This window comes from Perognathus longimembris, chromosome 4, assembly GCF_023159225.1.
Source record: "Perognathus longimembris pacificus isolate PPM17 chromosome 4, ASM2315922v1, whole genome shotgun sequence".
NCBI lineage: Eukaryota > Metazoa > Chordata > Mammalia > Rodentia > Heteromyidae > Perognathus > Perognathus longimembris.
The window spans coordinates 34120916-34265094 of record NC_063164.1 but is presented as its reverse complement, the minus strand read 5'-3'; the positions used below and the strand labels follow the sequence as shown (position 1 = coordinate 34265094).

The following is a 144179-nucleotide window of genomic DNA, read 5'->3' as shown; positions in this document are numbered from 1 at the left end:
ATGATACTCTGGATTAAATTTAATGAACTATTATGAATTTACAGGAAGATACCTAAGGAACCAGAGCATAGTAAGATGTTTCTAATATAAGACCAGAATAAATGATAAAATTGTCCTCTTCTCATCACATTCACAATACCCATAGTAGTGTCCCAGCTTCTGTCTTCAGTGCCTGGTTTCATTATCCTTTCGCCACATATACCCATTATTTTTCTACTGCGATTTCCACATGTTAAAGTTGAGAATGCTGAAGAAATTGTTTCATAATAGTAGTTTCATAGTAGTGATGGCAGGAGAGTTGAACACCAAAGTCACTCTTGGTAGTGACTGTGACAAACTACCTAACTTGCACCACCCAGAGTGCAATGTGCTTTCTAATATACACCATTGAAACCATTCCATCCTGAGAAAAAAGTTGGTGAATATAATTCATGTGTTGCTATGGTATTTACACAGCAGGCAATTGGTAAACACATAATGGTTGCTTATAAAAATGAGAGTCACTCTTAGGAAATGAAACTTTTGCAGTACATTTAGTATGACATTTAGCTTGACAAAATGTATGTCTTTTGGCGAAATTATTTAGCTGTGTTTCATTTTTGATGGCTCCAGCCACCTTTTACAGTTTACTTTGTGTACATAGACGAGGAAATATATTTAAATGTTAAAATCACACAAGCAGACATCTTAACCCGAATTATATATAGCAGCATTAACATTTACCATGATATGTGAACAAAAAATATACTTTCCTACTTAGATAACAACACTTACAGCTCTTTATCCCAAAGTATGTCATGCAATACAGGGTATATTTATTCTTGCACTGACATCTAAACTGTTAAAATTTCACAGGCTTACTGCATCTTCAAAAACAGTGACTGATGTTTCCCTAAAGTCATACAGAATATCTTTTTCATTATCTGTGATCTTTAGCACTTGTGTGCTATCAAATAAATGTTCTTATTAAGAAAGGTCATTAACGAAAAATGTAACATGTCAGTAATCATCCAAATCAGGCTGTTTACCAAACAATACTATGCCATATAATAATGACATACTAACTAATGTAAAAGGAGTAAAGGTCATTTCGTTTCATTTCCTTTCCATATTTATCAGTATCATTATTCTGTCATAGTTAATTTGTCATTATTTCTCTCTATCAATCTTAATTATCATGTCTTTACATGTCATGAATTACAACTTACATTTTATATGAGCAGTCTAAAATGAGAAAGCAAAAAAATAGTAAACTTTCTTTCCATTCATTTTCCATTCAATATGAAAATGTTCATTTTTTAAAAAATGTCTTTATTGTCAAAGTGTACAGAGGGGTTACAGTTTCATACCAAGTCAGTGAGTACATTTGTTATCTGACTTTCTACCTCCTCCCTCATGTTTGAATCTATTTGCTTTACTAACTCTGATGCAATTCCTGTCAAGTCCCACTCCTCACCAACAATCCAATATTTGGCAAATTTTACTGTTTGATTCGTGCATCTGGTGTGATACAGGATCCTATAATTTTCTTCTTTTCCAGTAGCCAGATGCTCTTGCACATCTTTCTGTCAGAGAACACAGCAAGCTGAAAGTCAGAATGCTGTTATCATCAGCTCTTACTGTTTAGAAAATCGGCTAAAATCTTGGAGGGCTGGTATAGAGAGGAGGAATGAAGAAGTTACAGAAGAAAACATAATTCAGAGAGAATGAGGAGTGGGAAGAATACTACAAACCTTCTCAGGAAAGTCCCTGGATCTTTTAAACACCTAGAAGAAGTGAAAAGATTAATGGAGGGACACATACCTCCTACTCCAAAAGAGCAAGTATATAGGTGTTTTATCTGTGGTTTTCAAGATAGAGATGGAAAGCTGTGATTTATTAATAAAGTATTTTAAACTTTAAAAAATGAGATGGAGCATTATTTTGTGACCAATTCAAAGTTTATAAACCAGAAACTTTATTAATTAAGTAACAGTTATCTCAGTCTCTTCCTGTCACTCAAATATACATCTTATTCACTATTGATAAGCAAATTTTGCAAAATTGAATTTCTAAGTCAAATATTGAATACTTGCGTTAAATACTGCCTGAAATAATATTAGAAAGTTTAGAAGCTTCACAGATGGACTTGAAAGCATTTGAGAAAAATCACACTTTGTCTTTCCAAGTATAGCTTTTTCACCATAGAAATATGTTTCAAAGTTTTTGTAGGAGGTAATTTCTTCATCACAAAAATAATGTGCTTCATCTATTTGTGTACAGATTGTGTTGATATATCTAAGTTACAGGCTTATAAAACCAATAATGTTCCTAAAAAGTCATATGTAAATAAAATTTATTCTTACTCAAGAAGCATGTTTGTAATTTCAATGAATCTTTCAATATATGAACTAATTGCTTTATTTTACCAGTAACTACATGCTAATTAGAATATTTTAGAAGTTCAAAACAGTTATTTTTATGTAGAGTTTAAATTAGGCCACTACTCACTCATAATAAATCAACTATTCCAGGACAAGGAAGAAGGAAAATAAACCTTCTATAGTGATGAATATCAATGTATTTATAGAAAATGATAAAATTAGAATCACAAGAAATGATTTTTCAAGACTTTGGAAAAGATGAGATGAAAAGACTTTCCTCCTTGCTCTGCAGGAGAAATTTAATTATAATCCCTAACAACAACATAAGATGAAACTAATAGAGGAATCTAAAAGGTGAAAAAGGGAAGGGGGTATGGTTTGGGAACCCATACAGTAAACACAGCACTGAAAGCCAGACTCAGTGACCCATAACTGTAATCCCTGCTAGGATGATGGGAAGCACCAGAAAGCAAGGGAGCTATAGCTCAGGCTTGTGCCCAGGATGAAAGGAAAATGCTATTTAAGAAATAGAATAAAAAATAGAATAGAGGTATGGTTCAGCCGTATCATGCCTCTCCTAGCAAGTGTGAAGCTGTTACTTCAAACCTTCACTACTGCCAAAGACTAGAAAGAAGTATTTATGTCTATCAAAACTCATAGGCAACAATTTCTAAATCACTTTTGTAATAATAAAAAAACTCTAAAATCCATCAACAGCAGAATAAATGGATTTTTAATCCATGATGCAATACTACAAAAATGTAAAAGAAAATTAAATGTATTGAAGCAATGAACATAATAAGAAACCTCAAAATATAATTGGGTTAAATAATTCAGACACATGAAAGGATAAATTTATTATTTTGAGTATGTGAAGTATGAAACAGGCTGAAAATCTATTTCAGCAGAAGTCAGAACAGCTGTTAACCTTGGGGAATTTCTCCATAGTGGCAGAATAGTGAGGACAAGTACTGGAAGGGTTCCATATCTTTACTGGGTAGTTGGTATAGAGAAAAATACATCAAATTTTGCACTCAACTTCTGTGAATTATATTGCATACTGTTTCCCTCACGATAACAATGGAACAGGAAAAAAGTCCTTATCAGTCAAAACATACCAGAATAAATGAAACATTTAGAAGGAAAATGTTTCAGAATCTGTGTTCACAAAGAACACATATACAACAACAAGAAGAAACGGCACATTACCTAAAAGAAACCATTTTTAAGGCACAGGAAGAAAATGATCATAGAAGAATAACAAGTGGCCAAACAAAATCTATAGCAATTCACCATCATTTGTACTAGAAACATCATTGTTTTACAATTAAGAATTATCTATAGACTAAAAGCAGTAGAGTTTTTGTCTAGCTAGCATAGGCTTTCAATTTAAACTCCAGTACTACCAAATCCAAAATACAGAATTAACCCAGATCACCCTCCATGGATTAAAGGATAAAGAAAGTGTGGCATTCTAATCATCAATAAGAAAGAATATAATATTGTATCATTTGTAAGAAAGTGGATATATTTGGAAAAAATATGTTAAGTGAAGTAAAGCAGAATGAGAGAAACTCAGTTGAATAATTTCCTTCATCTGTGGTAGCTAGAATTATAATGAAACACACTGAGTGGAATGCAAAGGGTTATAAATGAATTAACTGATATATAATACTCTGTGGAGAGCACAAGTAGTATAATTCTTTAGAATCAGTCAAAGCTCAACAAAATAAGTACCAGGAAATGGGTATGTCAAGGAAAGGGCGAAATGGAAGAGAGAAAAAAGATCAGGGGAAGGGAGTAGAATGCCTACAAGAACGCAATGTGCATATCACAGAACTGAGAAAAATAAGGGAAGGGTTGGCTCAAAGTAGGGTGAAGATGACAGAGATCAAGATGCACTGTACACATAAATTCTTTTGTTAAATGGCAAAAAATTGAATACATGACCAAAAAAATTAAGAAAAGTGAGAGAAAGGATGGGAGGGGGTGTGAGAATGTTGGAAGGTTGACATCAATCAAGAGGCAATGTATTGATAAAATTTTTTGTTGAATGGTAAAAGAAAGAAAGAAAGAAAATTCATGACAATATTTTTTCTGAGAGAAAATGACTGAAATCCACCTAAATGCCAATTATTTTGCATTGATGAACTAAATGAACTATGAAAGGATAAATGTTAATTTCACAATGAGATAGATCTGTAGGAGATGATGTGAGGTCTCAGAGTTATATGATGATTCAAGAAAATTTCATAATAATGTGGATTGAATGATCCCCATTATTGGAAGGAAACGTGTGTATAAAACAAGTAAGAAGTTAACTTTCTTGATTAAAAAAATAACAGTGAGGAACATTCTCATTTCATATTTGTCTGAATTTTAGAAAATAAAGTGTTATATATCTTCATTAAATTTCTTTTTATCAGATACATAAAATATAATTGTATATTTATGGTGTACCATATGATTTTTGATTCATGTAGACATTATAAAATATTGAATTCAAATTAAGCATTTCTTTCACTTCTAGTATCTACTCATTTATTAAAGGAGGAAACTTTCCAAATATTTTCTTTTTTAATTTTTTATCTTTAGTTTTACAAAAGGGTTTTAATTCAAAGTATCAATTTATGAGTATAATGTAATGAGTGTAATGGTCAATGTCACCCCCTCCATCATTTGCCCCTTATCTCTCAACCCTACCCATCCCTCAAGTTACCTAATTCCATCTTCATATATGTTAAATATTATTCTTATAAAGATCAACATGTCAGATAGAAACTTTGTGAAAACCGTTCCTAATTCAGCCATGCACCTTTTCTGGAGGTTGTTAAATGAAGAATGCAGGGTTACTTAGGTGGGCAGAACACTGTAGCTGACAGACAGTAGACATGTGAGAGAAGATTAAATTCTTCTCTCTTTTGGTGTCAGAATGCAAAAGAATGTACTTCTACTTTGCCTCCACCTATCTTGGCTCTTTCTCTCATCTTCTTTGCTACTTCCATTGCCAAATTCCAGTAAGAATTTGAAACACTCGAAACCTTCATTATTGCTTCTGTTCTGTATCTCACTAAGTCATTTCATCCAGTTTCAAAGGTTGAAATATAAAAGGGTCTATGAAATAATGTATATATTTCAAAATGTCTATCACTCACCAAGTTCTTTCTCCTTAGCTTAAAGTTAACATTTTCACACACACACACGCACACACAAAAAACACACATACTTACACACAAATATACATAACAACCATGTATATGGTTATATATAACTATATACACAGATAGATATACATATATATATGTGTTTATGTACATAAATGGTTATACATATATGTATGTAAATGTCACATTTTATGCCCAACACTGAAGTAAACTTTCCCCTGTGTATTCCTACATTCTCCACACTTCAGAAACAGCACCTCATGTTTCTCATTACTGAGATGAAAAGTTTAGAATGGTGCCTGTTTCTGTAAAACTCAACACAATCTATGAGTATGCAGTCTCCAAATATATATTGTCAATCATCTCACTTTACCTTTCTGTTCTCAGCTTGTTCCAACTCTTAGTTATTACATCACTTTCCAACTCTTCTTTGTGGTTCAACTTTTCTCCCTAAGAATGAGTGAGGAGAAAACCGTAGTCAAATCAATGCCACCTTTTCCCACAAACTGCTCGCATGTTTTCTTTTCACACAGAGTAGAAACCAAATTGTTGGCAGTGGCAAATAAAAGTTTGCTTTTACCAATTTGCATAACCCCTCAGGGTCAGTGTGTAGTTTACTGTCCTCTCCAGTTTATGCCACAGTCACCATACAAGCCTTGAGAATGTTCTAGAATTGTATGAGTAACATCCTACTATGAGTTTCTGCCTGAGTTCTCTTGTTTAGATGGGTAAAAGGCTCATATCTCATTTCCTTTGGTGCTCTAGCAACTTCTTCAATGCCCATCTTCATCAAAACACTTAAAGTGAACCATCACTCCTGTACTGCTTGCTCTTTCTGCATTGTTTTAGCAATCTTTATGACACCATATGACCTTAGCTCTTATCATTTTTTCTGTTATGCTGCTTTATTTTTTCTATACTCATATTCTAGCTTGTATTATTCTCTTCCATAAGATGTACTAAACAATGAATGAGTTGTTCAGTTCCTCTCAAACAACGCTGTGCACCTAATGGAAACAATCTTCATTCTCAAGGCTATATCTAAAGGCAGACTATCTATCTCAAAGCCAAATTTTTGTCTGCTTTTTAAACTCATATATATAGCAAAAGTTGAGAAAATATTATTTCAATGGCTGAATTTGAAACTACTTATTGACAGAAAAACTTACCTGAAATTTTCTCAGAATATTTTAATTTATGTTTTTATTATCTTTGTAGTTGTACAAAGGAGTTATCACTTAATAGTCAATGGATAAAACACATCTTGACCAAATCACACTTTCTACATTCGCTCCCAGCCTTCCCCCTACCCATTGCTTCTGGGACCATCTCTAATTTCGTAGGACATACAATGAATTCTTGAGTGCATATGCCCCTCTTCTCTTTATCAGTCTACTACCTTTGCCTTAACCCCACTCTACCCCTTTCAAGTACCTGCTTCCTGGTGTTTATTTTGTTGAACTTTGACTTTGCTTTTCTAAGGAATTAGACAAATTGAGTTATCCCTTGAATCTACTATATGTCAGTCAATACATTTCTATGCACTCATAGACAATATTATTTTAAAAATATTAATTTTGTATCCAAAAGATTATGTTGCCAATATTTGTTATTTTTACTGCCAATATTTTATGTACAACAAAAAATGTAAAGTATGGAAGCCAATGAATACCACAGAAGTTCTAGAATGACATATTACAAATCTATTATGACTAATAAACTAGGCCCAGATTTACAGAGTTCTGAGTTGTCTTTCCTTCATTGATGCAATCAGATGAATTCCAAAATGAATATGCAATTTACAGTTTTCCTGTGGATAAGAACAGGTGGAAACCACACTATATGGCTTAAGTTTTATTGTAAAGGGTCAACAAAGAAATACTACACTAATGAAAAAGAGAATGTTAACCATCTTTTCTAGAGGACCCAGAGATGGGTTAAAATGGTTTATATTATATGACCATACACGTAGCATTGTTTTCTAATAGGGCACCACATTTCAGTTAGATTTTGTGATCTTTAAGATTGGAATTAAAGCATAACCTGACCTTCTTGAAGACACTAATTTTTTTTTCTGCTCCTCTGATTTATTATTATTGACTTCCATATTTTTGTTTGAATGTTATAAATTTTTCATACCTACAAACATATAGTGAGCACAAATGTTCACTCAAGGTAAATACCTCTGCTGTACATTTCCTAATTGAATGTCAGGAGAAGCAGATATTCCCATAGGAATCAATACTTTCAATGCCTAACTGCACATGTTGATGTTATCCTGTAGGTAGCCAATAGATCAATACTGGTGACATTCTCCAAGTATTCATTTTCTTAGTAAATCTTTACCACTAACATCTGTGCTTTGGTTTTCCAACTGTATCTAAACAGCAAAAATTATTTCCTGACTTTCCCAGGGGTAATGTAGATGTTAATTTTTTATATTCCTCCTCATCTCATGTGTATTTCAACCGACAAATTTAGGGAATTCCACTTTGAAAGGTCTAAACCCAGCACTAGCCTTCCACTCAAATATTCCCCTTGTTCTATGAAAAAGGTCTTTCTGACTATGTACTTGATGCTAGGCCCTGCGTTGTGTTTTTGGCATATATCATTAAACCAGACTTATCTTTAACCTCAAGAAATTTAATGATAAAATTAAGAATAGTACACTACAATTCTTTGAATAAAATGGTACATAGAAAAATAAGTAATTACTACACACTTTTCCATTGACATCATTTATTTTTAAACTTAAAAATTGACATATATTGCATTCTTATCATCATCTTATGCATACCTAAATTTATTTAAACACAATATAAAAGGTTCACACAAAGTCTCATAGGTTTATCTACAATGAAACTAAATGACAGATCTCCGGTTATAATGAAATTCAAGACAAACACTGTCTAGTAATTGATCTGCAAAGGCTAACCATAGTCTTCCCAGACTTTTTTTCCCCCCCCAAAGAATATTAATATTTGTGGTCAAAGAGTACTTCAAACCAGGTCCTCATGGTTCAAACCTGTGACCATACCTACATACAGGTGTATATCCTTTCAGATCAAGTCTGAAATCATCCAAATGTAGAAAAGTCTATGGAATTCCATCTCCAAAATAATCAGCAAAAAGTATGCTGAGGTTGTAGCTTAAGTGTTAAAACACCAGCCAAGCAAGCAAGCCCAGCAAAAAAAAATGGCTGAATTCAAACCCTTCTACCAGCAAATTAAAAATAAAATAATAAGGTGTGCTTGTACACGAGGATTTTTAAAATTTATAATATACTCTGTAAAGGGACAGGTAAACAAATAAAACAAGACATTCTTCCCACAAATACAACTTGTAATGAACACTCAACACCCGCCAATAATGGACCTTCAGCAAATCAGTTGAAACTTGAAGTAATTTTATTAGCAATTTTGCTTGGCTATATAAAAACAACTGTCAGACCACTAGTTTCATATATAGTTATATTTTGAGTTAAGAAAGAGTAAAATGTTGGAGTGTTGGATGGCAGCAAAAAAATGAGATAATTGCATTAAAACAAAGTGAGTAAAATCAGTTCATTTAGACATGGCTTTCCACATTAGAGGAAGGAAACAGGTTGCAGTTGTTTTATGGTATTGAAAATTCAAGGGCACAGGATTTCTTAACGTGTGTATTTTTCATTCTTTTCAACACATGTGGATGCACATATGTGCACATGCATGTATGTCCATGTCTGCATGTGAATCTTCCTTCTTTTCTTGTGTAGAAACATTTCAAAGAACCTGCTGAAATACTATTCAAAATCGTTTCATGTTTTTTAAAAAAAATTTAAGACCAGACAAATAGATCAAGTATTATCAATTATTTGAGAAAAAAAAAACCTGCTATACATAGTCAACGAAAACATTGTTTGACATTACATAAGCTCTGAAAAAGCATAGCTCAAAGTAATTCAAAGAGAGCCACCTTCAAAAGGGTTTGCTTTGATTAAGTCTTTTCTTCCTGACAAAATAATCTTCCTCTTGCAGAACAACCAATCTCTTAAGAAAGCTCCCACAAATTCTGCCTTTTTCATCTGTGTAATCTGCACTGTTATCTAATATTGAAATAGATTTAACACTGACTTTGATATCAGACATTAGTTTTTAAAAGTCATTTTGTCAATTATTCTAGGATGGCATCTATGAGGTTTCCTCATTAGGAATGGGGGGATATAAAAGATATAATATAAAATTGCCCCCTAGTGGCAGCAAAACAGCTCTATATGATAACCATCTAACAATTTGGGTCAAATTGGATTTGTTGGATTTTTTTCCCTTTCAACTTCCTTACACTTTCTGTATGTTGCAATTGTATGGGGAAGTTAAATGCTAATAAATAGTAATTAAATTTTGTCTTGTCTAAAAAATGTAGCAAATTCTGTTTCTCAGCCAAGAGAAATTGCCAGAACATAAAGCAACTTTGTAATTTTATGTTCTTTGAGTCTTGTGTTTCCCACAGCTATTTTCTTTAATTTATGCTCAAACTGACACTGAGAACTTATTGCTAAAGGAATCACAGCTACTAATAGACAATGTGAAAGATAATAGGCACAGATTCTACCAATCTTTGTTAACACTTTTAATAAAATGAAGTCACTGTAACAAGATGGGTCTTGAATTAAATGACAGCAATGTAATCTCCCAAAACATTTTAAGATTTCTGTTTTCCACAGAAGATTCCACATAATATAAATAGAAAGATTGCAAAAATCAGATTTTCATGAAATAAGTAGTAAAATCCTAAAAATTGTTCTCCAGCTACTTTGAGAGCTTAAAGTGTTTTAAAAGAGAAAATAAATTAATGATTTCTTCTCTATTCAGTTGACATAAAAATATCATTTGTAGATAATAAAGGCCAGCAAGATAATAGGACATTTCAACTGTGCTAACTACTGGGCATTATTATAAGGGCATTTGTAATGCAAACTTATTTATAGCTTATGAGCATTCTTACCATGAATTATTTTGTTTGTTTCCACTTTCTCTCTTTTATTCTTGTTTTCTACTCTTTTTTTTTCTTGTCCTTCCATGGTACTGAGGTTTAAACTTAGAGCTTTCCCCTTGCTAGACAAGTACACTTAACAATAGAGATGTATGCATAGTCCCTGCTTTTTCTTCTTTTTACAATGTTTATCAGTTCCTTTTTTTCTTTGCCACAAAATAGCTAACAGACACTGTTGGTACTATTTTGTAATTCATATGTTAGACACTATTAAATGTTTCATATAAAACTAAAATGCCAAATTGCAATATTGGATTAAAATCTTGTATGATAATGACTGTACTTTCAACATTCCATCTGTGTTCTTAGACTATACATATACATATATGTATATATTATATATTATATACATAGATATACATTATACATTATATATGCATATATTATATATACACATATTATATATTATACATTATATATTATATACATATATGTATATGTATATGCATATATATATATATATATACATGAGAAAATAAGGAGACCACAGCTTCAGAGCAGAATGTGTTTTGGTGTGTTGGGGTGCCTTAAGTAGAAGAATTCTTGAGGAACAAGTCTGAAGTTATCCAAAGTCGAAACAGGATGTTAGAAAAACTATGTATGAGGATGGGTGTTGCCTATATTTCCATTTAGTTCTATAACTCAACATACAGTGATGTTGTTGTTGTTTTAAAGAGTCCTATCAGAAGAGAAAGAACAGAGCCAATAGCTGAACTTTTATTTTACCCTGTTTGTAGTGACAAGCATGGGAAAACTAGAAGTGATTAAAATACATTTTATTTAGCAAGAGTGATTAAATGAGCATCTTTTTTTAAAGTTTTTATTATAAAACTGATGTACAGAGAGGTTACAGTTTCACACATTAGGCATTGGATACATTTCTTGTACTGTTTGTTACCTTGTCCCTCATACCCCCCTCCCCCCTTCCTTGTCCCCCCCCCCCAGGTGTTCAGTTCACTTACACCAAACAGTTTTGCTTTTTTGTTGTTGTTTCTCGTATTTTACCCTTTGTCTCTCAATTTTGGTATTCCCTTTCAATTTCCTAATTCTAATACCAGTACACACTGTTTCCCATACACTCAGATAAGATTACAGAGATAGTGTAGATACAATCACAAGAAGGTGATACAAGAACATCATCAACAGTATAAACTACAGATACACATGGGATGTTGAAAGTAGTTACAACTCTGATATAACAATCATTTTCATAAAATGGAGTTCATTTCACTTAGCATCATCTTATGATATCATAAAGGTATAGCTATTGGGCTCTTGTGATCCTCTGTTGTGACTTGCCTAAACCTGTGCTAATTAGTCCCAATAAGGGAGACCATAGAGTCCATGTTTCTTTGGGTCTGGCTCACTTCACTTAGTATAATTTTTTCCAAGTCCTTCCATTTCCTTACAAATGGGGCAATGTCATTCTTTCTGATAGAGGCATAAAATTCCATTGTGTATATGTACCACATTTTCCTGATCCATTCGTCTACGGAGGGGCATCTGGGTTGGTTCCAGATTCTCGCTATGACAAACTGTGCTGCAATGAACATTGTTGTGCTAGTGGCTTTACTTTGATTTTGTTTGTAGTTTTTTGGATAAATACCCAAAAGTGGGGTTGCTGGGTTATAGGGGAGTTCTACATTTAGCCTTCTGAGGAATCTCCGTACTGCTTGCCAGAGTGGCTGAACCAGTTTACATTCCCACCAACAATGAAGTAGGGTTCCATTTTGGCCACATCCCCTCCAACAACTGTTATTGTTAGTTTTCTTGATATATGACATTCTTACTGGGGTGAGATGGAATCTCAATGTTGTTTTGATTTGCATTTCCTTTATGGCCGTGATGTAGAGCACTTTTTCATATGTCTAAATGAACATCTTTGAGTTTGAAAACATAAAAGACAATACTTCAATGTATACTCTCCTGCTACTGAACCTGCAAGTACCAGCAATTTCTATTTCTTCTTTCTGGAACCAAAACTATTTAAAAATCCATTTCAAAGGTCAAAAATCTAAAGATGAAGTTTGTACTTAGCTGCTTAATTGGGTACTGAAAATAGCACTGCTTCTTGTGAGAAAATCTCTGAAAGAGGCATTTTAACTATAGAGATAGAGTCTAGTATTCAGTAACTATGTAGTACATTGAGTGAAGTTTTAGTGGTGAAGCATTCTGTACTACACTACTAAAGATTTAATCGATTTCAGTGGCATAAAACATATTAACTAATATTTATTAACTCTTATAATCAATAGTTAATGGAACTATGGTAACTGGATCCTTGAGTTGGTTATGAAATTTAGTCATACAGGTGCACAAATCCAGCAGTCTGGACACATATTTAGCAAATAGAAGACATTCTATCCCAAATCTATGGTGCTACAATTTGTGGAGCCATAAAAATAAGGTTAATGTTTGAAATATATAGAATACAGATGGAAAACATTTGCATCGTGTGAGTAACCATAGGTGATAGTGAAACCTTGATCAGAAATGGAAAAATAAGAAATTCAGTAAAAATCATTCAATTGAACTATAATGTTACAACTAATTAAGTTGCACCATTGATTTAGAAATAACTTCTTCTTACTAAATCAATGTCCACATTAGCCCTAGTAGAACTTTAAACTTAAGATTTTTCACAAAGGCACCACATAAACTGAAAAGCAGTCTAATGATTGACATGGATAATGCTTTCATCACCAAATTCCTTCTTATGTTATTATAAATATTCAAAGAAAAAGAAAACTATAGCCTTCAATAATTATTTGGAAGATAGAATTTAGATATCTGCATTTTTCCTTTTTGATTTTTCTTTTCTTTTTTTTGTCAGTCATGGAGCTTCAACTCTGGGCCTTGCACTGTCCCTGAGCTTTCAACTCAAGGCTAACACTCTACCACTTGAACTCCAGGACCACTTCCAGTTTTCTGGAGGCTAATTTGAGATAAGAGTTTCACCGCCTTTCTTGCCCTGGCTGGCTTTGAACCACAATCCTCAGATCTCAGCCTCTTGAGTACCTAGGATTATAGGCATGAGCTACCGGTGATTGAATGTGCTCTTCTTTTACTATGATTTTCATAAGTTATCAATTAAATCACAATAAGCAAAGAATTTTTAAAGAAAAATTATGGAACTATTTCTGGAAATTTTGAATTATTCAATGACCCAACGGTATATTTGAATTCCAAATTTGCATACTTGACATTTTTTATAACTTGAACTGTTGAGAAATTTGAAATTTTCACTTTTTAAGGTATCAGTTCTTAAGAAACCCCTTGAATTTTTTTCTTGTTATTACATAACAAACTTAGATGTTTTCATCTGAGTCTATATGTATTTTCCAATCAATGTTATTAAACTATATTAGAGCTCTCAACTTACATATAAATACTGTTTTATACATATAAAAAGTAATGATGAATGAACAATCAGAATTAGAACTAATACTTCACAAAATTCCAGACATTCAAAAAAATCACAAGATACTACAAGAAAAGAAAGCATCACTATGATGAATAAATACACTGGAAGTTGAAGTATTTCCAAATGTCCAAAGGCAAGGAACAGAAGTAGACATTCAATGATTTTTTTTAATCTCCCTTCTTCCCCATAAGATTTCCATAGCCTTCTCCTGATGACATCACTACACAGCCTGTAACTGTTTTAGGGAAGCACACTGTCAAGTCCAGTAAGTTGCTATGTATTGTGTGAATCTTCTCACCTTTTTGCCTGCAGGAAGGACTCTAATACCACAGGGCTACTTAAAAAACATTCCAATGAAATGAGTAAATAGTATCCAATATGAAGATAGAGGACCATGTTTTAACACCAATACAAAAGCATTTGTCATTATCTGAAAATGCAATGCGAAAGATTTGTAACATGAAAAATCAAGAAAATAAGATAAACAAAAACACTTCAGAGATGTTATATGTTCCTGTTTTTTAGGATGTAAAAATTGAGAAAGCAGGGCTGGGAATATGGCCTAGTGGCAAGAGTGCTTGCCTAATATACATGTAGCCCTGGGTTTGATTCCCCAGCACCACATATACAGAAAATGGCTAGAAGTGGCATTGTGGCTCAAGTGGCAGAGTGCTAGCCCTGAGCAAAAAGAAGCCAGGAAGAGTTCTCAGGCCCTGAGTCTAACGCCCAGGACTGGCAAAAAAAAAAAAAAAAAGAGAGAGAGAGAGAAAGCACAAATATGCCTGTATATCGATTTTACTAAATACAGATAATGTGTCTGCAGTCATATAGATAAAAATACATGTATAGCCTCAATCTCTGTGTGAGAAGGTGTGTATGTGAATGCTTGTACTAAATATGAATATGTAACAAACGCAGAATGCCAAAATTGTTTTACATTCTTTTGTTATTTGTTACCAGAATAAAAACATGACAAAAATAGTGGCACATAGTTCAGGCTTTAAAACATATGTCTTATAGGCATCCTATTTACATTTTGTGTGTGACCAAGAAACAGTTACTAGAGGGTAGACACAATTGGTAGACTACCTGCCATATGCAGAAAAAAGAAAGGGAAGGAAGGAAGGAAGGAAGGAAGGAGAGAGAGAGAGAGAGAAAGAAAGAAAGAAAGAAAGAAAGAAAGAAAGAAAGAAAGAAAGAAAGAAAGAAAGAAAGAAAGAGAGAGAAGGAAGGAAGGAAGGAAGGAAGGAAGGAAGGAAGGAAGGAAGGAAGAAAGGAAGGAAGGAAGGAAGGAAGGAAGGATCAATTGCAAGGCCTTAAGTTAGACTCCAGTTCCATAAAGAAAAAGAAAAGAAAAGAAAAAGGTTAAAAATAAAGAATCAGTAACTAAAGTCTGAGAAACTACTACAAGTTGTTGTTGTTTTTTTATATATGTTTTAATTTTCTTTTGCTGAACCTTGCCTTGCTTTGTTTTGCTTTTGTAGTGGTACTGAAGATTTAATGTAGAGCTTTGCTGTTGCTGGGCAAATGCTCTACCACTCACACCACACCTGCACCCCTGTAAACCTGCACTACAACAACTTTAAAATAAGAAATTCTAGCCTAACTATGTTTAGCACTGTCCACTGTGACAGGTTCCTAAATTTTTCCATAGTCTTATTAAAAATTATGAGTACATAATATAATTTAGAAGGGCTTTCTTTTCATATGCTTCACTGCTTCAGATGAGTTAGTATTTGTTCTGGGATCAGTGAGCACTAGAGATAAAATTAAAGCTAATGTGTAGATTTCTTTCTCATCTAGGAAATCCCTTCTAAGTCTCATTGACTGAAGTCTCATGTATATGTAAGGACATAAAAAGCAGAGGAAGAAAACAATAATAAAGGGTCTGGAAAAACAGTCCTCCAGTTTAACCTCCTATTTTTCCTAGTGTTATTTTATAGGTTAATTTGTTGTATTCATTTTTTAATTTTTTATAGAACAAAAAATACAAATTTTCCTGTTTTTGAAAACCATATTGTATTGTGGAAAAAGAAATTTGAATTATCAATGAGGGAAGTGGAAAACACTGTAACTTAGAATAACATCAGGAAGTTCCTATTCTCATTTTATTTGTAGAACAGTAATGTTTGCAAAGTACCATCTTGGGGTTCTATTTCCTTTAAAAGACAGAGTAATGGTTAAAATGGTACAACGACACAAATTCAGTATGATGTATTTTTATTTTTCCCTACTGTGTTTCCTATTTATCCTTAGAGAAAGGCAAGATAATATATTTTAATCTAAATATTTTACTATCCATGAAAAGATTATCTTCTTATTTTTTATTATTTTGTGAGTAAAATCACATTCTTTTTTCCCTTGTCATTTTAAAAATTCAACTTTGATTATATTTGGTGGGTTTTTTTGTTTTGTTTTGTTTTGCCAGTCCTAGGGTTTGGGATGCAGGGCTTGAGCACTGTCCCTGACTTCTTTTTGCTCAATGCTAGCACTCTAGCTCTTAAGTCACAGTGCCACTTCGGGCTTTTCTATATATGTGGTGGTGGGGAATTGAACCAAGGACTTCATGTATGTGAGGCAAGTATTCTACCACTAGGCCATATTCCCAGCCTGGATTATATTTGTTTTTAAAATGTGTTTTCATTGTTATTGTAAATGTGATATACAGGGGGGTTACAGTTATATAAGCCTGATTAAGAGTACATTTCTTTTTGAACAATGTCACCACATTCCCTCACTCTCTCTCTCAGTTTTTCCCTCCCATCCACAAGTTTTATAGTTCATTTTGGACACAGTGTCCAGTATCATTGCTACATGTGTTCACCCTTTGTTCCACCATCTATGTGCCCCTATTTACCCTCCCAAAGACAGATAAATGAACTAACAGGAAAAAGGAAACCAAAACAGAAACAGTGACAACCAAAATGTACTCATTTACATTTCCTGTAGATCATTTTGATAAATATTATTCTATATCATCAGATGCACATGACTACTGACCCTTTGTGATCCTCTCCTAAGAAGAATCTCCCTTGATTTCAGTGTGTGAATGACTAGAAACCTGTACAATTTATCAGGTCTCAGTATATTTTTCAAATCATCCATTGTGTTTACATGTAGATTTATAAGTGCATTTTAGTTACCACAGATGAGGGAAAACGTGCAATTTATGCTTCTTTGGGTCTAGCATACTTCATCACTTAATGTTTTTCCATTTCCTTACAAATGGTATAATATTCATTGTGATGGATGAGTTGAATTCTATTGTGGATATATACCACATTCTCTTGATCCATACGTCCAGAGTTTATTCCATACCTTGGCTATGGTAAACAATGTTGCAATGAATATGGTTGTACTAGTAGCTTCAACATGGCCTTGTTTGTTTTCTATTGGATAAATGAGCAGGAATGGAATTGCTGGGTCACAGGGAAGCTCTATGTTTGGTATTCTGAGGAACCTTCATACTGCTTTCCAGAGTGGTTGAACAAGTTTATATTCCCACCAACAGTACCATAGAGTTCCCTTTTGGCCACATCCCTGCCAGTATTTGTTTTGTTTTCTTGATAGTGCTCACTCTAACTGAGGTGAGGTGGAATCTCATTTTTTAATGTACATTTCTTTTATGGCCAGAGATGAAAAACAAATTCTTTCAAGAATAACAATGCATCTTCTACAGGAAATAGGCATGATATATATTAGTTTACATCCATGACTATGTTATTTTATCTCTAGTGTCCATTTACAAGTAATTGATTTGGCAAATCTACTTCTTTGTCACTAGATAGAAGTCCTTCCAGTTCTGAGATATTTTTCTGCAAACTCTTAAATACGACATAATCCATAGACACTCTAAAAATGTCATTATAAATAAAATGGCAATTTAAATGTCCCTATTCCAAAGTCCAAAGAACTAATCTTTATTCCGCAGAAAGACACTCCCTCTGCTCTGGCAATGGCAGTTGTTGGCTCATGCTATTCACCAAGAAATACAACAGCAGTCTTTATTCAGCATTCAGTAAGAGTTCAGTTAATGTCCACTCACTGTGTCTCCTTAGTGCTCCTCATCACCCTTAGTGTGAGATGATCACAAGAATATGATGTGTACTCAGACATTCTGAAGGATTCTGCTGAAGCTCATTTTATCTAGAATTGAGATGCATGAAGCAGCACACTTGACACTTCTTCCTTTGGTGAAAATAGGGACTTATACAGGAAATAGCTCACCTCCCAGAAATCTGTTCACCGATATTCCATCTAATATTTATGAATATTTTGTTCATGCAAGTAAAGGTTAATTTGGGATGCCTTGCTTGCTTTTTAACAGTATGAACTTCTTGGGCATTTGATAACAATTTAAGGTATATCTTCTCTTCAAATTACTTTGAATTTGATATGTTAAAACTGTATTCTTAGCAAAGAGTTGGTGACTTACACCTGTAATCCTACTTACTCAGGAGGCAGAGATCTAAGGATCTTAGAATTGGGGTTCTAAGCAAGCCCTGGCAGGAAAGCCTGTGAGACTTTTATCTCTAATTAACTACCAGAAAAGCTAAAATTGGTAATGTGTTAGCCTTAAGCACAAAAGTTCAGACAGTGCCCTAAGTTCAAGTCAAAGGACTAGCAAAAACCAAAACTAACTAGGATTTTCATCCTAGCATCAAATTTAATTTTAAAAATAGCCATTATCTTCATGAGCATAATAAAGACAACATATCTGGATCCCTACTGGATTAACCAGTACCAGCTGGAGCACAAACATCCAGAAACAGAGTAGGGAAATTGTTTGCAAGTACACATAAATTTTAATAGAGGGATGATGAGTTCAAATAAGGATGTCTTAAGAGTAAGGGGCAAACAAGTGGGATTGTATTCTAAGATGGCTGCACTAAGGTAGGTAAGAGAGAAAACCAATAAAGCCCAGAAATTATCACGAAATACCGATGCCAAAGAAAGATTTTAATCAACTGAAGTCTAAGTGTAATTCAACCAAAATGGGTCAAATTTCCTATAATATTTTTAGTTGAGTACTCAAATCATGAGACGGCAATCACCATAATGAAAGACATGCATTTGCCATATGTATACTGTTAGGCTTTTTTGTTCATACTGGTTGTTTGGGGGGTTGATTTTAAGAGTAAAGTAAGAGAGTTACTAGTACATAGGAAAAAATCATATGAAAAGTCACAAAATATAGAACATTAATCATGATAAAATAGGTTAAATCATCAGTTATCAAATATTTTTAATGTAAAATTGAAAAATAGGTGCGAATCCAAACTGAGTTCAAGTCTCAACTTCAAATAGGAGGCATGCTATTAGCCAGCTAAGGTCAGTCTTTTGGCTCATTTTCTTTGTTTATCAAATTAATGAAGTCCATGATCTGTAGCTATTCAAGATACTAGAAATGAGAAAGCTCTTCACTCAAAATAAATGTCTTTTTATTTTATTTATGCTTGTGCCTGAATCTGTGCCATATATCCAATTCTCAAAATGAACATTTAGTAAGGAGAAACTCAAGACTATCCCATTTCAGTAGTCCACACGAATCATGTATTTTTTAGTCATGTAATATTTCTCATATGCCATGTGTCGTTTCCTTTTTAGGTTTCTTTTCTAAAACACTCTCTTCTCGAAAATGCTCTTTTCCTGTATCAACAAGTATAATACCCTACACATCCTTCAAACATAGTCCAAGAGTTTTAATTTAGAAAAGTTTGTTAGTATTATTGTGGATTGCTAAAAGACATTCATTGTTTTGATTCTTAAATTATTTTTTACTCCCATTCTAATTAGTCTGCATTAGGGAAGAATCACTGTATTCACAGGTAGTTGTATATTGCAGTTGGAGGGTTACAGAATGAATCCTAATAAAATCATTGAAGTATTCTGGTATTATGAAAGCTTTCATTGCACCTTTGATATACAGTCCTTTTAGATTTAATCCAATGCAATCATAATAATTACAAGTTATTTTCTAGATTTAAAATAGATATTAATGTTATGATAAATTTTTCTATATACTTTAGCATACTTACTTCAGTGTAACACTTTTAGAACATGAAAGCAAATTACAAGTATAATTTACTTAAAGACTTTATATATGTGTTTCATATTAAAATGATGGTCTCCATTAAACAGTTGGGTGAAGAGTTAAATAAGCTATTTAGGGGTAGATGTAGTCATAATTTCATTGTCCACTTACTGAAAAAGAATATTAAATTGTCAATATATACTGCATGTATGCTATTGTAACAAAGCACAATGGGTCCATACAATAACATAGCAAAGCAGACAGAAGAAAAAGAAAAAAAGGAAGGAAGTGGGGGAGATGGAAGGATGAGAAATAAAGGAGAGATTAGAAAATTAGGAAGAGAGAGAGAGAGGAAGGCAGGCTTGCATGTGCAGAAATGTAGAAAGAACAAAAGTTTAAAAAGTAAAAGAATGAATGAGCACAAAAGAGAAAAGAAAGAACAAATACTGTATTTTCCTTACTTTTGTGCATTTTATTCTACTGAATTATGTCAAATGAACTTAATTGTCTATTTTACATTAGGAAAACAGGCCTTTCAATGACACAACAATGATTGCAAATCTAATCAGTGTGAAAATGGAGACTATTTCATCTCTCCAACAGAAAGTTCAGTAAATACATTCAGTCCTCACCTTCTGCATTGATGAGAAAAAAATTACAACATGTCAAGATAAAAAATTTAAAAATCTGAAACCTAATTCTTTTCCATAATTTACAGGGCAAGATTGGCCAAACATACTAATTAAATTCAATCATAACATCACTAACAACATATGAAAGTATCATAGAATCAAAGTGTTTTTGGTGCCAATGTCTTAAGTAATTTTTCCATGCATTCATAAACTTTTTGGTTCTCTTGCAGAAAAAGGAAAAAAATAAACTCAGCCTGCATTAACTATAGGCAAAAACAACACAAAAGCTTTGCTTAGAATATATTGATCTTCACACTTAATGTTATTTAAAATGTAATAATCATTTAAATGATCCCTTAGCATCTAGAATATAAACACGTCCATTGAAACACTTTCTAATCAGTCATTTGTATGAAAATAACTATATATTTTAGGTTTAACCAGGGCAGAAAACTTAAAGGAAAGTGAGATAAAATAATTTTCTACAACTAGCCTGCAAATGTGTTCAATATCAAGTCAATGGAAAATAGAAATCTTAATCTAAAGTGAAGCTATGTAAAGAAAAATGCAATCGCTGTGTGGTACCGTTGTCCATGTCATTAAGATTTACAATGAATTCAAAACTACAGTCATTTCAGGGTTCAGTGCTATAAGTCCAATGCAGGAGAAATAGAGACATTTTTAACCTAAATTGTAAGTATCAAGAAAATCACTATACATAAAAGAGAACCTATAACTGGAGAGAATATGAATGATGAGTGATATAAATAGAAACCTGAGATCTTTGACTACAGTGGTCTCCTTGTGTTGATAGAAATAGGTAGCAGGGGAAAAAAGGATCCTTTGCTTTTTCTTGGCCATCACCTGTAAGCTAAGAAGCTAACAGAGATAAATAGAGAATGTGAACTAAATGGCAGGTAATTTTCACAGGCGAATGAAATAATAGTCGTTTTCACCCAACCATTTGATGGGAGGAGAAGTAAACCTCCACAGGTAGTTTCAAACCAAGGCATAATGTGTACTATAGATCAAAACAGAAGAAAATTGCCAAGAAAAAGGGATTTTTTTCAAAAAGCAATAATAGAGCACTGATCTGAATGAACTCCAGCAGTATAGATTTATTCAGCTCACTAAAACAATGACTTAACCCAGGAAAACATAAAAGTGCACTGGGATTTCAATACACAGTTCTACATTAATAAAACACAATCCATCTCAAAGGTAAAACAATTAAGTCACTGGCTTTCTTATTTATAACCTTTTGTCCAAGAAAGATGGATCACAGGGAATGTCTACCTGGAATAGGAGACTTAATACTTATTATAATCAATATGTCTATAATAAATTGGAAGATCTTGTAGTTAAAATGACATGGGTACATATCATGGAACGAAGTGATACTTGTTTGATTTATCCTGATAACACAGAATGAAATCGTGATTGTAATCCTTAGTGACAAAGTAAAAGAAGCCTGAGATATGTGATACATACAGAGCATACACAGAAAAAATAAGTTTTGTATACTTGTTTTATTCATCTGTCTTTATCATGAAAAATGAAAGAATAATTTAGACTACTGTTCCACTTATATTCAAGGCATGACAATATTCTTTAGTGTCAACAACTCTAGAACCCAAAAGCATTTCTCCTATCACAAGTGGAACAAGCACAGTTTTGAAACTGAGCCCCCTGCTCATCACAACTTTAATCAAGACAAAAATTTAATTTAAAAAGGTAAGAACAGAAAATGGTATACATCTACACAAATGTTAACAAAGAAACATTAAAACTTTCTGAAGTACTAATGTGTCTGCTTAATTGAGTTTCCAACTCTTTTTCAAAACACATGGATGTCGTGACTTTCACCCACCCAGGTGGCCTATTCCAAAAGCAGTGAATCTGAGTGCAGAAATATTGCACTTGATCTCACATGAAATAAAGGAACACACACACACCACCAAGCTCTGTACATAAAACTACAACCAAACACTCATTTATATTTCATTTGCAACCAAGAAACCTTGGACAGAACAGACAACAGTGTGTCCCAAATGAATAGAAAATAACCTTGAAGAGCTGTCATGTTAACAAATCCAAATAGACTTGTATGATTTGTAAGATAGCATTTTCCTTGCATTTGTATAAAACAGTGTGTTTACTAGTTTGAAAGACAGAGATACAATTCCTTTCAAAAGCTATTTCATTAGATTCATTCTACAGCATTTCATGTTTTCCACTATATTCTATTTGTTTAATGCTAATTGTGTAACAGTCTTTAATTCCTTATTAATCATTCATTTTACTACACAAATAGCAACACATTAAGCTACATCACAGCATTTAAGACAGATATCAACAGAACTCACTTGCTATTTCCAATGAGCTATTTCATGATTTGGGGAGACAAAGCACAACTCAAAACATAGACACTAGTTTTGAAATTTTATCAGAATAATCTCCTCATTGTCCTCTTCTACTTGTCCTCATTTATTAAAAGAAATATGTGCATTTTATTTTTAATGTGGCATATAAACTTCATCTTTATCTGCAAATATAAAAGGCTTTCTCTGTAATATCCAATTGGATAGTCATAAAAATGATTATCTCTTGCCTTTTATAAAGAACTATATTCACCGGTTATTCTTCCTCTTGCATATTGATGAAGGATATTTAAAAGTAGATTTTATTTCTTTATTTTCTGGGTTCAAATAAGCACACTCCTCTACTCTGCGAAATTCAAAGCAATATACTTTGCAAGAGAAGGATATAGAAAATGAAATCACTATAGTTGACTTACATCTTTCTAAAAGTTTTGACTGAAAGTCAAAGCAAACATCTTCTGACAAAGACATTAAAGCTTGGTACGGCACATCAATATGCTACTTGAACTTGAAGGACAAAACAGTTTGTAATTAGAGAGAGCATCTTGCACAATGTGGAAATGAAGGTAGAATAATTGGAGTTGTTATGAAGCCTTTCTCTTGCACTCGTTTTCAGTGGAAATAAAATAATTCCATTACCTAGTTTCTACTGTCTCGCTAAATTGCCCAGATGATATTAAGAACAGATTGCTACCTCAAGATATTTTTGAAATACATGATATAATCCTAAAATTGGAATTTCACAACATAGAAGGGAAGGATTTAAAACATGAGTGGCTTCAACACTCTGAGGTATCTACTGTACTTTATTTTTTACTAAAGAAGGATGGCTCATCATCACTAAGTATAAAACACAAAGAATAAAAGCAAATATTGACTCCTCTAGAAAATGAATTAAGTAAAACCAGTGACCAATTTCCTATGTGCTTATAGGGAGAAACATTCATGTAATACAATTTTTATATTAAAACTTAATGTACATTATAAAACTATGGATCAAGACAAGACAATTTTTTATGGTTTCCTAATGCTGTGCACAAACATGATATTGTGTATGAATCATGCCTTTCAGCAAATGGTGCAGAGATGCTGTGTGAGTCTGATGACCCTTGGTTTTGGCAGTGGAACTCTGGTGAGCAGCTGAGTGTTAAGTGCCAAAGACACACCCCCAATCTGTTAAACTGAAGATACAGCTGGAACACTGGCAAATGGGGTGGTGCTAAATGTTGTTTTGCTCAAAACCTTGAGCATTTTTAAAGAGACAATTAATCTGTGAGTACAGTGAAATTGAAAATTCATGTGCCTCTTGGTCACTGATAGCATATATCCTTTTTCATCATGAAAGTGAGGTGAATATCTCAGTGTTACTCAGACATTGAACTATTTGTATGATTTTCCTCAGTTCCAACAAACCAAGATTAGGCTATTTGAAAATATTTTTCTGATAAAAATGTAACCAGTAAGTGACCATATCTGTCATTCAGACTTTAAGATAAGAAAGGCAGCATTTTATACCATACCTAAAAATTTTTTTTTCAGGTATGAGTTAGGGGATTACTTGTCAAAGATATCAGTTTGGTGTATTTGACATTAAACTTAATTAAATTTGACCTTGAGTTTTTATCAATAAAATATTACTTAAGAATAATCATTATTCCTGTGCATTCCTTTAAAAACCGCTATTTCAGTAGGATCTCCATTTATAATATTGAACTAAAATTCTTTGAATATTTTCCTTTTTGAAATATTACTGTTTTTGAGAACTATTTTAATTATTAATTAAAATTAATAAAAATTTAACTGTTTCTTGGAATTGTTTTTCTTTGTGAAATTGATAGGCTATGACTCTTGCTCTCACACCTCATCTTTATAATACTAATAAGACAGTAATTGGTGAAAATTCTCATTTCCTTTTAACTTTTAAATCATTCCAAATACACATAAATATATGTGGAATATACATCTATACCATATATATGGAATATATGTATATGTATACCATATTAATTTAAAGAATAATTAAAATCTTTAGCTATTGACCTCTGAATTATTTACGACAGTAAAGAACACTGGCAAGTTGATACTTTGCTTTTTCCACAAGAAAGTTTCATTTATGTAGTTAAAAAAAAGATCTTTTCATTCTTGAGGAAAACAAGAGGCATCAAGGCAAAATTCACATGTTTGGTAAATGTAGAACACCTGGGTTTCTGCATTCATTTGGCAAATATTCATTTTATATTTTCTACTCTATTCATAATTAAGTCATCAAAGTGATAAATGATTTTCATTGGAAAAAATTTCCAATGATCCTATGTATCTCCACCCTACAACCTGTACAACTTTTTTTTTTTAAGTAATGGAAATCTAATGTCCCCATCTTCACTTTGGGAGGGACTACCTTACATGCTTAACTCGGTTTTACTTTTTTTTTTATCTCTTGATGTCATGAATGTAATACTGGTGTATAGTTTAAATACTTTTAATTTGCAAGGAGCTAATGAAACTCAATAAGCACAATTCCAAGCTGTTTGCTGGAGGCTCACACCCGTCACTGTAACTGCTTAGGAGTCTAGAGAGTCATATGCCCAATTAATCAACAAGAAGTTGGAAATAGAAGGGTCACTCAAATAATAGACTGTAATCCCTAAACATCAAAGCTAAATGAGTAGCTAATAAATTCACTGTTGATAATATGTTGATAGCAACCAATAATCAAAACAATATAGGGGCATCATATCTGAAACTTCGAGGGAAGAGCGCCCTAATTTATACCTTGTTATTCATCCATTTTTGTGATATTAGAAATCAACTTTAAAAAAATTATTGATAATGTTTTTTCTGTTTTTTCCTACTAGGAGATAATAATATTCAGATTCTTTTGTTGATTAAAACCCACAATCCCTAACACTAATGTTTTCATCTTGAAGATTGGTTTTAAGGCTTATTCTGGTTGAGATTAATTAAATGATTAACAAAGGTAAAGATAAGCAAATCAGAAATCAGAAATTAAAAATCAGAAATCTCTAAAAATGCTTATAGATGCTTAAGCAAATGCATACATTATCAGTATCCATCGCCTTAATATGAAAAAGTCTGAGACGTTGAATGTACATTCCTGGAACAAAGAAAATTAGTGACCATGAAGAGCTAAAATGCTAATGCTTGATTTCCAAACCTAGTGTTGATAATTTTGTGGCACTTCAGTTCATTTTCACTTGCACATAGAGTTCTTTCTTAGCCAATAGTAAACTTATTAAGTTATGCCATTGTCACTGAATAATGCATTCTTCTTTCTAGAAAAGTGAGTAAAATAACCCAAAAGATTGTTTATTTTAGTAAAAAAAAAAAAAAAAAGAATACATTGTCACTTACTACAAAGGCCATGTGTCAGTAATTTACCTTTTCAAAGGAATAATTATGAACAAATTTTAAAGAGCACATGCATGAATAGAGAACAAAGACAGAATAATTTGATTTGTTCCATGATCTTAGTTCTCGTTAATGAACTGATAGCCAGAGTTTGGTGCTTGAAGTTCAAATGAATCTTTTCCAAGTGGAATAAAAAAATAATTGGAAAAACTTGGAGCTTATTTCCAAAAATCAAAATGATTATGAAAAATCATAGAAGAAAATAAATTATTCAAAAGTCTAACAGAAATAAAACATGGAATGCTATTTTATTTATAATAGTATAAACAAACTACTTATTGATCAATAATAATCACATTACTTGCAAATTTCTTCCCTTCATTAAGATTTTCCCCAAGTCAGGAATAATATTTAGCAGCTTATGATCATTTAAAGACATGTTTTAAAAATTCACAGTACATCAATATCTCAAGAAGATAGTTATAGTCACAAAGGTATGAGAATTAAAAATTAAATTTCCAATTAACATCAAAGGTGCATTGGAAGGAAGATATGGTAAAACTTTGATTAACAGATACCCATATCCATGGCTTTAATTAATGAGGATTTTTTGTTAACTTCAAAAAGAAAGTCTTATTATAAGAACAGAATCTAACATCAGTGGCTTGGTATAAAATAATCTTAAGGCAAATTTTGGATAAACAATACTGCTATTCAGTTCTCTCTAGCACATATTAAGAGTCAACTCTGCAATGTCTAGGCTCCTTAGTCATAAGCAAGGATATAAATTTCATTTAACTGCCAGAATGTGTAAAGTCCAGGTAATTATAATGCCCAATTCATTTTAGATACCTTTGTTAATATTGATTATTTGAAGTATGAGTTGAATGCTATCTAGAAATAAGTAACACCAGAGTAGTAACAGATATAACACTGCTTCTGGTTATTGTAATGCTAAATCAATGTGAAATTATCTACATACACTTTCATCAATAACTCATTCAGATGTTATAATAATATTTAGTGTTTTAATGAAAAGATGGAGCATTTATTTCACCTATTTTTTTGTTCTTTTTTATACAGAACAGAGATACCTACTTGGAAAATGTAAAGGACATAAGATAGTGGGTTTACTTCTTTGTTCAAAAAGCTGGTAAAGTAGTAACACACAGAGTGACATATGTATGATTGTATACAAAAGACTGTTGAGAAATAGACAGCTCAGGCCTTCTACAAAGCCAGTTAATTCCAAGAAACAATCAAAGACCCTTAGGATGTCTTTGTTAAGTAGATGACTAGTGAATCCGAATTTGCGGGATCTCTCTTATAAACCCTTTTCGTGAACTTTTCATCCTCTCCTACTTTTCTCCCAAGAGCCCGGTCATGATAACTTTTCCAGACAAGAGAGACCCTTGTTTCTCACAAACATGTGTGATGAGTCTTCAGATCATTTTCTTGTTTTATACAGGCCCCCTTTAAAATAGCTTTGTCTTGTCCTTTTCTATTCTCATCCATTTCTGTATTTCAAAACAGAGTAAGGACAAAAGGTCTAAGTTTTTATTTCTATTTGATATAATCATGTGAAAATGCTGCAAATAGATCATTTGTATACACGCCTAACATACTGATGATAGCAGATCAGTCAAAATAGGAAGACTGAAACAATTTGTGCTATTTATCTTGCTCTATGAATTCACTGAATTTTTAGTTATACTTATTTGTTCAACATCAAATGATTAAATAGTAATAATTAGATGATAGTTTTGTGAATGGAGTTTTGAGCCTTATAAATGAAAGTAAGTTCAGAGATAATATAATCCAGGTCATTTTTCTTTCACCATAGCTTGGAGAACAAAGCTAGTAGCTGTAGATCTCAATTCAGCACAATTTCCTAAGTATTCACTATCAATGTAGCAAAATTCTTGCTACTTATGATTTCTTCATCATTATTGCTTACCGTTAATTATAAGCATTATAAAAGCAGAAATCTCATATTGGTTTACAGGATATTTTATAGAACAAAGCAGTATTTAACCAATAAGACACTTTGTTTATTTTTACTTCTTCAATTAAATAAAAGCTGTTTAATTATCATGGCTTTTACTTTTAAGTCATATAAAAAAAATACAAGACCCCTAAGAAATTGCACAAAAGCTTACTCATTTTCCCAAGTAAACTCAAAAAATATGAAGAGGAAATTGCTACTAAAGTGCATACGAATTGCAAATGCATTAGCTAATTCTTCCTTTGAACACCTGCTCTGACTCTAGTACTATTTCAGGCTTTGGGGAATTGCCAATAAGCAATCAAACAAGAAAACTAGTATCTTGGCCCTTGTGAGGTTTAAATTATGATAAGATAAATAGATAGTGAACAGCATCTCAGCAAATGAAACAACTATAGAGAATAAGTGACAGCCAAAGCATAACAGGGAATATTTAGAGTGGAAAATAAGAAGGCAGTTTTCAGGATCCAGTACACTGGTGGGTTATCACATGGCAAAATAAATAAAGACTTGAAAGCAATGAGGAAACTCTCCAAGTACTTTTTTGGAGAAAGAATATCTTCCATGAAAAGTCAATATTTATTGAGTGGTGCTTAGGGGCAGTGGAGCCAGAGGGTAAAGTAAGGCACAGGATTATATCCAAAATTATGTATGTCTTTTTAATAGCTACAGAAAGGTGATAGCTACAAAACTGACGAAAGTGAAGAAAAGTTGATAAAGTACATTGAAGATTGGAATTTTTTATTTTAATAACAGAGAGTGATCAGAAACAAAATACATCATGAAGCCACATCTCTGAATGTTCAGATAAGGCAAGTGTGAATTTGATCTTTTTCTTTTCCTCTGTCCTAATATGCGTATATTATAAGGTTTAACAAGTCATTAGACTAGCAACCAAAAAGCCAAAATTTTATTCTTGATCAACACAAGAGTCCACTGATTAAGAAACTGATTAAGAAAATTGTCCAGTTTATTTAGCCATTCATTTCATCATGCATGTGTAGGTGCTCAATTGTTGAAGCACCTATATTAAAAGTCGTGCTTTATAATAAGGAGAATCTGTACTTGGTAGTTTAATCAAAATGAGCCAACAGGGGGTTTCATTTAATACAAATATGTGCATACATGTAGTTAGAAAAGTACATAAATCATACACTTGTATATATACATTACCTATTAAGAAGTGGATATTTCAGTGAGCTTTGAAATGATCATTCAAGAAATCATCAGAAAAAAAAAGAAAAAGAAATCATCAGAGAGTGAGCTAGATGTTCTAAAGGAAAGCTTGAAAGATCCTAGAACATCTCACCTTTCACTACCACCCACAATTATGTTTACCAAAGTAATCCTCTTTCAATACTTTTTTTATATATCAGCATCTAGTTACCTATAGCCTGTCTGGTCCCATTTTCTCCTCTAACCTGAACTGTTTTGCCTCTTTCTCTTGGTTCTTTGCAATCAGCATGCAAAAGTCCTCTTTTGTTCTCCTCCATAAAATGTAAAATACTTCCCTGAACTCCTCCCCTTCCATTTGGAAATTAGACCTGCTCTTTCACTGAAACTGCTCTCCTGCATGTCCAGGCCAGTACTGCAAATATAGCCACTGTTTCTGGTTCCTCAATCCAATTTGATCTACTAGCAACTTTTGGAACACATGTTCTAACCTCACTTTTTAAATCCTCATCATCTTTCCTTACAGCAACTATACTTTCCAGGATTTTCCTATTAATGATGTTATCTTTACTGATATGACTCCAAGCCCCTAATCTTTAAATAATAAATGGACTTCAAGGTTCAATTCTTGAAAGTTATTGTCAGTTCACTTGTCTGAAAAGACACTTGAGATGGGGTTTTGTGTATACAATATTCATTAGTGATCAACATTAATGGAATATAGGAGGATGAACTAATATTGAATAATGTGAGACATGAAATTGCAATGTGAAATTCTAACAATCTCAGTAGGTTCCATGAGAAAGATTCAGAGGTCTGTGCATTGTGACAAACTATCAAGTTTTACATGGCCATCTTTTATCACTAGATAAAAAATGCAAAATGTGTGAAATAAGCAAGACCCAAAGAAGCATAGGCTCTATGGTTTTTCTCATTGGTAATAATTAGTACATGTCTAGGATACTACTAGCAGAAGATCAAAATAGCTCAATATCTATGTACATATGAACACACAAGATAATGCTAAGTGAAATGAACTCCAAGTTATGGAAATATGTGGTTCACTTTTGTCATTGTTATTTTCAATGTACCATCTGAAATTATGCCACTTTCTTTTTTCCCCAGCGTTTTACCCTTGATATCACTGTTACTGATGTCAGTACCTGGGTATTGTATATATGTTTATTGGAAGTAGAGAAGGGAAGGAAGGATAACATGAAAATGGAGAGACAAAGGGTGAAAAATGAACCAATGCAACAGCAACACTTACAAAACTATATGCCATGATACAACTGTACCAATCACGGTGGCAGGGGAGGGAATTGGGAAGTGGGGAAGGAGGGAGAAAAATGAGGGAGAAGGTAACAAGTTTGATAAGAAATGTACTCATTTGTACTCACTGCCTTTATGTATGAAACTGTGACCCCTCATCACTTGGAGAATAATTAATAAATAAATATGCAAAATGATGGGGAAAAGCAAAATGTTAGAGTCTCAGTCTACATGCAAAGATTTTTGTAATGCAATGCTGAAGTAAATAAGATTTAAGAGAAAAAATGTGATTGTTATAGACTATGCATTAAGAGGAGAAACATACTTTTATAGCATTTCAACCTGGAAAAAAATCTTAGACTAGAAAAATGTGAAGATAAAAGGGAAAAGCAAACAAAGCAAAAACAAAAAAGAAGTTTATATGTTTTGGGGAAGGTAAGAGGAAGCATAGCAAGGGTGGGACAAAAGGGTGAACTAATGTAGCGGTGGTACTCACACACTATGTGGAAAAAGAACCATACTTTCCCCTTTGGGTAGGGAAGATGGAAAGGAAAAATAGGAGGGAAGAGGTGACATTGGCCAAAAGAAACATACTCATTACCTGGTTTATGTAACTGTAACCCCTCTTTACATCACCTTTACAATAAAAATAAATTGAAAAAAGCCAATAGCATATGTTACAGTAGTTTTGCAAAATGAAAAAAAAAGTGAAGATAGTATACAAAAACGAAAGAAAGAGATCAGATTGGTTTCAAGGGGACTTACTAAGGATAAGCAGCTGAACAATGAATGATAACAAAATAGATATCAAGAGTGTGTGTACACAACATATTTGTATCGATGTGACATTATTCAATCTTTTGAATTACTTTCTAAATTGCAATTTTTCAGGAAATGGGTATTTAATAAATGGATAACATTGATAGAGGAAAGAGTAAAACATGGATCACTTTTAATAATATAGACCTACCAAGAAGAATAAAATAAAGGATTTCTAAGCCATCAGCAGTGAATATTAATCCAAAAATGTGAGTGCAGTTGTCAATAATGGATGTAGGCCACAGAAAATATTGCCAAAGGATGTGGGAGACACCATCTGTCTTCCAGTGTTGCCCAGCAACAATGTTGACATAAATAAATGTAGTAAAAAGAAGAAAAATTCAGGAGTGATAATAGATTGCAGGTATTAAAAAAGGCATATAAATAGTAGGTAGAATTCCCAGTTTGTTCAGTGTAACTCATATACTTTTAGTATCTTGTCATAGATTAACAACTTGGCAAAAGCCTATACTGGATAGTAAAATCTATGGAGCCAGGAACTATGATTGTTATTTTTATTACTGTGTATCAGAAGTTGGAAGAGAATTTGCCACATAGGATTGAACTACTATCTAGTGTATCATTAGATTGATTACTTTGAAGCATATTAAACTATCTCAGGTATCATCAGTAATTTTAGGGTCTCCATAATTTATTATGACTCCATAACCAAAAGAAACAGCTGCTAAAAGTTTTATTTATTGAATAGTAGGAAAGCAGAAGACTTTTTTTTTTAAGAATCATTTTGGAGATACATGAATTTAGAGGCAACACATTCCCTGCATAGAATTCTTGAACTAGAAGTTCTCTTTTCACTCCACAAACATTGCTGCTATTATCAGAATTTATCATATTGCTCATTTTATTGTTATTATAAAGGTGATATACATGAGGGTTACAGTTATGTAATCAGATAAAGAGTACATCTTTTTTTAACAATGTCACTCCTTCTCTCGTTCTCTCTCAGTTCTTCCTTCCCATCCCCACCCAGAAGTTGCAGAATTCATTTCCAGTGTAGTGACTAGTGAGTACCACTGCTGCCTAAATTCACCCTTACAATTTCTGTGTCCTTCCCTTAGCCTCCTAAATACAGGTAAATGAATAAACAAGATAAAATGAAAAACAAAAAAAAAACAAAAACAGCAACAAACAAAAGATAATCTAGATTTGTTTCAAAGTTTTGTGCAAATACCAACTTGTTATTTCAACAGGTCACCTTTGCTGCCATTATAACAATCTAAATAACATGGACTCCATTCTGGTAAAACAAAAGATATTGTGACATTTTGTTCAACCTAGAAATTAAAATGCAGTTTTAAAACAGAATGAAGAACAGTAGGATTCCTTCTATTGAAACCCTTTTTAGTAGAGGTTGAATAGTAAGTATCAAAATTCAGCTATAAAAGAAATGTTATAATTTGTAAAAAAGTTATAATTTATAAATGTAGTTATAAAAATACATTCAAATGTTCTACAGCAGATTAGGAGTAATTGTAATTCTCAAGAATTTATTATATATTTTATAAACAATTGGAAGAGAAGGTTTTCAAGTCTCCAAGCACAAACTATGACAAAGGCTTAATGAAGATGTACATACTGATTATACTGACCCAATCTTTACATGTTACACAAATTTATTGAGTTACTATATTATACCTTTATAACATATTCAGTAATATATGTCAATAAAATATTTAATTTTTGTTACAGTAGTAGCTAACTACTATATCAATAGCTTCTCCTACATAGTTTAGCACAATGTAAAGCCTCTAGATGAAGCACGCCTTCTCATACATTATTTAGAGCTTTCAGCACAGCTGCATGGTGAGAGTGTTTATTAATTGCCTGTAAAATCAGCAGAATATGTTCAGTAAGTGCCAGGTTGGCGTATATTGTACATAATCATGCATTTGAGCCACACAGTTGTTTATATCAGTCTAATCATTACTAATAAGTACCAGACAACTAAATTATTCAGCACACTATAAATGTTCTTTTTAATTACTTTATCAATTTTTTTCATGTTACCATGGAGCTTAAATTGCTAACTCAATCCATAAATTAAGTTCTTTTATAATAATTTCCATCTTTTTCCACAATAAACAAGGAATAAATTAATAAAATAGAGAAGCATGTGCCAACAGGTTCATTTTTCCTTGATTTGTTTTTTACTCACATCACTTCTATACTATGCTGTGGAAATTTATCAGGTTCTCTCTAGCATCTTCAAAGCATTGCTGGGCTCTGAAAATTAAAGCAAGAGGAATAAAATAAATATTTCATAAGGGACAATTCCACTTTCTGTCAGGAACTAACTGATTAGAAATTTCTTTATAGGTTAAACCAACCATTACATTTTTATGATTCTATGTATTTCCAAACAAAAAGAATATGACTTTCTCACTATAAACTATTCTCGTACAGTAAATACAAGCATGGCCACAGCAGCAGTCAGTGAAACAATGTGTCATATACCTATTTTGTTTATCTCCAATATCTTTTTATAGGGATGCAAATTTCCCTACAAATATTTTACACCTAAAATTATTATTTATAGTTTAAAACTATGTTGTGATAAAACATTGAATATCAACCTTTTCTATAAAGCATCTACCACCCATCCTTACATCTTTCCTGTAGAAACTTCAATCATTAAGACAAACTACATTTCTTGTAGGTAGCAGGTAATAATGAAGTCTAAAGTAACACTTAGACCTGCACTATAACTTGAACATTCTAATTGCAATGAGAAATGTAAAAATATATTATGATTTACCAATATCCTGAAACTTTGCAACTATAATGTGATGGCTTTCTTTACCTATTATTACCTTTAATTGGTAATAAAATATAGCTTCTTGAGATTATTGGCTCAAAATTTATTTGGGGAGACATTGAAACCAAAATGTCCTGGTCAATTCTAGAATTGCTTATGAATAGAGTGAGCCTAAGAAACTAGAGTTGCTGAAAGTTGGGTGGGGTTAGCTATATACTACAACTAGTAACTGTCTTATTTATTTATAAATATATATTAGTTGAAGGCTGATAATGTGAATGTTATTGAAATATATTATGTGCTATATATATGAAAGTATTATGAAACCCATTAAAAACCCTTGAACAGGGGAAGAGGGAGTATGACTAGGAAAAATGGACAGAGACTAAATGGATCAAAGTACGTAGCATATTAAATATCACAATGGAACCCTTTCATATAACTTATATAATTTACACTAACAAAATATTTATTTATTCAATTATAAAGTAAAAATAAATATAGAGAAAACATATCAAAAATAATATATTTGTCAAAGATTATAATCATTTGTGGATAAATCTCGAATATACAAATGAATATTAGAAATTAATAATAGTTTCTCCTTGAGCCAAATAAATATTAGGAAAAGATCACAAGTAAAACAAAGTATCAAAAGTAGAAGATAGAATTTTAACATTTTTATACTCTCACTTTGTTTTTGTATATTTTTATTATCTGTGAGTAGCTGCACAGAGGAGTTGCCATTCCATTCAACAAATGCATCTTGATCAATGTCACCCCCTCAACATTCTTACCCATCCTTCCCAAAACACCCCTTTCCTTACATTTATTAATTCTGTAGGACATGCATTATATTCTTTACTGCATTCTTCGCCCTCCTTCTCTTTATATGTCTACCCTTTTCTACTTGACTCCACCCATCCCACCCTTTTCAAATACCTACTTTATGGTGTTTATTATGTTGAACTATGATTTTGCCTTTTTAAGGAATTACACTGTTTCCATTCCCCTCTGAATCTACTAAATTTCAATTGACTTGCATACCACCAAAGTATTTACTTATATATTTACAAACTAATTCCAGCTTCCACATGAGAAACATGCAACATGGTCTCTTTGGGCCTGACTTACTTTACTTAACAGGATTTTTCGCAAGTCATTTAATTTTTTGACAATGATGCAATACCTTCTTTCTAATGGACGAATAAAATTCTATTGAGTATATATAAAACACTGCTTCTCAATTCATTTGTCCACTGAGGAGCCGCTGGGATGATTCCATGACTTGGCTATAGAAAATAGTGCTGCAACAAACATGGTTGTGCTGGTGGCTTCACAGTATCCTGGTTTATAGCATTCAGGATAAATGCCCCCAATAGTAGAGTTGCTGGGTTATAGGGCAGTTCTATGTACAGTTTTTGAAGGAACCATCACACTGATTTTCAAAGTGGATTATTTTTTTTTGTTTTTTTCTAAAACAATATGCTTATTCAATACCTAATCAAATATGGATTTTCCTCTCAAGGCATTGTAAAGAGTAACTTATGTGGTGACTAATGCAAAGCTAGGATATGTTCTCAGTACCTGCACCTGAATTTAATTAGTGTAATTAGTGACAGAATATACACAAAGTTCTCAAACAGTCAAAAAAGTTGAAATTTTATAGTGCTGGGAAGACAAAAAATTTTCCTCATAAAATGAATGGCTTTCTATGGTAGATATAGTTATGCATAAAAACACGTGGGCTAATCAGTTAACAAAATCTACCTATTCTTTTCCCTGACAAGCCAAAATCATATGGAAATTTAAGTTCTCTTTCAAATGTACAAATTATTTAAGTAGCCCTTAGCTTCTAGTCCATGTTTTCATTAATGTTAACTCCAATGTCATCAACATGAGTCTATTAAAGATAACACCCTTCTTTGCTTAATAAGGAAATGTTTTTTGTTTTGTTTTGTTTTGTTTTTATAATTTCAGAGCTTTTCATTTACCTGGTATACCTGCCAACTTGTACCAGAATGTCTTTTAGCAACAGTAAAACAGTAGTAAATTGCAATTTTTCATGAATGCCATCTTTGTGGTCACATGTCAATATCAAAGGGCATAGTAGCAGGTAAACTTCTAATTCCAAACATCAAATTGAGATGTAAATAATATAATAACATTCATAGGTCTTGCCTAACAACAGAAAGAAAAGAAACATCATGAAGAAAATAGTAAGCAAGTGATCAGTAGGAAAATTAAGAAACTCAATGAAATGCATGGAGATTTGGCCAAAGCAAATTAAATTTAAGTTCATGTAAATCAGAGAGTACTTTTGAAGTTCATTTGACAGTTCAGGTTCTTTGATTGGAATACAAATTCTCAGCATGAACCCCACCTGTGCAAATCTATATCTATATCTATATCTATATCTATGTATATATACATATATATATGTTTCATATTTTCTTTTCATTAGTTTTCACTAACACTGACTTCAGAGTCTTATCCATTCCACCATGGATTTTTGTAGCTAAGGGAGTTGATAAATTTCCCTTAGAACAAGATAAATAGGAAAGTTTCAATGCAAAATAGTGTTTATCTGATCATTGGAATTCAACATCTAATGACCATGTTTATGATTTAGCAAGGGGAGCTGCAAATAGAAGTAGGAAGACTTTGACATCTGAGGCTGAAGAAAAATTTCTTGTGTAGCTCTTGTGCAGTATGTCAAGAGTACCCTCACAGAGAACACAGATTTAGGAAGCATTGGACTAGTTCAGGATTTCCACTGAGAAAGATACCTCATGGCAGAAATTGAGAATGCTGTTACAGATAACTAGTATTATGAACATTGATCAATTAAGGTTTCAAGCATATGAAAGTATCTGATATGTAGTGAAAAGATAACAAATTAATATACTGTGTATTTTCTTCTTCTCCATATATATATTCCCTTCATAGTCACTATCATTTCAATATTTTATCTTTACTTCTATCCACATAAACTCCCCTGATGATCACATTAGTTTCCATAGCTTTAAACCACCCTATAAACATTGAATTCAGGAATTGTTTTTGATAGTTCTGGGGTTCAAAATAAAGGATTCTTGTTTGATAGGCAAAAAAAAAAAAATCTGTCCAGTAATCAAAATTTGAGCAAAATCCTTGAGTGCAAAATTAATGGGATTAGCCCAAATTGGCCGATGAAGGTTAATGAAAAAGAAAGAAGTCAAATACAACTTTAAAGACTTTAGCTTGATCAATAGGAAGAATACAGTAAGCAAAAGATATTGATGAGATTCATGAGTAAGAGCAAGATTCTAAAGAGAATATATTGTTTGGTATCCTAGACAAAATCAAATATTATAGTGCAATCTGAGTCATGTTTTCAAAGTAACAGTACTAGAGACTGGCTAGGAATCAAACATAATAGTTAATGAGATCACCAAAGGAAAACTTATGTTGAAAGGGAAGAAAAGTGCAGAAACTCTTAATTGCTAAGGCAATAAAAGTTTGGTGTTGTGGAAGATAAGAGAAAATCAGTAAATAGTGGCAGCATTGATGGTAATAAAAGTGAAGAGAATGGACTGTACAGGAAGTCAAGTAGGAAGAAGCAATGAACCAAAGACAAATGCTGCCCAAGTTCTTGGGCACTGAACATTCATTCTTCTCTGTCATAGCCATGAAAACTTATAAGTAATCCAAATCTTTATTTTTATATTAAACAACTACATTTGAAATCACCTATTGTCTTCTTATATTAAAAATTTTAATAAAGATATGCTTATTTGTTCATAACTAAGATGTTATATACTATTATTTCTTATTCCTAAAATGTCCTATCCAATAACCCCACCATTCCCATAATTAATGACACTATTGAATTTGGGAGGCTGTTTCTATAGTATTGCCTTGTTTTCAGATGCTGTTTAGGAATAACACAGAACTCAGATTTTTTTTTTAACTGACCTCTTTTACCTAATGGGCTGTTATATCCTGTTATACTTGTATTCTCTCCTTATATTCTCTCTCTCTCTCTCTCTCTCTCTCTCTCTCTCTCTCTCACACACACACACACACACACACACACAGACCTGTATGTACGCAAACATATGCACACATAATGCCTGCAATTGAAGAACCTGTATTAATATAATTTCATATTTTAGTGGCTTTTACATTTACTAATCCTAAATGTTAAATGGTATGAGGTGTTTTATTATTGAAAGTTCTTATGGAATAAATTCATTCTTCTGTGATTTATTTTTTATAAAATTAAATGTCACCTTTTAGGAAATGTTTCATTTGTGATTGAAAGTTATTGCATTATTTTTATATTTCTTTCTCAGCTGGTTCCTTGGGTTTATTTTATTCTTTTTTTTTTTTTTTTGGCCAGTCCTGGGCCTTGGACTCAGGGCCTGAGCACTGTCCCTGGCTTCTTCCGCTCAAGGCTAGCACTCCGCCACTTGAGCCACAGCGCCGCTTCTGGCCGTTTTCTGTATATGTGGTGCTGGGGAATCGAACCTCGGGCCTCGTGTATCCGAGGCAGGCACTCTTGCCACTAGGCTATATCCCCAGCCCTTATTTTATTCTTAAACTAAGACTTACACAGGAACTCTTATCTACAAATGTATTGAGGATATAGTAGTGACAGCCACTATGTCAGTAGGTATATAGATCGCAGAATCTTGTCAATAAGCTTCTCTAAAGTGTTTAGTTTTATATGGTACATAATCTCAAACAATTGTACAATTTTCTTTGTCATTTGGTTGTTTGGTTGCTTGCTTGGTTTCTTGGTAGGTTAGTTTCACCACACCAACACTATCCTCACAGTTGCAGTTTTCTAACATTTTTGCCCCACTTTATGAGATAACCTTTTAGGAGTAGTTGCTGTATGTGACTCAAAGATTCATATTCTGTTGTTTCTCCAAATTTCTTCCATATATAATAAGCCTTTCTCTCAATTCTGTGCATTCCTGTCTGCAGTCCACACAAATAATTTATTGTATCTAAGCTATCATGGGATACACTTTACAGTTCTTAACATAGAAACAGTTACCACCTTAAAGAAAAATTTGCCTATGAAATAAGCACCACTGTTATACCCAAAGTGGATAAAAATGTCAAATGAATAATGAATGAGTAAATGCAAATATGCTTATATTTATGCCTTGAAGTTAAGAGAGTGGATGGTGAAACACAGTAGGTAAGAAGAAATCATTATAATTTGACAGGTAAAGAGGATATGTTTTCTCATCTTAGGACTTTAGAGAAGAATTAGTGGAGAATGTGCAATTTTAAGAGTTGCATAAAAGAGGAAAGGAAAGCTGAATATACCAACAAAGCAAAGGATTTCTCCTACCTTATTATTTTTTATATTAGTATTTACTTCTCAGTTAGTTTTGTAGCAGCTTGCCTTATGATGTGCTCTTTTTTGCTTAGGTAAGTATTTCTGAAGTTAGGAAGTCTTTAAGATGTTCTGTCACAAAGAAAAAAGTCTTTTTAAACTAGAGGTGTTTTTTTTTTTTTTTTTTTCTAAAACAAAGTTCATTTTAACTGTTCTTTTTTCCTTTGGCTGCAGAAGAAAGTCTGGAGATTGTTACCTACTAGGAGAATTTTTTATTAGGTGAAACTTACATACACTTAAGGAAAATTAAGTTGATGCCATGCATTGCTTGAAGACTTTTAAGGCAAATAAATACTAAAGAACGATTATTCATGTGGTAAAATTAGGCTGAGCTAGTTAGTTATGGGGAAATGAGATAGTTATAGGGTACAGGGAGATGAAACAAGTTTTACCTAAACTGTTTTCTTAGTCTCACATTGCCTGTGGAATTTTTCCAGAGATATCCTAAACTCACAAATCATCAACTGATGTAATAAATGAGCAAAAGCAGTAAAAAAAAATTACAGAATAAGTAGAAATGGTGAGTAAATACATGAAAAACAGTTATTAGCTCTGGCCATAAACTATGTACAAATCAAAGCAACATGAGATTCCATTTCACTCCAATCAGAATTGCCATTTAAAAAAAATACAAACAACAACAAATGCTACCAAGTATGAGAAGCAACAGATCTCTCATATACTGTTAGGAAGAATGTAAATTTGTGTGTCTAATATAAAATGTCAGTATGGAGATTCCTCTTAAAACTAGATCCAATGATACCACTCCAGGGCATTTATCCAAACACTGTAGAGCAAGACAATATAGCAACATTTGCACACTTACAGTAACTGCAGAATAATTCACAATATATCTTATCAAAAAATTTCTATAACCAAAAAATAAATTGAAGAAAATATGATACACACACATATATGTACATATGTACATGTTATGTATTTTATATATGATATTTATGGTATATATGATGTAGATATGTGCATGTATGTATATGTAATATTATGTTATTTTCAAGGAAATGTGTGGACCTGAAAAAAATCATACTGAGTGAATTATCCAGACTTAAAAGGGTTCATGTTAAATCTCATTTGTGGTTTAATGTCCTAAAAATCTATCTTCTATCTCTCTATATATATCTTTCTCTCTATCATTTATCTATTTCCAAATATTTTTCTCTCTCTATATAAATACAGTCTATGGCCATACCACCCTGAATGCACCCGATCTTGTCTATATATAAATACATACAAGAATACATATGATTAAATTTATTAAATATTATAAACATAAAAGTGACATTCCAAGGTTTAACTCCTTTGAACAAGTAACAAAGAGTTAAATGAATAAATATCAGGAACCTGAAACATTTCTTGAATATCAAGGGGAGAGGGTTAAGTATAGTAGGGTGGATGGATACAGAAAGGAATTATCAGTGAATATTATCATAATACTGAATGTACACTTGTGTAAATGGATATTTGATGATAGGTAGGGTTGGGATGGGTATCAAGTAGTAAGAAATATGGAATGACTTATTCTGATCAAGATGCATTGTACACATGAATGAACATGGCAGATTGAAACTCTTTTATACAACCATTTGAAGAAATATAGGTGTAGATTAATTTTCTTTACCAATAAACAATATTTTGCAGCCAAATATATAGATGAGTTCTTGCTTTATTCAGCTTTTTATATTTGCTATCCATTAACATGTTTGTTTATCAGCCTGGCATTTATCCTGATTAATTGCATTTGGTATTCATTAACATGCAATTTCTTACTTTAGTAATTGACTGATATGCCTTAAAAATCAACTGCTTTACTAAATGACAAAAGGTTTAACACATAACCTAACTATTAAGGAAAGTGAGGAAAGAGATAGGTTGGCAGGAGTAGATGAGAATGTTGAAAGGGGCAATATTGATTAACAGGCACTAGATTCATAACTACTTTGTTGAATGGTAATCCCATTGTATAACTATTTAAATATAATAAAAATATTTTTGAAACGCAACTGTTTCTACTAAAACACAAAAAAATCCCTAAACTTATTATAAAAAATAGCAACATTCTCATATTTTAGAATTCTATTTTTAATCTGGCTAATTTGTACTTTTTATGTGAATGTTTGCAATCAGTACAAGAAATATATATATCACTACTTGAAAAATGAAAAATACTCAGAAATTGTTGAACATACAAAAAGCAATTTATGAAATGGCTGTAGGAAAGCAAAACTTAAAGGACAACAAGTTATAACTATCATGATAATAACATTTTGTAAGTCTTGAAACAGGCACCATTTTTCTGTTTTCACTGATGAAGAAAGAGAAACAGGGAATAGAGCTGCATGTCACTTCCTGGTGGAGCTCAAAAGACACAGACCCAGTGAATTGGGCTTTTAATTTCTATGCAGTCTCTCCACAGACCTTAGGCCACAAAGCATACGTGAAGATATTTCACAAGCTTCTTGTCATGTAGTAATGTTTAGTGAATCTGAATTTATATGTACCTTTAAAATTAATACAAAGCAAAGCTTATGTGAATGAGTCTTTTCCTGGGTTATTTTTATGAATAGAACCTTCCTTCCTTTAGATTTGTAACAAAGTAATTTGAAGGCATTCATTTAGGGGAAGAGAAGACCAGGTCCTGAACTAATAGGGAAAGAAATTGGAAATCATTCTTCCTGTCCTCACCACAGGAAGAAGCTGAACACAGAATTAATATATCTTCTTAGACTATTCAAAAAATAGGATCCAAGGGCAAATCCCTATCCTACCCCTCAAACTGGAGAGGCAGACAAGCACTTAAAAGGTATTTTAGCTTAGCAGGAGTAGAGGGGTAGCGCAGTACTGTCTGAGTCAGTATTACAGCTGGCATAGTAACAATAGGAACGTGAAACACAATTGACAAACTGCTATTGATAGGGGTAGAAAGGACTGAGAGCTTAGAACTCTGAAAAACCCCAGTATTGAAGAGCTTTCCTGTCTATAACTTTTACTTCCAGGAATCTCACCAGCTTATAACAAGGAAAACTGGAGAAAATCCCCTCAAACTTCAAGCAGGAAGACAGGGCAAGTAATCTTTTTTTTTTTCCTTTTTTTCTTTCTCCTCTCTTATCTTCCAATAGTGTTACAAGACTATTTCAATTTAATATGTCTGTTTATGCTTACAATGTAATTGAATATAATCACCTCTTCTATCATTATTCTCCCATAGCCCACCCATCTTCCCCTACCTGTCTCAAAAAAAAAAAAAATCAAAAACTAACAAACTTTGGGAAAGGGAAATGCCCAGCTCTTAACAACAGGACTATAGAACATTTCCTTATCCCACATCCTTCCCATCTCTCTAGAAATCTACAAGATAAAAATAGAGGAAGGCAGTTAAAAGGACTGACAATTTCAGTTTAAGTACTCAGGGGAAAACCATAAGAGAGCAGGATAGTCCAAAGCATGAAGGAACTTTAGAAACCCTACCACATCATAGCTACAGCACAGGAGATACAGTCTCACTCTAGCCAGTTACTTCATTTCCTTTTACCTTATCTACATATTTATATGTGACATATAAATTCACTTATAATAATAATCATTCATAGTCTAAATATGTTTATACTGTTCTAAACTATGCTAATAGTTAAATGACATAGTTGATGGTATCACCTGTAGTCCCAGCTACACAGGAAACATAGGTAGGATAATATTTGCCTAAGGTTTACTAAGCAACCGCATGAGTCTCTTTGAAAAATAGTTAAAGCAAAAAGACATGAGGTGTAACTCAAGAAGAAAGTGATCATTTAGCAAGTACAGAGTTCAGAAAGAACTGCAGTGGAGAGGAGAATGAGGTACTAAGATTCAGCAACATATTGTCTGCAAGAAAGATAAGTGGCTGGGCACAAAATTCTTGTTTTATAGTAGACGTTTTTATGTATTCATTCTTCTTAAAATTTGTTCTCCCCTAATATTATATAAATTAGGTATGTGTATGTTTCCTTTAAAATATTCTTTATTTCAAATAAGAGAAACCTAAATCAAATTACTTGAAGTAGAAAGATGGACAAACCATATTCTAGAATACTTTTGCTCAAAACTTCAGCTTTAACCCTGAGTTTACACAGTATCACCTGAAGGCAGGTCTCCTCTCTGTCTGTCTCTCTGATTGTCTTTCTTTCTGTCTCTCTCTGTATGTCTGTCTCTGTCTCTGTCTCTCTGTCTCTATCTCTCTGACACTCCACTTTACTTCCTCTAGGTTATCTCATACTCAAATAAGGTTTTTAAGGACTGTCAGAAGGGACTAGATTCAACATGAAACAAAAGCTGTGAGATTCATTCCCCAGCACTTGATTAAAAAAAAAAAAAAGAAGCTGACTTTAGAATTGTTCTAGATGGCTTGGTGTCTATCCCTAAACCGATTACATCAGCTGAACAGTGTATGGAATGCACTGTATGGATTGAGTCCATGTGGAACAAATGTCAATAGTGGAGGAATATGTGATCTTCTGAGGAAAAACAAGACAGAATGCGAGTTTCATATTCTGGAATACAAGGATAAATATCTAGCACATGTTATTATATAAAATCATCAGAAAACTTTCAACACACTGTGCTCAATTTGTCTGTTGTTCCTTCTCACATGGTTTCTTATATGCTACTGGAAAAATTGAACTAATTTTAATCAAACTATATAAAACTAAAAAAAATGGAAATTGCGATGAACAGGTAAATATTAGAGATTTCTCCCAACTTCATGTTTCTCTAAGCAGAAGCATTAAGAAAGATTAGGGGAATAAGCTAGCCTTTCATTCTATTTTCTACTGAAAAATGAGTAATAAAGAGTGAGCAATACAGAAACAAATAATAGGGGCTAGAAATATGGCCTAGTGGTAAAGTGCTTGCCTCACATGCATGAAGCCTTGGGTTCCATTTCTCAGCACCACATATATAGAAAAAGGTGGAAGTGGCGCTGTGGCTCAAGTGGTAGATTGCTAGCCTTGAGCTAAAAGAAGCCAGGGCTAGTGCTCAGGCCCTGAGTTCAACTCCCAGGACTGACAACAAGCAAACAAACAAACAAACAAACAGAAACAAATAATCATCTAATACATTTCAATGTATATCCTATGTTAAAAATGACAGATACTCTTCATGAGCTTTTTGCCGTAAAGGTGCTATATTTTTGCTTTTGAAGTCTGTATAATAGTAATAAATCTTTCACAAAGAAAATATGTAGAAGAATTATAAGCACTTCAGAAACATCTCTTGACATTTTTAGAATGAGATTCATGTCAGGTTCACCCACTTCTCCATTTAGGCATGACCTTTTCATACTGAGAGATGATATTAGATAGGTTACAGCTACACTTCAGATATGGCTAATTAAAATATCTCACCAAAATTAGGAGACACACGGAGAGAAACAGAAGTGAAAGATAAGTATATATTTTCTGTTTTCTGTTTTCTAATTTAATTAATTAACCCCTTGCAAGGAATCCTTTGTTCCAAAAAAGAAAGTATAATCATATTTTACATAATTGACATCAAATTGCATGGTGTGGGAAAATATTTGTTACACTAAAAACACCAAAGGAACTGTGAAGAAGAATAAGGGTCCAAAGTATGAAGAAATATAGATCTTTCCCAAGAACATAATTTTCTAAACATTTATAAATCTCAGAAACATCATTATATTATTTTCAAACAGCTAAGCCATGAAAACTTAAACTCTAATCTAACCTAAAAGATAAAAATATTATGGGAAAGAGTTACTAAGGGCATCATAAATCAATATTAACTATATCATTTATAGTTGTTTGCCTTATATGATATTTTTTTACTTCTAGGGATTGAATCAGAGCCTTCTACTTGCTAGACCAGTGTTCTGTCACTTGGTTCATGTTCACAGATTATTTTTCAGTTAGAATCTTGTACTAACTTTACGCAAGCTGGCAGGAAACTCTGATCCTCTTGCTTATAACTCCCAAATATCTAGGATTATAGGCATGTTTCACCATGGTTCACCCTATATGATATACTCCTATTTTATTAATGACATATTCACTGAACAGGAGTTGCTTACATCTTTCTGGCACTTAGTTGTACTGGTATTCTATAGCCATTCCCAGGTAAGAAGGCTTCAGGTAGATTAAAGAGACTGTGTGTAAATCATTAGGCTCACTGTTATCTAAAAACGAATTGGACAATGAGCAAGTATAAACTGCTTTGGAATTTTGGAGATCCATAATCATGAAGCAGTAGCCAGTGAGTAGAATCATGTGGATGCTGTTTTTGCTTTCTCATTTTAGTGTATCATTTCTGACTCATCATGGGTCTCTTCTTCACAACAGAGACACACAGTAGGGCATATATGAGTGTCTGAGTAAGTATGTGGGCATATATGTTTTAAAGAGACAATATTTCTAGCTTTTCCTTAAAACAGTGAAATTTTTTATCCTAATTAATGAAAAATAGTAAATGAGTTTGGTTATAGTTTATTCTGGTGATAGACATAAAAAAAATCAGTTACTCCCTGCCATAGGAGAAAGTCTTAGTCTATTGAAGCTGATTTTACAAAATCCTATGAGATGAATGGTTTATGAACAACAAAAATTTATTTCTTACATTCTGGGAAGTCTGAAGTCAAATTATTGGTAGGTTTATTGTATGGTAAGAGCCATCTCCTGGCTTCTAGATGATGCTTCTTTTTGTTATTGTTGGCTTAATTTTTAATTGAACAAAGAGACTTCACCTGTCAATTTATGAATACAATGCATCTTGATCATGTCAAGATTCCATTATTCTATCTAATCCCTTTGAACCCCACACTCCCCTTCAAGTTACCTGGTTCCATTTTCACATTCACACATTGAAGATAAACTGCATTTGCCTGTCTTTTCCCCTCTCAGTTCTCAGTTCATCTGCCTCCTCCTTTCTGTGTCATCACAAGATTGAAAGGCACCTTTTTTTTTTTAAAGGAAGTTGGTTATATTTATGAACGAGACACCATGGCTAGCTAAACACCACCCAAAAGCCCTTTTTACTAAGCCCGTCAATGGAGAATTAGACTTGAACATGCAAATTTGGGGAGACAAGTAGTCAGATTATAGGATACAAAGGATTTCTGGAAAGCAGCTGCTCAGTCTAGAGTCAGTTTTCAAACCCTATAGAGTGATGTGAGAAAAAGTGGCTGTTAGTATTTCTGGAACCAAATAAGATAGGAAGTAGGCATTACTTCCCACTACAACCACCTCCACCCTGTTCTTCACAGATTTTAGGGATGCTGGAACCCTCGAATATGGTTACAACATAGGACAGACATTTGCTCTGAGCAAATGCACCCACATTGTACAGTTATGTGTGAAAAAAAAGGATTTCTATTGGGCTAAATACTGAAGAGTTGATTTGTAGTTATTTCTTTTCTTACAATTTTTTATGGTTGCTATTCAGTTCAGCTGTTTTTCATAACTAAGATTTAACGAATGTGTGTAAAGAAATAGTACCAGATAACCTTTAATTAGACAGCATGCAGTTTTTAAAAACAAATACAACCAGGTTCTCCCTAGAGTTATTTCTTAAATGATTTTATATTAAATAATGCAGGACCCAACATTTAAATATAAATTTTTGAAATGTGGTAAAATATTGTGGACTACTAATCACTAAATAATCTTTTCATGCCTTCTCGATAGCTCCATTTACCAAAATTATGTGATTATGATGATTTTTCAGTCATGCATTTTAGTCACCAGGATGGAACAATCTGTTCAATATTTTACCAAAGAAGAATGCAAATGTGTAAGTTATAAGTAGCTCCCAAAATACCGTTTTAACATAATGAAAGTGTTCTATTTCCTTCATTTTATTCATATCTGCCCTGCCCTTTCCCAAAAGCATTCACTAATGAGATTCTGTTAAAAGTAGTGAGAATAGCAATTAATTCCTTTTGTACATGCCTATTCATTTCTGACATATGAAATCTAGTCTTATACTAGATTACTAAATCTTGGATAATAATTTGAACAGAGCACTAGTGTTTTGGTTTGCTGGGAAGTCATTTTGCATCGATAACCCAGTACATGCCACATTGGTTTTCATCTCCAGAACCACTGTGATTTCTGTAGTTGCAGAATATCTGTCAGTACACATAGCTTATGTTTGGTGGATATTTTGACACATTTAATGTAATTCCCATTTGTGAAAAAAACTCATAAATTGGAATGAAATAGGACTACATAATAAATCATAAATTTCCATTGAAGAAAAAGTAAACAAGTTATGATTAAGCAGATGGGAGACAGGCTATTGTAAAGCTGTGTGTGTGAGCTAAATCTTTCAGTAAAGGACTTCACAGAGGAATGCTCTGAAGTGATTGTTCTGATTTTTTCAATTAGGAAAGTGGCTTACCTTTACTTTTACGGTTGATAAGGTGAATTCAGTGTGATTATCCCCAAGGAAAAGAGCAAAAGTGTATGATTTATTGCATTACCATCTGTGAACTGCTCAGAAGTAGATCAAAGCACAATCACTCTCACCAACATGACTGTGGTATTAATTAGTTATGTGGTGTAGATTTTCTTAATAACTGATGTGCTAATGTGAATTTGAGATGCAATGCACAATAAGATTTGAAAGAAAATTCTCCTTTCTTTTGGCATAAATAAACTGTAAAAAAGGGATTTTTGTTGTGCTATTAACATGCATATACTAAGAAAACTCTGTATTGATCATCTCCATTGTTGTATCATTGATTAAATCAGTGCACTCTTTATGTAGACTCAATAGATCATTTTTCCCTCATCTTGGTTCTTAATATCGTTGGTCATAAACAGAGAATATGATTTCTTAGTCCAGAAAAATAGTGCCAACAGGAATATAGAAACACTGAAAGAGATGAAATTAGGATGAGCAGGTCAGGACTTTGAAATAGATACTAATCAACATTTTTAACAAAACCAGTGGAATGAAAAATTTTAAAATGGAAAAGTCACTAAACGTTCCCATTTCACAGTTTTCACATTTTCTGTGTTTTATTACAAATGGTTTAATTTATTAAGAAGTAGCAATAATCACTGTTTAAAAACAAGCCATTAATTCTAAATTGTAAGAGAGGAAAAATACTTCTCAATTTTAGGGATTTAATAAATGTAATCAATTGTTTCTTTTTTGAGGTAGGTGTGTATGTGTGTATGTACTTCCATGTATGCTTGTAATATTTGACCCCAATTAATATAATATAATCAGATAGGTAAAGTTTTGTCAGAATGCATATTAATTCTTAATTAAAAGCATAAATTAATAAAAATTATAGCATACATTCATAATATATGCTGGTATATGGGAGTAAATTGATATTATCACTAATTTACATAATTTTGTAATTATAATACATCAGGACAATAGCAGTCTTTTTTTACTTTATGTTATAATTACTAAGTCTACTACTTTAAAAATTTTGCTAGGGATTTTAAATTTAAGTAAAAATTATAATTGTAATTAAAACCCATTTTGATCAGCTCTTACTTAAATGTGAAGGTATATGGGAAAGAAATAATACCTTAGAAAGAAGAAAGTGAATATAAAATATGGGTACTCTGCTACAGATAAAGCTTCGCTGTAGTAGTTTTAATAAGTCATTTCAACAGTCATGTCATAATATGACATTAGTAATAAGTTTTCTCTTATAAATTATGCTAATTAAAAATTGAACTTACTGTGTGTTTGTTGAGTAAAATACAGATGAACAGAAGAAAAATTATACTTATCTACAGCTTGCTGTTGACTAAACTAAAATAAATATATTCAAGTGCATTCATTAATCTATTATTTATAATAGTAAAATACTGGGGGGAAACAATTTAATTGATTCACTTCAAAAAGTAGTTCTGAAATTTTATTTTTAGTTAATTATTAAATGCCTGTGCCCATCCCTAACTATTTATTATGAATTCAGTAAAGGATCAAGATTCTGACAAAGCCACTGGATTAGATTCATGACAAATTTCAATTTGCTTAGTAACCAGCCATAAAATTCTGCTACATTTACCTGAACTCTAGAAGTTTCTACAAGTTCATTTGACAAATGTCTCTTAAATAATTGCTTTGGCAGATAATGGAAGAAAGGCTTGGACTAGATGGTTTTATGGACTTCTCTACAACTAATACTCCAGCAGAACTAAGTCAAGTTTAATTAGGTACATGATTGGTCACATTAGGGAATGGTGCTATTAGTCTGACATTGTTCTGCTCCAACTCTACTCAATACCACCCAGAAGAATCTCTGGATCATCTGTCATATTCATTACTTTATTCATAGTACTGACAAAATTTACTTGACTTCTCCAAAATCACCTTACTTACAAGTGAAAGAATGCCTGCCTTGTCCCTCCCTAATCAGATTCTCCTCAGTTTTCTACATTGCTCTAAGTAGTTCTCTGTGGTTCTTATGACAAGGTTGTTACTAAGGAGTAGGCCTGGTCCTGATCTCTCTCTCTCTCTCTCCTCCCTCTCCTCCCTCTCTCTCTCTCTCTCTCTCTCTCTCTCTCTCTCTCTCTCTCTCTCTCTCTCTCTCTCTCTCTCTCTCTCTCTCTCTCTCTCTCTCTCTCTCTCTCCCTCTGTTCCTGTGTGAGAGCAGACCATTCACTATGACAAATGTTCCTCACCACTGTTGTTTGTCTTGATGTAAGAATACAGTCACAGATTTATCTGAGGAAAGAGCCATGACCTTAACCCTCCAAAATGGTGAGGTAATTAACCCTTTCTCTCTGTGACCAGAGCCAATTACGGTATTTTCATGCAGTAATAAACCTGCTAATTAATAAATTAGCAAATGTAAGTCATCATTTGCTAAGCAGGTTGCCTAACATTTCTTTGTCTATGACCACCGTATTATAATAATACAATATAGAATTCAATGCAGCCTAACTATAATCATGCTAAAAAGCCTTTCATAAACAAACTATCTGGTTTTTTGTTTTATATAAGGGAATCACACTGAGCTTCATGTGGTGGTATACACCTTTAATACCAGCACTTGCAGGTCAGTTTGTAGCTAGGTTGGGATACATAAAGAACCTACCTCAAGCAAGACAAAAAGAACAGAAAAAAATAAGTGAATCAAACTAAAAATCCAATGTGCTGTACAGTATGAAACTGAGATTGCATGAATCACATCATCCATGTATTTCTTTTGTGAACAGTAATTAATTAGAACCCTCCTGCTTCTCAATAGGCTGTAAAGTTTTTGATATCTATGAATAATAACATTGTGGATCATTTCCTGAGGTTAGAAAGCATGAACAGATTCTTAAGACGACAGAAATGTACCTAAAAATATTACATAGAAATATTGCAGGTAAATATTCATCATTGTTTTCCATGTGTAAAACTCATAAGAATTTTAAAATTGAAAGTCAAGTTTTAAAATGTTCATTATTTTTCCATCTTTTCTTACTTCTTTAGTTCTTCTTTACAAATTTATATTAATTTTCTATCTACCTTCCAGCTATATACCCTCCAACACATTCATTTTCTCCTTTTTCCACATAGGTTTCCAAAATATAGAAGAAAAAAAAACTTGTTTCTCAGAATGTTGGACCAGAGCCTGACATATACAGCTGTAACCTTCATAGGATACAAAATTACTATTTTATTTAAATGATGATCTTTTGGTTGGGAAGAGTCTTTTAGGTTTATCCAGAAAGTTTTGAATAGGCCTCATGAGAAGTGTGTTTATTCAAGGTACGGTTGGCTTATTTATAATTATTTTTTTACTTTTTTCTGTCACACTGCTGTTTGAATTTCCTTAAACCAGGTATTATTCTATCTTCCACTGAAATTATTTTATAAATACTTAGGTCTCTGGAGTTAGGTGTGCTGTTTTGCACATGTCTGAGTACTTTAGCAACTATACTTTTCTTATAATATCTTCCTAGTTTACTACATTTTTATTAGTTAATATTTGAGTTTCATTTATCATAATGATTACTGAAAATAATTTACTGATGTTTTGCTTTATTCTAAACTTTTCATTTTTAGGGCTGGGGATATAGCCTAGTGGCAAGAGTGCCTGCCTCGGATACATGAGGCCCTAGGTTCAATTCCCCAGCACCACATATACAGAAAACGGCCAGAAGCGGCGCTGTGGCTCAAGTGGCAGAGTGCTAGCCTTGAGCGGGAAGAAGCCAGGGACAGTGCTCAGGCCCTGAGTCCAAGGCCCAGGACTGGCCAAAAAAAAAAAAAAAAAAAATTAAAAAAAAATTAAACTTTTCATTTTTAGACTTTTACATTGTCCTTTTGTTGTATTTATGTATAATGTAACATATATATTGCCATGGATTTCAACATTTATCTAAAGTCTTGCTTTCAAAAATGTATGCTTATTATCATCAGAAAAATTCTTCTAATTTAAATTCTCTAAATTATGTATTTATTTTTGTTCTCCTAAAGTTGAAAATGGCAGGTAACATACAAATTCAATTTTTTTTTCAGTACCACATCCCTATTTTCCTCTTGTCCTTGCTATAAATCTTTGTTATTTTCTAAGTGATGGGAGTGCATGTGTGATCGTGGTAAGTCCTCTAACCACAATCCTCCAGCACCCACCTGCCATCAACTAATATAAGTGTTGGCTTATTCTTGTTTTGGTAATAGCATGAATCATATAATTAGTCTATCTTGTCAGAACTTGTGTTATATGAAAATACAGCATACCAGAGCATACCACCTGATCCACATGTATTTTCATAATACAAATCCTTCTCAGGGAAAAAGTATTGCAATTATGCTCTAGAGTAAAATAATTTCTTAGATTATCTCAAATATTATCCTCTTCATATTATAGATGGTACATGGCTTTTAAGGAATGCTATTTCTCCATAGTCACCCATCTATTCAAAAATTTTGCACTGTTCTACCTATGCAAGAGAAGCATCTAAAAAATAAATAATTGTAATGAAGTTTGTTAGTAGTCAGGCACACATAAAAAGCAGTAGTCCACAGAATTCAAGTAGCCTATAAATATTTATTCTACTGCCACAAATATTCAGGCCTAAAAAGTAAAGTTTCCTTAATAAATTTTAGTTTAACCTGAATTTATCACCCCCTCATATTCTAGGTTAGTAAATCAACAAAAATAGATTCGATTTTTTTTCTTGTCTAGAATTTGGAGCAGTATTAGTAAAGTAAAGTAAGATAATAAGGTAAGATAAACTAGCATCTCAATGTCAATGTACAGACACCCTACAGCTGTTCAAGTACAGTTTTCTGTAAGTAAACTAGTTGACATGAAGACATATTTCAAATCAATATTTACTATGTGTGCATTAGTACCAGTGATACAATAGTAACAATATTCAACAAGAAATGTTCTAATTACCTTACTGTAACCCCTTTGTACATCACATTTACAATCAAATGAAATTAAAAAGAAAACAATCAACCAGGTTAAAAACAACAACAACAAATCCAAAGTCTGACAGCCTGTATTTATGTAAGAGAGGTTGCTTAGGACAGAAGAAACCAATATATTTGTCATTGCTTGTTTGCGGGGGCTGGGGAGGGAAATGCAGAGCAGATTCTCAAGGTCCAACTTTCTCTTTTCAGCAGGTCCTTCAGTCTGTGTGAACACTTAGAAAGGCTTCAGCTTCCAAGTAATTGTTCTCCATTTTCCAAGACAAGTGATGTTGGACATAGAAGGCCATCTCCCAAAGAAAATATTGGTAATTAGTAATGTTGCTGTGGATCTATCTTTAAAAGCAACTATAAAGAAATTATAGTAAATCCATTGCTAAGAAATAGTAAAACCCGTGAACAATAAAAATAAAGAAAATAAAGATGAAAATACAAATATAAATATTGGCTTTAGATTTCCTACACTTTTACTCACAACAACTAATTATAATGCTGAATATCATATAACACATACATGACTAGGATCCTGACATGCTTAAAATAATTACCAACAAAGAAAGATAATTTGAAGTAGAAAAATACAAACTGAAATGTTCCAACTGTATTTTTTATGGACGTTCTAATATACTAGCTCCAACATGCAAGCAAAATGAATGCACTACAAAATGTTGAGTGAAAAATTCACAAATATTAATGTTTCATATGGAATTAAATGCTTGGTTTTATAATCACCCCGCTATTACTTTGAAAGCTGTCAGCCCAGAATTGTGTTGCAGAATCCAATCCTTTTGTTGTACTTTATCATTCCATTTTATTGGTGGAAAATTAGGCACCAACTGGAAAGCATAGACATTTTTAATGAGTATGTCAGTGTATTTAAAATATGCATATTATAGTATGGCTGCAATGAAAGGATAATGAACATGACGTCTTTGAGCTTCTTTTGATCTGAACATAAATTGTACTTTTCTCCTGCTAAATAATTCCAGAATCAATTTGTGTCTGATTACATTCATTTGGCAGACATGGGTCAATCCTGAGTGTTTCTGGAAACAGGAGCAGCTACATCAGAGAAGTATGAATGATAGAAATGAATGCTTACTGATTCTCTATTCTTTTCTATGAAACGAGTCATACATGTGACACTTAAGTAGCAGGAATATGTTGTGAAAATGTCTATTATACGATTTAACATACTATGATGTACTAGAATGTAGGATTGAGTTTTGCTTCAAGGCTACAAACATAGAAACAGCTGGGCATTGTACTGACATTGTACTGATTACCATATAGTATACTGTTACTATACTGAGGAAGACAAACAAATATATCATAAAGACAATATTTACATGGAATCATTCTTTTTACTGACTAGCATTTTAACTGTGTTTATACACATAATTTTTATGATGCTAGGGACTGAATTCACAGTCACATTCATGCTGATTACTGTTCTACCACTGAGCTACATTCTCAGCCCAGATCTGTATAATCTTGTGGTGCTACATCCTATCTATAGTCTACATGTGCTCTGTCACTGACCAAAAGATTATATGTCATGAAGTGGAATTGGTACTTCCGGTTCATCAGAGTCCCATACAGTCTTGTAAGATAGGACTTCCCTTTGTAATTAGGCAAATGAGCCACACTTTTTGTTGTTTATTTTTAAATTTACTTTATATCCCTAAAAGACCCTCACACTTCTCCTTGCTTGTCATTTAATGCCTTTAAAAATTTCAAATGCTGATCACTATTAACTAATTATTACACACTCAACTAATTTTTCTATCTGTGCATAGGTATGCAACCTGACTTTCCAGTTCTTTGATCATGATTAAACAAGTTCGATCCTTATTTTTCAAATAGCATTTAGGGAAAATAGACAAAATAGAAAGAGCTACAAAGACCAACAGCTCTAGAAGTGCACAAATTAAGCTCATCTATCATGAAGGGATGAGGAAAAAAATGTCCTCAGCTTATGTATAATATATACATATATAATTCATTGAAATCCCAAAACATAATACTTCTGTTTTGCAGGAAGATTAATGGGAAGGGAATAAGAGATACTTATTTTTAGATCTAATGACAGAGAATAACATTTAATCCATCTGTGAATTCATTCCAAGGTGTTCATAGTAAACCAGTCTTGTTATTAATTTTACTGAATAATAAAGAGTTGTACTTTTTAATCTCTTCAAGAACTTCTCATTCTATTACTTATTTTGGTATTCAGAAGTATTTGCTTCTATCAATTCACAAGCCCCTGAGTTGGTTGATTTTTCTTTTGTTCTATAAAGTTCCTGATGTTTTACAGTTGTTTACAAAGCAGTATTGTTTTCTTACCCTCCTTTACTTTTACTTTTCTTAACACAAATTGCAAAACAGCAAATATTACAGATTCTGTTTCTCATTCCCTGAGCTACACATTCTTTTGGTATAAAATCCATATTCCATTCTACCATAGCTAACAAAGTTCAAACATTTTACCATGTACTGTCATGTTCTAGTCTACCAGTAAGATTTGCTTTCCATTTTCCACTTGACTCTTAAACCAATGTCATGTGAAATATTTTTCACTTCCTTATTATTTTTAATACCAGTATCATCCTAAATCTAGTACCAAATACTTTCTACTTTTATATCATCCAGGATAAGGCACATTATGCAGCAAAAATCAACTCACAAATTTCAGCAGGTTAGAACACTTTTTTGGTTTCTTCATGATGCATATAATCTCGTGTCAGAAAAAAAAATTTGTTGCACTAAGGTTCCTCACAGACCAGACTAATGTGAGCAAAAAGTGGTCCTTGATTCTTCTGCTCACATTTACTTGATCCAGTCAAATCACAAGGTCACAATCACCAAACAGAGGCAGGGAAATGAGTTTTATTATAGTTCCAGAAAGAGAAGACCTGGAAATATCACTGAACATAGATAATGACTTCCACAGCCTTACTGATTCATACTAAATGTGACCATGTGGATTAAAGTAATTCTCAAGGACAAATAAAAATTTGGTAAAGGAAATAAATCACCTTTGTTACACATCTTATGATGTGATATATGGTATATTTGTGAAATTAACAAATCGTAAGGATCATTCTCAGTATCCCTGTAAAATTTCTCAACTTTTACTGGATCCTAGTTATAGGCAACAATAAAGAAAAAAAATCTAAGCAATAGTAAAATAAATATTGTAATACTTATTTCAGTTGACTTATTATTTTATATCAAATGCAAAAATATATTCTGTAAATATAGTATTTTTATTATGTGGTAGTCAATTTTTATGATCCATATAGTCCAATATTCTTACTCAATATAATTCCAATATAATCCTTTCCAACAAATAGAGGAATAAATATCATTATATCTCTCATTAAATATTTTTATTCAAGAAACATCACATTATTAAATATTTTATTAAGGAACATTACCTTGTTCAAAGGATGATTTCCGGGATTATTAGCATACTCTCTAGTGTAATTATTTTTGCTATCCATTACATTTAATTTTTTCAAATAATACAAAACTAGAAATAAACTTCAAATTATAATTTTATTATTCTTAATATAACTGATTCTAATATAAAGAAAACTAGAACTTGTACTGTCTAGACTTTTATTCTTTTCTAGAAAAAGTAAGTTTTTAACAAGAAAAGAACATATTGTTCTAAGCCTATGACTTTTTTCATCAATTTCTTAAAATAACCAAGGGATGATGTTTCTATATAGCTCCTGCACTTAAGTCCTTTGTATCTGAATATGAGTTATCTAGTCATTCAGTAAGTCTTTCTTGAGCTTTACTATTTACAAAAATCTTATCACATACTAGAGATACAGACTTCATGGAGCCAATTTTCAACTACTGCAGACATGTATAAGGCTCAGGATTATCTCAGTAAATTCAAATTATAAAGCACATTTCTCATGTACTCTAAAGAAGAAACAAAATTACAATAATGAAGCATAATTATGTAAGAGATAAGGCAAAGCCTTCTTTGAAAAGGTAACACTTATTTTTACATACTCAAAATGCAGGGCAAAGAAAGAATATTCCAGGTAAAGGGCATATCATTCTCAAAAGCTCCTATGCTCAGATAAATAGCTAAATAGATGATAGATGATAGATAGAGAGATGATAGATAGATAGATAGATAGATAGATAGATAGATAGATAGATAGATAATCAAGAGCAGAAGTGTGAGAAAAGGTGCCATAGATTATTTTTATATTTTACCATGGAAAATTCTTATATTTTACCTTAGGGAATTGAGTTTAATTATATACATACATACATACATACATACATACATACATACATACATATATATTACCCTATGGAACCTTTTAAGTGGATACTGGAAATAATCAGATTTGCTTTGTAAATAACAGCCTCATATATAATTAGAATAATCGACTGAAAGAAATTGTGTGCTATTTTAGAGGGTATAAGAAATGATAGGGAGAAAAGATAACATTAGGAGTTAAAATGATAGTAGGAAAAACTGGATATACACAGATTTGAAAGCTCTTTAGTAAATCCAGTTAAAAAACAGAGGTGCTAGATAGGTTATAAAGAGGTCACAGAGACATTTCTATTTGAAATCCCAAGTCTGGAACTTAGGTACAATCCATAAGCCTTACAATGTATTGAATTTCTTTATCATTTTATCTTTGGGTGGTGTCTAATTTTTATTCCCTAGCATAAAAGAACATTAATAATGATGTAGAAATATGAAATCATGCATATGATACATGAATGTATTTGTATCTTTAACTCCAAATATTACCTGTTATTTCATATCTTATAGAAATTATTAAATAAGAGCTATAAAGAATAGAGGAAAGAGTGTGAAAACAATTATTCTTTATTATGATGATGAATAAACAGAATCAATGGGAACCATTGTGTATGAGCTTCTAACTCCATGATCATCAAAAAGTACACTTGAATTAGCTAGACAAAGACTCACTGTTAGTTACAATGTTCTATAAAGTCAAATATCTATCTTTATGCCACTGTATGAGGTCTCTCTTCAAGTCAAGCCACTTGAAGCTGACCTGAAACAACTCTGTAATATTCTCTTTCAGCTAAATGATTTCTTTCCTAAGAAATCAGGATGGGTTCTTGATTAATTCTGCTGATTTTCATTCATACATATGAAAGACAAAAATCATACATACCTACATACATACATACATACATACACACATTTAAATACGTGTGTGTGTGTGTGTGTGTGTGTGTGTGTGTGTGTGCTTGCTTTTGTTTTCTTTCAGAGATGGGACTGAGATGCAAGCTAGGAAAGTACTCCACTAGTGAACCATACCCTCAGTTGTCAATGTCAAGTTGACTAAAAAATGACATAGATATCCATTCTAATTTGGGACATGCTCTATATTTTTGAGGAATGATAAGCAAAAAGGAATTCACCTTTTTGGCTTCATACAGGCAAGCCAAGAAGTGAACTACTGAATATGCTTCTGATGGTGCCACAAAAGATAAAAGATATAAAGAATCTACTTGCTTTTATCTGAAAGGCTGATGATGTAGAGACATGTGTAATATTCCTCCTGTCAGGTAAGAAGAAAAAGATATAAGAACATACATTTCCATATTTATTACAAAGTAATAACTTAGTGGTAGTTACATCTCTTAGGAATACCACTAGAGAGCTATTGAACTTTAAAAATTAGCTACCCACTATAATAAATATTCAATTTCAGTATAAATGATTCCTTCATAGCCTGTCATTTTAGAAATTTAGGAAGTCCAAGAGTCCAGGCACAAGAACTGTGTTAGCAAGTGATATAAAGGAATCGGCAACTGAAATAAATACTAGAACATTCTTGTGAACTGGACTCTGTACCTTCAGCATAACTGAAAAGAAAAAGGTCTCTCACTGTGAAAGTGATTCATCACCAAATATGGCAATCGAAATTTTGTGAAATTTAATTTTGAAGTTAAGGTTGACTACTGTATAACATTAAAAATAGTTAATTAACTCATGAATTAATCATTCATATTTGCATTTGAATGAGAAAACCAGCATGTAAATTTAAATCATGGTTTCAAATACCATCAAATAAAGCACAAGTTTTGTGTCTCAGCTTTTGGTTATGTATATGTACATTTTAATAATTTATCCTTAATGATTTACATCCAACTGTACATTATTCTTATAAAACTAAAGTATTCTATAACATACAATCTTAAATAAACACAGCTTTCATTCACTTTTTTTCAAATGAGCTAATTCAAATTAGGTATAAATAAGTAGACCTTTTTAAAGAAAGTGATATTTATATTCAATCATGTGTTCACATTTTTAAAAAATATCTAATCTCAGGAAAAAACTATTGTACACAAACACAGAAAATGTTGAGAAAACTTTGAAGATACATGCCTGTGCTGATCAGGAACAAATGCTCTCAAATGCAAAGTTTACATGCAGTATTTTTTAATCTAAAGGCATGAAGTAATAAAGTTATAATTCAAAACAATGGTTTGATGATCATGACAAGTGGTTTATGAGCGGGTTGGAATAAATTATCAATGTTAGGAGTGAATATTACATGGTATCTTATTAAAAGTTGCTTCAGTCTCTAATCTCAAGTACTTCAGGCTGAGAGCAGGAGGATCTTGGTTCAAGTCCGGAGAAATTTACTAGACCCTATCTCATTTAAAAGAGAGGGAGGATAGATGAAGAGACAGAGATGGTGAGAGAAGGAAGAAGCACAGCTGAAAGGTATGGTTCAAGATGCAGAGTGATAGCCAACCAAGCATGAAGTCCTGAGTTAAAAAAAAAAAAAACTAGTGCAGAAGGAGGAGGAGGAGGAAGAGGAGGAGGAGGAGAAAGAGGAAGAGACAGAGGGGGAGGAAACAGGAGGAGGAGGAGGAGGAGAAGAAGAGGAAGAAGAGGAGGGATAGGAGAAGAAGAAATAATCACATGAGCTTGGGTGAGGAAAATAAGTAATGAAAATAACATCAACCTGGTCCAGTGGATGGAAATGTCACTCATAAAAAATAATCAGGGCTGAGAATATGGCCTAGTGGTAGAGAGCTTGCCTCATATACATGAAGCCCTGGGTTCGATTCCTCAACACCACATATATGGAACAAGCCAGAAGTGGCACTGTGGCTCAAGTGATAGAGTGCTAGCCTTGAGCAAAGAAGAAGAAGGAGAAGAAGAAGAGAGAAGAAGAAGAAGAAGAAGAAGAAGAAGAAGAAGAAGAAGAAGAAGAAGAAGAAGAACAACAACAACAACAACAACAACAACAACAACAACGAGGAGGAGGAGGAGGAGGAGGAGGAGGAGGAGGAGGAGGAGGAGGAGGAGGAGGAGGAGGAGGAGGAGAAGGAGGAGGAGGAGGAGGAGAAAAAGAAGCAGCCAGGGACAGTGCTCAGGCCCTGAGTTCAAGCTCCACGGCTGGCAAAAATAAACCAGTTCTCTTACCATTTCTGTGTTCCCCCTTATACTCTCACAAACAGATAAACTTACATAGAAGACAAAAAGTACCAAAAACAAAAATAGCAACAGAGGAGGAATAAAAAGAAGAACCACAAAAATCTTCTGTATTCATTTCTTGAAGTAGATTTCCATACACTTCTTTTCATATGCTCATACTCACATAGCTATTAAGCCTTTGTGATCCTTTAGTAAGAATCCCCTTTGGCCTCATTGTGTGAATGTCTAGAGTCCTCTATAATTTATCATGTCCAAGTGTATATTTTTGTCTTTTACCATCCAGCATGTTTACTTGTATATTTAGAGGCACATTTCAGTGATGCTCGCTAGAAACTGTATTGAAAATGAACTATACTGGGGGAGGGGCATGAGGGGGCAATATCTGAGAGAAAATGAGAGAAAAGATGACACGATTCAAATAGAAATATACTCCATATTCTAGCTATGATAAATTGTGCTGCGATGAACATTGCTGTGCTGGTGGCATTACTGTGATTTTGTTTGTGTTCTTTTGGATAGATACCCAAAAGTGGGGCTGCTGGGACATAGGGGAGTTCTATATTTAGCCTTCTGAGGACTCTCCATACTGCTTGCCAGAGTGGCTGAACCAGTTTACGTTCCCACCAACAATGAAGTAGGGTTCCCTTTTGGCCACATCCCCTCCAACATTTGTTATTGTTAGTTTTCTTGATATAGGGCATTCTTACTGGGGTGAGATGGAATCCCAGTGTTGTTTTGATTTGCATTTCTTTTATGGCCAGTGATGTAGAGCACTTTTTCATATGTCTCCTGTCCATTCTCATTTCCTCATCAGAGAAGTCTCTAAGTCTTTAGCCCACTTGATGAGGGGGCTATTGCAGTTTTGTTTTGGAGGAATGTATTTTTTTAGTTCAGCACAGATTTTAGATATGAGGCGTTTGTCCGTTGTATTTGTCATAGCTAGAATATGGAACCAACCCAGATGCCCCTCAGTAGACGAGTGGATCAAGAAAATGTGGTACATATACACAATGGAATTTTATGTCTCTCTCAGAAAGAAAGACATTGCCTGATTCGTAGGGAAATGGAAGGACTTGGAAAAAATTATACTAAGTGAAGTGAGCCAGACCCAAAGAAACATGGACTCTATGGTCTCTCTCATAGGGAATAATAATCACAGGTTTAGGCAAGTCATAGCAGAGGATCACAAGAGCCCAATAGCTATACCCTTATGAACACATAAAATGATGCTAAGTGAAATGAACTCCATGTTATGGAAACGATTGTTATATCGCAGTTGTAACTACTTTCAACGTGCTATGTGTAACCATAGCTTCTATTATTGATGATCTTCTTGTATCCCCTTCCTGTGGTTGTACCTGCACTATCTCTGTATCTTATCTGAGTACATTGGAAACCGTGAATACTGTTGTTAGAACTAGGAAACTGAAAGGGAATACTAAAATCGAGAGACACAGGGTAAAAAGACAAACGACTACAGAAGCAATACTTGCAAAACCGTTTGGTGTAAATGAACTGAACAACTCTTGTGGGGGAAAGGGAAAGGGGGAGAGGGGAGGGTGGAATGAGGGAGGAGGTAACAAACAGTACAAGAAATGTATCCAATGCCTAACGTATGAAACTGTAACCTCTCTGTACATCAGTTTAAATTTTTTTTTAAAAAAAGGAAAAATAAAAAAAGAAATATACTCATTTCCTGACTTATGTAATTGTTGAATTCTTTTTTTTTTTTTCTCTGCCAGTTCTGGGCCTTGGACTCAGGGCCTGAGCACTGTCCCTGGCTTCTTTTTGCTCAAGACTACCACTCTGCCACTTGATCGACAGCGCCACTTCTGGCCATTTTCTATATTCGTGGTGCTGGGGAATTGGACCCAGGGCTTCATGTATGTGAGGCAAGCACTCTTGCCACTAGGCCATATTCCCAGCCTCTGATTTATGTAACCCCTCTGCACATCACCTTTAAATTAACAAAAGAAAATCCAAACCTCAACCATAAAAGAACAGAAATGACCACTATCCTATTTTTTCTTGCACAATTGGAGTCTCATTTTATAGTATTCATACAGGGCACATAGGCAATATTACACATATATTACTTATATAACCTAAGTTATTAAATAAGAAATCACTCCCAGCAAACAACAAAAATAATTACTGTATTTATGTTGGAAATTACAGTATTTTCATAAAATAAAAGTATACTATAAAACATAATATTAAATTGAATACAGCTTTCATTCACATTTTTTCAAATGAGCAACTTCAAATTATTTATAACTAGGCTTTTTAAAGAAAAGGATATTTACATATCAAACATATATTATGTATTTAATTGCATATTTGCTGATATTATGAAATTATCAGGGAGGGCCTCATGATAATTAAAACCTAATGATAATTAAGACATCATGTAGATTTTTTTTTTAAAGAATTCACTTTTTCCAGGCTCTGGTGGCTCACACATACCTACCTACTCAGAAGGCTGAGATTTGGTATTGCAATTTGAAGCCAGCTGTGGCAGGAAAGTCTGTGAGACTCTATCTCCAGTTAACCACTTCAAAAGCCAGAAGTGGAGCTGTATCTGAAGTGTTAGAATGCTAGACACACACACTCAGGAACAGTGCCTAAGCCCTGAGTTCAAGTGTCAGAACACTCTCTCTCACTCTCACTCTCGCTCTTGCTCTCGCTCTCGCTCTCCTCTCTCTCTTTCTCCTCTCTCACACACACAACTCACTTTGTAAATAAACAAATATTAATGAATTGTCATGAGGAATGGATTGCTTTAAAATAAGATAAAGGGGGAAGTGGAATCTAAATAAGAAAACAATGACCATGAGATGAAATACTGGCCATGAGTCCATCTGGTCAACAGTAGAAATTAAATAGGTCTCACATTTCTTGGCATGGAGCAGTTGTACCATAATTCACTTTCACTACTTTGTTTTGTTTTGTCACACCAAAATAAGAAAATGACTTAAATAATACAACTGAGGGACATAATCTGTGACAAGAACAAGATTTCTTTTCCACTTCATGATTTGGAAATACAAACTGACATCACTGAATGTATATGTAGTCAGGAAGAAAGTAATGTTTATGTAGTAATAAGTTTCAAGCATTTTCCAGTCAATCTTTAAGAAAACTCAGCTAATATAATTTTCATATTTGATATAATGTACATTGCTCTGCAAACAAGTTAATTAAGAAAATTGCAGTGAACAGAAGACTCTTGGTGATAATTTTATTTAGAAATTCTTAGGTTACAAAAAGCCAAGTTTCAATCTCATGTGGCATCATTCATAAACCACTAACCAAAACAACTACAAATGAGTGAACTATAATGGAAACATGAATAATGAGCCTGATTCAATTGTGAATATGTAAGTCATGTGAAGGAAACTTAATTACTTTTTCAGTTGATTTAGATAATTCATGGATGCAGTGCATGTAGTAGAATTGATAGATTTGTATTTTATATAGTTGGTACAATGACTTAGAAATTTTACGTGGAAAACAGATTTAATTGTTTTCCGAAGATAGGATTTCAGATTGAAAATGGAGATATTAAGTAAATCCATTGTTAGAATGGCTAAGGTCTACAAATTAGTCATCAAACCTACTGATAAATTTATACCCTTATAAGCGTTTAGTAAAGTATGACAGCCAATTTAAAGAATGGAATACGAAAACAAAAATGAAACCAGTAAAGGAGAATTCAGTCAAGAATCCAGTGTATAACCTACAAAATTAAGAAGATGAGAGAAGGGGTGGATAAGAATGGGTGACAATGATGAAAAGGAAGACAATATTGGCATATTGTGTTCATAAACTGCTTGGTTTAATGATAATGCCTTTGTACAACTACTTAAAGACAATTTTTTAATAAGAAGAAAGGGAGGGTGATTGCAATAGTATACCCTAAGTAATGATATTTACTAGCCTAATTTGCATTGGAAATACATGGTTTTGCTTTATTAAAACCCAACCTAGGGGCTGGGAATGTGGCTTACTGGTAGAGTGCTTGTCTAGTATGCACAAAGCTCTGGGACCAATTCCTCAGCACCACAAAAACAGAAGAAGCTGTAAGTGGTTCTGTGGCTCAAGAGGTAGAGTGCTAGCCTTGCACAAAAAGAAGCCAGGGACAGTGCTCAGGCCCTGAGTCCAAACGCCAGGACTGGCTAAATAAATAAATGAATAAATCCCAACCTAAAGCTACACAGAGTAGCTCATATCTCTAATCCCAGCACTCAGGAAGAAGACCTAGGAGAATCACCAATTCAAGTCCAGCCTGAGCTATGCAGCAAGATGGTGGATAGATAAATGATAAATAGATAGATAAATAGATAAACCGATAGATAGATAGATAGATAGGCTGAATTCAGGTAGATAATTTTATATTCTCTTCTTGAATAAAAGTCCAACTTTGCAGTAGTGATACACAATATGTTGAAAAGAACATACAACTTGTGGTGAGGGGGCCTGGGAGAGGAAAAACTGACAGAAAACAAGATGTGGCACTGTTCAAAACTAAATGTACTCATTACTTGATTTATGTAACTGTAACCCATCTGTACATCACCTTTTCAAAAACAATAAAATAAATTCCACCTTTTCCCCTCCAAACAAATGATTAGGATCACTCATAACTTTTCCAAAGTATGAAATATTCCACAGTATTAAATCTCACACACCATAGATACATCAAAACATGTTTCAAACGTGTCATTAAAATGATTTTTCTGATACTAGAATTTAAAATGTTCTTAAGGTTCAAACTTAAGTGGAAAATATTTATTTTAAATGGCTACTTTAGAACTGGAATTCAAATATACTAAGAAATGTGAGAAACTTCAGACTTCTTTTTTTTATTGTAAGGGTGATGTACAGAGGGATTGCAGTTACATAATTAATGAGTACATTGCTTGTCGAGCACCAGTGCCTCTTTTCTCTTTTTCTCCCACTTTCCCCCAGACTGCCCTCTCCCCAGCTGTAAAGTTCAGTTCCAACATCTATCTACAATCTTGCAAGTATTTCCAAGGCCCTTTCATAACTATTTGTTTGGGAGTTCTCATTTTTATTGCTATTGATCCATAAAATTAGACTGAAGGGATCCCGATATGGGTCACTTATACCTCCACCTAACTCCATGATTAATGTGAATCCATTCTACTTTCAAAGCCAGATTGCAAAGGAAGTCCCTATAAATCAATAACACAAATAGCTCCAGCGTAGTGAGAGCTCTGAATGGAAGTCTTGATTTAGCCAATTAACTCATTATTGATTCCTTCTGTGGCTCCAACCACTTTTTCTGTATTTATCAGTAGTGTCTTAAAGACTCAAAATTTTTATCTGCTGTGAGAATGTAAGAAATGAATCCTCATGAGCATTCTTACTAATCAGACCATGAGATGCCAAGAAAACTACATTGTTGGAGAACACAAACTGACAGTAAGTGAGAGCTCCTAATTCCAAACAATACCTTAAAATGGAAATCTGTTGAAGTCAAGGTAAATATGGATGTGTATATATATATATATATATACATATATATACATAAATACATTACACAGTATAAGTAAATGCAAATACTGATGAAGATTTTTTTTTCTGCACCTTAGCTTTCTATGATCTTTCCCTGTGGCTTTCCTTCTATTGCACACATCATTCATTAGATTATGAAAACCATTAATGTCAAGAAGCAGAGCAAAATGAATTCACTAAGGGGCTGCTATTAGCATATCAAGCAGCTATTGCTCACTAAATATTCTTGACAGCTCTCATTATGCTTGATGGATGAGCTTTATAAGTAGTAGTAGTTTCCAAGGAAAATAAAATCTCTAAGCATAATATCATGTGTGGCTGAAGATCTAGAAATCATCTTCCAGCAGTTTATATTTTCCCTTTCTAATGGGAAAGTGCTACAAAATTCACAGGTAGGTTAAATGCCCGAGTCAAAATTCATTTAGAAACTACAAGTCTAATTTATGATCTGAATATTAGAAGTGCTTTTAGTTAAGATGCGTTGGACCCAGTTACCCAAATAATCTGCATCCATAAGAAATGAGAGGAAAGTCACAGATTTAGTTAAAAGTAAGACTTTCAGAGTATATTTGAGGAACTTTAAAGAGGCATACAGATTAAAACAAAAGCTAAAATTTGAAAAGTATAATTCTATTCCTCTAGCGTCAGAATTTTTAAAGAATCACACAGCATACTAAGAGGAAATGATAATAATAATAATAATTACAACAGTGTTATTTAACTTCCTATTCAAGTGAAGAGAGCATATATGTCACAAGGTTTATAACCATGTCTTATGAGGTGCTATATCCTATAAAACACATTTCATAAACTACAGCACAAATTATGCACAGCCTGTAGAAGTCATTTTTAATCTTTACAGTACATTTATTTATTTATTACCAAGCATATAATATGCTTGGTAATTCACATACCCCTTGAACCCTCTTAATTCCTTCCTTTCCCTATCCTCTTTCCTCATAGTCCCCCTGGTATATCTCTGAAAATTCAGATAACTGCCAGCATTTTAAAAACAAAGATTTCCAATAAATGTTTACTTTCTTCAAAATTATATTTTATTATCTTTAAGTAGATGTACAAAGGCGTCTCCACTCAACAAATCAATTTATAAGTAGAATGAATCTTAATCTATGCTATTCCTTTCATCATTTTCCATTATCCTTCCCAAACCAACCTCTCCTCTCAATTTTCTTAATTTCATAGGTTATACATTGAATATTATGACTACACTTCTCCCCATTTCTCTCTTCCAGTATGCCATCTTCTTAACCCTTTCAGATGCCATGATCCTGGTATTCATTTTATTGAACTATGAGTTTGTTTTTTCCTAGGAAATTGCATGGAAATAAAACTCAGAAACCCTCAATGGATAAATGGGTCAAGAAAATGTGAGATATATGTGTGTATGTACATACACATATATGATAAATATATAAATTTTAATCATCTATTAGAAATAATGATACTGCATCATTTGCAGAGAAATTGATGGATCTGAGGAAACGATGTTAAATGAAGTAATTCAGGACCACATAATAGAATATCATGTATCTAATAATGCTTTCTCACCCTCAGTTCTAGTAGGAAACAACAGGATAACTTCATTTTTGTGCATCAATGCAAACTGAGATATATACATATGTACCTATATGCAATATATATGTGTTATATATATAGATATATGTGTGTATGTGATCTATTGATAGAAAGATAATGTATTCATTTCCATTAGGTTTAAGTGTCTTCATCTGGTTTGCTTTGCTTATGGATAACACTTTCTTTAGGCTTAAATCCACACACCTTAGGTAGTCTTGGCCAATCTGAATTGTACTTGCTGCACTGAGTCCACCAGCAGTCTTCCGGATCTCCAGTAAAGACTCATGATTTGGATTCTTAACTGGTGGCTTCACTATTTCTCATGACTGAGTTTCCTTACAACATACATACACTTGTATATGTGATACACATGTATGTATATATGCCCTGTATACACACATACATACATATGTAATATATAAGTATGCATATATCACACATGTGTATCACATATATGTATGTGTATATCACATACACATGTGATCACATATGATATCACATCTGTGATATCACATGTGATATGATTTCAATATATAACACATACATGTATATATAATCTGTGTATGTATGCATATGTATATGTGTGTATATAATTTGAGTCAATGTACTATGTTTCTTGAGTCTATAAATTTAGTTATGTAAGAAATTAATTACATATAAATATAAATTCTGTTCTAGACAGCCTACTACAAATCTCTGTCAGGAAGATCAACATTGAATAAAAAAATTGAGAAGGGCCTTTGATCTATATTAGATTTTTATGATATTGGTCTTCCATATCATGCTTGAAATTTGGCAGAGCCTGATTTGGTGCTGTGAAAGAAGTCTATGTTTATTTTCAGATTGTAAAAACCAAAAGCACATAGTGAAGTCTCTTCTAAAGATAGTGATAGTTAATTCCAAAATAACAATGCTATTCTTTACCTCTTTCTTTTCAAATACAATTACACTACAAAAATCGAAGCAACAACTTTGAAAGGCTTGACTCAGAAACTGTGAACATAATATATATTTGATGTATTTGCTAAGCCAAATATTTACTAGAAGTTCCCAAGCCATAGTGAAGATATTCATTCCAAGAGTCTCCAAAAAGAATATTAATTTTGAGACATTGATGCAGGATCGATGCAGCATAAGAGCTGTGGTTTGAACATCTGTTCAGCAAAACTACCATCATAAGATTAAACATTAACGGGTGACAGATCATAATGTTCGGTTTCAGAACAAAAAGGAAAAGATACATTGAAAAAGCAGGAAGGAAACAGTTGCCATTGTCATCTCCACTTTGACTACAAGGAAAGTATTGCTTGCTTCAGGAAGAGGGAAGTTAATGTAGGCTTTAGACCTGACCCCCAATACTAGGCCCACTACAGTGAAACCTAGTACTAGGTACAGCCCCATCCCCCTTATATCAATACAGGCCAATAGTTCTAGGCTTAACCATTTAGCCAGAGAAAATTAGCTCCTCTCCTCCTCCTCACTTCAGGTGGCAAAATAGGGAACAGATATTAGCTTGCTGGGAAGGGAGGCACTAACTGAACACAGAACTTTGCATTGGGCCAGGTTTTTCAAAGTAATGCCACATTTTAATAATGCTCAGGATTTTAGCAATTTTCTCCATTTTGACTGCTTTTATATTTCCATTCATGTCACCAAGATCATGATTTCCATAATGCAAACCATTTCATTGAAAAATGCCATTTTATGATCAAAAGTAATTTCCATCAGTAAACCCATAAACAGTGAATATAAATATTATTGGTTGTGCTCTCTAATGTGAAATTTTTCAACTACTTTGATATTTTGGCCAAATCTTTTCTCCCAGGAAACTGAGTCTTACAAGAACAACAGCCTGAACCAGAGTCATTTTTGCTGTTTGACATTTTGAAGAATTGCCTTTTACTTTGGATGTGATCTTTTTCTTCCAGTTTATCTTTTTTTCTAAAGTTTCCCACAAAATGAAATCCTTCATTATTCATTCATCAAATGTTGAATGAATGACACATGAATGACAGTGGTGGAGTTAAAAACTTGATTGAGGCGTTATTCCTGCTTTCAGAGAGATAAAATGTGCACATAGATTACAATAATGCAAGGCACAAGGTGTTACAGGCATAAGAGAGATTTAGATTGATTTTGGAGGAGAGATGAGTTATGTGAAGCCCCTGAGAAAGGCATGCCCCACAGTAGTGTGGAAGAACACAAGCTCTTAGGCTGAACTGGAAGATCTTGTCATCTTTGGCCTTACTCAATCTGTATTGTTGCTTCGCTTTGCTTATCTGTGAAACAGGAATCCTGTTAATATCAATCACTTGAAGTGGTTAAGTAAAAGAATATCTTCGATAGAAAACACTTAAAATAGTACTTAGGACACACATTTTACCTAATTGAACAGTAATATGGAGGTCATTTCTGGCCAGTGAAAGACGGCAGAAGCTGACCCCATCTCCACTGTCTGTCCAGCCCCATCTGCTCAGAGGCCTGGGAAGATTCCCTCTCCTTGTAAACAATAGTGCCCCACCCCCCTGAATCTGCACACCAATTGTTGGTGGGGGTGCCTGGATTCCTACAGGAAGGGAAGCCCCATCCCCAAGTAATGGGAGTTCCTGAACCCCAAGAGACAGGGGCGGCACATAGCCTAGGTTACCGAACCTGTCTGTCAAGTGCTTGGAACTGGGAGCTTCCTGGAACTCTGACCCTATTTAGGGGCAGGCCAGCTCAGGCGCCATTATGCCATGGCACATGTTCAAGTCTTGTCTGTCGTCCCCATGGTGTCCTAATTCAGCTCTCCATTGGAGCTGAATTGGTTTGTTGGTACTTGGAAATCCTCCAGAAGTAAGTCTTTGTGCCACTTGCCTCTTCTGTGTTATATGTTTTTCTGAAACCTGGGACCGGTCCATCCAGAACTTCCCCAGTGAATTCATCTTTTTACTTGAGATTGTCTCTGAATGGTGGACACTTGGAGGGGTGGGGGATCGCCCCCTCCCTCGGACGCCATTACAGAACAAGGTAGTGAACAGGCAAATTTACCGACCAGCACTGCTTTTATTCCCCTGACAAGTATGATCAGAAGCAAGTCACTCTTTGCAGCACACAAATGATATGAATATGAAATTACATTACCATTTGTACAGTTCGGATGGCCAGATCTATTTTACTTGTGTTTTTTACTTAAGTTTCCACAAAAAAAAAAAAAAAAACACATTTCAAATGTTCAGAAATTCTCATCTCCTGAGTGTCTCTAGTCACTTCATACCAGGAAGACAGGGGCAAGAAAAAAAAACAAACAGATAAATATGCTACAAGGTCTATTGGTTTGTCTTGATTCTGATTGTTCTTAAAAATGCCATGTTTGTCAACTGTTCACCTTCCCCCACAGTATTACACAAAAGTGCATGCTCCCACCCTTGGTAGAATTTTATCTTACCCTTTTTCAAATATGGATGTGTACTCCGCTGCTTGGTCATTTGCAACTGCTAGAGCAACAAGAATCCACCAAAGATTAAGATCCAAAGTTGCCTAAACTGAGTAAAAGGAGGATTCTCACAAACAAAAGTCAATGTGACTTCAAGCTTTCTTTTCCTTGGATGACTTAATAGTATTTGTTGAATGAATAGGAAAAAAATTGATCATCTCCTAGTGACCTTTGTGTTGGTCTTAATCAAACAACTTGAATTTATATTGAAATGTTTCCTTTTGTCTTCCAGAATCACTTAAGACATCATCAAGCATTCTGTCTCTCTATGAAATTCTCTAGTAAAGTTGCCTCAAGCATAGGTTTGGGGTGAGGCAAGTGTGTTTATGAGTGCTGCTTGAAATAAAAGACATTTTTAATGGTCATTTGCTATAAAAGACTGGATTTTCCTTACTATTAATGAATTTAAAAGGCAACTTAATGGTCTCTTTCTACCTGAATGATGCCAAATTTCCTCAAAACACTTTAACAATTTTAAAAGCACATGCTTCTGAGCCCATTGCAAGTTTATTGAGCAATTTAATAATAAAAAGGAAACAAGGGAAATAAATCAACAGGATGATTTCAAGCTAAAAACATTATCTCAACAGCATTATATCTGCAATATAACCATTCATACGTGGTAGCTTGTTCAGCTTTGGCCATAAATTAGTAGCCAGAGACTCTGAGAAGATGAGCAACTGCTGGTAGCTATCTGTATACAGATAGGTGATCTTTTAATCTGCTAATCACTGCTTGGAACTGATGACTGGAAAGTGAGGTCCACAGGCAACTCACTTATTTGTAACTTTCAGTGTGCCTGACTTTGGTATAGCCCTCATCATCCTCATCAGCAGTTTAGATCACCCACCATCTCCTGTTCTCCTGCTTTACACAACTGCACACCCAATGCTGGCAGCAATCGCTGCTGCCTACCAAGTCCAAGTATCCCATGCTGGTTTGCTGACTGTAAGCAACATTCCCCAGATACTCTCACTGTGATCCTGTCTTGTCCTCAGGCACTAGTTTCATTTCCTTCCCTTTAGGAATGTTCCAACATTTAACAATAGATTTCTTGCCCCTAATCTTATTTCTTATCCCTAGTACCATAATGCTGATCTGTGTCTGCCATCTGTAGAAGTAAGAACGACGGTATGTGTGGCCTCTGGGATGAGGCATGCCTCTTTCAGAATCTACCTAGCACTGGCTGGATTTAAACAGTTTTCTACCACTTCTCCCCAATTCCTCAGAAAGCTGCTCTTCTGATGACATTCTTGACATCATCAATTCACGTGTATTACCTAGTACTAAAATGCAACATATTATGCTCCCTCTCTCTCCCTCCTTCTAGCAAAAGCAATGGCTCTGAGAGAACTAGGTGGCTAGGACCCTCCTCCCCCGCATGAATAGTTGCCCCCAATATTAAATGCACCAGATTGCACAACCCTTTTCTTTCTCTTTTGCATTTCATATGATACAATACATTTCTTCAGTATGGTCCTAACTTTTCTTGCCTTTTTTAAATTAGAAAAAACATAGAATAGTATGTGACCATAGTGTTTCTGCATGAGATTCAGTATCACCGTTTGGCAATTGGGTACCTTAACATCTTTCCTACACTATCATATATATATATATATATATATATATATATATATATATATACACATATACATATATACATCTTTCCTACACTATCATATATATATACACACATATACATATATACATGTATATATGTATACATGTATATATGTATATGTGTGTATATATATATATCCCTGAAAAGATTAGCACCTAAATCCTGTGTCACTACAAATGTCCAGAGAGACTGCACTGAATTATGAGATAGGAAAGAGACTATTTCATTGCTTGTTCTGCATGTGACAGCCATGTTTTACCTTCTCTAAGTTGGGCAATATATATATGCAATATATGTACATATACATAATAAATTATATTTCCAGGTTAATTTCAGACTTAAAGATAGAAAAAGTGTTTGCTTGCTACACACAGCCTAATTTTATCAAGTATTTCCAGCAGCAAAATTCAGCTTTCTAAATAGATACGTGATCTCTTTGTAATCTTTTTAAAAATATATATGTAGTAGCTGCAGCTTGTGGACTTTTCCTTTATTTTTTAAGTGTACACAAAAATCATATGGTACATGCAGCAGTTATCATCTGGAAGCATGTGTGTACACTGGAATTTCATCTAAGCAGTGTGTGTGCATGCATGCATGCATGCATGTGCCTGCGTGTGCACCACTGTGTGTGTGTGTACTAAATGTGTAGAGATATGTAAATAGTAGTCCATGATGTGTGTATAAGCATGAATAAATATAATGCATGCTTGAAGGCAAACAATCTGCCACTTTACCAAAATGCCTCAAACTTTTCAAGTTTAGTTGAATCTTTTCAGATCTGATTGCATCTGGACATTTATTTAAAAACTTCTCTCTCAAGCCCCTTCCTGTAGGACATGCTCCTATCCTGCTCCTTAGGTATCAGTATATAAGCCCCAACCCCCTGTAGGGTGCCATTATAATCCTTTTTAGCTCCATAGCAACTCTCTCCTGTGAGCCTAAGATACCAGATAACTATCATTTACTGAGCTATTAAAATAAAGGCTTTTCAGCTTCCTCAGGTGCAGAATTGGAAAGAAGCCTAGAAACCTGGAAGGCTTACCTTCCTGTCTGGCTAAGTCACACAATCTATCAATTAAACAGAGTGTTTTATGTCACCAGTATTCAATGGACTCTAATTCCTTATTCTAGCTTCTTATTGCTAGAGTCTGTATCTTCTGGTTTCTTATTATTAAGTTTATTTGTGCTGCTTTTTTGTTTCCTCCTTTTGAGAAGTACAATAATTAATAGGTGCTATTCTTTCCCAAAGTCCTTTTGTAGCCACTTAATCATTTTTACTGTGTTTACTAAAGATATGAAAGTTTTTAAAATGTCATTAAATTGTTTCATTTCTACCCTATTGGAGAGGGCCATAGCAGGTTATAAAACACAATAGCAGCAGGTGGTAAGAATTTTTATGGAAACAGAAAGGGAAAAGCCAATATCTCTCCAATTAATTAATTTCAGAAACTTCATCTATCTACAAACATAAAGAACTTGTAACATGCTTGCATAGTGCTATGTAGACCAAAGACAGTGAAAAGATATACAAAAAAGGCATGCAAATGTTGCATGAATAATAAGCAGCTCAATAAAAACATTGGTTAATGATGGTTAAGATATGGCCTCAAAAGTTTAGAAAACAAAAGTAAATAAATAACAAACAGAATTATGTCAAACTCATGAGCTTCTTCACAGGAAAGAATACCACTACATGGAATGAAAATCTGTAGGTGAGAGAAATTGTGTAAAAATTCTCATAAAATTTTAATATCTAAACTATTTAAGAAACTCAGAGAAGTCAAGAAGAAATTTTTGTAAATCATGATTTAAAAATTGGCAAAGGAATGCTTGTAATTGTCCCACAAATACATGAAACAGTGCTCAACATCACTAATGAGAGAAAAATCAAACCAAAACTACAATGAGATGCCTTTTAGAGTTGTTGTTATGAAAAAGACAAAAAGGAAATTTTGTGAAGATGTGTGGAAAACAGAATACACAGTGTTGGCAAGAGGGTAAATTGTTATGAAAGAATGAAAAATACTATGGAGGTTCTGTAAATAAATAAATAAATAAATACAGATCTTGTCATACACAGCCTTCATCATATTCCTAGTTTTTTCAGGGGGTTTTTCATAAGAGAAGTATTTTATTTTCTTATTTGTTTGGTTGTTTTTTATTTATTTTTTTGTGTCAGCAATAGGGCATGACCTTAGGATCTGGATGCTGTATCAGAGCTTTACTTGTTCATAGCTGGCACTCTACCTCTTGAACCACAGCTCTAATTTCAGATTTTTTTTTTTTTAGGGGAGAGTATTTAATTGGAGATAAGGGTCTCCTGGACTTTTCTGCTCAGTCTGGCTTTGAACCACAATCCTTAGATCTTTTCCTCCTGAGAAGCTAGGATAACAAGTGTGAGACACTGGCACACAACACTAAGTTAAATCATATTAAAGGCTTTTTCCTAAATTTAATTTAAATTTTATTGTAAAGGTGATTACATGGGGTTACAGTTACATAATACATTTCTTTTTTAACAGTGTTACCCCCTCCTTTATTTTCTCCCACTTTTCCCTTCCCACCCCCACCCCCAAGTTATAAAGGTTATTTGCAACATAAAGTGCAGTTTTCTTGATAATGGCCATTCTAACTGGGGTGAGGTGGAATCTCAGTGTAGTTTTGAATTGCATTTCTTTCATGGACAGAGATGTTGAACTTTTTTCATGTGTTTGTTGGCCATTCTTATTTCCTCTCCAGAGAAGTCTCCTTTTAACTCTTTAGTCCACTTTTTAATAGGGTGGTTGTTTCTTTGAGGACTTGTTTGGGAGGGGGGTAATTTTTTGAGCTCTGAGTATATTTAAGATATGAAGAGCTGGGAATGTTGCTTAGCAGTAGAGTGCTTGCCTAGCATGCATGAAGCCCTAGGTTTGATTCCTCAGCACCACATAAACAGAAAAAGCCGGAAATAGTGCTGTGGCTCAAGTGGTAGAGTGCTAGCCTTGAGCAAAAACAAGCCAAGAACAGGCCCTGAACTCAGGCCTTGAGTTCAAGTCCGAAGGAAGGAAGGAAGGAAGGAAGGAAGGAAGGAAGGAAGGAAGGAAGGAAGGAAGGAAGGAAGGAAGGAAGGAAGGAAGGAAGGAAGGAAGGAAGGAAGGAAGGAAGGAAGGAAGGAAGGAAGGAAACAGAGAGAGAAAAGAAAGGAAGGAAGGAAAGAAGGAAGGAAGGAAGGAAGGAAAAAGGAAGGAAGGAAGGAAGGAAGGAAAAAAGGAAGGAAGGAAAAAAGGAAGGAAGAAAAAAAGAAACAGAGAGAGAAAAGAAAGGAAGGAAGGAAGGAAGGAAGGAAGGAAGGAAGGAAGGAAGGAAGGAAGGAAGGAAGGAAGGAAGGAAGGAAGGAAGGAAAGAAGGGAAGAAAAGATATGAAGCCCTTGTCTGAGGCATAATAGAGAGCAAACATTTCCAATTCTGTGGCCTATTTATCTTTCTAGCTATATCCTTTGCCATCCAGAAACTATTCAATTTGATGCAACCCCATTTATCTAGTCTTCCTTTGATTTGTCTTGATCTAGGATCTTTACTTAGGAAGCTTCGACCTGTGCCAAGGAGCCTCAGTGATTCCCGTTTCCCAGTCATGTGATATTTTCAAGCTGTCTGGTCTTTCATTGAGGTTCTTTGAACCATTCGGAATTGATTCGGGTGCAGGGTGATACATAAGGATGTAACTTTAGTTCATTGCATGTGTACAGCCAATTCTGCCAGCATCATTTTTTGATGAGGCTGACTTTCTTCCATCCCGTGTTTTTGGCTCCCTTATCAAAGATTAGGTAGCTATAGGTCTGTGGGTTTATTCCTAGGTCTTTGATTCTATTCCATTGGTCCTCAGGCCTGTTCTTGTGCCAATACTAAGCTGTTTTTATTACTAAATCTTTGTAATAGAGTTTGAAGTTGGTTACTGAAATTCCTCTAGCACTGTTCATCCTAATAAGGACTGTTTATTTGGTTATCTTCTATTATTCCATATGAATTTTTGGATTGCTAGTTCTGTATCATTTTAAATTGTTATTGGGATTTTTATGTGTATCACACTGAATTTGTAGATAGCTTTTGGTAGTATTGACATTTTCATGATGTTATTCCTCCCAATCCAGGAGCATGGGAGGTTTTTTTGTTGTTGTTTTGTTTTGTTTTTCCACTTATTTAAATGTTTTAATTTCCCCTTTTCAGGTTTTTAAAATTTTCATCAGAGAGGTCCTTCACAGCTGTGGTTAAGTTCATTCCTACTTATTTTAATTTTTTGATGCTATTCCAATAGGAGTTGCTTTCCTGATTTCAGCCTCATTGTTGACTTCTAGAAAAGCCATTGATTTTTGGTGAGTTAATTTTTATTTATTTATGCATTTATTTTTGCCAGTCCTGGGGCTTGAACCTGTTCTCTGGCTTCCTTTTTTTGCTCAAGGCTAACATTCTACCACTTGAGCCACAGCCCCACTTTTGGCTTTTCCTGTTTATATGGTGCTGAGAAATTGAACCCAGGGCTTCATACTTGCTAGGCCAGCACTGTACCACTAAGCCACATTCCCAAGCCCTTTGTGGTTCAATTTTATACCCTGCTACTTTGTTGATTCTGTTCATCTGTTATATATATCTGAATGAATGTAAGTCAGGATACAATATAACACATCTGCACACATATGTTGCTGACAGCACCATTCATGATCAGCAAACTATGGAAACAGCCAAGATGCCTTACACCTGATGAATTAATAAAAAAAAATACTATTCAAATACAACAGAATATTATGTAGCCATAAGAATGAAATGATGTTTTCAATGAAATAGATAAAACTAGAGTTTATAATGTTATATGAAGTAAACCACGTTACAGAGGACAAAGGTCACATGTTTTCTCTCATAGGTGAAGGCTAGAGCTAAAGGTGAAGATGTGCACCAACACCTATAGGAACATAAATGTACACACAGAGAGAGACAGAGCACATCTGTAATTATGGGAGTGTTAGAGGGGGTTAGACAGGAGAAGAGGAAAAGTAAATGTTATACCGTGAACAATATATAAAACTCAAATGTATTACATCTTGTAAATGAAGATAGAAAAACAAAAGTGCTGCTGAATAATGGCAGGAAGAGTGGATGGAAAAAGTGAGAGTAAGCAATGAAATCATTCTGATTATAAAGTATTGTATATTCATTTGAGAAATCCCACTGTTGGACCCTTTCAACAACACAATTTTTAAAAATTATTGGATAAGAGGAATGTAAAATATATCCTATACGGGTAAAGAATTAGAAGGAAAATGAAGGGTTAACACAGCGGGTGATGGAGGATGAGTATGCTCAGTATTTTTAATGTATATTGTGAAAATGGAACAGTGAAGCTCATTGACATCAGTCTGGGAATGGGAAGGAAAGATGAGGGAGAAGGGAGGCCCTGGGTCTGATTAATATATTATATGAATAATGAAACAATGCTAATAAAATGGGAATCAAATAAAATTTTAATTGTCAAAAAGCATAACATGAATAAATGATATTTTATGCAGCATTTCAAATAAACTGTTATATAACTAAAACTAACAATTAACAAGAATTTAAATACCCTTTAGAGAATCTAATATAATATTCTAATTTCTCTGCTTTTTTGAGACAAAAATATTATGATAAAATTAACTTATATACAGATGCTCTAAGACTGGCCTAACATGTTTTGCATGGACAACAAGTTGCACAACAGAAAAGTGCAAACATCGCAGAAAAGACAAAATTAGCAGGCATCTTTGTTACTAGATTAGTAAAATAAACACATTTTAATGAAAACTATTCAGGAGCCATTGATACCTCTTGTTCTAGATAAATAAAAAATTAAAATTCGTTGGAAACTTCCAAGTAATAAATAAAAAAATCCTTGCTTACTCTATTTCAATCAAATGATTGTATGCTATCCATCAAAGAAAATAAGTTTTATTCATTCACTCTATTTTAACTATCTTATCATGATTATCTAAAACAATTAAGAAAAATTTCATATTCTTTTCAAAGAATAATTTCTGACTGAATAGAACATCAAAATAAGTTATGTTGGTGTATGTGAATTAAAGAATTATAAGGAGTTTAGGTAGAATAAAAGATGTTAAAAGTGCTAATTGAAAATTAACCTCTCCTCCCTATCTTAATAACTTTGAATTCTTAGTTTATGTTTAATTCTGGAAAAAGTGGTTAACAAAATGTAATAAATTAAGAAATGCACTAATGGTGCAAATTATCTCAGTACCAATAAAAAAGAAAACAATGTCTTTCTCTTGTTAGAAAGGACTATTTAAGTAAGACCTATATAAAGTGCGGGGTAAATGAAATCTGAACATGTTGTCACTCTCTACTTCCTACCACTAACAGCAGCATAAGTATTTGTGATGGACTGAATGACTTCATAGGTGGTCCCACAGAAATCTGGGAAGTATGAGAATATTGCTTCACAAAACATGGCCTAAATGGTCATTGCTTCCTTGGAGTAACCAAAGCCACAGCCAATATCCTGTGCATGGTGAAAAGAAAAGCCATAGAAGCTGAAGGAAGAGCAAAAGGCAGCTTTATTGCACAACACATACTGACTTCTTAGATTATTTTTCTCTTATTGTTTATTCCTCTTATTAACCACCATTTCAAATGTTTACTGCACAATTGAATATTCTTATCTGAATTTCCTATTTGAAACCTACTGTGATGTTTTTAATTGGCTTGTTGATCTTCCTTTGTCTATTTGTAACAATTCTTTTATGTAGTATTTATGGAAATTTTGTACATATTTAAAAGGCTTTGCCCCAATTTTTTTATGCTCACAGCTATAATTAAGCTTTATTCTAAGAAGTACTTTTTATTGTTATATGGTCAGTTTTATTTCCCATATGAATTTTTTGTGTTTGTGTCTTATTTCAGAAATTTATCTCTATCAGGAATTCATTAAAATATTTGTTCTTATTTTCTAAACTTTTTGTTTTTTAACATGATGCTTCTTAAACCATCTGGAGTTTATTTTTTATGTGTAGCGTGAGATTGGGTACATTTACCATGTGGAAAGCTGATTATCCTGTTGCTGTTTATCAGATAATTGTTCCTTTATCCACAGATACATGATGTCTGAGCTGTCATATGTCTGCTTCTTTCCATTGAGTCATCATATTACTCGTCCTGTTTTTATCTGTTAGAACTGAATAACATTTACATAACTTTACTAATATTGAAATGTTACTTAGTCACAATTTGGCATTTTGAGAATTTATTTTCCTGGGTTAATTCCATGTTTTTATGTAGAATTTTAAATTATATTTATTTTTTGTGGCAGTTCTGGGGCATGAACTCAGGTCTGGGGAGCTGTCTCTGAACTTTTTTTGGGGGGGGCAGCACAGTCCTGGGGCTTGCACTTAGAGCCTGAGCACTGCCCCTGGCTCCTTTTTTGCTCAAGGCTAGCACTCTACCACTTGAGCCACAGCGCCACTTCTGGCTTTGTCTGTATATGTGATGCTGAGGAATCGAACCCAGAGCTTCATGCATGCTAGGCAAGCACTCTATCACTAGGCCACATTCCCAGCCCTTTGTGTAGAATTTTATATCTGTATTCCTGATGACAATTAGTCTATCATTTTTTAAAAATTGTCTTCATTATAGTTTGGATATAATAAAGCTTTTTCAACATAGTAAAATGTTAATGAGGGGGCTGGGGATATAGCCTAGAGGGAAGAGTGCCTGCCTCGGATACACGAGGCCCTAGGTTCGATTCCCCAGCACCACATATACAGAAAACAGCCAGAAGCGGCGCTGTGGCTCAAGTGGCAGAGTGCTAGCCTTGAGCGGGAAGAAGCCAGGGATGGTGCTCGGGCACTGAGTCCAAGGCCCACGACTGGCCAAAAAAAAAAAAAAAAAATGTTAATGAGAAGTTTTTTTAAGCACTTAGTTGGTTTAATATATTTCTGAATTAGACTGGGCATGAAGCTCAGTGATGAAGCATTTTCTTTGCTTGTGAAAGACCAAGTGTTCAATCCTCAGTACTGCTTTAAAAGTACTCTTTAAGCCTATGCTTACTTAATTATGTATATTTTGATATCCTCATTTAAGCTATAGTGATAAATGACACAAAAAGAGTTTGAGTGCCATCAATATGACAGAATATAAAATGCTGTTTTTATTCTGTATTGTTGAGTATAATTAAGTAGAATCATTTAAAATATTTTAAATGAGAGTTTTTGTAATCAGAATAACCACTTTACAGTATCTTCTTTTCTCTATATTTAAACACAAGTATGCATTAAACAAATGTATATTTAATATGAAGCTCATTGGCAATGTCTCCACACTCTTTATCTACATGATAAAACATTTTCGTATATGCTTTGGAAAACATGTGCAGAAATATTGAGTAGATATTGAGCAAACATATTTCCCAGATGAGTAAAATAAGCCAGAAAGAGAAAGAATTTAAGTAATTTCTAAGAAATTCAAAATGTTCTATATCACTATCATTTCTCCACTATAGAAACACAAACAGAAATATTGTTCTTGTTAGTAGAGAAAGTGTTGATATGTATGTCTTATTTAAACCGTGATTGTATAGTTATTTTTTTAATGGAAGAAACCATTTTCAGCATATACAGACAAATGTTTTTCTGTCTAGTGTCAAGTCACTCTTTTAACAACAACAAAACCCTAACCAGTGGAGTGAAGGAATGGGGTATGCAAACAGAGGGAACATACCTATAATATACCAGCATGGAAACATGGCATATGGAGGTATTAATCAATGACTAAAACCCAGTCCTGCCTTATTGTAGCTATATAGCTCAATGAGTCACTAAAATTAAATACCATCAAGGTCTCTTTGGAGTCACCTTACAAGTGTTTTCCTAGACCATTCATTTTGTGACTGCTGTCATTATCAGAACTTACCATGTGTTTGTGAAGTTATCTCCTTTTTCTTTATTTTTTTCCAGTGGTTTACCCCTTGTTGTTACTATATTTGATTTGGGTACCCTGTGCATTGTTTATAGTTTATCTGAATTAGGGAAGGGAAGGGGAACAACAAAATGGTAACATAAAAGACAAAAGGTGATGCTGGGAATATGGCCTAGTGGCAAGAGTGCTTGCCTGGTATACATGAAACCCTGGGTTTGATTCCTCAGCACCACCTATATAGAAAACAGCCAGAAGTGGCGCTGTGGCTCAAGTGGCAGATTGCTAGCCTTGAGCAAAAAAGAAGCCAGGGATAGTTCTCAAGCCCTGAGTCCAAGCCCCAGGAAGGCAAAAAAAAAAAAAAAAAAGAGAAAGAAAGAAAGAAAGAAAGAAGGAAAGAAAGAAAGAAAGAAAGGAAGGAAGGAAGGAAGGAAGGAAGGAAGGAAGGAAGGAAGGAAGGAAGGAAAGAAGGAAAAGAAAAGAAAAGAAAAGGTGAACCAATGCAGCAGTGATACTCACAAGACAATATGTTGTAAGTTAACTTGACAATTTGGTGGAGGGTGGGGGGAAAGATAATGGGAGAAAAACAGGGAGGAGGTAACAATGTGTGACAAGAAATGTACTCATTACCTTATGTATGTAACTGTAACCCCTCTGTTCATCAATCACCTTGACAATAAAATTAAATTTAAAAAATTATCATGTCATAGATTTAGGAAAAGTAGAATTTGGAAAGGAATTGTAAACTCCATTCAATCTAAAATGTGACACAAAAGAGAAGGATCCAAGTGATATCAGAAAGCTTTGCCAACATACTAATCTAGAAACTTTTTCTTAGAAGTATAGAATGTCCTAAAGATCTCCATTTGTCTAACTATCAAAGGCCAATAGAGAAAAGAGTACTTTGGGACCAAAGTTGTCTGAAGTATGGCATTTCATCTCAGGATACATGAGTCAATTAATTAATGACTCTGTTTTCTGACATTTGCAGAAAACATCACAGGTTTGAAAAATAAAGTTAAGTCATTATCAACTTTAGACATTCCATTACAACATCTGCTTTTACTGTCATGATATCAAACAGGACATTCTTTCTTTAAATTTAATTTTATGTCAAGGTCATGTACAGAGGGGTTATAGTTACATAAGTAAGGGAGTGAGCTTGACAAAGACATTATTTTAAGTGCACACTTTTGCACTGATTACCAGACTACCCTCTTAATCTTGAATTATTCACATTTTCAAGCACTTTTAGGCCATCAATGTTAGAAAAAAATGTAGATGCAGGTAAACCACAAGAGAGTAGGAAGATGAAGACTACATCTTGTTTTCTAATCTTTTAGGTTTCTCAACTGACACTGAAGGAATGAAAATAACCTAAAAGAGTAGGTCTTACCTGTGCTCACATGGTCCACATCCATAAATCTAGCTACCCACAAGGCTGAGATCTGAGAAAAGAGGTTCAAAGCCAGCCAAGTAGGAAAATCTGTGAGACACTTATCTCCAACTAACCATCAAAAATCCAAAAGTGGAGGTGTGGCTCAAGTGGTAGAACTCTATCTAGCCTGTTGCAAAAAAAGTTCAGAGACAGCATCCAGACCTTGAATTCAAGCCCCAGGGCTGGCACCAAAAAGAAAAAAAAAAAAGACTAGGTCCTTTGATGTGTAAATCTTAATAAAATGATCAATTATAGGAGAATATCAGAAAATCACATTGATGCCATGGTCAATAGTCTGATTTCAGTTAACTGTTAAGGATTTTTTTTCTGCACCAGTGAACCACTTACTTCTTATAGTCTATCTAAGACAATTTTGGATCTTCCTTTTACGAACAACACATCTGATCCAATTCAACTTTTCAATACTTACTAAGTTTCCATAGTGTTTATGCCACATACATTGCATGAAATAAGACAGGATAATAGCTTTTGACAACTTTCATATCTAGTAATAGATTAAAACATAAAACTAATAATTATTTGCATTCAATAATATACATAATAATTATGGGTGGGATTATAATGTATGTACTTTAGTTGTTATATATTGTCATGGACTTAATGGTTGTGTCCACCCACAACCCTTCCCACCCCCTTACCTAATTCATACATTGGTTACCAAACTACAAAAGTCATCATGTCTCTTGGAAGTAAATAGAAATAAATTTGTCAAAGAGGGCAGGCCTTACTCTCTCCCTCTCTCCTTCACAGATGTATCAACATATATCAAAGTAGCTGCCTAAAATATAGAAAGACAACCCTTATAAGAAACCATTCATGCTATCATACTTAACTGAGATTCCCTATCTCCAGAAATGTGAGAAATGTCTATTGTTTGAGTTGTGATCGCCTAGATATGTTTCTTTCTCTTTCTCTCCACACTCCTTCTCTCTCTCTCTCTCTCTCATTCTGTCTCTCTGTCTGTCTCTCCTACATCACATATCTGTATTTGTATACTCCTAAACATAATATGGCATGTTTCCGACATGTTTAGCTCATTACTATAATTGTAGCAACTCAGAAGGCTGAGATTTGAATATTTCTGTTCAGAGATACACAGGCAGATAAATCTTAAAGACTCTCATGATCAGTTAATCAACACAAAGGCAGAAGTGGAGGAATGGCTCAAGTGGTATAGATTAAGCCACAAGAATAAAATCTGAGCAAGAGCATTAGGTCCTGACTTCAAGTCCCAGTGTTGGCATTACATAAATAAATAAGTAAATGGAAAAAGTTGATTAAAGTAAACTATAAGATTATCTAAAAGGATAATTAATCCCAATATTTTACAGGCTTAAAGTGTTAAAGCAAAAACTTGGGGAAGATATATTAAAGATAAACTGTTACAGAATACTGAAATTCCTCAAATACTAAACAGAATTTTCATATGATCCAGCCATACATTCTTGGACATTACATTACATTACAATTCAAAACATGTTAATGATACTGAACATCTATGTTCATTGCTGCACTTTTCACTATAACCAAGTTATGAAAACAGCTCAAAGGTCCTACAATAGCTGAATGGATCAAAGAATGTATGTATGTATGTATTTATCATGGATTTTTTACTCATTCATGAAAAAGAATTACATTGTCATTTGCAGGGAAATGAATAGATCTAGAACTAATCCAACTTAGGACTCTATTAATATACACAAAAACAAAAGAAGGATACATTTAGGGGAGGAAAGCAAAGTTGTAATTCCTCTGAAAATCTAAAATACTACCTACCAAAATGAATTACAGAACATAGAAACATGATATTTTTCCATTGTTGTTGATGATGTTGGTTTTTGTTTTGTTTTTTGTCTTTTTAGGGGGTGAAAAAGAGGTCATAGGAATGAGAGAAGAAGGGTGAACAGTCATAGTATCCTATATATACATGTAAAAATGAACTATGTAACTTATGAGCAGGGACAAGAGAGGGAAAAGGGAGTAGGCAATGATAGGTTGATATTGTCCAAGAAGCACTGTACTCCTTTCCTGACTTGAATTGTAACTGTTTTGTACAACTCTTTAATATTAAAGAGAATATAGTAGCAGTGAAAATGAGTATAAATGAGAAGACAAATAATAATAAATAAATTACCTGTAATTACCTGTAAGTTCAAGGCTATCCCAGGACAAGATGATGAGACCATAATGCAAATAAACACAAAAAAATGCTTTGGGTGCCAGTGGCCCAAGCCTGTAAACCTAGCTACTCAGGAAGCTGAGATCTGAGGATCACGGTTCAAAGCCAGCCAGGGCAGGCAAGTTCATAATTTGTCTCCAATTAACCACCAGAAAACCAGAAATGACCGTGTGGTTCAAGTGGTAGAGAGCTAGCCTTGCACTGAACTGCTCAGGGACAATGCCCAGGCCCAGAATTCAAGCCCCAGGACCGAAAAAAAAAAAAAAAAAAAGAAAAGAAAAGAAAGAAGAAACAGAAAGACTTTAACATTGGCCCTGTGTTCAATCCTCAGTACTGTAAAATATTTTTAGTAATAATGAAATCATTTGCTGTATTATAAGTATTTCTGTATTATAAGTATAATCACCACCTGGAACAATTTTACACTTTATTAAAAAGGTCTGGTTTTTTTATTTATTGTCAAAGTAATGTACAGAGGGGTTACAGTTACATATGTAAGGCAGTGAGTACATTACTTATCAAACTTTTTACCTCTTCATTTTTCTCTTACCTCCCCCCTCCCATTCTCCTCCCCACCCTCACCTGAGTTGTACAGTGGTTTACAAGATATTGTCTTGTAATTATTGCTGTTGCACTGCTTTGACTTTTACCCTTCATTTCTCCATTTTGGTGTTCCCCTTCCCTAGTTCCATTAAACTTACATACAATACCCAGTGTACCAAAGTTAGTTACAACAACATCAGGGGTAAAAGCATGAGGAAGAAAGACAAAAGAAAAAGACATACTTTCATATGGTATGTTGGAAATAACAACAACAAATATAAACCACTTCTTTCCAAATCTTGTAGTTAATTTTTCTTAGTATTACCTTGTGTGGTCATATGTACATTGCTACTGAGCTATTGTGATCTTTTTTTAAAGGGATTTTAATTTGCAGTATCAATGGCTGATAATGTTTTCTTTTTCTTCAGTTATGTTGCACTAAATTTTAATATAAATATAATACAAAGAATAGTTGGACATTGCTTCAATGAATATCTTTTTCTGATCATTGCATACCTAGCAAAGTGACACTTAAGTGCTTTGTGAGATATACATTAGATCCGTCTTTGTATCTTACTGCCCACAACTCCAAGATTTTGTTAGAGCAACAAACTTTGATATAAATAATTTTATGATATGATATTCCTTTCTCAGCCCAGAAGAATTGGAATGCATTTTGTCTTGATGTAATTAGTCAAACTACCCATCTATTAATTAACCAACATCCACTATGTTGTATGAGCTGAGATCATGAGCAGAGAAAATCAGATTTTCTCTTTCATAAAAACATTTAAGATTTCAACTCGTTGCTTTCTCCATCTTCTTATCCATTCTCACCTTTCCCAATATTCACCTCAAGTATCTAATTTTCTTGAATATATTTCACACTGAACAATGATTATGAAAAATACAGGGAGTCTAATAGAGTCATTATCATCCAGAAAAGAGTTTTCCCTTTTCTTCCCCACACATATGGTCAAACTAATCACGTTCTTCCAGTAAAGATCTAAGCTGACCTGCAAAAGGGCTTAGTTTTTGGCAAAGTTAGTCAACCTCTGCTTTGATGCAGTTCCCAGGCTGAATGCCTTCACAAGCTATAACTGATTGGGAAGACAAATGGATGATATCCTCAGTGTTTTTCCCATGAATGCTAATTATTATTCGTTCTTCACCACTACCATGATTTTAAAAAAACTCTCTGCTTTGTGGTTTGTGTTTATTTTTCCCCCTCACACAAATGTTGACTCCAATCCTTAGCTCTCTTTCTTTAGAGGGAATTCTGACTCAATGACTTTCAATTTGTTTTTGCTTTTCTATCCCCTATGATGCTATCAAAAGTCCTACCAATTTTTCTATTTCTGGGTAATATCAACTTTTTAACTTCTGAGACTCAAGCATGCCTTATGGGAAAAGTAATGGCAGAATATCTTCTCACCTGTGCTCAAAGTCTGTTTTATTAGAATTTTGTTACCTAAGACCTGGTTGCTTGTGACAGTTACCCATGCTTTCAAACATTTATTTTTTCTTTTTTTCTCATTTATTGTCAAAATGATGTAAAGATAGGTTACAGTTTCATATGTTAGGCATTGGATACATTTCTTGTACTATTTGTTACCTCCTCATTCATTCCCCCCTCCCCCCTCCCCTTTTCCCTCTCCCCCCATGAGTTGTTCAGTTGGTTTACACCAAACAGTTTTGCAAGTATTGCTATTGTAGTCCTTTGTGTTTTTATCCTGTGTCTCTCAATTTTGGTATTGCCTTTCATTTCCTAGTTCTAATACCAGTATATACAGTTTCCAATGTACTCAGAAAAGATACAGTGATAGTGCAGCTACAACCACAGGAAGGGGATACAAGAGGATCATCAACAATAGAAGCTACGGTTTCACATGGCATGTTGAAAGTAATTACAACATTGATATATCACTCATTTCCATAACATGCAGTTCATTTCACTTAGCATTATCTTATGCATTCATAGGGGCATAGCTATTAGGCAATTGTGATCCTCTGCTATGATTAGCCTAAACCTGTGCTAATTATTCCCTATGAAGTAGACCATAGAGTCCATGTTTCTTTGGGTCTGCACCAAAATCAATTCCGAATGGATCAAAGACCTCGAAATTAAAACAGACACCCTGAAAACACTACAAGAATGAGTAGGAGAAATACTTGGGCTCCTTGGCACAGGACGGAACTTCCTTAACACAGACCCAGAAAGGCTACAAATCAAAGAAAAGATGGACAAATGGGACTACATCAAACTGCAGAGCTTCTGCAGGGCAAAGGACATAGCTCACAAGATAAACAGAAAGCCCACAGATTGGGAGAAGATCTTTACCAGCCATACAATGGACGAAAGCCTCGTATCTAAAATATATGCAGAACTAAAAAAATAGCTTCCTCCAAAACAAAACCGCAAAGAACCAACAGCCACCTCAAAAAGTGGGCTAAAGACTTAAAAAGAGGCTTCTCTGATGAGGAAATGAGAATGGCCAAGAGACATATGGAAAAGTGCTCCACATCACTGGCCATAAAAGAAATGCAAATGAAAACAACATTGAGATTCCATCTCACCCTAGTAAGAATGTCTTATACCAAGAAAACTGGGGCTGTGGCAAAAATGGAACCCTACTTCATTGCTGGTGGGAATGTAAACTGGTTCAGCCACTCTGGTAAGCAGTATGGAGATTCCTCAGAAGGCTAAACATAGAGCTCCCCTATGACCCAGCAGCCCCACTTTTGGGCATCTACCCAAAAGACCACAAACAAGAACACACTAAAACCACCAGCACAACAATGTTCATCGCAGCACAATTTGTTATAGCTAGAATCTGGAACCAACCTAGATGCCCCTCAGTAGACAAATGGATCAGGAAAACGTGGTACATCTACACAATGGAATTTTATGCCTCTATCAGAAAGAATGACATTGCCCCATTCGTAAGGAAATGGAAGGACTTCAAACATTTATTTTTCATCTGGTGCATTGGTCTACCACAAGTAGACATGGTAAGTAGGTGGTAAGTAAAATCCCTATGTCAGGAATTGAGAAAGCAAACTGAAAGCAAGCAAGCAAAGAGAGAATGAAATCAGCTAACCAAGAGTACTGAGACTTTAAGGATACATAGAAAGGAGAAATTTAAGTCTAAACTAAGCCCAAGCTATAGGAAAACTAATACAATACCAAAATAATAAAATGATATAAAACCTGCAACTGCATCTATTGATCTGCTTCTCTTTTAAGATGATACTCAGCAATAACAAGTCTTCAATTTTTAAAGTATGAGATATTGCACTTAAAAAAATATTTATAGCCACAGAAATCACCAGAATCTTTGATGTATTTGTGGGTTTGTGAACCTGTTAGATCTCTTTTATTTCTTTATTGTCAAAGTGAAGTACAGTGGGGTTACAGTTTCATATGTAAGGTAGTGAGTACATTTCTTCAACTTGTTACCTCCTCCCTCACTTTCCACCACCTCTTCTTCCCCTTTTCCTCCCCTCCATGAGTTGTGCAGTTGTTCACACCAAATGGTTTTGTAAGTCTTGCTTTTGAAATGGTTTGTCTTTTTGACCTTTGTCTCTCGATTTTGATATTCCCTTTTCTTTCCCTAGTTCTAATTACATGTATATACAGTATACATGTATATACAGTATATACAGTATATTACATGTATATACAGTGATAGCAGGGATAGACCCACAGGAAGGGAATACGATGGAAAAGAAAAAAAAGGAGGGGAAGGTACTGTTTTACATGGCATGTTGAAAATAGTTACAACAATGATATACCACTTGTTTCTATAACGTGGAGTTCATTTCACTTAACATCATATTATGTGCTCATATGGGCCTAGCTATTTGGCTATTGTGATCTTCTGCTATGACTAACCTAAACATGTACTAATTATTACCCATGAGGGAAACCAAAGCGTCTGTGTTTCTTTGGGTCTGGCTCACTTCACTTAGTATGATTTTTTTCTAAGTCCTTCCATTCCCTTATGAATGGGGCAATGTCCTTCTTTCTGATAGAGGCATAGAATTCCATTGTATATATGTACCACATTTTCCTGATCCACTCATCTACTGAGGGGCATCTGGGTTGGTTCCATATTTTAGCAATGACAAATTGTGCTGCAATGAACATTGTTGTACTGGTGGCTTCAGTGTGGTTTTGCTTGTAATCTTTTGGGTAGATGCCCAAAAGTGGAGCTGCTGGGTAGTAGGGGAGCTCTATGTTTAGCCTTCTGAGGAACCTCCATGCAACTGACTTGTCATCTTTGTTGTGTTTCTTCTGCCCATTTGGATTGGGAATGCCAACCTACAAGGACCTGTGAGCACAGTTTATGTCCGGAAGCAAACCTTGCCAAGTCCTGTTGTAGAAATCATAGAGGCTCACAATCAAAGACAAGGTAATTCCCTCTCTTTTTTGTATATAAACGTAGATTTAGTGTAGCCACAGAATACAAGTTTAAGATAAAAACCAACCCTGAGCCTTGTATTTAGTAGCTAAATTATATACAGTTTTAACCATAAACAAATTTGTTCTTACATATGAAAAATATGCAATTTGTGTGTCATCCTTGCGCAGGGGACATGCTAATCTTCTCTGTATCGTTCCAATTTTAGTACATGTGCTGCCGAAGTGAGCACTGTTAGATCTCTTATACAGCATTATCCCAAGTAAATTAAACTAGAAAATCCTTTCATCACAGAAATCTGAAAATCTGAATACAGAGGCAGTCCTAACAACCTTTTTTAAAAAACTTGAAACAAAAGTCTTAATATATAAAATGGCAAAAACTATATGAATCAATAATATAATAGAGCTATGACCAGCTCTAAGTTGCACATCCTACAGCAGATCACCTAACCAGAGGTGCAATTGATTCAGTAGCACTAACTTTTGAGGTCCTGGTAATAAGATGTAAACAGGAGTGCAGACTTAAACTATTTTTTTTTCTTTTCGTAGGTCCCCCTAACAGCTATCTCTACTAACAGATAAAAATATTACTACCAAAATAATGAATAAAAAGCATGAAGCAGATTATTTCAATGAATGCTTTTTATGTGATGAGTTTCTTTTCAACATCTTTACCTACTATATGTGTGCCTTTACTGTGTTCTAGCAGTTCTTTGTTTCCTGAACAGATCATGGCATTGTGTCACATTTAGAACATCAATTCTTCTGTCAAGTAGTGTTCTTAATTACCACAGATGCTGTTAGTGAAGTTAGCATGAACAATGGACCACTAAATATCACCTTCCATGAAAGAAAAAAAATATATCATGTCACTTTTGATTTCTTGTTGTTCCCATCATTTTCCATTCAATATGAAGATTATGAGCTAGTCTATTAAGCATTTTTGCTCCTCTATAAAAGTAAAATTTAAAATACTTTTTTGGACCCATTTCCTGAGATCCCGGGAGTAGGCCTAATGTGTCAGCACCTTCTAACTCAATAAAATCTTTTTTTAGTGTTTTTTTTAAAAAAAATACCTTTTGTGAATGCCTAAAAATGAAAAATCCAAGAATAAAATATTTCATAAAGCAGAGAAAAGGGAGGAAATGAAAATCTATATTTTTTACTCCCATTTGTATTACACTAAAGAAAACTCTAGATAAAGGTAATTAATTGAATTCTCTTCAGAGCTACTTCTGAGATGGCATACTGACCCAGTGTTCTATTTCTTATTGCCAATGAATGAAGTGTTACTCTCACAGTTCCTTCAAATGCATAAGCTCTTTCTATTCTTTGTATATTAATAGTTCTTACAGAGAAGTCACAAGTTTAAAAAATGAGAATAATAGAAATGAGTAAATAAAGATAAGCCCCATAAATGAAGTTTTTAAAAATAGTTTTAAACATCAAGCTGGTGACCTAAATATGGCCACAGAACCAGATAGAGCACAAAAGACAGTGTGGTCATTGTGGAAAGCTGAATGTATAAACTATAGATACGTGCATTCTATTTGTTTGTTCAGAATTAGGAAAATAGAACATAGGAAAAGCTAGATATTGCCTGTGTACTACATTCCATTTTCTTTTCTAGAACCAGGTAACTCTGAAAGTACTGTAAGAAGCAAGTTGGAGAAGACAGCTTCTTGCTCTTGTATGAATTCTTAACTAATAAAAAAAGAAGAAAAGAACAAATATATTAGCACATCCAGTGAACTCCTGACTTACCTGAACTTCAAGAGCACATAGTAAGTGACAACTCTGCTGCTTTGGATTAGACACTGTAGCTATAAAAGGAATTTACAAATAACAACAAAGTAACACATAAGACTGAAATGCCTTAGAAATCCCAGGAAATGAAAGAGAAGAAGCAAACAAAAAAAGCTGTAGGGTCAGTTATTTTATCTTAAGCATATGATCTAGTCTCTTTGAAGAATGAATTTTCCTTGAAAATGAAAAAGAAAAATGAAGAATTATCAAAATCAATAATAGCAACTGCCCAAAATAATTATACAGTTGCAAAACAGTCTCCATTTGAAGATTCTAGGACTCATGTTACATTATTTGTGAAATCAATGAAGAAGAAAGTTCTGACCCTGTCTCTTTTTGTATATATTCTATTATCTTTAAGTAGTTGTACAAAGGAGTTTATAATGTGTCTTGATCAGCATAATCCCCTTCAACATTCTCAACCCTTTAGGCCCACCCGTTCCCTTACTTACCCTAATTTTTAAATTCTTGACTACATTTTCTCCCCCATTTCCCCTTTGTCTACCTATCTCAGCTTGGCTTTGTCCCCCCGCCCCCACTACGTTAGATGTACCCATTTGCTGATACTGCTTTTGTTGGATTTTTGACCTAGTCTTTCCTAAAGGTTATACTATTTGAGCTCTCCATACTATTTGATCTCTTCCATTAATTCATTTGTAACCACTTGCATACTACCAAATATGTTTATTTATAGATTTATAAGAGAAAAATAATACATGATCTCACTAACCTGTAGACTCTACAAAAGTTAATGTCATAAAACTTGAAAGTAGAATGGTGGTTCCCAAAGCAATGAAGAGTAGGAGAGGACAAGAGAGTGGTCAAAGGGAACTTAGCTACAGCTAGATAAAAGCAAGTGTTCTGGTGTACTATTAGGTTACTTCAGATAACAATAATGAACTGTGAATTTCACAGAGCAGTAAGTAAAGGTTTTGAAACTTTTCATCAGAAACAAAAGGTTAGAAGCAGGTCTCAGTTGGTAGAGCCCTGGCCAATAATCGAAAGTGTCAGGTACTGAGTTTGAGTCCTCATCTCAGACAAAAAGAAAATAATGATAATGAAGCATAATAAAATTAATGAATATGATAAGTATAAAAATATTAAAATCTTGTATAGATATATTGTAATGAAACTCAAAGTTTGTGCAATTAATGTCAAAAAAGTCATTAAATGATCAATATTTAAGAAGACAAGATTAACTGACATAAATATTACTTAATATATACATATACTGAAACATCACATGCAATCCTACTATTATGTACTTTTTGTATCTATGGTCCACTGAAAATAAATGTAATTTACATTTTTATAAAGAAGTAATTCAAGAAAGTAATATCCCCAAAGGACTGCTTTCTAAGTTAGGACTATTCCAACTGTTTAGCAAATACTAAGTCAACATGATACCTTAACTTCCAGAGAGACAGGTACTATTAATAGTGACACATAGATGAGGACTACAGCAAATTTTACCTTTGATAACTTTCATGGGTAGAGCTCAATCTGATGAAAAGGACTCCTTTACTGAAGTCTTACCCCTATGTTCCAGAAAGTCTACTAAGCCTTATTCAATTTGCTCCTCAGAGCAACCTTTCAAAGTAGTGTTTAAGCTAGGGCTCCTTGGAGCAGGACGGAACTTCCTTAACAAAGACCCAGAAAGGCTACAAATCAAAGAAAGGTTGGACAAATGGGACTACATCAAACTGCAGAGCTTCTGCAGGGCAAAGGAGATAGCTCACAAGATAAACAGAAAGCCCACAGACTGGGAGAAGATCTTTACTGGGCATTCAATGGACAAAGGCCTCATATCTACAATATATGCAGAACTAAAAAAATTAGCTTCCTCCAAAACAAAACCGCAAAGAACCAATAGCCCCCTCATCAAGTGGGCTAAAGACTTACAAAGAGACTTCTCTGATGAGGAAATGAGAATGGCCAAGAGACACAGGAAAAAGTGCTCCACATCACTGGCCATAAAAGAAATGCAAATCAAAACAATATGTCAAGAAAACTAACAATAACAATTGTTGGAGGGGATGTGGCCAAAAGGGAACCCTACTTCATTGTTGGTGGGAATGTAAACTGGTTCAGCCACTCTGGCAAGCAGTATGGAGATTCCTCAGAAGGCTAAATATAGAACTCCCCTATGACCCAGCAGCCCCACTTTTGGGTATCTATCCAAAAGAACACAAACAAAATCACAGTAAAGCCACCAGCACAGCAATGTTCATTGCAGCACAATTTGTCATAGCTAGAATCTGGAACCAACCTAAATGCCCCTCAATAGACGAATGGATCAGGAAAATGTGGTACATATACACAATGGAATTTTATGCCTCTATCAGAAAGAATGACATTGCCCCATTTGTAAGGAAATGGAAGGACTTGGAAAAAATTTTACTAAGTGAAGTGAGCCAGACCCAAAGAAACATGGACTCTATGGTCTCCCTTATTGGGAATAATTAGTACAGGTTTAGGCAAGTCACAGCAGAGGATCACAAGAGCCCAATAGCTATACCCTTATGAACACATAAGATGATGCTAAGTGAAATGAACTCCATGTTATGGAAACAATTGTTATATCACAGCTGTAACTACTTTCAACGTCCCATGTGTAGCTGTAGCTTCTATTACTGATGATGTTCTTGTATCACCTTCCTGTGGTTGTACCTACACTATCTCTGTAATCTTATCTGAGTATATTGGAAACCATGTATACTGGTATTAGAACTAGGAAATTGAAAGGGAATACCAAGATTGAGAGACACAGGGTAAAAAAAGACAAACAACTACAAAAGCAATACTTGCAAAACTGTTTGGTGTAAGTGAACTGAACACCTCATGGGGGGAAAGGGAAAGGGGGAGGAGGAAGGGGGGTATGAGGGACAAGGTAACAAAAAGTACAAGTAATGTATCCAATGCCTAACATATGAAACTGTAACCTCTCTGTACATCAGTTTGATAATAAAAATTTGAAGAAAAAAAAGTAGGGTGTAAGAAAGTAAAGTTCTAAGAGCCTAAATAAGTAGCCAAGTACTCTGTGAGTGGGCTATAGGAATGATTATCTTTAGATACATTGGAATTGTTAATTCCATTTGGCTTTCCGTTAGTACTGATGGAAAAGTACTAGGTCACAGTGTTCACAGATGAGAAACCAGGGTCTTTCAGCCTCCATTGCTCCTTATCTGGAGCAGCCACACTCTTCTACCACTACATATTTCTTGACACTACCTATTCTAATAATTACAGTAATTCTTAACCTGTTTAAGTCTTAAGAAAAATCCATCATTGTGTGCTCTTTCTAGAACAAGCATTTCTTTGAAATCCATGTTATCTTAATAGGAGGTCTTTTATCATAAAGAAAAACTACTTCTGGAAATGTACTGCTTTCAAAGGAAAACGACAGACATCTCCCAGAGTGATTTAATGTAAGAAACAAATTCTCATGCATTTAAGTAATGGCCTATTTTTTTTAGTTCAGTGAAATGTCTATGAATAAATTTCTATTATCACGACAATGTGGAAATAATAGCTGAGTCATTAGACATTTTAGAACTGAGGTTCCCTTTCGTTAATTAAAGTCTAACAATTGAAGAAAGCCTTGTCTTTCTTTCTAAAAATAGTTCTGTCTGACTATCCAGGAAAATTCTCTATAGGCATGCCCCTTCAAAGTTTACCTAATTCTTGTCTCTGACAGAAACCTTGTGGCTTTCTATTATTTATGTCTTCTCTATGCTAATTTCTAGCTGTATTGCTCCAGGAGTCTTTATTTCTCTCCCACCCACAGGTCAGCACTCAAGTTTGCAATGCCTTATGCAATATCCAGGCCATGAGGATTCATGAATGTCAGTGTAACCCCACAAAGCTAACTGCAATAGAACAGTTCATTTGTGAGTAGAAATGTTTGACAATTTCCCTGAGGAGAGCTAGGGGATTTCTACCACAGATTTCTAAATTGACATACCAAGAATAAAAAAAGAATCCCAAGTCTCCAACCACAATAAAAGAAGACCTTTTTTTGTGTGTCTGGAGAGACCCATGATCAAAGTGGTACCTTGAGCACACATCATATACCTTTGAATCTCTATACTAGAGATGTTGAAGTCTATCAAAAAATTGAATCAAATGGCCTAAAGAGATTTTAGAGAAAATGATAAAAATCAAACACCACAAGTTTCCATACCAGTCATTTATATTTTTTCTCAGTTTCTGTCAAAAATACTAAGATCTTCAGTGTAAGATCTTCATGTGACCTAGCATATGTTTATAGGGCTTTAATGTACTACTAGCTTTCAACATAGACTATACTGACTCAAAAAAGTTTTATAAAGATGGCCCTTCCCACTTTCTCCATCAAGACCATCTCCTCTTTCACACTGAGTTCTCTGGTTTGAAGCCACTAGTTGCTTAAATTATCCTGAAGTTGGGTTCTTGACACTTCTATGAAACCCAAACTTCACATAATAATTGCAATTGTTATGAATTTATGCTGATGACAAGTGTGTACATGCCTCCTTCTCTCTCCAATTTTCATTTTCCTTCTGTCTTCATTCATGATTATGTCTCTACATTTGTCTAGAATTCAAGTCCCTAACTCATTTGTTTCCTTTCCTGCCTGATACATAATTATGCCTGAAAAGAATGTTTACAAACATCTTTATTGCTCCTCCCTAGAGAAACTACAGGACTAGAAGGACCCTGATGGAATTTGAGTGAAGAGCTGGACCACATTAATATAGTGAGTTGTGCTACTACCTCACCTAAAGAAAATGCATTGCTCAAAGGAAAATGGAAAAGGCTTTATAAACAGGCCTCTAGACGAATGGATCAGGAAAATGTGGTACATATACACAATGGAATTTTATGCCTCTATCAGAAAGAATGACATTGCCCCATTTGTAAGGAAATGGAAGGACTTGGAAAAAATTTTACTAAGTGAAGTGAGCCAGACCCAAAGAAACATGGACTCTATGGTCTCCCTTATTGGGAATAATTAGTACAGGTTTAGGCAAGTCACAGCAGAGGATCACAAGAGCCCAATAGCTATACCCTTATGAACACATAAGATGATGCTAAGTGAAATGAACTCCATGTTATGGAAACAAGTGATATATCACAGTTGTAACTACTTTCAACGTCCTATGTGTATGTGTAGTTTCTATTATTGATGATGTTTTGTATCACCTTCCTATGTTTGTACCTACACTATCTCTGTAATCTTATCTGAGTATATTGGAAACCGTGTTTACTGGTATTGGAAGTAGGAAATTCAAAGGGAATACCATATTCGAGAGACACAGGGTAAAAAAAGAGAAATAACTACAAAAGCAATACTTGCAAAACTCTTTGGCGTAAGTGAACTGAACACCTGGGGGGGGAGGGAAAGGGGGGGAGGGAGGGAGGCATGAGGGACAAGGCAACAAACAGTACAAGAAATGTATCCAATGCCCAACGTATGATACTGTAACCACTCTGTACGTCAGTTTGATAATAAAAATTTGAGAAAGGAAAAAAAAAAAAATAAATAAATAAATAAATAAACTATGAAATAAAAAAAAAAAAAGAATTTTAACAAGTATATGTATCCACGCATAATTCCTGATGCAGGTGGTCCATGTCCTGATGACATTTAGAAAAACTATGTATGGGTACATATACTATATTTACTATCTACTATCTATTGTCTACTGTTCTATTGTAAAGAAATGACCATATAACACTTAAAGTGAGAACTGATGATCACTTAAAGCAAAATTTGGTCTTCAGGGTCATTCAACAAATGCACTTTATCACCGAGATGCCAAAGCAGTTATTATCAAATTAATCAAAACTTACTTTTCAGAAGTTAATTAACATGTTTTATGTCCTAGTTATCATAGCCAAAACTATATATATACATGCTGTCTTTTTGGCTCCAGCTTGCTTTATGAAGAGAAAATAGAGATGGAATAAAAAGCCCACTGGGCATTAGACTGAAAAAAAAAAATGCATTGCTCAAAGGAAAATGGAAAAGGCTTTATAAACAGGCCTCATATTCTATGCATTTTTATGGATTCAAACACCTAAATTTCCTTGAAAGAGATGAATGAAGGACAGTGAATAAATCACTGAACTGGGTATCATTGGATCTGGCTCTTGTCCTTACTGCCTGTAACATCGTGTGTTCATCCTTTAGCTTCTCAGAGGTAAAGGGAGAGTTTTTATTTATCCCATTTTCAAATATCACATCCATGTTCTATCTTTCTCTAGTGGACATTCCCGTATGAATCATAGCAGTACATGTGGTTGATGGAGTAATAAATGAGTTTTGGGGTGAAGTAGTAAGTGGGAAGGGGTCCAAAAAATCTAACAAACACACAAAAAATAGCTAACAAATGATATGAGATAATAAAATGAAGTGAAAGAATGTCCAGAAGGGGCTGGGAATATGGCCTAGCGGCAAGAGTGCTTGCCTCACATACATGAAGCCCTGAGTTCGATTCCTCAGCACCACATATATAGAAAAGGGCTAGAAGTGGCTCTGTGGATCAAGTGGCAGAGTGCTAGCCTTGAGCAAAAAGAAGCCAGGGACAGTGTTCAGGCCCTGAGTCCATGGCCCAGAACTGTCTATATATATATATAATGTCCAGGAACTTCCCAAGGTAGAAATTAACGTGAGTGGTTCATTTACTGTCTGATATCATGATGCTTAAGCTGAGACCTGAGTGGTAAGAAAATGTTAGCATCATCCTGATGGAGACTTGTATTGAAAATGTTGTATGCAGGAAAAGCAGTGAGTACTCAGACTGTCATAGTTTTAGAGTTTCTCTCATCTTTTGGATTCTGTGCTTCTACTGCTTTACCATGACCATGGCAAATGTAGAGTTTCTCCAAGGAGCTTACCCATGAAAATTAATATTGCCCCATAGATGTTTTATTCATTTTTATTCATAGAAAACTTAACTTTAAAAGGTAATCTACTCACCCAACTCTAGTAATTATTAAATGCTGTGAATTCTGACTGCTTCTTTCTCCTTCCTCATAAAATCACTATTATTATCACTATACAATATGTAACACTCTAAATTGTTTTCTTACCTAAATATAATTTGACATTTCTTCTTTAGCTAAAGTAGAGATGATTTAAGCAAAAAAAAAAAATCTCTCAATTCATCAGTGTTATACAAATCAAAACATGACTCAAATGCCAGGAAAACAAATTTTTATCTAATTTGCTTAGCTAAAGAGCCTTAACGAATATTAATCTCTATGTTAAATTAACAGAATTAATATTCTTGATGACTTTTATATATTCATTAACTTTCCATCTTCAAAGCATTCAGCCTCATTCTTAGGTGATTGTTACACTCATTATCAGATTTTCAGTAATAACTTCTCAGTTTTTTTGTAGCTCATTACCTTCTTCACATAGATTACATCAATACAACTGCACCACATATCCACTTAAATATGAGGAAGTTGATGCTGAGAGAGATGAGAGATCCTCTCTGACATCTAGTCACATACTGGTAGATCCAGGCTTAGGAGCCAGTTCATCTTCTTTTACTATCATCAATGTACCCACCATTCTTAACTATCTTAGTACCCTAGAAGTTTTCAGAAAAAGCCAAGATGAACAGTGAAATGAGTGTAATTCTTTATTTTATCCATAAGAACTCATTCTAGCCAATCCTTCTCTGGTTATCTGGTTGGGGAAGAGGGGTAAATAGAAGCCAGACTGAGAGTTTCAGATGAAGAGATGGTATAGGTTTTGATATCCATAAGCTAATTTAACCCTAGCCATGAACTACATTGTAAATATTTATAAATTCGATTAAAACTGTAACAGGCTTCCTATAGAATGTATAATTCAAAGAAGTGAAGATTGAAAGGAAATGGATGAAGCCACTGAATTATCTTATTTTGAAGTTAACAAGTGACCTGAAAATCCATCAAAATAGCTTATACTTCTCTTCCTACCCCATTCTACTCACAAATGGTCACATGAAAAGGAAAAGGAAGAGGAGTACAAGTCAAAACCTATCTGAGTTATCATTTACTATTGTTACCTTCTGCCTATGGTATGTTAATATTTACATGTAAGTCAGCTGAAATTAAGCAAATCAAACAGAAAATTAACTGAACTTACAACAGTGCAGGACTCGCCCCAGGAATTGCTAAAGCTTCCTAAAATAGCTTGAGCCAGAATGAACACAGTGAGTATTTCTGAGGAGATAAATCACGAGTAATAGCTAACAATTGCTATTTTCCCCCTTGATAGCCAGATAAAAGCACAAGGTATAAGTTTTGCTTATTTTTGAAAGTGTTGATTCTTCACCTTCTTTGGAATCAGAAGTAGTCTCTTCTAGAGGTTCCAGAAAAATGAGATCAATGTTATTCCTGAGACCCCTGCGGGGATATGTATTTGCTTCCATCCAGTTCTTCCAAATGCTTCCTCTGTGCTTTGGCCACCCACCTGCCAAAGTCTTGTCAAGAATAGTCCCAGCGCACTTGCTGTTCATCTGTGCTATGTGCTCTGCAGACTCCTTTAATGGAAGTTCGTTTACAGGCTTTGGAAGAACTCCACTAGGACCAAGCCTGTGTTAGAGAAATTGGAAGCTAGCCTTTCCAGAAAGTCCTGGGCCGTATTTCACCATATGCTCTACAGAAAGTGCTCTCAGAGACAATGGACTCACCATTTATGAATCTAACACCACAAGGTAAGGTCAGTTTTCAATGAATTTTAGGCAACATATACCTGTCTAAGCAGAAGAGGATAAAATCTACCCATCTTTATGTTTTTGTAAGTCTATCTTACCCATATCTATGAGCAATAATTATGTATCACATAGTCACATACAAACGAAATAAGCAGAAAAATAATCCAAAATTACTAGTAATTTTTAAATTCCTAATCAACTTAGCTCCACATTTTCTTCCAAGCAAAATACTGCAAAACATCATCTAAAAAATTCCCCTCATCTTTTTTTGCTCATTAATTGTATTTGGCTAGTTGTTTTTTTTCCTTATATCTAGTTTGCTAAGAACAATTGAGAAAGATAAAAACATCTGAACTGCTCTTTTTCATTTGTTTACCTATTAAGTCTCCTCTGTGCAATGTATGATTATTTAAGGCATCTCCAACTACACGTTTATGTTGTGTTTGTTAAATTAGTTAACAGACTTTAATTGGGCATTGGGGATTAGTTGCACTATTCCCAAATCTACTAAAAATACATGATAACAGTAGCAGTTTATTTATAATGTTACTTCTTATCATTAATGATGACATCATTCCCCCCACGCTTTCTATATTCAACATGACATACTCAAAATTCAATCTATAATCTATTTGGCTTGTGTTTAATAAAGTATATAACAGTAATTTTAAGTTAAAATACAGTACATTCACCTGCTAAATCTGGAGCAGAAAAACAAGATGGGAGAGTTCCTGGGGAAATTGCATTAAAACTGCAAACAGAATTTGTAATTTTTCATTCATTACCCATGGAAAGAATGTATAATCATACTGTGCATCCATGTAAAAATATTCAATTTTGTATATAGTATTCTGCTTAATTAAAATTAAAACCCAAAGTATTCCAAAGGAAAAATGTAAGAACATTCCTTTGCCCACACCCAGCCTCTTATGTATATTAAGTGACCAGAAGAAGACTGTAACATCTTGCCATTTACAACATTGAAAGACATTCTTGATGGCTGTCAGGATCTACTTGGCATGTGGTTATCATTAACACACATGAAAGAAATCTGACAAATAGAATCCCGCTTCCCTCACGTGTGAAAGTGCAAGCTCAGACCATAGAACAAATATGTTTGTGCTGTCACTGCACTTAAACAACACAGACTAGACATCTGCCTTCTAAAGGACTAGTCCTCTACAATCTATGCATTCTGATCAGCCATTAAAATGCCTTGGCCTTCAATGCTCTAGCTTAGAGGTTTGGTGAAGTAATTCTCCCTAAAGTTTACCCTCATTTAGGAAATCTGAACCAGCCTTGCCTCAGGGTGTAAGTTAAGGCTCATCAAGGCACTGGCCTGAGCAATAGCCTGGCTACCCAACTCCCATGTGCTGTGCTCTCAAAATGAATACTAACCAAGGCTAACTTCCTCAAGCTTGCTTTAACTTCAAGCAGCTTTCTCCCTGATTGCAAATCCCTTTCTAAGAGCATTTGTTTTAGGAAAACATCTATCATAAATTTTTCCTCTACTCTTTTGAAATGGAAATCCTCTCCCAACTACCTACTAGTTTTACAATCCCAGAAAGACATTCTCTGACCTGAGAGCCATTGTTCCTCAGTGTACTTACTGAAAGAAACAGAGTGGCTCTGTCCAGTTCCTGTGAGCGCTTAAGAGCCTTACTTGAACACAGATAGTCTAATCTCTAACACCCTCACTACTTTCCCATTAGCTCCGTCTAGTACCATGAAAGGTTTCACTGTGGATAAAGTCCAATGGTTAGCATATCTATTTCGCATATTGAGGCCTATGGAGCATATTGAGTTCCTGTTCTCCCACACCAGCTGTCCATCCATACTCTTTCAGTAAAGCTGAGTTCAATCTATCCCACTGTAATTACTCTTGAATAAACACTTCCTTGACTATTTAACCAATCTGCTGCAATTTTTAACATTACTCAGCTTTTACTTAACAAGAGTGGGACAGATGCTAGAATCTAATTGCTAACGACTAGTCATTCACTGCATGAACAGGCTTTTAAAAAAGAAACATCTACAAAACAACAACCACAAAATGTCCAAGGCAACTATTACAACTTCTGGGAGATGAATTTTTAAAAGATTGTAAGCCACCTGTAATTTTGTGGGTTTAAGGTAAAGTAAATCTGTTCTTCACAGATCCAACTTCTTCATGCCAAATACATCCAAATGCAAGGCAATGCCAACAACTTCCTTTTGACATAGCTGGCCCAAATCCTACTTGCTTTCTAAGTCTGTATTCTCCCACCCCCACTCCCTCAGGACACTCTTCTATCCCTCAGTGCTTAATGAATAATTCTGATTGATGCTTATTGAAGACAAGGGCACCAGTTGGAAAGAAATCTGAATGAAGATATGAGAAAATAATTTGTCCATTATTTCTTTAATGATTCCCTAGTGGGACCAATTCCCTCCAGTTCTGTAAAAACCAGGCGGCAAAGATGAAAGCATATTCCTGCTGATGAGGTCTGCTGTGATATGAAGAATGAATCTCATTGTGGTTGATGGCAAAAGGTTAACTAGGAAATGATTAACTCACATACAAAAGCTGCTTCCTCTTCTTGCCATGTGCAGTCAAAGTCTTCGGGACAAAAGGAAATGGACTACACCAGGGAAGAAGCCATTTATGATTTGTGTGTGTGTGTGTGTGTGTGTGTGCATGCGTGTGTGTGTTTGAGTTCTGATAGTTTGCTTTAATTTACTAATGTCATGTTCTTCTTTATTTGGATGAACATGTAAATTCAACTAAACTAGGAAGAAAAATCTGTAACTAAGGTAACGGTTACCACAAAGCACGCAATGAAAAGAAGCAACAATAATTAAACAAAAGAGTCAAAAATACTCTAAAACTATTTTCCTAGAAAATATAACACACAACAATTTTTTGAGTATTGGTTTCATTCTCTTTAAGTCTTAGAAGACTTGCCCTTGATTAGCAATATATCAACACACACCTCTCTGCTAATTTGTTTAATTTTGTACAGGTGTGCTGTATATGCACAACCAAAGCTTAAATTAAATATAAGGAATTATAATAACACAAAAATGCCACCTAAATCAACTGTTCAACATTAAATTAAATAGCTATACATAAAACTAAGTGTCATATTCCTTTTTAGAAAAACTGTGCATTTGTAGTTGATCTATTTTCAAGAGTGTTTATCCAAATTGAAAGAATTGTCTTGATCAGAGAATGAGAAGCAATGTGAGCCTCTGAAGGGAAAGTAGCTGCAAATGTCTTCAGAAGTAGACATGAAGTAGACATGAAACTGTGGGTACTGCTACTTAATTCAATAAAAAATATGATTAAATAAAGAGTTTTCTTCAGTTGGAAACTAGAAAAATGTGCTTCTCACAAGATATTCCAATTCCCATCTAAAACCCTATAGTGAATGTCACAAGCCCAGATATGTTCCCCTGAGTTTAAGTACACAGTCCCTGAAATATTGTCCTAGTTTTCAGGGTATGAAATACAGTATTTGTATAGTTACACCTATTTAAGATAGAAAAAATCCATTCTAATTGTAATATTCTTATGTCAGTAAGTTCCATTTAGAGAGGCAAATAGCTTGCAAAAATAAGTATAAACAGAATATTAACTATTTTAATAATTCTCTTGGACATTTTTCTTACTCTCTCCTGTTCTTCACTCACATAGTTGTTCCTTTATATGGAGTGGCAATGTGTTTATCTTCCTCTATCACTTCCATTTGGATTCATTATCTGGGGGATAATTACCACATAATCTCTTAACAAATTCATGATGGGTATTTTAGAAATAGATTTCACTTCCAGGTCCTGCCATTGGAAATGTTTGATAGTAGATGATTGGTTTGATCTTTAGTGTGTTTCAGAAACTTTCACCCAAGTTCAAATCATTATTTGCAAAAGTGCTCTAAGCACTGGGACTTCGAAATGGAAAGGATGCGAGCCTAATGAGTCCTTTTGGGGCTTATAGAAGCAATCAAAAACTTGGAAGGAACAAGAGGCAGTGAACTGATTGATAGTCCCTGTATACTGCAGCACACAACAAACCCATGAGTAACTCACAAGTGTGCAGTTTTTCCAATGTGAAGGAGATTTTCAATGACTATTTAAATTACATCTCATGTACCCTTACAAGTAGTCCTGGGACAGTAATTAATAAATACTAATGCTTATATGTAAATAGCATTCATATAAAAGTAAATATGTCTCACAGTGCTTCTGCAAATACTGATTTAATTACTACAACTTAAATCTAATCCTAGAACAGATTTTTCTCCTCACTACTAAGACGGGGTCTCTTCCTCTTACTAGATGAAGTTTTATGTATTTTGCCATGTGCCAGCAACTGTCTCCCAAAGCAACTATCTCAGACACTTCCCCTCCAAAGCTCCCCTAAACAAGAATTAAATGAGAAGCCTAAAAGTCTCTGGGTAGTAGATATCAGGCAATAGCAGCAGTGTTCCTAGTGAATAGACAGCTCAATGACAAGCAGCTACTATTTTCACAATGTGTCTTGATCAATTTGGACGTCCGAACCTGGGAGCCCAGATTCATGCCCAACTGGCAATGCTGAGAGACACTTAAATATCAGATGTGCAGCCGAGCTAACATTACCACATGGGAACTGGGCCATCACTCAAGGATGTTTCTTCCCACTCACCGAGTGCCGCACAGTTCCCCATTCTGCTGCCCAAGACAGGGAGAACAGCAAGGGGGAAACAGACAAGATGATAATGTAAGAAAGAAAGAGATAATAAAAGAACCAAATGACTCACTTACAGGAAATTTGGAAACTAGAAACCAGGTCTATTATGCCTCTGCAACACTATCCTGAAGACAAAAAAAGGCTTTACTTTTCCCAAAATGAAATGCTTTAGCCAGATATTTTTAACCCAGAAATCCTGCTAAAGACAGAGCCACAAAATGCCTGTCTTTACAAGGTAAAAGAAGGAAGTTACTAGAGTACATTTATATGTATATTTCACATATATTCTTACAAATGATTTTACTCTTATATATCTATGCTCAGTATATTCTTTCCTCTTTAGTAAAGCAAACTCATTGTGTCAGTGGTTTCAAGATAGAAAAATTTATTTACAAATAGAATAATATCTTGAATCCACCACTGAGAATATGAAATCATCTTTTGTATTTTATGGTTAGGATTTAAGGTTAAAAAAATAACTTGCTTTCATTTCTTATGGCATACAACATATGTCAGCAACTCTTTAGCATCTAGGAGTAAACAGAATGGGAAGACTACCCTTGAAATTGCAGTAAAAGATTTGAAATGGTTTTAAAATGTGCGACCGTGTAACTATCAGCACGCACAAGATGATCTGAAAGAAGTATACTTTCTTTACCAATTACCCTTCCTACTTTCCTTCCTACTTGCTTTCCTACTTTTTTTATTTCCAGAAAGTGTGTATTCAGATTCCAAATTTGCCAAACACTGCTTCAGGAACTGGAAAGACTTTAGTGAACAAAACAATGGCATTCTGTACTGTAGAGCTTGCAACCTTGTCAGTAACAGACATTCACAGGTGGCTGAGTGACCTGTACCAAGTACTTAACCTTGTTTTACTCCAGTTCTCTCATCTGAGAAAAGGGACAACTGACGGTGTCTGTTCTAAAATAACCTAGACCTAAAAATTGAACAGCAGGATTATAACCCAAGTCTTGTTTCATGTCAGTATTAGTAGATGTAGAGAGGGTGGAGAGTGAATGAGAAGTAGCTGTTAACCATGAGTGATGGGGAAGTGCAAAGGGAGAAATAGAGAATGAGTTCAAAAGGTCTCTGAGGCAGAGCAGTGTTGTCAAACTTTTCAACTAACTTTTGTGATCCACCACAATCATAAAATATTACAAGATGATGTTTTGAGTATTCTATCCACCCACTGAAGTGTCAATAAAAGGCTTCACTTCAACTTATGCTTGGTCAATACATAGGTCCTGAAACAACAAGTTTCAGAAACTCTACTGTAGAGTTCAGCTCTACCCCTTGTGCCACACCCCCAGTCATCCAGCAACTTTGTTTTCATTATTTTTCAAATAGAGTAGCATACATATACATAGGCTGACCTGGACTGTGGCCCTCCTACTTCTACCATATAGCTAGGATGACAGTCCACCCTACTAGCCTTCCCACCCCCCCCCCACACCCAATCACATGAGAGTCTTTATTGCAAGCATGAGCCTGGTCTCAGGATAGTCACCAACTTAGCAGATCTGAATCAGGAGCTCCAACACTCCATTCAGCAGGGTATTTATAGGGTTTTGGAGAACACTCCATGCATCACATCATCACACAGCAAGTCATGTCACACCACAGGAAAGTTATAAAATAATTCTTAAGAATGATTGGCCTAATCAATGGCAGGACGGGCCTGGTGAAGGTGATTGGCTAGCTTATGGAGTTCGAAATGATTGGTTTAGCAAATGATCTGGGTGGGTCTCAAGGGTGTTGCCCAAGTCATCCTTAGCTTGAGGGGGACACATTAACCACATTTCAGCAACACAAACCACACTGGCCATACCTTAATACATTTCCTTTGTGCCACAATGGCTAAAGCATTCTAACTTTAACTGACCTCTGGTCACATGAAGTCTCTCTAACTACCTTCATTATTTGAGACTGCATTTTGTTCAGGCTGTTCACATTGACATGTTCTACAGTTATTCCAGGAAGCTTCAGGGCCTGGTTAGGCCCAAGCTACAATAGAGGTGCACCGGCTGCTCAGGTTCTCCATTCGCCCCTTCTACTTGTGAGTAAGGGGGCCAATCATGGTCCCCTTCTGTCCATTTCAATGGCTTGCATGTTAGGACCAAAAGTAGTAGAACCAAAGGACCTGTCAACACAGCTATCAGGGGAGTTGCCCACAGTGACCAAGAGAACAGTGACTGATACCAGTTCTCTCCTTTTTGCTCTATGTTATATTTCCACCAAGCTTTCCCTAATGATTCCTGGTTGATTGGTATAAAAAGAGCACCCTTTTCCTAACACTACACATGAGGAGCAAATCCAGGCTTCACCAACTTTGCAAGACAATCTCAGTGGGGAAATCAAGCAGTTACAGATATTTACATGAGATCTTCCTGGTTTACATTTCGATGACATCACACAAGTTCCTGAGGCCTGCAGATACAGGTACAGATAAACATAGTTTCATACTGAAGCCCCAATTCTGATCCTACTTATATTATAGCCAATTTGATTACATACCTGATTCCACAAGCCAGAGGAAAAAAATGTAGACAGTTTTAAACTCTAGCAGCAAAGAAGCCCCAGGAAATGTAAAGAGAAAAGTTAGTAAAGAAAGCCTTGGGGAAAGGGATAGAGGAAACAAAATGGTTTCCTCTGAATAAGAAAGGGATTTGAAAAGTAAGGATTGTCAATTGTCACAGAATGTTCAAGTAAGTGGCTGGTGGTCTGAGTAAAAGAGGGCATGAGTGGGGATAAGGAAAGACTTTACAAAGAGAATTGGGGAAAACAAGTGATTCCTTTTAGATTAGAAAAAGGAAGACAATCCCTAGAAAGTTTGAGTATGTAGCAAATGGTATCAATATGTCTTAAAATTAGAGCTTATGAGTAAGTTAATATGTAATTAAATTGCCTACTAGCCTTTTATTGCTTGCTATGGGAACTCCACATGCTTTTTGCCTGGTTGGGCCTTGAAATTCAGTTCTTTAAATCTCAGCTCTGATAGTAGGTAAGATTATAGTCATGAGGCATCATACTTGGTGATTACCTAGAAATTTCTTAAGATATTTGGAACTGTTGTGCCAAGCCATGAAACCACCACCAAGAAGACCACCAAGACTCAGACATTCCGAAATGCAAAAGCAAGGCAGGCTTTATTTAAACGAGCTGCAACTCGGGCCTCATCCTACCCACTGACACAGCGGAGGTTAGGAGGGAGCCCCGAGCTGTGATTACACAGGGCTTATAAAGGCAAAGAACAAAGTTACAACAATCAGGTGTTCAAGCAGGCAAGATTAGGACACAGGTACAAATCTGATTGGCTCAGGGTTCGAGGCATCCCAGGGGTGGTCAGAGTTAAGCATTCCCAGTAGTTAGAATTCTAAACCGACAGGGCCCTAATGGGCTTATCCTGGGTCTGCTCACAGGGCCTGCTTATCTCAGGTTCACGTGGTAAAGTGGGGTTCATGTGGTAAAGTGGGGCCTGACTTCAAAGTCTGGCACTTCATTTCCCCCTTTTTCTTTTTGGTATCTTGGGAGCCAATCATGGCTCCATTCTGTCCATTTCATTGGCTTGCATGTCTAGGGGATGATATAGAGGTAAGGCATGGGCCAGTAGGGCCCAAAGTAGTAACCAAAAATAACTCTGTCCCTCGGTTTTAAAGGGTGGCTGATGGGTGAAGATCATCCATCTTCTGTAACTTCTTTAGGCTGACTCAGGGGCGTTGACCTTACCTAGCCAGAAACCTATAACCTTAGTCTACTTTACCAAGGGACTGCACACATCAAACTGGACAGGACTCCTGCTCATCACACTCGGGAAGTCGCTTATTCAGGTTCAGGTCCAAGTGATCTGGCACATCCCAGTTGCTTGTGGTCAGATCACATAAATAAGTCTGGCCACCAGGTTCTTAAGGGGGCTACCTTAGTTGCTAAAATAAGGGGGTCATCCCACTTTGGAGAGAGTTGCCAAAATAATTGGAAAGGCTGGTGAGGGTTAGCGTCAACATTAGCCAGGGTAGCAAGGAAAGAAGGCAAAAAGAAAATTAAAACAATATTCAGTCTAACTTTCTTATCTTGAGGCGAAGCAGCTGAGTCAGGTGCTTGGAGACCTCCCATGTTCCACCACGGTAGTCGTCATCCAGGGCAAAGGGGTCAGCTGGCCTTCAGCCGTATTGTAGTCCCATGCTGGTTGGGTCTCAGGAAAATAGGTGTCAATCAAGGCAGGATTCATGATGGGTGTTCCACTGGGACCGGGGATAAGTCTCCGGGCCACTTCTTGGATACAACCTCTCTCCTCAGTGGTGAAAAGGACCTGTAAAAGCTGGCTACAATCATCCCAAGTGGGCTGGTAAGTGAAAAGCATAGTTTCTAACAAGCGAATTAAGTCCCGGGGTTTCTCAGAAAAGGGGACATTTTGGGCACGCCAATTGTAAAGATCACTAGTAGTAAATGGCCAGTATTGGAATTGTTGTCGACCATCTGCATCCACAGGACCTACAGGACGTAGGGGAAGGGCAACAGAATTATGAAGAGATGTAATTCTTCGGCGCCAGCGAGTTGATTGAGTGGGGCCCTCCGGGGCAGAGGGCACAGTTGAAATATCTTCCTCAGAGTCCTCCTCTTGGAGAGTTAACTGGGGTGGGGAGTATGGAGGGGGAAGCATTTCCTCCTCCATGCTTCCTCCCTGAAGGACAGGTGGATATAATGTCTTCTCTCCCCTCTTGGTTTCTCTCTTGTCACCCCATGTCTTTTGAGTGAATATTGGGGTAGAGGAAGAAGTGGAGGAGGGGGTCGGTAAGAAAGGCCAAACCCAAGCTGGAGTGTCCCTGGCAACTAGTTCCCTCCAGGTGTCTATAAAAGGAATCTGGTCTAGATAGCCTGAACGAGGGGCTTCAATTAGGCTCTGTAAAGTACTGATCTTAATTATGTCAAAGCTCCTCTCAGGTGGACAATTAGCTCTCTCAAGGGTGGGCCATTCTGACTTACACAGAGTAATCCATTTTTCCTCCTTAGGGGCCACACCTCAGTTTTGAGCTATCTCCTTGATCTCCCTTCAGTGAGCTAGAGTCAGATCTAGGGGGCTAGATGGAGGTCCCCATGATAGAACGTTACCCATAGCTTTGATCAGATGTTTAGTCCAAAAGTCTACAAAATAAAAGAAACCAAAATAATTAATACAAAAGGAAAAAAACATAGGCAAGAACAAGAACAAGAAAAACGAGATTTCCCAAGTTGGCCCACACATCCTCCTGCAAGGGTGCAGAAAGAGTGAACTCAAGTTGAAAGCGGGGCTCCAGAGGTCCCCCTTCAAAGGTGGGGAGTCTGAGGCATCCCCCAGTCTCCCCAGGATTGCCGAGTAAGTGCGTCTGCTTCGACAACCCCTTCAAGAAATAAGCAAAAGCAAAACAGACAAACAGACACATTACAAGACAAATGAGGCTGTTTTCTTACCTTCGGAGTCTGGGGTCTCTGGGGTTTCTGGGGCTATCCTGGACGAGCCCCCAAATGTTGTGCCAAGCCGCGAAACCACCACCAAGAAGACCACCAAGACTCAGACATTCCGAAATGCAAAAGCAAGGCAAGGCTCTATTTAAGAGAGCTGCAACTCGGGCCTCATCCTACCCACCGACACAGCGGAGGTTAGGAGGGAGCCCTGAGCTGTGATTATACAGGGCTTATAAAGGCAAAGAACAAAGTTACAACAATCAGGTGTTCAAGCAAGCAAGATTAGGACACAGGTACAAATCTGATTGGCTCAGGGTTCGAGCCATCCCAGGGGTGGTCAGAGTTAAGCATTCCCAGCGGTTAGAGTTCTAGACCAACTGAGCCCTAATGGGCTTATCCTGGGTCTGCTCACAGGGCCTGCTTATCTCAGGTTCACGTGGTAAAGTGGGGTTCATGTGGTAAAGTGGGGCTTGACTTCAAAGTCTGGCACTTCAGAACAAATGTGAGGCCAGATTATACATACTCATTTAAAATATGTTAAGTAATCCATTAATTTGGCCTCTTATTAATTAGGGCTTAACTGTTATCTGAAACATGGAAACTACTATTATTATAAGCTCTCCTTTATTATCATAATATATAACCATTTTAACTATTACCATTTTATTTTTCGGATCCATATTCTGACTCCCAGCATTGTCCTGAATTTTTCCTTTTTTTTCAGGTAATTACTATGTGTCTGGGGGCAATGTATACACTGCTGCAGGAAAAGGAGAAACAAAACAAAGCAGACAGAGCAACACCCAAAACCAGAAGAGTCAGGTGACATATATTAAAAAAAAACACAAAACCAATGACATGTATTCATTAGGCCGCCAAAACAGAAAGGAAGGAAGGAAAGAAGGCAGGCAGGCAGGCAGGCAGGAAGGAAGGAAGGAAGGAAGGAAGGAAGGAAGGAAGGAAGGAAGGAAGGAAGGAAGGAAGGAATTTTAGCTCCTCCATAAAGAAGAGAGATGAAAAAAGAAATGAGAATAAAATGCTCTGTGTTTCTTAAACTGAAGAAGAATAATTCAAATTATCAATAGCAAACTAATTAGAACGTAAAAATTAATTATAATTCCATGTATGCTTTATAATCATGATTATGCATATTACATTATTCTAATTTGTGTTATTATTGAAGTTTTGGCCAATTAGCCATATGCTAAAATGTTTAACTTATATTTATAATGTAAAATATATGTAAGAATCATGTAAAATGAACAAATAATAGGGCATTATATGAGCAATATGGTACATATGCAAAATGTATGGATGATGTATGTCAATCACTTTAAACCACATCATAATAAATATTCTAGAATGCAAAACTGATTAAGAAAAATATAATTTTATAGATTGATAATTTCAAATTTGTTTTAGTTTTGCTAACAAATCAAAAGCAGCCTCTCACCTCACTTATAATGATAAAGGAAAGGAAAACTATGGAAACATAAAAGAATTTAGTACAAAACATTTTAAGTACCTATATGAAAATGCATTACAAAAACAATTATTAATAAAGCAATATGCATTTGTGAAAACAGTCTTGTTATACCCAGCACAAACCTGAGAATTTTTAATATTCAAATTAAATTGGGCTATAAAAATATACAACAGAAAAAGAAGATTTTAAATTATTCAATGAAAATTCTGTCACCTGGATGTTTTTCATCTTGTCCACATTTATCTTCTCTTTCATACACAAACAAATATATGTGTGCTTCTACTCTGAGCCTGTGTGCTGACGTTGAGGTTCGTTTGTTTAAGGATAGTGCTCTACCATTTGTGCCACAGTTCCATTTCTGGATGTAGTAGTACTAGTAGTAGTATTTGAGAATAAATAAAGATGAGTCTCACAGGCTTTCCTGCCTAACCTGGCTTTACACTATGAGTCTCAGATCTCCCCAGCCTCACAAGTAGCTAAGATTACAGGCATGAGCTACTGGCACTTGGCTTTGCTGTTTTTAATACTAAATATTATTGTACAACTAAAATTAGGTATCATATTTTATGATTCAATAGTTTTTACAATAGAAAATGAAGCAATATATTAATGTCTGACAACACTCTTTAGGAAAGTATAAAGATATGTTGGTAAATAGAAGCCTAAAGGGATGCTCTTTTTATTCTAGCTTTCAGAAATTGTACAAATATTTAAAATCAGTTGGAAATTATCACAAACCAAGGAAATTGATAAAATCAACTTACACTACGTCTATTTCCAAGTATTTCTGTTATCATCATTATATTTCCTCAAGCATTTAGCAACTCTAGTGAACTGATAAACCAGTGAAATGGGAAATTCCTAAATTCTATATTCCCCAAAAGAATTATATTTACATCATCAATATGCATATTATCTGTATCCATCTATATATAATTAATGGAATGCACACACATACATAAAGACTGGTAGGCATATATACAAAGAAACTTTTCAAGCTATTTAAAGGTAAGTCTGTACTCATTAAACATGAAAAGTTTCCCAGCTTAACTTACTGAGTATAATGAAAAGCAAGATTTAAAGAAATATTTCCCCAAATTGTATATTGTATTCATATATTCTTATAATCATGTTCAATTAGAAAGCATTAACCAATCAGTGCTCATGAAGTAAAAGTTAGTAGATTACCTCAAAAAATCTGCATTAAATCTTTTCATTTTTTATTTTGTTCTTATTTTTCCATATTCCCTTCATGTGGTTTTATCCCTGAAAGCACTGTAACTGATTTTAATATCCTAGATATTGTATATACATGTACTGGAATTAGGAAAGGGAAAGGGAACACCAAAATCGAGAGACAACGGGTAAAAGGACAAACCAATGCAACAGGAATACCTACAAAACTTTATGGTGTAAACCTACTGTACAACTCATCGGGGAAGAGGGAAATGGGGAGAGGTGCAGGAAATGAGGAAGGAGTTAACAAGTTAGAAAAGAAATGTACTCACTGTATTATGGATGAAACTGCAACCCCTCTGTACTTCACTTTGACAATAAAATAAATTTTAAAAATTCTTTTTATTTTAATATTCATCATTATTCCATCCTTGTCTTTAGCATAGTTCTTATGTTTAGATTGATATTCAATATAGGAGTATCCTTTTCCCCTGATTTATATTGTTTTCTCCTGTATTACTGACATTAGTATAAAACAGCCCCAACACATCTCCTCATGGGCATAACCTTCTCAAGTTCCGGGACTTATGTGTGGAGAGTCATTGATATCAGAGCTTTATAGTGATTGGGCTTAGTTTGCAAGATTCAATAAAGCAAACTGACAGTGACCTCCCTCTTCTTCCTCTTCCAATACAATGCCCATTTGCTGTTTGTATGATATTTTATGAACAAGCCATGGACCACTGACAGCATTGTAAGTCTAGAATTCAAAGGATTTTTACTAAATATGGAAACACTCATTGTTTATTGTACTAGTTATAACCAGTCCCCAGGTAGCAGCAATACCTTCTTTTTGATTGTCATATAATTTTCAGTTTAATGCAGATGATGTCTGTTGCATAGTCCAGAGTCAATTAAGAGGAGTTGACTTTCAAAAATGACATAGTATCAGATACATGCCAGAAAAAGGCTTTCAAAAGAGAACAAATCTAGCAAGCAGTCTTTTTCTTTCTTTCTTTCTTTATTTATTTATTTTTGCCAGTCCTGGGGCTTGGACTCAGGACTTGAGCACTGTCCCTGGCTTCCTTTTGCTCAAGGCTAGCACTCCGCCACTTGAGCCAAAGTACCACTTCTGGCCATTTTCTGTATATGTGGTGCTGGGAAATCGAACCCAGGGCTTCATGTATGTGAGGCAAGCACTCTTGCCACTAGGCAATATTCCCAGCCCCAAGAAGTCTATTTTACAAGTTGGGTACCCACAGAGCTTATTTGAAGTCTATCTTTTTTTCATTGACATATTCTAAATCCTATGGACTTCCGGTAGAAATAGTCTATATATGAATGAATGTGGAGAAAGAGTTGTATCTTCCTACCATGTATGAGATTCATTTTATATGTTATCAAAATAAAATTTTTGTAGTATACCTGTGAGGCACTCAGAACAGAATATTTTTCAATAAAAAATATAAGACACACCAAGTGATAATGTCCCATTCCTGTAGTCCTTCCTACTCAGGAGGGGGAGATCTGAGGATCACAGTTCAAAGCCAGCATAAGAAAGAACATCCATGACACTAAAAAGCTGGAAATAGAGCTGTGGCTCAGGTGGTAGAGCAATAAAGCTCAAGGACATATTGCCCAGGCCCTGAACTCAAGACCTCATTACTGTAAATATACATATATAACAAACATATGGTATATGCATATAAAATATGTACATATATTTGAATAAATATATACATTTATTTATATAAGTATGTACATATATTTGTATATAAAATATATGCACAAATTTAAAATAAATAAAAATAAGTATATTCAAATACAGTATGCATAAATACATACATTATATGTAATATATTATATATAACAATATAGATTATAATAGATCATATGTAATATAATATACTATATATAACAATAATATTATAATACATGTAATATATTATATAACATACAATAACATACAATATATTAAATATATATAACATATATTTAAGAGGTTAAACCAATTTTTTAATATTTAATCATTTATTCAAATTTTCCATGATAACCTTTTCTCAGTTGAGCTTGCTGTCTATTAGGTTATTCAGTTTATTGAATTCCTTAATCAAATCTTGAATTACAATTACTGTTATAAAGGTGATGTTCAGACTATGGAACATATAGCTAGCAGATGCTAGCTATGACTTCAAGGAAGGTTTCTTTAGGTAAATGAATTCCAAGCTGATGAGTGAAAATGAAGAATTCTTTAGTTGAACAACAGTGGTTTCCACACATGTCCTGACTCCCTGAAGTAAGAAGGGTCATGAGATGGAGTAAGAATGGTAATGAGATGGCTGCATGGTAGAACACGTAGCAATCAGAATACATGAACACGGTGTGAAGACAAGCCTGATAACACTGGCCTGAAAATATCAAGCTTTGTAAACTATATTCAAGATGGTGATTTTAGTCTCAACGTCAGCAGGAGGTCATGAGCAATTTTTGAGCAGCAAACTTTGCATGTCAAATCTTCATGTTAAAAGCATCATTGTAGTCACTAAGTGTGATACAAAGAGATCTCTCAAAAGTGGAACTGCAGGAGTTCAGACAAGAGTAGTAGCTTCAGTTTGATTGATGTCAGAGATAGGAATGGAACAAGATTTGAAACAAAGAAGTAAAAAATGTAAAATACTCTGAATAAAGGAGATATCAAAGAGACCCTTAATTTTCACTTTTATATGACATTAATAATACTAGTGCTTTCTATTTCAGATTTTAAACATTAGAAAAGGATAGAGATTGAGGGACAGAATGAATTAAAGATTTGTTTTAGAATATGTTGAGACTGTTGCCTTTGTGACCTCCAATGTTTACAGCAAACAAATCTTAGAATAAGAGAAATCTAGTCTAGAAATTTAAACATGAGAGTCATCAATACACACAAGGTTTGTTCATCTGTGCAGAGAATATAAAATTCAAAAGGATATTTACAATATTGACAACTAAGGGAAGATATTGTTTGGGAAGAAGAAAATGCTCAACACCTATTAATGCCAAATAGATAACATGCCAATGCAATGCCACATAGAATCATCTCTTTATGCTCAGCTCACACTCTGACAAAGGGTAAAATGAAACCACAAGTGACTCACAAAGGGGAATACACACACAGATCCAGCCTGAAAGGAACAAGGCTGAAGCACACCAACTATACAATTCAATTTTTTAAAAGCTATGATAGGCCATTTTACACTAAATTAGCAAAAGGCAAATGTTGGCAAGGTTGTAAAAAATTTAATTAACATTTTTATTAAAATAAATTTGCGGGCTGGGGATATGGTCTAGTGGCAAGAGTGTTTGCCTCTTATACATGAAGCCCTGGGTTCAATTCCCCAGCACCACATATACAGAAAATGGCCAGAAGTGGCGCTGTGGCTCAAGTGGCAGAGTGCTAGCCTTGAGCAAAAAGAAGCCAGGGACAGTGCTCAGGCCCTGAGTCCACGCCCCAGGACTGCCAAAAAAATAAAAATAAAAATAAAAATAAATTTGCACAATAGTATTAAAAGACAATTTAATCATGTATACCTTAAAAGATTCAAAGACTTGTTTTTATTCAATGAAAATCAACCCCACTGTAGCATAGAAATGATTTAGAAACCTTCAAGTAGCAATGACTAGAAATAATTTTATTGGAGAGACAGTCACATAACAAAGCAGCAATAAATTTACAACAATTATCTTCATTTTTCAGAAGAGCAAACTGAGATGCAGAAAGGCTAAGTAGCTTTCTCAAGTCGGCATCTTCGTAAGTGGGAAAGCAAAGAATATAATGTGATCAATGTGAACTAAAGCTTTTAATTATTACTCCATGCCTTTCTGCTTATTTTTCCCTCTTCCTCTTCATTTTGCTTTCCTTGAGGGTCTACTTCTACTTCCCTCATTAAGTCTTCAAGGGTAATACAAACCTAACATATATCAGATTTATTTTTCTATTTTTCACAATGTCTGGAATATATCAAGTGGTGAATAATTGTGTTGAATGATCAACTCTATGATACACGAATCTATTTTATTTATTTTTTTTTACCAGTCCTGGGGCTTGAACTTAGGGCCTGAACACTGTCCCTTGCTTCTTTTTTGCCTGAGGCTAACAGTCTACCACTTGAGCCACAGCACCACTTCTGGCTTTTTCTGTTTATGTGGTGCTGAGGAATAGAACCCAGAGCTTCATGCATGCTATGTTAGCACTCTACTGCTAAGCTACATTCCTAGACCGATACATGAATCTTAATATAAATATATGATGGACCCATTACCAATTAGCTTGGAATTCAAGAATCTATATCTACCTTCAAATCTTCACTCTGTAGTACTGTGGTTTCTACTCTGGATTTCTTAGCAACTATATCACTACCACATCTTTCAACAAGTTCAATGAATAGGTGTATTAGAACCATTCATTCTGTAAAATAGGAGGGCTATGATTTTATGATTTTAAGCTAGCCTAGGTAAAAGTTTAAAACCACATCTGCAAAATAAAAGTATGAGCAAATAGATTGAAAATGGCTCAAATGGGGGAAGAATCTATTCATGGACTATGAACATTGACTGGACATTTATTTTTATAGAGCAGCTACTGTGCTAGATTCAATGGGGGGGGGGGGGATAATTCAACCTTATCCTAAATTCTGAGCTCTTACTGTCCTTGAAGGAAGATAACTATATCCATTTGTGTATATGTTACATAAAATGTTACCAATGATTCTGCAAGAGTCAATAATATAATAATATTATGCACTGGGTGCTGGAATAACAAATATGTTTCCTTAGCCCTTATTCCCATCTGGAAAGATGAGGACGGGGCCTTAATACAGTCCTGCAGTGTTATTATGTATTTCTGACATTAAAAAGGGAAAAGATAAGGATGTTCAGAGAAAGGGAAAATATCACAGTATGTAAAAACAAGTTGTAGCTGGGCATGTGGCTCACACTGTCCTCCTAGCTACTCGGGAGGCTGAGATCTGAAGATCATGGTTTGAAGCTAGCTCCAGAAGCAAAGTCTGTGAGACTCTTATCTCCAGTTAACCACCAGAAAACTGAAAGTGACACTGTGACTCAAAGTAGAAGAGCAGTAAGCTTGAATGAAAAAGCTCAGGGGCAGTGCCCAGACCCTGAGTTCAAGCCCCATAACTGAAAAAAAAAAAAAAACTGTGTGTGTGTGTGTGTGTGTGTGTGTGTGTGTGTGTGTGTGCGCGCGCGCGCGCGCATGCCCGTGTTTAAATACTAATGTTTAGAGGTAGGCAGGGGGGACATCACAGGGAAGATATTCTAGGAATTATATAGGTAAAGAATTCCTTGTTCTATGCTACTATATGAATATACAGTCCTAGTGACTGTATAATACTATTAAGTATGTTAATCTCTGGATTTTTAAAATAATTCTAATAGCCAGCATTACATTCATATTAGTTTTAGCAGGACTGACTCTGTTTTTTGATCTCCATTAATATCATGAGATCTGTTGTGTATAAAATACTTTCAAAGATAATCTTGGCTGATGCTAACAACCATGATTAAAGCAAGTTCCTACTATCATGCCATTTTTATTCAGATAAAGATAAAGAATTTCAAGGAGTAATTGACTTTTTCAAGATCTCAGAGTTCTTGGCACAAGTAACACTAGAGCTCATTTAATGTATGTCTTTGGCATGACAGTACCACATCATGTTTTCAACACCTTCTACTATTCAAATATCTGTTCCATTATAAGAGTATTAAGACCTTTAGAGAGCAATTAGGCCATGATTAGCCCTCATAGAAAGATTCATGACATTGGAAGTTTGGTTTCTCTTGTATTCTCTTCTCTTCTGCTTCCTCCTCCTCCTCCTCCTCCTCCTCCTCCTCCTCCTCCTCCTCCTCCTCCTCCTCCTCCTCTTCCTCCTCCTCCTCCCCCTCCTCCTCCTCCTCTCCTTCTCCTTCTCTTGCTCCTACTTCTCCTCCTCCTCCTTCTTTCTTTTCTCAGCTTTCCCACTCTTCTCCCTTCCACCAAAAACTGACACAGCAAAAAAGCAAGTAACAAGGAACTTAGCTTGGCATTTGACTTTTCACCTTTTAGAACTGTATACCAATAAATGTTTGCTTCTTCCAAGTGACGCCCCCCCCCGCACTATTTTTCTATAGCAACACAAAATGGAATAAAACACCAAATAAAGACAGGACCAATACCTTTTCTATTGGAGTAAATATATATTTGGAAGGCCTCTGATTATTCCACCGTATAACCAATAGGCTACCTTCTTCTCTAGCTACATCGATTCTACCTATATTGACTATCTGTTTTAGGTGGCATTCTTCCCTTTTTAAATTACATATTTATTATTTTTAATTAGTGCACAAAGAATTTTATTATTCCACAAATTAGCTTATGTGTACAATGCATCTTGATGGATGTCACCACTTTCATCATTATCCCTTCTCTCCAGACTGGGTTCTCCTCAATTTTCTCCTTAATTTCAGAGGATATTCATTGAATTATATGACTGAATTTTCCTCTCTTCCTCTTTTTTAAAGTTATATATGTATATATATATGCTGATATTGTATAGGTAATGTACAGAGGGGTTACACCTACATAAATCAGGTTATCCTACATTTCTTTTTTAAGTGTCAGCTCTTCCCTCATTTCCTCCCAGTTTTTCCCTCAGTTTTAACCTTTAAACCAAATTCTTTTGGGGGAAAAAAAGAACCTGTGTCTTTTGCTATGCCAGTAGCTTGATTATTCTTTATTTGCTCACTAATAGATTTGGATCTTAAACATCCCCCAAAGACTTGTTGATTAAAGATTTGGGCTCTTTGGAGGTGGTAGAAACTTTAAGAGATGAGACCTAAAAGGACATTTGCTTATAACTGAGGATGTTCCCTGGGTGGGGGTGGTAGCACCACAGCCTTTTCTCTTTTCTAACTTTGATGTTTCACCCATAATGTTAGAGAGTTTTGTTTCACTGACATGATTTGCTCTCTCTCCACAGGCTTAGAAGCAATTAAGTCAATTGATTATCATCCTAAACTTTCAATATACTGAGCCCAAATAAACCTTTCCTCTTTGTAAAATGATTGTCTGTGGTATCCTTACAGTAAACAGAAAGCTGACTAACATAGAGCCAAGTATTTGAAGTATTTTTGTAAGATTTTTGCAAACTCAAACACATTCCTGACATTTTACTCACAGTGATTGAAAGGAATTTCTTGACAGGTAGACAAAAGCCTGTGAGGCAAAAAACAGAAAAGTGTCAGAGTGGTCAATGGGCAGTCAATGAGGGAAAAGACAAGTGAAGAACACATGGGCATTAAGTGGGCAGTGAAAATGCCCAGAGTATTCTTCATTGCCCTTCTCCCCTCAGGCATCCAGGGCAAGTTTGGTTTTATTTAAACTGACATGTTATAGTTACACTGGATCAAAATTATACTTATTACTCTTTCTTCTTGCTCCTCACCATTTCTTTTCCTGTATTCTCTGAGGAAAATGCATTACCATCAACAACTCAAACTAGAATGTGAAGTCCTCATAACATAATACTTTTCCTTGTTGTTTCAGGATACATCTTCTTCAGATGTATCTTTCTTTCCACAGTTGTGATCCTAGGTTAGAATGCCAACATTGCCATTGATATTAATAGACTAACCGTAAAATTACTAGACTAGCCCTACCTGGCTTACATTCCAATTTCCACAGCAGCTCTGCCCAGCTATCCAATTATGCTTTGTTTCACGATTTTTTTCAGTTACCTTCTCATTTAAAACATTATTTAATAAACTAGGTACAGTGACCCATGACTGTAATCCCAGCACTTAGTAAACTGAGACAGGAGATTGTGACTTAAAAGCTTGTCTGAGATACATAGCAACATTATGTCTCAGGGAAATCAACAAATGACAACTTTTGATGGCTTTACAATAAAGTTTAACTTCCTTATAATTTTTTCTATGATTTTGCTCCAGTCACATCTCCAAGGGCAGAGTACCCTATACTAAACCCTCCCCGTCCTCGCCCCCCCCACTTCCTGAAGGAGCAAAGAATCTTAAAGGAGCTTTGTTTAGAGGGAATTTACAGGAAGGATACAAAGAAAGGATAGAGAGCTGTCCATATGCTGGCATTTTAGAGATATAACTTATCTTTCCTTCTTGATAAAAGTGAGCCAACCTTAAACTGTTGTAAAGAAAAATGTCTCTTCAGGGATAGGAATAGATATAGCCAGATTGTTCTTCCCTTCAGCAAAGGAGTTGGCTTATTTAACTGTAAAACAAAATAAAACATTTTTTATTTCACATTGAGAAACTTCACATGTTAACTTGTATTTTGAAATTCTAAGGAGAGAATTTAGAATATTTCTCAAGCATTTTTGGATATGGAATTCAAGATCTCAAAACACTGCTTGATTTACATCTCTCAGACAGAGAACAGTGTGGCAAATGCTGACATCCACTCTGTTTGCATTAAGATTCAAATTACCTCTCAGAAAATAAGACTGGATGGTGCAGAGTACAAGGAATCAAAGAACTAATGCAAAAAAAAAAAACTGAAACTTGGGTTCCTACATGTGTAGATTCAAACTTTTCTATTTGTCAACCATTTTCCTTGGAACGTTAATATGAAACATACTAAATATCAACTGGACATTATTTAGAAGAATGAATATTTTATATGTTTATAAGCACACATATTAAAGTCCACTATTGGCTATTCATTGTTAATCACAGGACATTGACACTAACAAAAATAGATCCAGATCTAGGCAATGGAGGCTCACGCCTATAATCCTAACTACTTAGAAGGATGAGATCTGAGGATCATAGTTCACAGACCAGACAAAAAAAGACCTTGAGACACTGATCTCCAGTTAACCAACACAAAGCTGGAAGCGAAGCTGTGGCTCAAGTGGCAAAACACTAACCTTGAGCAAAAATGCTAAAGGATAGCACCAAGGCTCTGAATTTGGGCCCCAGAATGAGCATATATATATATGTATTTACTACAATTCTAGAGTATCCTTTAAATCCTTAAGCTCTTATAAGATGCATTAATGCTAAAAGATGAAAATTAATTATTATGTGAACATTTACCAATTTTTTCCTGCCCAGCTTATTTCAAAATTTTCAGTAGTGCTAATTTCACTAACATCATCAAACATGCCTAAAATTTCAAAACTACCTGATGAAACAATTACAACAGATGTGAATCCTATTAAAATCAAATTTGTGGCATTCAAATGTTAGTGTATTCAGAGGAACCCCAGAATGAGAAAGTAGATACTGTTCAGTTGACTTTTTGAAAATGAATTAAAAGTAAATACTACTACAAAAATCCAGAGCATACAATTTAACCTAAGGGTCAATGAGAACTCATTGATAATAATTAGTATATATCTAGGATAGTCCTAGCAAAGGATCACAATAGCTCAATGACTATGTATGATCCTATAAGATGACACTAAGCAAAATGAACTCCAAGATGTGGAAACAAGTGTTTTTTTCATTGTTGTTATTTTTAATGTACTATATAAAATTCTTTCTTTTCTTTTTCTTTCCTTTTTTTGCGTTTTTCTTCCCTATGGTTTATCCCCTGTTGTCACTGTATTTGATTTTGGTACATGGGATTATCTGAATTATGGAAGGGAAGGGGGACATCAAAATGGTGAGATAAAGGGTAAAATGTAGACCAGTACAACAGTGATACAAAGCAGTATGTTGTAAACTAACTGTACAACTCGGGGCGGGGTAGGGGGAGTGGGGAGGAGGGAAGGTAGGAGAAAAACGAGAGAGGTGGTAACAAGTTTGACAAGAAATCTACTCACTACCATATGTATGTAACTAGAACCCTTCTGTATGTTACCTTGACAATAAAAATAAATTTAAAATATTTAAGAATAAAAGGAGGCTGGGAATATGGCCTAGTGGCAAGAGTGCTTGCCTCGTATACATGAAGCCCTGGGTTCGATTCCTCAGCACCATATATATAGAACAGGCCAGAGGTGGCGCTGTGGCTCAAGTGGTAGAGTGCTAGCTTTGAGCAAAAAGAAGCCAGGGACAGTGCTCAGGCCCTGAGTCCAAGACCCAGAACTGGCAAAAAGAAGAAGAAGAAAGGACCAAGTATCATAATAGTTACAGGATAATTCAAGAACAACAAATGCTCTGAACTCTGCCTTTGAGGAACTTGAATAGATTCTGACAATTTCAGGTTTTACATTTCAGAAATAACTTATCTCTCATTATTTTTTACTTCACAGTTTATGAGCAGGAAGAATTTAGGTCAAAGTTGAGGTTGAGTTATTTGTCTGTTAACAAATAATCTCTCCCATATATTTTGTTCTCTATGAAAAATAAATATGTGTGGGGCAAGAAAATTAACAAGAATCTGTTCACATGATATTTGAAATAATTATATAGACTTTCTACATTCTTCCCAAAACATAAAGATTGTGTTACAAGTTGCTTTTCTGGGTCCCTAATAACTATAACAATCTCCATGGGACAGTCAAGTAACTTTACTAGGAAATGGTTCTAATTAGGCACCATTCCAAAAGGACACTTTAGACCATGTATTATCATCTGTCAAAATAAGATGTGTTGATAAAGCAGTCTAGAAATATATCTCAAACAAGGATATTATATTTAAATCACCACAGTTTCACAATCAAAGTCAGTGTGAAAACAATGTCTTATTTTCTACTCTCACTTTCCATTTTTCTTCATATGGCTTTTGAAAATGCCTCTCATTTGGTTAAAGTCACATTTACCTGCATCCATGACTAGCTTTAGAAGATAATACAGAGGACTTCCAGGAAGACGGTGGAGAAGCAGCAGAGCCCTAGCTGAGCTCCCTCCAACATCACAGTTTTCCCATCCCACAGAAAATTTTACTCCTAGAAAGACAGCCAAACTAAGTTATAACAGTACAGGGATTCTGGCCAGGAAGGAAAAATCAACTTTGCTGGTCTGAAAACACAGATTTGAGCTCTGGGCAGCGTCCTGCAACCACGCCAGTGCCAGTGCCAGCACAGTGCCCCACAATCCCCTCAGTTAAAGCACTCAACTGAGACTGGGGAGAAATCCTCCAGACAGTGGCGTACAGACACGGATCGCAGGCCTAGCACAGACGGGCTGAAATCTCAGAGAAAGCGTGAGTAGCCCACGAATGACATCCTCACTTGCCCCCCTAGAGCAGCTTTTGGGAGGTAGCCCTTCCTCCACCGACAGAGCAAAGCACCATCTTTGACACTGGCATACGATCAAACTAGACTGGAACTAAATCTGGCCTGGGGAAAGTGAGTAAAAAGTGGCCATCTTTGAGAAGGGCAAGAGGGACCAACCAGTGAAAGCCAACCCCGCCCAGGAGAACGACCCTTGCCCAGGCATGGGGCTTGTCCTGGGCCTCTGCTCAGCTAGATGTACCCCGCCCTGCCTGCCAGAATTCCTAAACTAAAAGTGAAAGTGGTGAGCAGCTACCGGCAGCATGGAACAGCCAGATAGGAGAACAAACAGTTCCTGAGGGCTGGGAATATGGCCTAGTGGCAAGAGTGTTTGCCTCCTACACATGAAGTTCTTGGTTCAATTCCCCAGCACCACAAATATGGAAAACAGCCAGAAGGGGTGCTATGGCTCAGGTGGCAGAGTGCTAGCCTTGAGCGGGAAGAAGCCAGGGATGGTGCTCAGGCCCTGAGTCCAAGGCCCAGGACTGGCAAAAAAAAAAAAAAAAAAAAAAAACAGTTCCTGAGACAGATAAACAGTCCCGTCACAGAGGAAGCCCAATTCCCAGCCTGAAACGGAGCTGAATTCCATACCCAGCTCTGCCCAAGAGGCCGCCTCGCCCAGGAGGGAGGAGCCTCCTCCAGGCAAGCAACTCTCAGCCGGGTAAACCAGGCCAGAGGTGCCCCGCCCTGCTGAGTCCACAACCTATTCACAGCCAGGTATTAAAGGCAGTGGCCCCACAGAAGACGGGAGAAGCCACAGTTCCCGAGACTGTTCACGTCCCCCATCTACAGTGGACACCCAACTATTACCTGCAAGCTGTGGGAACCACAGAGACCCAGGATTTCACAAACAGGGGAAGAGTGTCAGAGCAAATCTACCCCCTGCGAACTGAAAGCAAGTCAAACCAGCCAAGCAGCAAAATAGACTGAAGACCATGGCAAGGAAACCACAGACTCTAGAAAGACCACCCAAACAAGGAGGACTCCATTTTTTTTCTCAAATATTTTTTACGCTTTTTTTATTTTTATTTATTTATATTTTCAATTCTGAAATGTAGTTGGGTTTTTTTGTTTTCCATTTTTACCTGTTGTTGTTGTTGTTCGTTTTTCTGGTTCTTTTTCCTTTTTATTTTTTCAAATGATTTTTCTCTGTTTTGAGCATCTGTTTTCCAATATTTTTTCTTTATTTCCCTCTTTGCATTCTCTTTCTTTAAAAATTACTGTCCTATGAATAACACCTCCACTCTTTACTGCTAACTCTCCATTGTCTATCATATTAACCTTGTTCTTTCTACTGATGCTACTCTCCTCCATATTTCCACGTGACTGAAACTAAATCAAAATCATCAACCACTCCGCTCTAAATTTTACTCTATTCTCTTTACTACCTCTAACTTACCCTCCTGACTTACTTCCAGGACCTCCAGATTCCATTGACTCCTGGTTATTGGATAGAGGGTATCCCTGCTTAATCCGAGTGAATCAAATAGGTTCATAGAGAAAGCCAGTCCAAAAAAAAAACTTAATATAAGAACCAGAATTGCTCATAGAGTTGTAACAGTAAATAAGTAACTACTGAATACAGGGCTCAGGACTGGTTGTTATATTGAAATTGTATTCTTTAGGAACACTAAATCTAATTTTATATATAGGAATACTAGGTACCTGTATATAATTTTGAACTTCTAAGATTTACACAACAGTGCTTGATAAGATCTGCTTTGGGGCTTAAACGGTGCTCACAGGTGCTTATAGATTGGCATTCCCAATCCAAATGGGCAGAAGAAACACAAGAAAGATGGCAAACAATGGAGTCTTATCTCCCACTCAAAACAAGCAGGAAGCAGAGCAGTCAATCAAAGACATAGAAGAGAACCCTCAAAATGCTCTAAAAAGTCTACTGATAAGCATGTTAAATGAAAAGTTTGAATCAATACAGCAATCCTTCCATAAAGTAATAGATGATTTCACGGCCTCGACAAATAGAAAGATAAATGAAATTCAGGAGTCAAATGAAAAGATAGCTACCCAGGTAAAAGATTTGAGAGACAGCACTCAAAACTAAATTAATGAAGTAAAGAAGACCATGCAAGACCTAAGAGATGACATGGAAATCATCTGGAAAGACCAGTCAGAAGGAAAAGAGAATTGAAATGAAGTAGTGAGCCTACAGTCCCGACTAGCTGAAGCAGAGGACCAAATCTCAGGAGCTGAAGATTCCCTAGAATCTATGGAGGAAGATCAAAAAGCAGTACAAAACCAATCCAATTGACAAAACAGATCACTCTAGGAGCTCCAAGACACAATCAGGAAGGCCAATTTAAGGATAATAGGTATTGAGGAAAACCTGAGAAAGAAGTTAATGGAATAGGAAACCTATTTAACAGAATATTAGCCGAGAACTTCCCAAATACCCAGAAGGATAGGCCTATACAGATACAAGAAGCATTTAGAACCCCAAACAGATCAGATCAGAACAGGACATCCGACTGACAAATTGCGATCAAAAGAGAATCAATAGAGTCCAAGGAAAGAATCCTTAAAGCTGTTAGGGAAAAGAAAACAATCACATGTAAAGGAAAAGCAATCAGAATTACACCAGACTTCTGAGCAGAGACCATGAAAGCAAGGAGGCCCTGGAATGAGGTATGTCAAACCCTAAATAAAAATAACTACCAACCGAGAATACTGTACCCAGCTAAACTCTCATTCATAGCCGAAGGTCAAATAAAAGTCTTCCACAGTAAGGAAAAACTGAAACAATATATCTCCACTAAACCAGCTTTATAGAAAATCCTCAAGGATGTACTATACTAGGAAAATAATCAAGATCCCAATACAAACAGAGAAATGAACCCTAAATAGTAAACCAGAATATCAAATTAAAAAATGGGAAGACACAGCTTTTAACAAGATAGTGATAATGAAAGGGAAAAACGATCAGCTCTCAATCCTAACTCTCAACATTAATGGACTTAATTCTCCAATCAAACGACATAGGCACATAAGTTGGATCAAAAATCAAGATCCACCTTTCTGCTGCCTGCAAAAGACACATGTATCCAGCAAAAGTAAACATCTTCTAAAAGTTCAAGGCTGGAATCAAATCTATCAAGCAAATGGCCCCCATAAGCAGGCCGGAGTTGCAATCCTAGTAGCAGACAAAATTGACTTCAAATTAAAAAAGATTAGAAGAGACAAAGAAGGTTACTACATACTAGCAAAGGGATCTCTCCTACAGGAAGATATAACCATCATAAATATCTACACACCAAATACAGGAGCACCCAACTTCATAAAACAAACACTACTGACTCTAAAAACACTCATAGACCCAAACACATTGATAGTTGGGGGCTTTAACACTCCACTATCACCTTGGGACAGATCAACACACCAAAAACTGAACAAAGAAACCACAGAACTAAACAATTGCATAGACCAACTAGACTTAATCGACATCTACAGAATATTCCACCCAGCAACAACAGAATACACATTCTTCTCAGCAGCAAATGGAACATTCTCCAAAATAGATCACATCTTAGGGCACAAAGAAAATCTCTACAAATTCAGAAGTATCAAAACCATTCCCTGCATTCTCTCAGATCACAATGGAATAAAATTAGAGCTCAACTCACACAGCCACCACAGAAAATCCTACAATCCATGGAGACTAAACAACACACTGCTGAACCATCAGTGGGTCATTAAAGAAATTAAAACAGAAGTTCAAATGTTTATGGAATTCAACCAAGATGAGGACACAAAGTACCAGCTCCTCTGGGACACAGCAAAGGCAGTACTCAGAGGAAAATTTATATCTCTGAGTGCATACACCAACAAACTGGAGAAACAGCAACTCAATAATTTAAGGAAGTACCTTAATTTCCTTGAAAGAGAACAACAAGCCAAACCCCAAGTCAATAGACAAGAGCAAATAGTCAAAATCAAATCATAATTAAATCAGTTAGAGATGGAAAAAACCATCGAAAGAATCAACAAAACAAAGAGTTGGTCCTTTGAAAAAATCAACAAGATAAACAGAACCCTAGCAAACCTGACCAAAAAACGAAGGCAGCACACTCAAATAAACAAGATCAGAGATGAAACAGGTAACATCACCACAGAAACAACCAAAATTCAGAACACAATAAGGGACTATTTTGCAAACCTTACGCCAACAAATTCAAGAACTTGGAAGAAATGGATGATTTCCTAGAAAAAATTTATATCCCCAAACTCAACCATGAAGATTTAAACCTTCTAAACAGACACACATCCAGTATTGAAATAGAAATGGCAATAAGTGATCTCCCATCCAAGAAAAGCCCAGGTCCAGATGGATTCACAGCAGAATTCTACAAGGCCTTCAAAACAGAACTCACACCAATATTTCTCAAACTCTTCAAGGAAATTGAAAGAGAAAGTTCACTACCAGACACATTCTATGAAGCCAGTATAACCCTCATCCCAAAACCAGGCACGGACTCATCACGGAAAGATAACTATAGACCAATTTCCCTCATGAACATAGACCCAAAAATTCTCAACAAAATTCTGGCCAATCGACTTCAACAGGTCATCAAAAAAATCATACACCACGATCAAGCTGAATTCATGCCCGGGATGCAAAGTTGGTTCAATATACACAAGCCATTTAATGTAATCAACCAAATCAACCGGACCAAGGTAAAGAACCACATGGTTATATCACTGGATGTGGAAAAAGCGCTTGATAAAATCTACCACCCATTTATGATAAAAGCCCTGGAAAAACTGGGATTCCAGGGAAGAATTGTGAAAATAATCAAGGCAGTTTATGACAAACCAACAGCAAGCATAACTCTAAACGGTGAAAAACTAAAGCCATCCCCTTTAAAATCAGGAACAAGAACGGGATGTCCATTCCCTCCCCTTCTCTTCAACATAGTACTAGAATTCCTAGCCAGAGCAATTAGGCAAGAAGAAAACATAGAGGTGATCCAAATAGGAAAATATGAAGTTAAACTTTATATCTTCACAGATGACATTATCCTATACCTAAGAACCCCGTAGACTCTACCCCCAAGCTACTAGAGCTGATCCAAAACTTTGGCAAAGTTGTGGGATGTAAAATAAACCCTCAAAAATCAACAGCCTTTTTATATGCTAACAACCTGAAGACCTACGCTGATATCAGGAAAGCAACTCCTTTTGCAATAGCCTCAAAAAACATAATATACCTAGGAATAACCTTAAAGAAAGAAGTGAAAGACCTCTATGATGAGACCTTTGAAAACATGAAAAATGAAATTAAGGCAGAACTAAGGAAATTGAAAAACCTCCCATGCTCCTGGATTGGGAGGAATAATATAATCAAAATGGCAAAATTGCCAAAGGCTATCTACAAATTCAATGCAATATCCATTAATATCCCAACACAATTTTTTAATGAAATAGAGGAAGGAATCCAGAAATTCATATGGAACAATAAAAGACATAGAATAGCAAAAACAATCCTAAGCAGAAAGAACAGTACTGGAGGAATTACAATACCAAACTTCAAGCTATATCATAAAGCTATAGTAATAAAAACAGCTTGGCATTGGCACCAGAACAGGCCTGAAGACCAATGGAACAGAATTGAAGACCCAGAAATAAACCCACAGAACTACGCCTACTTAATCTTTGATAAAGGAGCTAAAACAATAGTCTGGAAGAAAGATAGCCTCTTTAACAAATGGAGCTGGCAAAGCTGGTTCAACACATGCAACAAACTAAAACTAGATCCTTCTATATCACCCTGTACCAAAATCAATTCCAAATGGATCAAAGACCTCGAAATCAAAACAGACACCCTGAAAACACTAAAGGAAGGAGTAGGAGAAACACTTGGGCTCCTTGGCACAGGACGGAACTTCCTTAACAAAGACCCAGAAAGGCTACAAATCAAAAGGGACAAATGGGACTGCATCAAACCGCAGAGCTTCTGCAGAGCAAAGGATATAGCTCGCAAGATAAACAGAAAGCCCACAGATTGGGAGAAGATCTTTACCAGCCATTCAATGGATAAAGACCTCATTTCTAAAATATATGCAGAACTAAAAAAATTACCTTCCTCCAAAACAAAACCGCCAAGAACCAATAGCCCCCTCATCAAGTGGGCTAAAGACTTACAAAAAGACTTCTCTGATGAGGAGAGAATTGCCAAGAGACATATGAAAAAGTGCTCCATCTTACTGGCCATAAAAGAAATGCAAATCAAAACAACACTGAGATTCCATCTCACCCCAGTAAGAATGTCCTATATCAAGAAAACTAACAATAACAATTGTTAGAGGGAATGTGGCCAAAAGGAAACCCTACTTCATTGTTGGTGGGAATGTAAACTGGTTCAGCCACTCTGGCAAGCAGTATGGAGATTCCTCAGAAGGCTAAACATAGAGCTCCCCTATGACCCAGTAGCCCCACTTTTGGGCATCTATCCAAAAGACCACAAATAAAATCACACTAAAGCCACCAGCACAACAATGTTCATCGCAGCACAATTTGTCATAGCTAGAATCCGGAACCAACCCAGATGCCCCTCAGTAGACAAATGGATCAGGAAAATGTGGTACATATACACAATGGAATTTTATGCCTCTATCAGAAAGAATGACATTGCCCCATTTGTAAGGAATGGAAGGACTTGTAAAAAGTTATACTAAGTGAAGTGAGCCAGACCCAAAGAAACATGGACTCTATGGTCTCACTTATAGGGAATAATTAGCACAGGTTTAGACAAATTACAGCAGAGGATCACAAGACCCCAATAAGTATACCCTTACAAACACATAAGATGATGCTATGTGAAATGAACTCTATGTTGTGGAAACAATTGTTATATCACAGCTGTAACTACTTTCAACGTCCCATGTGTAACTCTAGCATCTATTATTGATGATCTTCTTGTTTGATAATAAAAACTTAAAATAAAATAAAAAAAAGAAAATAAGAAAATAAAAAAGGAGATAAGTACAATGTTCTGTGAGGATTTCAAGGCAAAGAAAGAAGAGGATGAGCTCTATCACAGGCATAGTTGTCCATTTCTCTGCAGAGCCCTTCTTGAAATTTTGTCTCTGGTTCAGTGTCTTCTAGAGAGGTGGAGAGAAGAAATTGTTTAGTGTTAAATGAAAATGCAGTACCAAATGGTGATAAGAACTGTGTAGAAATAAGGATAGAAGTTAGTGTTTCATTTTAGAAAATCAGGAAAGTCTCACAGAAAAGGTTTAAAAAACTTAAAAAACAAAGCAAGAGCTTGTAAATTAAGCTTGAATTGATTGTAGTGGTCATATGTATAATACAGAAATACCAAGTGAACTTTAGAAAGAAGGAAATCTTACCATACGTGGATAAATACAAAACAGTATATTAAGTGAAATAAGCCACAAAGAGCAAGATAAAGGCCCATTATTTTGCTCACATGTAGAATCTAAGAAAGGTGAACACAGAAAAGGAAAGAGCTGAGTGTTATAAGCCAGAGGCTGAGTGAGCAGTGAGGGTTAGGCTGGTGAGACATGGGTCAAAGAATAAAAAATTTAAGTTATCTATCACAGAACATAGTGACTATAGCAAATAATATTTGATGTTATTGAGAACCAAAAAATGACTCCTTTAGGCAGAAGAAGCATGATTCTACTGACATCATAATATCAGACTACTTGTTCCCACAGATGAAAATTTCCCTGAGATAAAAATTTCTGTGATTGTTGATTCACCCAGTTTGTGATCTTTTACAACAGCAGTAGAAAACAAATACAAAGAAATATTCTCTTACTTTGCTTGAGGTATACCCTCTCTTGGTTTCTATTTCTCAATTTAGTATGTAATGACAATATCTACGAGTCACTCTTTCCTCAAGATGTCCTGCCATTTAATTGAAAAGGGCACAAAGGAGATCACACTCAATGAAGTTCAAAACAGGTTGGTCTGTAGCTTTCCGATTGTATTCATCCATTGCTGCCCCTGAGTTCAAGTAATTACTAGAGTGTTGGCTGTACATGTCAAGATTTTACTTCCTTCTCTTAAAACAGGCAGCCATGAGCATTTAGTCTCCATGAAAGCTGTCTAAATCCATGAATGTTTAACCAGAGATGAGATATTTCTTCTGTTTCTAGCAGGCACCCATATATTCATTTTCCCTCCCAATGTGTCCATAAATCTTTCGTTATTCTCTATGTGTGGTGAAAATCTTACATTTAGGGGTGCCCATCTCCCCCCACCACCACCACACTCACACACTCAATCAACTCAGCTACAGTGCTCATCAGCTTTGGGTTGTTGGTGAGAGGTGATGAGAATCCTTTTGTTCCAGCCATTAGCTACCCTTTCCTTGCTCAAGTGAGGAAGAAAACTGGCAAAAGGAGACAGTCCCTCTTAACTCAGAATACTGATCCATCGTGCTGTAAACCAACTGTGGGTGTGGGGGAATTGGGAAGAGGGAAGTGGGAGAAAAATGAAGGAAGGGGTAACAAGTTCAATAAGAAATATACTCACTGTCTTGTGTATGAAATTGTAACCCCTCTGTACATCACTTTGACAACAAATAAATTTAAAAAAAGAATTCCGATCCATCAAACCACCTATGAAGAAATATTTTGTGAACTCAATATTTTTTCTTTGCCAAAAAAAAGCAGAAGAAATTAAGGGCAGTAATACTAGAGGTACGCATATGGGAAGAACTTGAGGGAAAGTCTGATCAGTCATCCTCTCTAGGAACTACAATCCTGAAGCTATCGGTATTATAAAATGTGAAAGAAAGTCTTCATTGAGTCCCATGGGAATCAGCAATGAATGCAGCTAGGATGAGTAAGCCCTGTGAGGAGAGATGAGGATTAGGGATGGAAGGTGTCAGTACTTCTAAACCTTGCTTTACTTCCAGAACTGTCCTAGTAGTGACTCAAATGCTCAGGTAAGGCCAAGTGAACTTTGGAAGGTTATATGCTGGTGTATACAGATGAGTTCATATGTGCCCGTAACTCTGAGCACCTTTGGGCTTTGATGAAAAATCCTAGCAAAGATGCCAATTCTGAGCCAGAAATGGTTTAACCAGGTTTGGGTCTACATAAAGTGTCACTGTCATGCAGAAAATCATGCAAAAACCTAAGGCAAAAATTCAATTAAGACTTTTATAACAGCATGGTACAGATCATTTAGATAGAATGAATTCAACTTTTCTTTCTGTAACTTGCATATTTTCTAGACAGAAGTTAGGGAGAAACTAAAATATATGTGAGCCAGAAAAGCAAGATGATCTTTCATGAATCACTGGCATAGCACACATATGTTTGTATACAGAATTTAAGTTGAGTGTAACTGGTAAAGACTATTTTAAAAGGCTGTGTTTCATCATCATCAATGAATAAAACAAAGGGAAGATGTCAAAAATACAGAAATATTTTTTATGAATGAACAGAAAGAGGAAGGAAGAAATGTCACCTTTATTTCCCTGTTGATTGTTGAATGATAGAGGCAAAATTGATAAGAAATAGGAAAGAAAGCTTGAAGTTCCTGTCTCCTTTCTTTGCAATGAACATACAGAAAAGTTGTCACTGGAGACCGACTCAGAAGCCATTGAATAAGCATTCCAGTTTTCTACTATAGGGAAAGACAGTTTTTCAGTATTCCAAGAAAATTCTGATATAATCCAGGAGTTAAGAGAGTAATAGCTTTTTATTTTTCCCTCTCAATATCTCACAATATCTCACTACATTCTGATTTTAACAGTCTGTCAGGGTCTTATGGGAAGAGATTACTATCATAGGAGGAAATGAACGACTTCTGTGAAAGCTGCAGGGTAGACTTCATTTAGAGCTCAAATAGAAGTCACAGCTTGTCCTCAGATGACTTTCAGGAGGGACCTCAAACATGACTAAGAAATGACTGCATTGGAAGGAGTTCTCTGCTGCTCTCAAGACTCACTACAAATGGGAAGACTACACTGAAGAGATCAGGAAAGCCAGAAAGCCAAGCAAAGACCTGTAGAAGTGAATATTGAGATATCCACTTCCTTCGATGCTGTCAGAAAATCATACAACTCCCCTGATCCAAGCATTACCTTGCCTAGGGGACAAATACCTGAAGAAAAAGGATTGATCAGATGGATTAAATTTTTCTAAAAGTTATCTGTTGATTTATTTGTTGTTCTTTCCCCTTGATGCAAGACCATAGGTGATGTGGAAAACAAAGGAGCCCCATGGTGACTGCACATTGGAGTCTACCAAGACTCCTGTCTCTCAGGCATGATGACACTGAAAAAAGCAACATTTTTCAGATCATTACAGAATTTCTTGGATTCCTTAGAAGCCTGTACCATCGTGATCTTTCATAGATTTCATTCCATATCTTCAGGAACCTAAATAAACCAAATTTTTAAAAGGTGAGATGAAAAAGCTGTTGAAATTCAAATTCTAATTGACACACAAACAGGATAGAAAAAATAAATATCATAGTAAATGTTAGTTTTTGTTTACTGAATGGTTAAAACCATGTTAGCAAGCAATTTATATAAAAATTAGCTATTGATACTCAGACGTAGTGCATATTTGTAATCCAAACTACTCAAGAGGTTGAAACACAAGAGTCACAAGTTTAAAGCTAACCAAGATAATTTGACTAAAACTAAAAAGAGGCTAAGGGGACTGTGATGATAGCACTGTTAAAGAGAATTGACCTGACATGTGCAAGGCCCTGGATTCACCCTTAGTGCCATTAACTAATTAATTAATAGCTATTTACAATAAAAACATTAGTTAGATTTGAATAAGCAAGTCAAGTTTCTTATAGTCCTCTGTTCTCAGAGTACAAACAATTTCTAAGCAGAGTGCCAAAAAATCTTTTGATCTTCAAATGAGCATCATAATCTGAAATATGTAGGCAACTATTCTATGAATAAAACATGATAGGAAAAAGTAGAGGTTATTTTATATGACCATCAGAAATTTCTACTACAGAGGTATCTTGCTATTCTATATGATTCCCCTTAAGGAAATATGAATAATCGTATTAAAAAGTCATATCCCAAATTACACAGCAATGGATGAAAATAAAATAAAATATAAGATACGTGTAAAGTACACTTAAAACATATAATTAATATTCTAGAAATGATATTTGTAGATATTATTTTCACCGGTCTAATAGAAATAGTTCACATGACTGTACAAGTTTTCTCTTATAGAAATCAAGCTATGTTTTTGTTCAGAATCCAGAATTTAATGTGACATTTCATCCTGATAAATGGAAAAGAAATATGCAATGATACCATTCTATTTTTATACAAAGCAAAATATGTGCGACCAAGTATGATATGTGAACACCTATTTCCAAATTGGAAACTCTTTCCAAAAGTTGATTAATTTGTGGTTTATCTTCAGAAACTAACATAGCTCTCTTGAACTGAAAGTATTTTAAATTTAAATCTTAATTGAGCAATTGTTTTAGTATAAGTAAACTGATAAACACAAAAAAGTGAAAATGCACTGAAATAGATTTGAACCTGTGTGTGTGTGTGTGTGTGTGTGTGTGTGTGTGCGCGCGCACGCGCGCCAGTCCTGGAGCTTGAACTCAGGGCCTGAGCACTGTCCCTGGCTTCTTTTTGCTCAGGGCTAGCACTCTGCCACTTTAGTCACTGCGCCCCTTCTGGCATTTTCTATATATGTGGTGCTGAGGAATGAAACCCAGGGCTTCATGTATATGAAGCAAGCACTCTTGCCACTAGGCCATATTCCCAGAACCTAGATTTGAACATAAAATCAACCTTATGCCTTGAAAGTTTTTCTTTATAAACACCAGTAATTCTCCAGCCTGTCTCTGAGTCTGTACTGAGCTAATTTCAGAGGCAATCAGCTGCTTACAGTCCCTCCCTGTGCCTGAAAATACCTGAAAGTGTGACAATTCCATAAACAAAAGAAAAAGTTCCTATATTAGGCCCATTCCTTGCTTTGAAATTAAGTAGATGGGAAAATGAACACCACAATTTCCATAAATTATTTTCTGTAGTGAGGTTATGGAAGCATTTATTGTTTTTAAAATAATCTCAGATAAACCATGAAGGGTCAAACCATTCAAATTATCAAGTGTCTTCAATTTTGCTTGCAGTCAATGAAAGTCCACAGCCATATTTCCTTATTATCTGAGCAGTAAGTGAAAGAAAAAGAAAAGCTTCACAGTTTAGAAAGGAACTTTCCTCCCCTATTGCACTGAAAATTAAAATAACCCATGGAGAAGCTTTTCAGGCTTGTCTGTACCAATCTGTTGAAGATGAAAACTTCAATTGCATCAGTCAATTGTACTTAGCAAAGAAAATTCCAGAACCAAGAAAGTTTTTAATGGTCTTTTCTTATTTTCTAATTTGTCTTGATACATATTATTTTTAAATGATTATTTGTGATCAGAGCAAACACAACTGAGTGCCTTTCTGATTATTTAGTGCCTCTACAAAATAGAAAGCCAAGTACTAAAAGGTGAATATGGAAAAATAAAAAGTAAATGTAGCAAATAGCGCAATAGCTTTGCTCATCAGGCTCTGATTTTAATTCTAAACATTACTTCTTCACTTCCATTTCTGTCACCTGACCTCTGACTAAATGCCATTGCTCGTGTGTTCTAATAGTTTAAAATACTTTTTTTTTTAATCTTGTGAGATCCACATCTAGCCAAGAAAGCTGGTCCACAATTTTGACTCAATTAAGGTCACAGGAAATGAGAGAAAAAGCCCTATGGTGGAATCACACCAACTTGCTGTAGAAGATCCCACCTTAGCATGATTAGATACAATCTTAATGAAATACAAGTAAATAAAGATAAGCCCCTTATATATATTATTATATATAAATTATATATTATATATTATTATTATATGTAAATTGCCAGTCTTGGGCCTTGGACTCAGGGCCTGAGCACTGTCCCTGGCTTCTTTTTGCTCAAGGCTAACACTCTAACATTTGAGCCACAGCACCACTTCTGGCATTTTCTGTTTATGTGGTGCTGCAGAATCGAACCCAAGGTGAGCACTCTACCACTAATCCATATTCCTAGCCAATATATTTTTAGCAAGTAGTTCGTGGAGAAAGATTAGAAATTCTCCTTGTCACTAACCAGAGCAAAAGTTTTCTGAATAACATGTTATAATTTTCTGAATAGTGGCTTTAGTGCTTCAAAATGACACATGGCATTAGATACCTTGAAGCTCCCATTAAAAAGAAAAACAGTCACTTAACCATGTAACTGCAACTACCCTCTCCCATAAGCCAATCTTAAGTATAATTAAATACTTGGGTGGTTTTATAATATTGAGGAAACTGTATTATCAATGCTTACAAACTTGCATGCAATTGCTACTGTTTCAGTAACTAAAGGATTTTTGATTGTGTGTTCTTTTATTTACTAAAGCTGCAGGAATCCATAAAATTAAGTATATTAATAAAAAGTTCTAATTATCCTACAGTATTCAGAAACAATGCATATACCTGTTATTCTCATGGTAAGAGTAAATTAACTCACAAAACATAGTTGTATTGCAGCTATGCATTCTATTTGTAAAACATAGAAAAACTTACTTGAAAAGAATACCATTTCTGAACAGCTGTACAACTCATACTTGTCTGCTTCCTTAGAAACAACTTCATTTGCCCCAGAGGAGAAAAGAATTTTCTCTCCTCTTGTCCCATTTAGCTGGCAAGTATCACTTAAATTGTATCTGAATTCTGGAGATGGAAGGAAGCTAGGCCTGGAAGTAGATTGGCACTTATTATTTATACAAAACCTGTATTATTTGTGCTGTTATAGTGTCTAACTTATTCAAAAAATATGTGTATACTGATAATAACATAGATTGTTCAGGAGACAAAATACCTAAGTGATGTATGTTTAACTTAGGATTTAGGAAGACAGTAAAAGGATTTAAGAATAACTGTAGTTACAGTTTAGATAAAAGTCTTATATAACTGATTATTAGAAACAGAACTATATGAAACCATTATATATATATATATATCGTTCTATATGTATATGTGTATACACAGCTATTTCCTCTTCAATGATAAGCTACAGGGGCCATTTTATAAGTGTTTAATCCACCATGGATCCTTGCTTTGTTGAAGGGGAATGTGGGTGAATATCATGTGGGGCATATACAATAAGAAATTGTAAGAGTTTCACCTTAGTTCTGGATTCTGTGCCATGAAAATGGTTCAGCCTGGATCTAGAATGTCAGATCAGGAAGAGAAGACATTACCAATTTGGAGGCAATAGGTGAAATATAGAAGAAATAAAGCTACTGGCTCAGAGATTTGAGTTATTTTTCTACTAGACCTCATTAAAGCTGATTTATATAACCAGTATGTACAAAATAGGGAAACACAAAATAGTTAAATTAAACAAATCTTGCAATGTACTTGGAGCATACTGGTCTCCACAAATATATAATGCCCTAGAACTTCATTATAAATGAGTAATAAAAGACATGGAAAGGCAGGACAGACTGGCAGCAGAGAATAGCAAAATTTTAATATGTATGAAGGTCATGGTTCCAGCCATGAAGTGAGAGGCTACAGGAATTTTTATGATAGCAAAACCAGGAAACTGAGGCATAGGAATATTCTAGGCATTGAAATTCACTTTAGAAAGAAATCCATCTTCCCAATCCATACCAGCACCAAGACATCATCCCATCTTAATGAAGCAACAGGAAAGTACCAACCCATTTGGTGTAAACCAAAATGAACACCTCATGGGGGAAGAGGGTAAGGGGGAGGAAGGGGGGGAAATGAGGGGGGAGATAACAAATTGTACAAGAAATGTACCCACTGCCTTACGTATGAAACTGTAACTGTAACTGTAAACTCCACTGTATATCACATTGACAATAAATAAGTAATTAAAAAAAAAACTACCAACTGCATATATACAAGAAAGTACCAACTGAGTATATAAAGGAGACTAAAACCTTCACAAATCCCATACCCAGATTCTAAATCCAATTGAAAGATTATGAAATTAATAGATAAACAAGGCACCATGTTGCCCTCAACAATGCTACAATGAAGGACTTAAATAAGATGGATGATGGAAAGAAGAACAAAGAGCTTAATAAAACGATTACAATTTTATTGAAATAAACAAACAATTATTCAAAACTTGGTAAATTCTAAGAGAACTTTTTTAAAAAAGATAAATCAAATGGATAACAAGAGAATGCAAACATCTAAATGAACTAAAGAAGTTGATTCCAGATAGGAGAGGAATTTAATAGAGACAGGAAAAACATTAAAACAAAATCCTGTAGATGAAGAGCTCATCTGACCAACAAAGAACTTTAATTGAAAGTTTAGATAATCAAACAGAAGAAGGTAAAAACAGTACTGGAGGTAGAAGATAAAGCAGAGCAATTAGATCAGTGTTTATTTTTTGTATAGATGATGTACAGAGGGGTTAAAGTTACATAAATATGGTAATGAGTACATTCCTTTTTGTTACCCTCTCTCATTTTCTCCCATTCCCCCTAACTCCCACCCCCCACCCCAAGTTGTAAGATTCATTTCCAACATAGTGTCTAGTGAGTATCAGTTATATTGGTTCAATCTTTGTCTCACCATTTCTGTGATTCCCCTTCCCTTTCCCAAATCAGATAAATTTATATTCATGATAAAAGGTACAGAAGTCAAAAGAGTGACAACAAGGAATAAGCAAAAAGAGAAAAAAAGAAAGAAAAAGGCAATAACTGCAAACAGGACACTGGGAAAACCTCTTGTTTCCATTTCTTGCAGTTCATTTTGATAAGAATTATTTTATGTGATCATACACACATAGCTCTTGAGTTACTGTGATCCTCTGCTAAGAATAGCCTAGCATTCTAGTTATTACAAATGAAGAAGACCATGCAGCCTATATGTCTTTGTGTCTGGCTTATTTTGCTTAACATCCTTTTTTCCAAGTCTTCCATTTCCTTATGAATGGGGCGACGTCATTATTTCTAATGGAAGCATAGAATCCCATTGTGTAAGCATACTAAATTTTCTTGATCCATTCATCTACTGAGGGGTATATAGGTTGATTCCATATCTTAGCTGTGGTAAACAATGCTGCAGTGAACATGGTGGCTTTAGTGTGGACTGGTTTGTAATCATTTGGGTAAATGCCCAGGAGTGGGACTGCTGGGTCATAGAGGAGCTATATAGCTTAGCCTTTGGGAGAAACCTGCACACTGCTTTCCAGAATGGTTTAACAAGCTTACCTTACCAACAACAGTGTATTAGTGTTATTTTTTGGCCACATCCCTACCAGCATCTGTTAGTATTAATTTTCTTGATAATGGCCATTCTAGCTGGGGTGAGGGGGAATCTCAGTGTTGTTTTGATTTGCATTTCTTTATTGACAGAGATGCTGAACATTTCTTTATGTGTCTATTGGCTATTCTTACTTCTTAGGAGAAGTCTCTAATTCTTTAGCCAACTTGTTAATGGATTTGTTATTTCTTTACGGATGTGTGGATATTGTTTTTTTTGTTTTGTTTTGTTTTGTTTTGTTTTGAGGCGGGGAGTAATTTTTGAGTTCTAAGTATTTTTTTAGCCAATGTGGCTTTTGTCTTATGTATAGTTAGTAAAGATCATCTTCCCAACTCTTTTTTTTTTGGTGGAAAAAGACAAGTATATTCTTCTTTTTCCCTATATTGAAAACGTAATGAGCAGAGGATTACAGTTACATAAGCAAGGTAATGAGTACATTTCTTTTTAAACACTACCCCTTCCTAGTCCCCTCCCTCTCAAGTTGTAGAGTTCATTTGCAATGTACTGTCAAGTATCTTGGTTTCATTAGTTCATCCTTTGTCCTGCTGATTCTGTGGGGCTCAAAAGACTTTTCAAAATTCATCCAAAGAACAAATCTATTTATAATGGATTTAGATGTGGAAGAAGAAACAAAAACTAAAGTTTATGAGAAACTATTCAGCAAAACAATAGCAGAAATCTTCCCCAACATCAAGAGAGTTTCATTCATCTGACAGAGGCATATAGAACTCTGTTCCAAGAGATAAGAACTGAGATGAAATACCACTAAACACATTATAATAAAATAATAAATACACAGAATAAAGAAAGAATATTGAAAATTGCAAACATAATAAGCAAGTGACTTTCAATGATAAGCCCATTAAAATAACAGCATATTTCTCAGTGCAAGTTTAGCACAAAGTGAAAATTATTTGATGTAATTCAAAACTTGAAGAGAAATAATTGCCAGCACGACCTACTATACCTTACAAAACCATCTTTCAGACTTGATGAAGTAATTAAAACCTTTTATTCTGGAGGATCAGGTAAAGATTTAAGAGCTAAAGATCATTTGGGGCTACATAGCAAGTTCAAGAACATCCTGGGCAACATAGCAAGATCCTGTATAGAAAAAAAAATGAGGTATCAGATATTGTACACTTATGTATGCTACACTTTAAACAGCTGCCAATATAGTAGGTTTATTCATACTAGCATAATCACAAGTACACTGTCAAGGCATTACACAGGATTTTATGATGGATATAACATTACTAGATGATATGAATATTTTAGCTCTGTGACTTGAGTTGGACCACTGTTAATTATATGGCACATGGTTATATTAACTTCATGCCACAGATTAAAGTAACATATCTTCAGCTATAATTCTTTATTTGGTGTCATTATAATCTTTAAGCTTTTATAATACTAGATCTGACATCCTCAGTTATAGTTATTAGTTATTATTTTTGTTACCAAAGCTATAAACTTTCTCTCCTGCCTGGAAAAAAAGCTATAAAGCCTAATATATGCTATCAGATCACAAAAAAGTAGATTCATATCTATCACTTAGACTGTATTTTTATTTTTCTGAATATAAAAATCTTTAGAACAAAAAGCTTTAGGTAATAAGATTTTTCTATTTGATTAATTCTCCAGAGAACATAGAAGCTGTAAAGTCTTTCTTTGTACTTGTGTTGAAAACCTACTGTTTAAAATAAAGAGCATAATTTACTATAAAAGGGTAACTGAAATTATTCATTAAAGAATAAGATAAGGTATATTTAGAAACATTCCTTCTTTCAGCTGAAATTTTCCACTTAATTTATTCAAGTATACTGAAGACAAAGTATTATTGTATTCCTAAATCTCTTCTTCAGAGAAAAGAATGCACTTTCTATTATTTGTAGTCACCCTTCCAGCTTCAAAAGCCTAGCACAAGCATACTGACCTCAATTGAATAGCTTATATGCAAGTGCATTTAATCTTTTTATCCTGATCTTTCCTTGACTTCCCAGTTATCTTCTGACAGTTTTTGAATAGAGAAAGCTACATTGCACAATTTTGGTTTGAGTAAGAATGCAATTAATTTGGGAAAGATTATTTTCTCATTCAATCTGATGAAATCAACAATAAAAAGAAAAGTAGTATATGTGAATAGAAATAGGATGAGACATCTTATATGAGAGATATTTTATTCTGGATTTTGCCTTAGTGATCTTTTAGTGTGTTTGAATATGTATATAAATGAATATTGGTATAATTTTGTGCAAAAGAGCTTATAAGTAAATTATAGGAAGTTCCATATAGATTGTCCTAATATTCACCTTTCTTTTATATTTACCTCTATTTGCTTTATCACTCTTCCTCTCTTTATTTCCTTCACTTCTCCCTTTCTATCATTTCTCCACGTCCATTGAGACCACACATGCATATACAAAAATGTAAATATTCACAGGGGATTTCTTCTGGGCTTTTAAGAGTTGGGCATTGAGGGCTCATATCCATAATCCTTTGATATTCAGGAAACTGAGATCCAGTGGGCCACAGTTTGATGCAGACAAGACAAAAACTTCCACAACACTGTATTTCCAAACAGTCAGCAAGACACTGAGTTGAAGATGTGACTCAATTGGCAGCACGTCAGCCATAAAAAAATAGGTCTTGGGTTTAAACCCTTGTAATGACCAAAACCATAAAATGAAACAAGGAAAAGTATATTTCAGACACCATCTTTACAATAGTGCAATAGCAAGAGAACAAAATATATTTTGGTTCAGTACCATTATTTCATCTAATCTACAGCAAACATTACTAATTGAACTAATGATATTTTT

At 34.8% G+C, this 144179-nt stretch overlaps 1 pseudogene; it reads right to left on the bottom strand.

Annotated features, from left to right (window-relative positions):
* Positions 1-90630: 90630 nt before the first annotated feature.
* LOC125350998 lies at positions 90631-90726 on the bottom strand (annotated as a pseudogene).
* Between the last annotated feature and the right edge of the window lie 53453 nt (positions 90727-144179).